This window comes from Rhipicephalus microplus, chromosome X (assembly GCF_043290135.1).
Source record: "Rhipicephalus microplus isolate Deutch F79 chromosome X, USDA_Rmic, whole genome shotgun sequence".
In the NCBI taxonomy this organism is placed as follows: domain Eukaryota; kingdom Metazoa; phylum Arthropoda; class Arachnida; order Ixodida; family Ixodidae; genus Rhipicephalus; species Rhipicephalus microplus.
Window position 1 is genome coordinate 227,183,887 of NC_134710.1, and position 144,179 is coordinate 227,328,065.

Here is a 144,179-nt window from a genome sequence, read left to right on the forward strand (position 1 = left end):
CGCCACCATTAAAACCAGCTGGACTATTACAACCAATTCAAGTGCCCACGGTACCTTTTGCCCAAATTGGAATGGATCTCCTTAGACCATATTCGACTTACCATGCTGGCAACAAGTGGGTAATAGTCGCCACTGATTATCTTACGTGCTATGCGGAAACAAAGGCTTTGTCAAGTGACACCGCCGTTGAAACCGCACGATTCTTCGTAGAAAATATCGTCCTGAGGCACGGTGCTCCAACAATCATAATAACGGATCGAGGTGCCGCTTTCACGGCCGCGCTCTTGAAGACAGTGCTTAAGCTTGGTGGAACAGCCCATCGGAAAACCACTTCCTATCATCCACAAACCAACGGCTTAACAGAACGCCTCAACAAGACTCTTGCCGACATGTTGAGTATTTACGTTGACGTGGATCACAAGAACTGGGACGACATTCTACCGTACATCACGTTCGACTATAATACAGCGCAGCAAGAAACTACACGAAGATCGCCATTCAGTCTCCTTCATGGCCGTGAAGTGATGACGATGCCTGACGCCATGTTACTGCACGACTGCAATGACATCGATTTGGACGCTGCATCTTTTACCCAATGAGCAGAAGAAGCGAGGCAGCTTGCGCGCGTCCGAATCACCCAGCAGCAAAATTATGACGCCCAACGTTATAATCTGCGACACCGACATGTCGTATATCGGGCCGGCGACAAAGTCTGGGTATGGAGTCCTATCCGCCGCCGGGGACTGTCCGAAAAAATTGCTGAAGAAGTATTTTGGCCCCTACACAGTTTTACAACGCCTGAGCGACGTTAATTACGTGGTCGTTCCTGACAGCCCTCGAAAACTCGCCAGCAAAAACCAGAAATCGTGCACGTTGTGCGAATGAAGCCCTACTTTTCGGACTGATTTACACCATACATCTACTCCACCGTCTTTTGTAGAACAGCATCGGGACGCTGCTCTCTGGAGGGGGGCAAATGCCACATTGAATATGCAGCATCAAGAGAACAACGAAGAACACGCGCAGCGAGAGAAGAAGACGAGGTTCTCTTCCGATCAGTTTGCCAGTGTCCTGGTACAATTAAAGTGAGTTTTCTGGATTCGACTGCTGCTGTTTCTGCATTGTGACAATATTCTTTTACAACTTCTAGTGTACTATTACCTATCTCGAAGCGCTGTTCTCTTCCAATGTTTTACCATACTTTTGTTTTCAGCAGATTAATTTTAAGACCTACCTTTCTGCTCTGCTTGCCTTACTCTTTTATCATCAGTTGCGATTCGTCCCCTGAGTTACTCAGCAATGCAATGTCATCGGCGAAGCGGAGGTTACTAAGGTACTCTCCATTAAATCTTAGCCCTAACTGTTGACATTCTAGTCTTCTAAAAACCTCCCGTAAGAACGCGGTAAATACCATTGGGGAGATTGTATCCGCCTGCCGTACAACAATCTTGATCGGTATTCTCTTGCTTTCGTTATGAAGCACTATGGTAGCAGTTGATCCCCTGTAGATTTCTTCCGGGATGTTTATATATGCTTCGTCGACGCCCTGACTCCACAGTGTGTGCGTGACGGCTGATATTTCTACTGAAACAAACGCCTTCTCGTAATCAATCAAGGCTATGTAGAGTGGATGGTTATATTCTGAGTATTTTTCTATTACCTGATTGATAGTATGAATGTGGCCGACTGTTGAGTAGCCTGTTCGAAATCCTGCTTGTTCATTTGGTTGATTGAATTATAATGTTGTCTTGATTCTGTTAGCAATTACCTTTGTAAATAGCTTGTATATGACGGAGAGTAAGCTGATCGGCCTGTAATTCTTCCAGTCTTTGTCATCACCTTTGTTATGTATTAGGATGATGTTCGCATTCTTACAAGATTCCAGTACTCTTCCCATCAGGAGACAACTTGTAAACAGGGTGGCTAGTTTTTCTAACACAATGTGTCCTCCATCTTTCAGCAGATATGATGTTACCTGATCCTCACTGGTAGCTTTGCCTCTTGGCATGCTCTCCAAGGCTTTTCTGTCTTCTTCTATCATTACTGGTGGGGTGTCATCTGGGTTACTGCCAGTTTTTATAATAAGTTCGTGGTTGTCCCGGCTACTATACAGATCTCTTTAAAACTTCTCCGCTATTTTAACTATCCTATGCACATTGGTAGTTATTTTGTCTTCCTTGTCCATTAGTGCATACATCTGATTTTCGCCTCTCTCAAGTTTCCTCTTAACTGCTATGACGCTTCCACCGTTTTTCAGAGCGTGTTCAATTCTCTCCATGTTATACCTTCCTACATCGGATACCTTACGCTTATTATTCAACTTCGATAGCTCTAGCAACTGTTATTTTGTCTGCTGCACTTGACGCTTTCATGCTTTCACACTTCTTAATGAGATTCTTTGTTTCCAGAGACAGCTTGCTAGTGTCTTCTCTAACTTCCGTACCTCCGATTTCCACTGCACACTCCGTAACAATACTGGTCGGGTTATCATTCATTGGGTCAACGCTGAGGCTGGTTTCCTCGATAAGAGCCGAGTACCTGTTCTGAAGTGAGACTCTGAATTCCTGTACTTTCCCTCAAAGTGCTAGCCCATTGATTGGCTTTTTGCGCATCAGTTTCTGTCGTTCCTTCCTCAATTCTAGGCGAATTCAAGACCGTACCATTCTATGGTCACTGCATCGTACCCTCCAACTACTTCCACATCCTGCACGATGCCTGCGTGTTCACTCATTATAAAGTCTATTTCGTTCTTATTCTCGCCATCAGGGCTCCTCCATGTCCACTTGCGGTTTCCTCGTTTTTGGTAGAAGGTATTCAAAATCCGTAAATTATTGCGTTCTGCGAATTCTACTAGTAGCTCTCCTTTGGCGTTTCTAGTACCCATGCCATAGTCTCCTATTGCTTGGTCTCCAGCCTGCTTCTTCCCTACCTTTGCATTAAAGTCGCCCATCACTATAGTATACTGTGTTTTTACCTTACTCATTGCCGATTCCACGTCTTCATAGAAGCTTTCAACTGACGCGTCATCATGACTAGATGTAGGCGCGTAAGTCTGTACCACCTTCATCTTGTACCTGTTATTGAGTTTAATTATAATACCTACCACTCTTTAATTGATGCAATAGTATTCCTCTATGTTACCAGCCTTAAGGAATCCAACTCCCAGTTCTGTTCTGTCAGCCAAGCCCCGATAGCAAAGGACGTGCCCATTCTGTAGCACCGTATATGCCTCATCTGTCCTCCTAACTTCACTGAGGCCTATTATATCCCATTTAACACCCTCTAGTTCCTCGAATAGTACAGCTAGACTTCCCTCACCAGATAAGGTTCTAGCGTTAAGCGTTGCCAAGTTCAGGTTCCAATGGCGGCCTGTCCGGACCCAGAGATTCTTAGCACTCTCTGCTGCGTTGCAGATCTGACCGCCGCCATGGTCAGTTGCTTCGCAGCTGCTGGGGACTGAGTGCCGTGAGTTAATTGACTTATGCATGTGGGAGGTATTGGCCAGATACTACACCACGGTGGCCAATCCTTCTTTGGTGAGGGAGTGCGTCACCGGCGGTGGTCACCGGTGAGGCCGCACCCCAGGCCTCCTAATGCAGTTCCATCACCACGCAGATTTTTGTTAATCCGGTTGGAAACTGCGCGGCACCGGGATTCGAACCACCGACCTCTTGAATCCGAGGCTGATGCTCTAACCACTACGCCATAGTAGTGTTTAACTATTTCGTTACCAGGCGAAAATGCGTATTTTTCATATGCCTCGGAAATAGTCTTTGTCAGTCTAAAACGTATTCCAGGACAAATTGCAGCACACTCAACGTGTTACAATGAAATGCTCTTTCTAATGAATATATGTTGTCGAGTGAGAAAAATATTTCAGAATGAAGAAAAATGTGAAAAGCGTGAATTTTTAGGTTGCAAGCAGCTAAACAGTGCAATAAAAATTTTACATGGAAAAACATTCTAAAAGAAGACAATTCGATCAGAATATGCATTTTAAAGTTAAATGACCCTAAAACACTATATAAAATATTATATTCACCAAAAATGGATTTGTTCACATAGACAAAGTCGGAATCGAGGTGCTGCTGGCTTGCTCGCGCCATGCATTGCAGCATTGCTTGTTTTTTTTTTCTTTTTCGCGTACACAAGTGAACTGATTCACTTGGCTCAGTACATTTTTTTATTGCGATGGCAATTACATGGACACTCTCGGCTGGATTTTGGCGCCGGCGTCGGCGTAATCGGAATCGATCTTGGGTCCTCTAAACCGTGAGTGCGAGGCGTTAACAACTAAGCCATCAAGGAGCACGCTCTTGGTGGCTATTTATATTTACGGCAAGTTATTTATATCTACGACTCACCGCTACTGACGGGCATCTCGGAAAAATTATTGTGTTTTCAGCATTACCAGCAAGATGGCGCAATGAGCGCGCGTGCACATTGCGTGGCTGCGCGCACTTTAATCTCCTACGCGTACTTTGCGCCGCTTTGAGGAGGGGGGCGATGCTCCCTTGCGTGCCCTTATTTCGTGGTGGAGATGAAGGGAGGATCGTATGTCTTGGCTGGCTTCGGGCTTTACCTGTAACGATTCTGTTGTAGTTACCGGGTGCACAAAGGTCACTGATAATATTGCAGTCTCCGTTTGCGAAAAGCACGCATTTTTCAGACACAGTGAAGTAACAATTGAGACGATTATTCGCATGCATCTGTACCTGTGAGCACGTTTCCTACGTTCTTTGTGCGTAAGAAACGTGGAGCAAGTTTCAATCTGCTTTTTTTTTTCTGCGCGTAACCTTCCAATTTTTCGCTATCGCGTTCATTGCTTCGTCTTTGCGGCAAAGCTGTGACTTTTTGTAATAAGAGTCTGCAGTTGTTCTAATTTAGATCGATGCCAGTGATGAGAATAATTTTTCTATAAAGCAGATGTCCAGTGAACTCCACTATTTCGTCTTGCGTCACCGCTTTCCATGAGCCACCTAACTCCACATAGGTCGGCGTTCCAATATATTGTAGCGTAGTGTGTGTTCTTGTTGCTATTTGGTCACCGCCCAAAAAGATATCACGAACACACAGACGATATACAGGTATTATCCTAGTTTTATTTATTTAGCTTAAGTTTCCCTAAGTACACATTTTACACACTTGCACACTAGATAGCTCTGACAAATCTAAGCAGTACTCGCTGCAACCTGCTCTCTAGGTGTCTCCGTGCGACTACGCTTTGGATTCTTTGGTAGGGGCCCGATGCCACACCAGAAACTAAACAGACAGGACCGATTAAAGTTCCCGTTGAACGAACCCAACAGGGCACACAGATTCAAACACAAACACCCAAGCGCAGGTGGTCTTCACCGAGTTCGAACTCGGTGACAGCCATTCGCCAAAATACTAATGATCTGAACTAAAGTAAATAGCAAAAAAAAAATAGCCGCGACCTGTGTTAGCCCTCCACCGTGCCATTTACCCTACATACCCTATGGCGTAGTGGATGCAGAGCCGTCTGTGTCCCCCGAATAGGGAAAAGCATCTCGGCGAAAGACAAACGACACTGCCCCACAACAAAGCCGGCGAAGACCTCAAAGGCACCACCACGAACCCTGCTGTTGGCCAGACTCGTGACAAGGAAGGGGCAAACAGCTAAAAAAAAATAGCTCATCAACATTTATGCTACAATATGCGTCCAAGCATATTTCTTTGCATGCTTGCGCATAGTATTATAAAAGAGAACAATATCGCGTGCAGTTATACAACGTTTCGCGCTGCTTCGTAGTCAGGGCCAAGATGTGCTCAGGTGGTCTTCTTGTGGGGAAGAAAAGCTCTGCAGTCAGCGCTAGAAAACCGCGCCCCAGCGACGTGGGGACCACCCACGTAACCAGAGTAGCCATAACATTGTACACAAAGGTCACCAGCTACGCACTTACGGCGGAGGAGACAACTTGAGACCGTAAACGAAACAAACACATGAACGGCTGCAGATGTCTCAGGCTTACGCAAAACATCATCGCCATAAACCTTGGAGCTCAGGTGCTGTCATCCTGGAACACTAAGCTCATCCTCACACATTTAGGGTGCGGTTTCAAGACGGTTTCGAGTGACACGTGTTTGTTACAGTGCAGATGCACACACATGCGTGCCTGACGACGCCGCCATAGGAGCGACTAGTAACACTAGATGCGACTCTGTGTCTGATATAACGATACAAGCGAAAACAAAGCTGCTGTAAACTGGCTGAGAAGGCTACTTCCACGCTTTTTACATGCGGCGGTCCTTTGTAAATGTTTTTTGTAAAATAAATTTTTCCTCACTCCTAGCAACAACTCTCTATTAAATTGCTGGCATAAATTTCTGGCAATTATTACTGCTCAACACTCTCAGATTGCGAAGCTGACACCTTGATTAGATATTTGACTTGTAAAGACTTTTTTTTTGTTAAAGAACTTTGATGCTACTGTAGCATAACCAGGGGGGCACCAGTTTTGTCAAGTTAACCAGCCAAGTGCATTTTCTCAACAACACATGCACATTGGTTGGCGCGAAGCTCTGTAAAATGTGACTACTTTGCTGAAAAAGGCAAATTCTAATTCATCCTGAAAGTGGAGTGGATGGACTAACTATTAAAAAGTGCAGGATGCATGAGAAACGAATTCAACATGCCAAAATCGACGATCAATACCGTCAATGACCAGTGATCAATTTGAATAGGCGTGTTAACGAAAGAGTTAGAACGTTGGATTACGCAAATTTCTGTGGCAGGGCTACTGGCAACGGACGAAACATGCAATGCTTTGTGTGACTCGCACCTGGTTCCCATTAGCAAACGTGCCATGACGGAGATGCCCTTTACGGGAGTAAAACGTTTCTACTACTGTGCACCCCACCCCCTCTTTTTTTATTTCCGGAAGCACTCGATGTCACAGGTAGGTCTGCTGAATATATCAATTTTGTTCAGCTTACAATGTAATTGTGCTACTACTTCAATTGCCGACCGTATTAAACCACCACGCGTGCTGCTACAGTATCACTAAGAACGCGGGCCAGTTCATCCCCCACACGATCCGTATATAGTATACAGGGTGCGTATCCAGAGAACTGGTCGGACTGCAATGCGCAAGGAAGAATGTGTTATCTAACCTACGCAATCTATATCACAGCAATCTGTTCTACAGAGCGGCAAAGCCGAGCGAAGCATGTGGTACTGTGGTCTTCAGGTTGCGTTGCGGTGCTCTCCGGTCGGCACTGTCACCGTTTGTGGATTCTTAATTTATAACGGTGTTTATGGATTGATTAGTAGGTTGTAACGACCCAAAACCACCATGTGATTATGAGAGACGCCATAGCGAAGAGCTGCAGAAATTTCTACCATATGGAATTTTTAACGTGCACCCGATTTCGAGCACACGCGCCTGCAGCAATTCCGCCTCCATCGAAAATGAAGCCGCCGCAACAGTGATTCGATAGCGCGACCTGCGAGTCAGCAGCCGAGTATACGTTAACCACTAGACCACCGCAGCGGGTCGTTATGACATTTTGCTCACTACCACGGTTTTTCGAGTAGCTTCATTGGTTATCTATTAGAATGCTTATACGGATTAAAAAAAACGCAAACAGAGTTATAAAAAGGTGTATGTTGCATGTCTACGAGCACTGCAATGATGTCGCGAACAATAAACTGCATTGAAAGAGAAGTATGGGTCGGACTCGTTCGAGAACTTTCATTTTAACGAGTTTGCGCAAAAAAAAAAAAAAAGCATGGTGGCATAGAATAGCCACACAAGAGTTGTTAGTGGTGCTCGTGTTTGTGTTGCCTCTTCTTGTCTCCGATTTGTTTTTTTCTATTCTTTGCGCTCAATCATTAGGAAATATACTGGAATACATTTCATTCAAAAAATAGCTTTTTTAGGAGAACACTTTTTACTCGTATTGAAAAGCTCATTACTTGGTGCCATTACTGATGCCATTTACGTGGTAGCGAACATACTCTGATAACGCAATGTTTGACAATTTGTAAGTTTGTTTTTATGAAGACGATGCAACATGCTTTTCCAGAATATTATAATGCGGTCCTCTCAAAACAATTTAAATATTTTGAGCAAAATTGACAGTGGGGTTTTTTGATTATATATTTTCAAATTGACAAACTTTTTCATGTTTCAGATTAGAAAATTTATTACTTCAAAAACAACAAAATCAATGCAATTGCTAGCGATAATTATTCACGTCGAGGAATATATGTGCGGTAAATACGAACAAGCTATGACATGCACATAAGTAGAAATCGTATCCCAAAAATGACCAGGTTTCAGAAGGGCAGCGTTTTTTAAGATTTTTAAAAATACTTGGGTAACCCAGAATTAGATAAGATTGAATTAACTATATTTGCATTAGTTTTATTTGTACTACGCAGAAACATATTTGTGATATATAGCTTGCGGCACTATTAGCATGATCGCGAATTTACGAAAATGCACTTTTCGTAAAATGGCCTCCGTCGCCCAGCGCCCCGCCACGATGGTTTAGTGTCTTATGTACTCGGCTGCTGACCTGCAGGTCGCGGGATCGAAACCCGGCTGCGGCGGCTGCATTTTCGATGGAAGCGAAAATGCTGTAGGCCCGTGGGCTCATATTTGGGTGCACGTTAAAAAAACTCACGTGGTCTAAATTTCCGGAGCCCTCCACTTCGGCGTCTCTCATAATCATATGGTGGTTTTGGGACGTTAAACCCCACATATCAATAAATCAAATCAAACCTCTGTCACCTAGCGACGCTTTTCTATCTTTTCTTGGTGCAAAAACTTGTTTGAAAAATATAATGTAGATTCGCGCTATTCAGTCATATTGGCATAATATACAAAAATACAAGGAAAATCGGAGATGTCAAGCATACCACGTTTTTATATCTTTCGTGGAATCAACCAACAACACCTTCAAAAAAACACACACACACACAAATGAAACTTACAAAGGTCCCCCACGCGTTTGTTGAAGACGACTGAAAAGTGACAGCCGTTTTGTTCATTTTATTCTCAGTCGACGTATTGATCCTTCCCCGCCCTCTCCAAAAACTTTATGCACCTTATTCGGCTTTGGCCCATCTCTGACCAAGCGGTGATGTCACCCGATGACGCCATCACGTGAGGTCACGCCCTCTGACGCCACGATGGCGTCACATAATTTATTTACTACATTTGACAGAGGTGATGAAGTGAGGGTGGGATGACATCGTGCGCAAAAAGGTACAAATGGAGGCATTTGGTAAGTGTGGGGGGGGGGGGGGGCGAGACGACGCCTTTTTAGGGAAATGGAATATAGGTATTGAGAAACCAGCATGCTAGATGGGTTAACGGCTTCCCGGTTTACACTTGTCGCTTTATTCAGTCATGGTATACACTCAAAGGGCAGATTATAATTCTCCTAATATCATCTCTGAGCCAACACTTTGTATTACACCAAACGAGTTTGCATTGTAACGCGTGGAGATGGTCGGAAGAATAGCAAGGCAGCGATGGACGAAAGCTTTTTGGTTATTCAGCCTCTTTTGTGTTTGCGTATGTATCATATTTCTTGCGCTGTTGGCATTTCCAACACCCATACGCCATAGGCAATCACTTCTGTTCAGAACAGTTTCACGGCCGCTGTTTGCCCAAGCTGAGTCAGCGTCTGAGGGCGGGTGGGATGAACGGGAGCGTCAACTTCCGGAGTATGGGCTCGTTTAGCTTATTTGTCGGCGTACTTTGACACGAGCCGGCGATCATTTTCTTCGGCGACTTGTGCGGATAACGGCCTATCTTGAGCAGTGTCGTGCATGTGTCGACACTCGCAGCACGATTCCGGTCTCAGCCGGATGGATTCTTTTCACAAGGACACGCAAGTGCGGCTTCAACCGGATCACTATCAATGCTCAGCTTGATGGCGAACAATTTACAATAAAAACATGAGTACGGACGCTCCTGAGCGATACATGGCTATCGACAAAGATAAGCACGCCTGCGTTGCCCTCTGTTGGCCAACGTTGTTGCTCCATCGGAAATATGGAGGAGTCGCTGACACATGCAAGGGCAAGCGCCTTCTACAACAGCGTAAAATAATGGTTGCTATTTATTGTATACTACAGAGTCAAGCATAAGTACATTCAGTTTTGGAGGCCTGATTAACCTTCCTTAGGCTGATTAACCGTCTCACACCCGTATTGTGGTGTTAGCAAATAAAACTTCAGAATTCGTTCAGCTTGTAGCCCAGTTCAAGCCCCAAACTGCACAGCCCCGCACATTCTCACGACAGGCCCCATACCGCAATCTTTTTCAAGAGGCCACTCAGCTTGAATCTACGTCATCTCACGTGGTTGCCTCGTTAACTTCAGTCTTTTTTTTTTTTTGCATTTCCTTTACGCTGGTACTTCAATTGCCAGAGGGTGCCGTCAAGTGAAGTTTAGCACCCGAAGCTATATACCCAGTTTTCAGCTTTGGACAATATCTGGCATTATAAATTCTACTTCTGGCTTTTCATCTTAGTTAATATATATAATATATACAGGGTGTTTCACGTATTTAGAAGCAAATATTAAAAAAAGAGTGCTCTCCGACTACGTATGGTTTGCCGTCATCTGTTGCTCGCCAGGGTACCTTTTTTATATTGTACTTACTTAAATTAATTACGTAAGAACAGTTGTCCAAAAATTAATATTCGATTAAAACTCAAGTGCCTTTAGTTAAGGTTTAAAAGGGCATATCAAAATGTCCAATTCATTTCTTCGTGGCAATGCACACGCTAGGCGGGAATTTGTTCGGCATTTAAAGAAAGCGCGCGAAATATGAAATAAAGCCACACGCCTGCGCTTATGCGCTGCCGTACTGCAGCGCTCTGCACCGTTCTTCGAATGAAACAACCGGCGCGTGGACTATCACACTATGAACCCGTCGTTTAACATGGACGACAGCGCTTCCTTGCCTCTTGAGGCTGTCAGTAATTGCTGACGTGTGGAGAACCCAATGGAGAAAGCCGCCACCACTCATTTCGCCAGGGCCCGCGCGCAACGCTCGAAGCACGGCTTACATAAGATCCCTGGATGAAACAAGTTTTCATGGTAGTGTCACTCATTGTTCTCGAGCCGTCCTCCTCATTCTCCCGCTTACCCCTTCTTTTCTCTGCCATCCAAGTCTGTAATTGGTCCATTCCTTGCACGCGATCTTGCGAATGGCTGGTGGTGTTGTTTCTCATTATACAAAAGGTTCAAAACGAGTACTCATGCGCATATGGCCCCAGCTGGATTCTGGCCATGAAGAAAGATAAAATCGTAGCCAGGACATAAACTGAAAAGGTGGAGCGTTTCAGTTGGCGCCAAGTCAGCCAAGATTGTTTCGCGGTGCTGGTTCAATGCAATATCCGAGCTTTTCAACAATGCTGGGTTGCGTAAAACAACAGAAAACGGTTTCGCTCTCTTCAACTTACCTTGTGCTATCCGAAACGAAGCACGCGGTGAAGTGTAGCTATGAAACATTTCACGCGAACGCTTTCGTGCAACTCCATCGACGTACGTCGATGAGGATCTGTGAACCGAGTTTATTTGTCGGTTTTATTGAAACGCCAGGAGCGCGTCTAATGTGCGTCTACTGCATGCCAGTTGTTACAAATACTTGTGTGTATTCACGTATACAGAGCAGCTGGAGGTGTAATCAATGCCCTTTCAGGAACATTTCACGCTGGACCAGTTCACCGGAACGTGGCATAAAGAAGCCGAAACGCGCTGCTTCGGGACACCTCACTAGTATAACTCTCACTTTTCAGGAAGTTACCCCACACCGCACCAGAACCACCTGGCATCACGATTGTCAAGATGGGTACATTAAAAAAAAAACGTCATCGCAGTGCAGCTAGTCAAGCGTTCATACCAGTCTGGCCTTGGTTTTTCCTTTCGTGTGCACAAGCTAGTTGTCATCACTCGTTACAGCGTCACGCCCTGTGGTTACTGACAGACTCCAGCAAGAAGCGCGTTGACTGTGTCTCAGCAGGAACAAAACACATTCGGAGAACTGGACTCGTTATAACTGGGTGAACTACGATGTACGACGCGAGACGCCATGGCTGGTAGTGTGGAATATAGAACTGCACAACGACCCCTGTTGAGTAGCGCACATAATGGAGGCTGGCAGAATTTCAGTGCTTGGTGAAGCGTGTGTTAGCAGTCCATTAGGGATGTTCACAAATAAGGAACTTGATTACATTTATTCGCGATAAACGTTTTTTTTTATGGTTACGCACGGGAGATAAAAAAGAAAGAAAAATAAAAAAGTGGTAAAATATAGTGATGTAATGCGCTCATGCATGCGCGTTGGTTATAATGCATGGTTGTCAGAGCTATGCACATGTGACGTATGGCGTGGTGGAGTACATACGCTAGGGGGATCTGCGTGTAATAAACTGTTGTTGCAAGTTAGCGCCATGTTGTCTTGAATGTGCCTTCTCTTGTCCATGTCCTTTGTCTGTGCTACCATATATTATCATGCTACCATACCAACAAGCCGAAATCGCCACCCTCATTCTCTTCAGCAAGCCTGGTTGTGTCATAAATAGGCGCGCACTCGGATGGATCCAGCTTGTACGGAAGTATCGTGTCGATAATGTGCGTCAGGTGCCTCTTATATAATAAGAAGAAATGTGAAAAACTAGTAGTGCTACGAGGGGTGGTATTATAGGAGTAGGTGAGGAACTTTGTGTAATCGTTGTGTAATCGGCAGCGACGTACACGGAGAGCACGTCGCCCAGCGTAAGGTTGAAACGTTCGGTGAGGCCATTCATCTGCGAATGGTAAGCAGCAGTTTTGCGGTGAACAACGTTGCATTCTTTGAGTATGGCTTCGATGAATTTCGACAGTAAGACACGGCCTCGATCACTGAGCAGTTTCTGGGCTGGACAGTGACGCAGCAGGCATGAATCGTCGGAGGAGGAAGGAGGCCACATCGCGTGCTGTATCCGTGGGGAGGGTTGTAGTTTTGGCGTATCGCGTGATGTGTGTCTGTATACAGCGACCATGTAGGAAGGAAAGCTGAGGAGAGGCCCTCGTGATGCGAGATGCAGAGTGAAATGTGTGACGAAAGTCACGTGCTTTTGCAGGGAAGTTGTGCGGAATAGGTGGACAGACCGGCGTCTCGTGTCGTATGCATGCATCACCACTCGTATGACCGCGTGGTCGATAGCCGACTGGAATGTGAATGGATATTTTTATGCAGCTGTTGCACTTCAAAGATGATGCAATGTGTTAGAAGCCTACGATGAGCATTGGTCTTCACGGTTGCGAGTTTAGTTTATATCACTTCTGGTCGAAAGCGGTCGTTCGCAAAGCTCGCGACCACTTCTCCGAAAATGGTTGGCGCCGCAGCTTCGTTGTTTTCCCTCGCAACTGTGCTGCTTCAGCGAAGTCAGCCTAGAATTTCTAGACGAGAACGGCAGTGTATCCTACTCTTAATGCGAGAGGTGGTGGTGAGTCGTTCTCGTGTACGACGTCACAACTGATGGAAGGCAGTACGTGGCCCACTGTTCTCACCGGAGCTTGCCGACTCAAGAATTAGACGTGCCTGACACAGTAAGGTGATTTGTTGTTTAAATTACTGCTTCCTCTTTACGTTTTGCGCGCGGTAACCTCATGTTTGGCCAAGTGTTTTTTTTTTTTTTTTGATATGGTTGCAGTCGGCCTAACCGCGCTGCTGCGAACGTTAATTGTGCGCACGTATCACGACATACATGGCAAAGAATGATTCGGAGGTGCTTCGCCTGGCCAAATAGCAAGACAAATTAAATAACATTTTACTGTTACATTATGTTCCGTACCTCAAACTTACCATATCTGCAGAAAAAAAAAACAGCCTGTCGTGGCGATTATCTCGCCGATTCGCTCCATTGCTCTCTTGCATCATAGCGAATTAAACATGAAGTGCAATGCCGCAAGTCTATTGTAGATTCACAATATGAACCATAATGAGGCTGCGAATGGCACACAGGTGTTATACAAGCGAGTATGACAGCACGTTTGTTCAAAATCAGCTGAAAGTTTCGCTTTTCCAGCTCGTCTCTCAGAAGGTGGTGCCGATGCCACCCGGCTCTCCTCCTTTTCGCTGGCGCCCGTTGCGCATGCGCGAGCCGCCGTAGCGTGCCCAACATTGCGAGGAGGAGTCCTCTACTCTTCTCTACTTCCGGATTCACAAAATGTGACGTAAAGGTCTCTCCTCCATTTATTCCTTCCTCCATGGCAGCGGCGATGGCCCAGTGGTTACCAGCCGAAGCTAGCGGAAGTGGCCCATACAAATTCATCCCAACTGGCCCAAACAGCCGATCAGGGCAACGTAGAGATTGCAGACCTGGCAGCGACAGGTGCGTTGAAGTTTTGGGGCGCTGGCAATCCATGCACGGACGAACGAATTTCGGCACGTAGCGGTACATGCTTCACCAAAAGTATACCGTTGGCGAATGCGGTAGTAATTCTTTGATACCCCTGAGTGCGCACATTGTGGACCACAGTAGAACTACTAGCATGAATGTCAGAGTGCAGACTACAGGGTATCACTATAGTAGTCACTAGTGGCTGTCGCCGTTGTAATTGCGTTGGTGTTGGAGGTCGTCGTGAACAGCGAAATAGGAGGCTTGACGACGCAAGACGCGAGTGAATGGTGTTGCCGATGAATGAGTCAGCAAGTCTATCATTGAGACAATTCATTGGTTCTTGCGCTGTTCGGTAGCACCTCCACCAAATTGTTAGGCACTCAGCGATGAACCACGACACCGACAGTCAAGGCGGGGACCGACTTTCTGCACGAGCTGCTCTTCTTCGAAAAGTACGACCCACGAGAAGGCACAGAATGAATAAATGAATGAACTTAGTGTAAGATTATTCTTCTGGTTTCCTTCGAGCGAGGCGGAGGGATGAGGGGATTAACCCACGTGCCATTGAACCCTCCACTGGTGGTGATCGCGGTGCCTCAAGTAACGGCTTGGAGTCCTTGGACCCTGGCAGCATCTCTGGTCGGCCAGCTCGTGGCTGGTGAGTGCCACCTCCCAAGGGTAGCAACGCCGACGGAGGCGATTTGCAGCAGCGACCGCAGCTGCGGCCAGCGTGCGGGTGGCGGTCATTGAGCTCGGCTGCTCGAAGTTTGTCCAAGACAAACGTGCGTCGCGCAATGAGTGGTAGCAGTGACATTAACTTTCCCGACACATCCCCAAAGCGTATGCTGCAGCATGTCTCTCTCCCCGCACGTTTTAACCACGTTCATCGGGTGTAATGAATAAAAAAGCTAGGACCTGCTCTTGCATATCCATCTTTGAAACTGCACTTGTGCTGCTACAGATGTCTTACAGTGAGACACCCGAAGCTTTTGAGTTCGCTGGTCAGCTACATATCTTCAAAACCAAAAAGAAAAAAAAATATGTTCAAAACCTTCAGTATTCGCAACAGTTTATTGGGTGAACTCATGGTCTTTCTGATGTTTGTGTGGTTTTCAGGAATGCGTAATTTTGTAGAAAACTTTTTAAGGGTCTTTTTCCGAAGCAGTTTCAAGACTTGACTAGACTCCGTTACTTGATTGCCACGCAGAGTGCTTGGGCTCGATTTCTGCTGCGATCCTCTTTTTTATCTTTGAATTTATAGGGTCGATGCTGCTGATATTGGCTTGTCTTAACCCTTCCGCGTTTAAATTGCCAATCTCTGTTCTCACCATTCCTGCACGAATAGATATAAACTGTCCCTCACCTGTGGCACATACCCACATACCACACCCCATGGTATACGATTATGTGCTACACGTGTCTGGAGTAGTTGGTTTGACGAAAATAGATAGATAGATAGATAGATAGATAGATAGATAGATAGATAGATAGATAGATAGATAGATAGATAGATAGATAGATAGATAGATAGATAGATAGATAGATAGATAGATAGATAGATAGATACCCTCAAAGTCGCTGAAGGTCGCTAAGAAATGCTTCGCATTTAAAAATCAGGAGGTAGTCCACTATGTGTAGGAGGATCACCAGGAAGCTGTTTACCGCACGAGAAAGAGGCAGGGATTTTTAACAAAGGCGTGAATCAGTGGCTTACCCAAGGGGTGGTTTCGGGCGCCCCCATTCTTCTGCAACCCCACCATCCTAAAATTTTACATTTACTATATATATATATATATATATATATATATATATATATATATATATATATATATATATATATATATATATATATATATATATATATATATATACGCTCACGAATACAAACACACACAGGAACATGTACAAAGGTGTACCATTATGCTTCGTAGATGACAACCGTGAATGTTTTGTTGTTTCCACATGTATATACTGCTTATTAGGTCTGTGATGTTGCAGATATCTTTCGGTTGGATATTGCGAGCTTTTGCGTAGATAGACACGGGGTACAAATTTTATGATAAAGCGTAATGGTGCGGTAAATGCACACACTAGCACCAAGAGTGTATTCGCGGCACCGACGGTGTTTTGCATGCGGGATAAGGACGTTTCCTGAAGGAAGCATTATCAGAACTTATGCTGAACGATTGATTGTGAGGCACTTGCGCAACGAGCACGATTCTTGGATATGCCGCTTAGATATATGGACGAGTACACTTCCTGGCACGTTCCCGTGCAATTTCAACACAGATTGATTTGCAGTTTGCCCCTTCTAGATTGTCGTCGTCGTAGAAAGTTACTGCCGCGTTTAAGAGGGCGCGGCGCTTTCTTGAAGTTGTATTAGCGCGCCTTTAGCGTATTATGCCGCTTAATGCTTGGCTCGTACAATAACGCGGTTCGATTAGAAATATACACTTCTTGACAGATGCGCGAATAATGAAGCCAACTTCATTGTCTGGAAGAGAGTGACGGAGAGAAAGAAAGAGACCTCTCCACGTATTCGGAGGGTGCGTAGTGTTGTTGACCTTCCAGCGCTTGGTTACTTCGCAGTGAGGCTGGTAATCCCGCATCTATATGCACAAGGAGTCCATCCATAATCACATTCTTTGAAACAACTATAGATACAAGCATTAGTGGTATAATTGCACTCTTGTGTAAAAGGCCTTGCAACACTTTTCCAAGTAATCGTCGAATGGCTTGATTAAAAGAGCTTATAGCCTCACGAATAGACTGTGTGAGTCAAGTACGAGAGGAGTTACAGCGATACGTCGTACGCTTCAAGCACTTTCTCTCTCTCCTTTCGCAGAGCGCGCGCGCTGAAAGATAAGCAGGGAGAGGGAGGCGAACAAGACAAGATGCGTCCGTTCGTCAGCGCGCCTCATCACCATGAGCACTTCCTTTTGTTTTTTCGTCTTCGAACACGTGGCTTACGTTTAGGGCGATCTCCAGCAGGGGCACGTGATGACATCCGCATCGCCGTGGTAACTATGCAGCTCACGATGGTCAAACCAGTGAATGAGTATAGGGCTTGGCTATTTGGGTTTATGACGTGATATGTCGAAAGAAGGGGGAACGATTTCCAACTGACTTTCAGCATTCTTCCTAACTTTCCTGGAGGCTGTATCGGGAACGTGCTATTCCTACAGCAATTTGGCTCGCACATGCGCCGTGTACTGATGCAATGATATAAGTACGACGCGTGCATGAAAACCTCGTTCATTCTTGTTCTGCACCCTAATGTTGCCTCGGCCACTTGTAAGCGTGGTACAGCCGCAAGCTGGTCTATGTCGTTTGGCTTGCGTGTTCTCAGTGGCCTCAAATTTCGGCCGGCAGCGCTTTCTCACCATGCTCAAAAAGTGTAGCGGGGCCCTGTTAGAGTGGAGCGAAGGTAACGCGAAGTATGTCTCAATAAAAAAAGCACGAAAAAACTAACGATGCAAAAGTATTTTTCCACCCTCCAGCAGTCTCCATTTTTTTTTTACTCAATCGTAGTCTTTCTAAAGCAAATGAGGTTCTTTCATCTGCGTCAATGCAATAGGTGTCGAATTCAACTGGGAGCAGGTAATGGTGAACAGGAGGATACATGCCGGCAATGTATGACGGGAAGTGATCATGGAGCCTTTTTATTTTTTTTCCCGTCAGAAGCACTGCACGTAAAGCGCCAAACAAAACAAAGACTGGATTTATAAATACAAAAAAACATGATTCTTATTTGGCATTTGTTTAATGAACACTTTACAACACAGGTCACATCTGAACAGCACCAGAAACACAGTTAAGAGACACTGTATGAAACATGGGGAAACTGCGGTAGCGCAGAAGGCAAGGGTGCATGCCGCACTGACTCTTGGCACATGGCGGTGGCGGGAAGTCTACGTCCAGACTGGCTCGTTCTGCCAGTTGTCAAGGTCGACTCGTGGGATATCCTGGCCGTTGCAGTCGACCTTAGGATTCCTGTGCCACACGGAGAAAACAGTCCAGGGTTCGAGATAGTTAGTGTTCGTTCATAACTGAAGAAAATTTTCAGCGCAAATCGAACGAAGACAAATAACACACCAAAGATGATGCGCATCCTGTTCTATCAGATGTGTTAAGATTTTTCGATGTGTAGAAAAAAGAGCTATATTATTTTTCTTCTGTCAACATCAGGTACATTTTTTGATAAAAGAAAAAAAATTTTCTAGGCTCGGCTACAGCGGGTCATGGGCTATGTAAATTATCAAAACACGTATTTGAAACACTTGGTTTATACTAAAGCAAAGTAGTTATGACGCAGCCCAAGGCAAAGAAATCATGACAGAAAGAAGACTACGGCATTGCGCTCCTACAGTATGAAGGTGCGGGTTCGATTACTGGCTTTGGCGGTCGCAGTCAAAAAAGAGGGGGCAAAATAAACAAAGAAAAAAAGAAAAAGAATAATGGTTGTGTACATAGGTCTAGATGCACGTTAAACAACCACAATAGCTTAATATTATTACCAATTCTGTCCGGACGGCGTGCCTTATCAACATATCTTGAACCCGCCACGGTGGTCCCGTGGTTATGGTAACCGAGTGCTGACCATAAGGCCATGGGATTGAATTTCGGCCACGGCGGCAGCATTTTCGAAGCAGGCGGAAATGCTCGAAGCTCGTGCATTTAGATCATTTCGGTGCATGTTAAGGAATCCCAGGTCATCAAAATTTCTGGAGCCCTCCAATACGGCATCTCTTATAATCATATCATGGTTTTGGAACGCCAAATTTCATCCATTATGACATCGTTACTAAATATGTATTGGTTTTTGTAAACATAGCCTCAAAGTTTAAATAATCTTTCGTAATGTTTCCAGGTACTCACCAGTTTACTTCCCTGATCATGGCTAAGGGTTGTACGTATTGCAGGTTTGTGTTATCACAAATAATGCGGGCCAAGCTTGCTTTGCGGATTTGCTCAACTTGCACTGAAAAAAAATTAAAAAAGGAAGAATTTGTTTTAGAAGGGAATCCTTTGGTGTGGTAAGTAAACAAGGTATGAGAAATATAAAAGGTAATCAAAACACGATGAAATACAATGTAACGCTAATACACTGCTTATTGTGTGTGTGCGTGTGCGTGTGTGTGCGTGTGCGTGTGTGTGTGTGTGTGTGTGTCTGTGCATGTGTGTGTGTGCGCGCGCGCGCACAACGTCATGCAAATAACTAGAACTGAGCTGAAGCTGCAGCTTTTATGCCTGAGGTTTGAAAAAGTATAAACAAGCCAAAGTAACTGCATCATTGCATGCAGCTGCGTAAATTTTAATGCGCGCCAATTTTTTACAATAATTTACTTACAGTCAACTTTATATATACTGGCCCGATCGATTGAAAAGCCTATAACGAGTGACATGAAGCTCTCATTCAGAAACAGCATACGATGGAAGTTGGTCGGTTATCTGTGGATTCTTCTACACCATCCGAACAATAAGGAGAGTTAGAACATGCGACTCTCTGCGAACGTCGCTATCTGTGCTCGAACAGCGATGATAAAAGCGTTTTTTTTTTTCAAAGTAAGCATATCAGAGGACACTCCCCCTCGAGCCGCAATGTGTGACACGCATGACACGCACGATACGCTGCGTCCCCGTCGTGACCCTGAGAGGACGCTGCTCGAGAAGCAACAGTCGTGCGGCAGCTCGTATGATCCTCACGCGACAAGAGGCGTGTTCGTGCACCTGCAATTTAATGTGTGCGTTCGGGAAGGTAACTTCTCGTCAGGCTGGGGGGGGGGGGGGGGGGTAAGAGTTACCTAATGAAATTATTTTTTGCCCTCGACGCCTTTATTACGTAATTTTAGGGTACGAAATCAACTATTTGCCTATTTGTATTCAAGCCTATAAGTTCGAGCCACTCGACGTTTAGCTGCGGGAGGCTACTTCCCAAACTCACTAGGTGTAAATATAGACAATAAGTGTAATGGTTAGGTCACATCAGCAGTTTCAAAAGCGTACAAATTCACTTTTCTCCATCAAAAGACCACCCAAGTTACAAACACAGCGGAGGAAAAACGCATCTAGCCTGGATGCGTTCTTCCTCCACTCGGTTTGTAACCTGACACTGTCAAGAACTACCGGTCGACAGTGTCAAGAACTGGTCATTCTATGACGGGAAAAGAGCTGTAAATCACAGACCATGTCCACCGTGCATTTGCGTGAAGAGACCGAACAGGCAGTCGGGAAGTCCAGCTAACTGATGTTACGAAATGACGCAGCCGAGGTTTTAACGCGAGAGCATTTGAGCTCGTTTTGCGGAAATTCTGGCGTCAGCGTCGGTGTCGTCGTTGTTGGTTGTGAGCGAGGATTCTTCATTTTGAACGTGACCAAAAATTTGACAAAAATTCAAAAAAGAAAAAACTATGGGTCTGAGTAGGGATCAAACACCACACGTTTGCGTGGCTAGGGGGTGTTCTGCTACACAGTCACGCGTCTGTTTCAGTATTCAGTGAAAATAACTTCCTCTGCTTGGAAATACGCTGAAAATAACTCGCACACGCGTCTTATGTACATAATTCATGATAAGACTTGAAGTATTGCATTAATAATGTGCGGTGCAAGCGTACATTGAAATCGGGCGTCAAAACATGTGATTATCATATTGACTTCATGAATTAAAGCCACTCACCCACTACAAAATACACACATGCTACTATGCCCATTTCCTTAATACCACGTAGTTGGTGCATAGCCAGTTCGAAAAGATTTCATGCTTTAAGTAGTAGAAGTACGCGCTGGCGACAGGATATTGCTATCACGTTCAACTCTTAAAGGCGAAGCTTAACGATCCTCCGAATTTTCGCCGGCTGACGTGATGGCGCAATGCTAACAGAAACAAACCTGAATGAGTCATGGTTAGAACGTTTCGCGACAGTGTATACGTGGTATAGTGACGAAGGCGTAACATTTAGAAGTGACTCGAAAAACTTTCATGGGGGCATCTCGTAAGCCAAGTAATGTTTGCTATTTATTGTAAATATTTCTTTACTTTAACGAGCATTTGATGACGTCAAAAACAGTGTGATATTGTTGATGCCTTCTTTCTTTTAAAAAAATGTACCAGTTAGCACAAGACGATTGCGCGTGCTGGCAACCACGTGCTGGGTATGCAGCTGCTTTCAACGCAGCCGTACAATTCCTTAGTGAAGAAAGCAGCAACGAAAGAGGCAGCCACTCAACACAAAAACAAGGGTTGTCGTTCTTCTGTTCTTCTCTTTGCTGTTGATTTTTTTTTACTTGTGAGCCAGGCATTACAGCTAGGCTATGTACAGGCGGTGACCAGATGGGCGTATTAAAGCCGTGCCCACGAATATTTTACTCTTGAAAATATATAATCGCAAGTACCCGACATGGTGAGCCACAACAAAAGTAACAAACGTAACAGAAGTAAAGTTTGTTATTCGGTCTTACCTTCGTTGAAGGAAGATTCCAGGCCTCCGTTCTCGTACCAGAAACGGTCTCCGTTTTTCATTCTTCGGAACTGTTCAGCAACAATACAGGCGAAAGTTGGACCCAGAGTGCCACCAGGCACCGATCGCTCGTTCACACCCGCAGGGAACAGGTCGATGTCATCAGGATATCTGCGGGGCGGTACACAAGGGTTCACTCCTCGAAAGTATACTTGAGAAAGAATAAAAATGGCAGACTGCGAGAGGCATTGTTCGGTAAACCCATTGTCCATAACAACGAAAAATTCAAGAAAGTTCTGCATTGCATCAGTTTATATCGCATAGTAAAACTAATCCGCAAAACAATAAAGGGCTGCGGGGCTGGATTTGGTTGTTTTGAGCGATGCCTTTAGTACTACCCGGAACAAATACATAGCTCTGTTATTGAAGAATAATATTTGGAAGTGCTCCAGCCAAATCAATTCAATGTTTTCCGTGCTGCCGATATGGAAGCTAACTTACTCAATATTTTCTTTTGTCATGAAGAAGTGTTTCAGATTTCGCAGGCGTGGGCTGATTCAAATCTGAATTCTTTCGATGCTTCAGGTAACGAGGTTCAGTTTCAAAGGGTACCTGGTCATTTGGGATAAGTGCCATGGACTCCCCAAATAACATTGCTCGCGCATCACGCCAAGAAGCGCCCAGAATTCCACTTTCACCTCTCTGTGGAAGGCGGAGTGGAACACACCAGGCCTAATGCGTACAAGACTGTATCAGTCGAACCACTCACTGCAACTCCAACCACCGCCTGGACTTCATCGACGCGAAGTTTTGTTAATTGGTCGGCTATGGTTGCGAGTTGCCTTAACAAAGGCATACACAATGTTAATTTGAATGGCCTACAGGGTAATATGCGATGTGCGTGGCACCGAGGTAAACATCGATCCCATGTTATTCCACTTTCCAAGATTTTCCTCGTACAGACCAGTACTTTGTAGCGCCCTGCACGAACTGGAAGATGGGCCTCTTTTCGTGCAGGTGCTGCTATAGAGCACCATCTCTATCACTCGTAGTTCCGAAACAAAGCAGTGTACTTCTACGTAGGAAACAGAGATGCGTTGCCACCTACACGTAGTATGTTAATTAGAGTCTTCACACCTTGTGTGATTCTATATAACGCTTTCGCGATTTATATATATATATATATATATATATATATATATATATATATATATATATATATATATATATATATATATATATATATATATATATATATATATATATATATATATATATATATATATATATATATATATATATATATATATATATATATATATATATATATATATATATATATATATATATTGTGCCCTGAGGAATACTTGAAACACTGCCCCACTCATTTACTGTACTGACTCCTGAATAAAAACTGCAGTATAAAACGTCACAGCTTTGCAAGAATTACTGCTATTGCATATTTAGCTTCGTTTGATCGAGAGCAATGTTTTTGAAACTACGCTAAACCGCATATCTTGGGCAGCGTACTACACTTACTGAAATTTAGGGTCCATAAAATAATCTACAACTTGAATTTGAATAAACCGAACCACACGTCTGTGTACTCTGAAACAGTGCATGTGACGTATATAGCATGTAATTTCGCCAGAACATCTCCTGTGTATCTCTAATGAATAATACGCGTTTCTTTCTGTGGCACTCTTCGTTAAAGGGTACCTGAAACGATGTTTTCACATTCCGTTTTTGAATAGACCACCACTGGAGCAAATCACTGGCACCAGAGTTCAATCGAAACACCCATTACTAACGGAGCTACGAGTACTAAGGAAGTACCCTCCTCCCACACTCCGCCTTTCACGCTCAACTGCCCTCAACTCTTCCTTCGAGCGCTCGGTGCTAAGCTCCGCCTTCACGGCGCCTGCGTCATGATGTGGCGTGAGACTGCATACGTGTAAAACTCGCCGTGGAACCATTACCGGCAGTCTGTGCTGCACGTTCCACAGGCAATCAGACCAGCTGAATACTATTAGGTCAGTGGGGCAGTGCGTGTCACTTGGTGTATGGGCGGTTGAAAACGCGTTTGGCCAAGTCGCAGCGATCTGCAGCGATTCGCAGCTTTAAAGTGTTGTAATAAATTACAAAGTTTACGCAGAGAGCTCAAATTGGTCCCTAAGTTACCCTTTGAACTTGGTCTACCAGTCCAATGTGTTTATCAAAAATCGTCAAAACCGTTTCAGGGTCCCTGTAAAACCTCATTTAAAACTCATGTACGCTCTGATCAAATAACAAAATGTTTGGTAAAACATCATAGGTTTTCGTAATATATTGAAGCATATGCCTACTTGTAGACTCGTCCGAATGCTTGCGCAGATTCGGGTGTCATGATGTCGGCGAGCTGCGAGAAATCAGTGATGCGCGCCATGCCGCAGTACTCTCTCCAGTCGTTGTAGCTGGGTATGCCGTGGTCGCGGCCTCGCTGAATGTTTAGGGCCACCAAGTCCATGCCAAAACCTTGGCCCAAGGGCTCGTACAGGTGGTTTGTCAACTGCACACGCCGCCAGAGCGCCATAAGGTTATCTTCTCTCTTTTCCTTTTCGCCAAGGCGGCGGAATTTACAAGATCTCGTGGTCATTACGGCATATTGCATTTATTTTTATTTTTTATTTATTTTTTATTTACAAATACTGCTGGCCAGAGGCCAAAGCAGGAGGGGCAAGATAATACAGTTGTCATACACATTTCAAAACAACATCAATAATAAAGAGAGTAAAAAGCGGAAAGCGTGACACATTTATACAAAAGCAACAAAAGGGGAGGGAAAAGAGGAAATAGTTGGAATAGTTAGAAAAATAACTTCAAATTTCAGCGTAAATAAGATCGGGAGAGTGTAAACTGCTTGCAGGCCAATCGTTCCACTCTTCAATGGTACGAGCAAAGAAGGAAAATTTGAACAAGTTAGTACGAGCAAAATATGGTGTTAAAGAAAGTGCGTGTGAATGTCGAGTCTGGCGTGTTCTTAGTGGTGTGAGGTAGGGGTCAGGGTTCAGAGCAAATTTGCGGTTAGAAAGTTGGTACAAAAATTTGAGACGTAAGAATCTGCGTCTTGACTGCAAAGATGTGATACCATTTGAAAGCATTACACTAGTTACAGAACTACCAGGCTTGTAAAGAGAATAAATGAAACGAACTGCCCTCCGCTGAATTTTTTCTAATGCATCAATGTTAGTTTTAGTATAAGTTTCCCAGGCAACGCATGCATATTCTAATTTAGGGAGAATCAAGGATTTGTAAGCTAAAAATTTCACTTTCGTAGGAGCATCCTTAAGTTTGTGCCTTAGCATGCATAATTTGCGGAAAGCTGCGGAAGAAACTTGTTTAATGTGGGAATTCCAACTTAAATTATTCGTTAGAGTGACACCAATATACTTGTATTCCTTAACTTCTTTAAGAGGTTTGTTAGAGAGCGTGTAGTCAGTTAGTACTGGCTTTTTATTGTTAGTGACACGGAGCAGAACTGATTTATCCAAGTTTATTTTCATCCCCCATTGATTGCACCATAGACATATATTGTTTAGAGTGGACTGGAGAGCTGCTTGGTCATTAGAACTAGTTATCGAGTTAAACAGAATACAATCATGTGCAAAAAGTCGAACGTTAACAGGTGGGTTTACACAATTTACTACATCATTACAGTATATCAAAAATAGTAGGGGACCGAGTACACTGCCCTGTGGGACACCTGAAGTAACCGGCAGAAGAATTGAGTTCTGATTATTAATCTCTTCATTGTGCCCATTGGTATTTGTTTTAGAGGCAATTGCAAATTGCACATACAGTGGTCTTACTGCCAGATTGCTCATTTTATATTCAACGGCACAAATTTACTCACCGAACTTGACCACTTCTAGACGCGTATGAGCTAGAAATCGAAATGCATAGTTGGAGCAAAATATGATAGATAAATATTTCGAGGGATTATCTCTACAGCGGACACATCTGAATATCTGAAATGAAGCCCGCAATTTCACTAAGCACACCCAGTAATAATATATGTTAAATCTGCAGCACCAATATTGAATTAAGGAGTATAGGGAGTGCACAGTTCTTCACTTTACATTTCTTTAATGAAACAGCAACTTTCTAAAATTGGTTATACTAGGATTCGAGTATTACTGAAATGTCATTAAAAGTATTCGAAATCTTCATGATGTATGGTACTTTTGTAGTCACCGGCTAGAGTTAGAAAATCGCGATAAGTGCCATGAGGTGGTTATAAACTGAAGTAATTTGCTTGCAATCATTGCGGCAGTGATGAATTGATGGAACACGTTTTCTGTCACTGCTCTCGCTACAGCGTACAAGAACAGCCGCTAGCTTCTGCGTTAGCCCGCCTTGACGACAGACCTTTGTCAGGGCAGTCAGTGCTCGAAAACCGACACGATCTGTTTTCGCACAGAAAATCAGTGAAGGCCTTATTGAACTTTTTGCGTGGTAGTAACCTATTTAATAGGCTATAGCACCCCGCTCTCTCTTTTTTCGCACATCTATTTTGCTTTTAGCTTTCTTTCTCATCTTTTTTCCTTTCCACTTCCGTTAGTGCAGGGTAGCAAACCAGATGTCCCAATTTTTGATTAAGCCTCCTGCCTTTCCCTCATTTTATTCTCTCTCTTCTACCGAACCCATGTTAATCACTCCATTCATAATGACTGATCGTGACAGCAACGTGCTCTTCATATCGGTTCAGGAAAGAACAATTACGACAGATGCTACGGATGATTTTGTTTTAAAATTTAGTTAACGGGACTAGAACACCATGTAGCCTAATCATTACGAAACCTGAGACAACTGTGACAGCGTGGCTTCCAGGAATCGCCCTATTTCCAGAGACGGTGGTCGAGGTAGAGGTGAAGAACTAGGGCCGATAAAAAAACAAGACCGGCTACTGATGCAACGCACCACTGCGTTCTCCTCATTGCGTCTGCATTGCATGCGTAAATATTCTTGTTTTACTATCCCTGCCTTCACCGTGTTTTTCATTGATATTAAAAATTGTTCCCAATGTACCTAAACGACGTGAAATGTCTCCCTAATTACACGAAAGTCTCGAAACATACGAAGTCTGTGACTTTCGTCGTTTAAAACTTGACTACGTAAATGTGGAAGTTTCGAGCACAATACGGCAATCATTATCCCTACTTACTTTTCACGTTTTAACAGCCTGATTCCTTCGCACGAGTACATTTTTAATGTTATTGCGTTATGTTATGCGAGAATATTCTGTACTTATCCTGTACCGTTGGATGGCCTTTCTGTTATTTGTTTCTTTTTCATATTTTTGTGTGTTTTTTTCTTCCACTGTCGTGGTTTATTTTGATGTACACAACGTGTAAAGGGATCTGTACGTTGTATGGGCAGCATATTGTCGCGAAGGCAATGTCCCGCCGAACGCTATTTTTTTTCTTTTTGAACTACGGCTGGAGTTCTTTCTTTGTCAGATGTTCTTGTTAGAGGTGCTACTTTACGACTTTTCTCGAAGAAAGAACTTCGAGGAAGAATGAGAGTCGAAGAGAGAAAGCTACATCCGGTAGGTCACTGTGCGCCCCGCTCACCAAACAAGCGAGCTACCAGTTGGACCCTCCAGGGCGACCGGGGACCAAGCTTAGAGCTCTTGTTTGCGCGTCATGGCTGTTTTCGAGAATGTGCTCGTTTCCAGAAACTGCTCCAGTTTTGTTGCGAGGCAGGATTCAGGCGACCATGTTCACTCGTGTTGGGATTGGTTATTCTCGGCTTTACTGATTGGTCCGTATAAACCGTTTTCTAATTGGTGCAAAACAATGGTCTTCCACGTGGTCCACGCACCCATGGATGCTGAAAAACCCCATTTAAGCAGCTACTCGGGCTTTTTTTTTTTTTGGGGTGAGCGGACTCGGGATCAGCAGCACATCTCATCATAGAGACCAGTCATGCAAGCCGAGGGGTATGCCATCATTTTCTATGTTTTGTGTTTGTGAGTCTGCTCACTGTGTAAAGTCAAGTTGTATTAGATAAATAAACCCCCAATGAGTGCTCTCCGAAATCATCGTGTCGACTTGTTATCGCTTGCCTGTGCGGAATCACTTCCACACTACTTCGTCTCGATGGTTTTCGGATGTGTCTAGCTTAGACACCCCGAAACTTCGCAACAATATATTCAAGGGCAAAACAGTAACCGGCACCGTTATAGTGCAGCCCCACGGCGGGGTCTAGTGGCTAAGGTACTCGGCTGCTGACCCTCAGGTCGTGGGATTGAATCCCGGCTGCGGCGACTGCATTTTCGATGGAGGCGGAAATGTGGTAGGCTCATGTGCTCAGATTTGGGTGCACGTTAAAGAACCCCAGGTGGTCGAAATTTCCGAAGCCCTCCACTATAGCGTCTCTCATAATCATATAGTCGTTTTGGGACGTTAAACCCTACATATCAATCAATCAACCATAGTATTGCACCGACATTTTTGTGTCATATAAGTTAAAAGAGCATGCAGGCCATATTGCCTTATCCCTGAGCGAGTTTCGTCAATCTTGGGCACCAGTGCCACTGCTCGCATTGAGCTGTTAGCATTAAACAAGTTTAGTGCTCTGCCTATGAGAAGTCACCGAAGCTAAGGTATACGTAAGATAGTGCAATCGGGAAGAGATACCCAAACGAGACCGGCACCGTATCACAAGTGATGGAGAGAAAACTTTGTCGCACGTGCTTCAGAATGACTGCATGCGTTAACACTGCAAGAGCCATCGCGCCAGATAAAGTAGCTCTTTCTTCCCACAATGATGCCGCCAAGGCATTGTAAAAGAAACCATTGACTGTTATCCGGTCTCTCGTATGTGATATGATGGCTTTTTCGCAACGTATTTCGATGATCGTATGATCGGAAATCGAGTGCGCCGTATAGATTCCCCGAAACGTTTCGCTGACATTTCATGTTTTTTATCTCTTTTTATGATATTTCTCCCGTAACTCTAGGGCCTGACGCCTTGGCAAGAATATTTCGCAGCACTTGGAAAACTTTATACCTGAGGTTTATACCTAGCTGTTGTGGTAAGCTGAAGACTAACTCGACGGTTCACAGCCACAGTTGGTGCGTTTTACGTTTTCCTGGATTTTTTTCCCTCGTTTCTGCCTAAATATGAATAGTCTGCCGCGGTGGTGTAGCGGATACGGTGCTCAGCTTCAGACTTGGAGGCTGTCGGTTCTATCCTGGCCATGGCGGTTGAATTTAGGTGGAGCTGAAATAGTAGGGGCCAGTGCGATGTCAGTGCGCATTCAGAAACCCCAAGGGGGTCTAAATTCCCGCAGCCTTTCACTACGGCATCCCTCATAATCATATTGCAGTTTTGGGAGGTTAAACTTCAGATGTAATGTAAACAAGAAATAAAACGCGATGCTTGTGGATAGATTTATAGGCCGTTCGTAAGCCAGACTCTGTTAAAAAAAATCGGAAGCCCTGCCGAAAAAATGGGGGCAAGCGTAACTTGACGTGCGATTATTAGGGATGTCGTAGTGGAGGGCTGCGGGAATTTAGACCCTCTGGGGTTCTTTAATGCACACTGACATCACGCTGGCCCCTACTATTTTACCTCCACCGAAATGTGACCGCCGCGGCCAGGATGGAACTCACAACCTCCAGGTCCGCACCTGGCCTACATTTTTCCTCTTTATTTATTTTCATTTATTTATTTCAACCTATAGTGTGTGAGAGTGAATTCGAGAGCAAACTTTAAATTCTTGCGAAATATCAAACATCGAGATTACTATAACAGTGAATGCTTCGGAATCATGTAATAAACTCCAACTTGTCCACTTCTGGAATTTGAAAGTGTCAGGGCACTCTGTTTATAGACCAGCGTTAATATACCTGCATGTATATGTATCCTTGCTTAGATCTATGTGCATTACCAGTGATATAAACCCCAATACACGCTACTCAGTCGCATTTTTTTCTCTATCTCGTGAAGAACGCACTGTTCCATACCTGCTCAGTGACAAAGCGATCGTAGGTCTGAGCCGGCTGGCTGATGAGACCACGATAGAATCGATCGAGGTTCCCGGGAGCGTAAATTTCTGCAGGGTTGAAGAACTGCGTCGCCAATGGGATCCGCTTGTGTACGGAGCCATCCTCGTTGATCAGCTCGATGTTGCCCTAGAACAGAGAGTGCGCACTACTATAAAACTGCTTACAAAACACTCACATAATGGTAAATAAGGTTTTGAAGGCAAAACAACTCGAACAGTCTAGCAGCTCAAATTTTGTGCATACTTCCTTAGTAACCTTAGTACGTTCGGGGCTGTGATATACTTCCGCCTTTTGTACATCCCCTTGAATCAAATGTGACACATGGCACACTTGTTATTGAGTGTATAAGTTTGTTTAAGATTGCAAACGATGCAGCTACTTCATGATAACACTTAAATGCCAAGTGGCCTGGTGAAGCCATACTTGTGTTTTATGTGAAGCTTGAAAAACTGATTGCTTTCTCATTATTTATTCCTTTAGAAAATATAAAAATGGGTAGAGAAAATAGAACATCGCCAACATTTATTTCCCAGACAATATCGTGCATGGAAGTAAGGTAAGATGAACTCGTGCAGTTATCACTGAAATGAGCGGTACGATAGTTCGTACAGTACAACCTGTATGCGACTTTTTAGTGGCATGAAGCACTCATTTCTCGCACATGACAATTTGGACGAATAGGAGAACAAAGGAAAGGCAGGGAGGTCAACGGCACGTGCGTCCGTTTTGCTAACCTATACACTAGGGGGCGCGGGAATCGTGCGGCAAAAAGAAGAGTAGATGTATGCCTCATCAGCTCTACTAGAGCGCCTGTCGATTACACGCCTACAAACGATCGTTCAAGTCGCTCGATTTTTTAAACGGTAGCGAATGCCCGAGTCACTTTGCTGACTTGTGACGTGTGGGGCCATGATCTGAGGATCTCGTCTTCTGAAAACTGCAGTTAAGCGCGTTGCGTAGAACGTTGAGTTCACTCACAATATGATCACAGAAGCACAGCAGATGTTACATCGCTTTGCTAAAGTTGTAGGAGTGACATGTGGGGGTGTCTGACATCTGTATGCTAAATGAACGTGATTTTGGCGGAGGCCACTCCTAACCGCAGGCGGTATATTGAAGTTGCATCACGGCAGGAGAGGTGCGATAGAATTCGCAGCTTTCTCGTTGGGTGTAGTTTACGTACGTGACATTTCTACACAATAGGTCGTTCAACCAGGTTTGCAGCATTGCGTCAGCGAGCGGAGACCCCTTGAAACGTCTATTCCCGACAAGGACATCGGCACTGTCACTTTGTCCTCGTGTACGGCCCGGATAGCGTCATCGGTGAGGTCGTTACCGACAATGTCACAATATCACCACCAGCCATTCAAATGCGACGTCATGTCCTTCTGACAAAGCTTGATGAAGGATTTATCTCGTTTTGTTCACTAACTGTTGGAGCACCCTACGGTGCGTATCCCCGTTTTTATTTATTTTTTTCGACTCTAGGGCATCTCTTCAGTCTGCACTCCCACAATATGTCGACGCAAGCGCTGATAAGCTGCGGACCTTTTTAAGTACTCAAGGTCTGTTCTACCGTGCTAGGATGCACAACCTTCACATTTAAAACGTACATGGCACATAAATTGATTTTGACAACCAACTAATTATCTCTAGAATTAACGACTAAAGCCCAGCCCCCAGAGATAAGCCTAATAAGGTATAGAGTGCCCTACGTCAAACAGCCATCTACATTCTTTTTGTCAGCTCTCTGTGCGAAATACAACTGTTTAGAGGTTCAGTTACTGGCGACGTTGAAAATGTGAAAGAGCATGGAAATAATACAACAACATTGCTAAGAGCACGAAGATCATTTACACTATAACATGTGTACTCTACTTAAGTTACTACGATTCCATCACTTATGTGAATTCTATAGTTCGTGATTAGTTTTTTTGTAAGCAAATGCGCCATCGTAATGAGTTGTTGGTAACTAATTGAACATATGACTGGCGAGTTGCTCGTGGAATCATGGAGAATGAGGTGCGGTTGCAGCCTGATCAGCACTGAGGTCACTTAGAGGAAACGCTTATCAAAAAAATAAAGCGTAACATACGTGGAAAGTGCGTTATGCCAGATCTTGACGTTAACGTAAACTTCAACACTACATGTAAAAATTTAATCATCTTAAGAAAGTGTAGGGCATCGTCGTAACCAGGATAACGCTATTAAGTAATAAAAATAAAAGTTTCTAAAACGTATAAAATGCGCGCATTTCATCCGTTCCTATATCATCGTAGCAGCTTTAAGATTAGAAGAAAAAATACAAAAACAACACTTTTTTTTGCTTAAAAACCACCACCGTGACAGACAGTTGTGTATACTTTCCGTTCTCTATATCTGTGGAGTTTGAACTAATGTGTGCTCTATATTATGCCTGTTATTAAATAACATACGAAATGTATTGTCTGTCAGGCATCATTAGTAAAACTGCAGTATCGAACTGTTCTTATTAGAGTTGTAAATTGCGTCGACGTAATTAGAAAATCTGCAGGTGACAACGTCTGATGTAACCAGCAGTATACTGTGCGCTCGACTGCGCTGGTTCGATTCCTGATCATGGCGGTCTCGTGTCTATGCGGGCAAAATGCAAAAAAAAAAAAAACAACGTACTTGATAGATGGATTGATACGTGGGGTTTTACGTCCCAAAACCACCGTATGATTATGAGAGACGCCGTAGTGGAGGGCTCCGGAAATTTTGACCACCTGGTGTTCTTTAATGGGCACCCAAATCTGAGCACACGGGCCTACAACGTTTCCGCCTCCATCGGAAATGCAGCCGTTGCAACCGGGATTTGATTCCGCGACCTGAGGGTCAGCAGCTGAGTACCATAGCCACAAGACCACCGCGGCGGGGCACCGACGTACTTCGATTAGGTGCACATTAATGCATTGTTTCCGGGTGGTCTAAACTATTCTGTACAACGATTAGCGCGCTGAGTTGAGCACTACCATGAGTTAGTTCTGACTCGCCCAATCTTCTACACGACACCGGCTTGCCTCGTGATCGTGTCGTATAATTTCGGCCAGTGAAATCACAGAATGCAACTTATTTCTTTTTTTACGTTCACGCATGAGCGGTTAGGACATTTGTCTTGAGTTTAGAGTCTGTCAAAGTTAGCGGTGTTATGAACCAATATTTGCTGGTGCCTACCATACAATAATAGGCAATATGTATTTTGTTTTTCTAAAGCAAAATTGTCCCTTTTAATGATAACAGACGTGGATGATAGTTCACATAACGTGTACATTAAAGAAAAAGAAGTGACTGACGGATAAAATCAGATGTTAACATTTCTAACGCTGCCGTTCTAGCGCCAGTTATCAAATGAGGTCACATCGACCATGAAACATCCTTGTAAACGTTGCGTACTCACTATTCAACGGTCGATGATTATGGGTATTCAATTCGCCAGTACATTTGGGTGCAAGTAACAAGATGCTCTCGGTGCATACGCATAAGTCAGGCATTGTGATAGCTTATGCACACTGCAAGGTACAAAATCATCATTACGCCGCGATATGGTCTGTTTGCCTGCGTTTGGCGCATGTTGCAACCGCTTTATATGGAGACTTTCTAATCACGCCTCAGTAGTCTCACACCACCTCCCCCCCTCTTTTATTTGACTCTTGCAAGCGGGAAGATAAGCTTTTGTGATCGCTTTAACACAGACACGATTTTTGTACTTCGAACTGTACTGACCCAACTAGACCCTACATCATTTCTAGAGGGGAAAAAAACGTCCTCATTGGCCTCGAGTGTAACGGGCTTTGAAAGTGATGTGGGCATTGCCGTAGCTATCGAGATCGACAGGTCTCAGCGATAAACCAGATAGTCGCACGTCTTTCGCACTCGCAATACCTGCCTCCCTCTGCTTCTGATGCAACAGTAATTATATGGATCTTACAAGCGCATTTATGCCATCGTTGTCTGCGTCACTTTGAGTTTCCGTACAAAATGAAAGAGTAATGGCGCTTCGCGTATCATGTGGTCCTTGCGCGAGTAAAATCATATAAAAGCAGCTGACCACCTCTGATAAAGTGTAGAGGCAATGCTCCCGCTATTTTTCGTCAATTGTATGAGGCCCAAAAGAAAGCCTGGAGGGGTACATGCGTACCTTCCGGAGGAACTGCATACTTTGACCAGCCAGGCGTGGTCACGTGTGCACCATCTTGACAGGGATCGCATGGCTCACACCTCTGTGTAGTACGTGGTGTATGGTTTTGTTTGCGTTGAAGCGATAAGACAGCGGCCAGGTCGTTTCACTCGCTGCAGCGTCTGCATCTCTTTACGCCAGCTTTGTGTCGGGTTAAGCCAGGTCGAATGCTAAAGGAATCGGTGGTAGATAATAATATTTCAATTTATTGTTATCGAATTTCATTGTTTCATCCTTGCGGCAAAGCTATTTCTCGATTGTATTATTATCTCTCTGCATAAGGTATCGAACCAGAGGCGTGTGTGGCACACATCCATGTTTCTCCAAATGATTGTGCTTCCTTGCTTGGGGATCGACGAGCCCCTTTTATACGTGGCCCAGCGAAACGCGTTTTCCTTCACACTTCCGCATTAAATTGCCTTCACATTGCGACGAGATTAAACTAGACCACCTGAAACCCTTAAAAAAATTGCACCTACATCTAAGAACGGAGTCGTCTTCTCATCTACAATCGAAATGTGGTCATCGTGGCCGGGATTTCATAGGCGACCTCGAGTTCACAAGCGCGAAGCACCCGTATTCTTGAATGCCCCTTTACTCAACACTCCAGTATAGACCTTTGCATCGGGCGGGAAGGTCCGGTCTGGCAACCAATGTATTCTTCCTTTCTGGCATGCGGGCGACGGCTTGGAGTGTGTTTGTTGATGCTGGTATGTGTGATGTTCTCGAGTAATTTGCCGTGTATTAAGCCAACGTCCGTATTTTGTTTTTCTTCATTGCTATGGCAGCTAATAAGTGGTAATCAGGAAGACACTGCGCTGTTTTGGGGTGCAGTAACAACTCCAGAAAAAGAGAACTGCTGTCGGAAGAAATATGTCACGTGCATCCCCAGACGCAGTTTTTTGTGGCTATGGACTCTTCAAGTTGCATCGTTTTCCTGTTGATGATTAGCAGCGGCTTCTGTGGCCTGTAAACTTAAACAGGAAAAAAATTTGTACCTTCTGAGGGGGCTCGTGTATCTTCAGAGCACCTCTTCTTAGGCGAACGAACCGCAACAATTTCGACACCAATGTTCAACTTCGGCCATGAACGGAAGGTACGCAGCCTACAGCTGTTCCAACGATGACAATATTTCCCCGATAAACGGCCTTGCGTAACATTTCTCTCTATCGTAGGTCAAAGTACCGAGGCACCAAGAGCCACTCGAATATCGCGATTAATAAAAGAACATACAAAGGGAAAACGCAAGCACATCAGCGTCGTTTGATGTGAGATCTGTATTCAAGGGCACACCAGTAAAAACGAATGAGCGAGTAAGATACGGTCACTACTTCAGAGTTGAGGAAACATTTGGACAACAGTTAGTGCGCAGTTAATAAAAACCGTCAGTGCCAGGAAAAAAGACGAACCACTACACTACAACGCACGGCTTCATGCAAGAGCGGTAGCCGATGCGACGGCATGGCGTAAAGAAATATTGTTGGGAAAGCAGGTGACTACAGCTCAAGAAAGATGTCGACTGTGCTCTGGAAGTGTTGCTCATTCTGGAAATGAAAGACCTGAAAATACTGCGCATTCATCGAGCAGAAAGTCGGTGCTGTGAATATATTGCATCAACAGAGGCCGACTCGTTCGTGGCATTGTATAATAAAACAATTGACCCTCAACAACTTGAAAATTGTCAGAACGCCTCATAAACTCATTTTCTAAAGAATCTGCATCACTTCAGTCGAAATTCGCCGCGTAAGAACTACAGACGAACAATAAAACCGCAGCCGCACGCTTACCTTCTATGCAAACAGCCAGCTTCCCGCATGCCAGATGGGTTGCCAGGCCATAAAAGGGCCGCCGGCTAGCAATAAGGTGACGCCCACGAAAAAAAACGTCTATTGAGTAACTCCACATTAGCATGAGAAAGTCGATTACAGCGCCCGTTTCCAGGCATAACAAGTTACCGCGAATCGGTGATAATTTACAGTAATTCCTGAGAAGCGTGACTTCATTTTTAGTCGAGCAATGGCGTCGTGTTCTACTTTGTCAAGTGAGGAACGACATTCAAGTCGAGGCTTGTTAGAAAATACGGAAGTTAGACTATTTTACGTATGTGTTTTGGTGCCGCCATATTAGGCAGTTAACCTTGCCGTTGTGTATGTTGAACAATAAAACGATCATCACCACTGAAGACGTATTAAAATGGTCATGTTGATGTGCTCGACGTTTCCTGACCTTGTCAAATCGTCACGCTTACCTTTTAGACCATAAATTATTTGATCACATGACTTCGAGCTCTAGCTACGGTTACAATATGAAAATGCGACGTTGAAAACTTTGCAGACATTCTGATGGCTCGGTGTACACAGAAGTTTCTTACAAAACAAATGGGCCGAAAATTTATTGCACATTTTTGGGTCTAACAGGAGAACAAAAATTTGCTAAGTATATAGTTTCGACCGACAAATACCGACAAGCCGGTCAAACCACGCGATGCCTGACACGGGGAGCAATCTATTATTACGCTGTCACAAGCAAAGCGCAACCACTGGCTGCGCACCTGAGCGCTAAATAGATAGGGCAAAAGATAAAGAATAGAGGGACCAGATATATTTCAGAGTCACATTTTTATGGACGAGTTGGCGCTTACATTTCTTAGATATGCTGACATATATGCTTGTGCAAGTATTACTTAGGTATGCACCACAGTACGCCTTACCGCAGCGAACCAGATATTTCCGAAGCGTACGCGTCATCAGCAAGATGGGCAAGAAATACACGAGAAAGCCTTTTGCTGGCTTATTTTCAAGCGAGATGGACTGTCTCGACGATGAGCGGGGTGCACGATTGTGTTATTTGTCTTTTTGGCTGTGTCGCTACCACGTGGTGTTTTTCAAAGCTATATATTTGCGAGAGACGAGAAGCAAAGCTCAGTTGCACGTGCGTCTCTTCCTTGAAGTCCAGCTTTCCTCACTTTGTCACTCAGCGCTACAACCAAACCTACCGGAGATAACCTCACTAAGCTGATACTTTCGAGATGTTCCAAATAAAAGAAAATAAAAGCCTCCAGAAAGAAATACCTCTGCACTGTTTTACATTTAAAATGCTACACCTTTTAGAAGAATAGCAGTGAACGCGATGTCGCCAGTGTTTACTACCCTACATGAACAAAGTATTTCAGTGTGATGTGTGCTAAAATTTGGGCAAATAATGAATATTGTAATCACATTATTCCAAATCAAGCTTTATGACGGCAGGAAGTATACGCGTGCAACCCATGACTATGACTGTGTGAGCGGGCCATTTGCAAATCACGGCATTCCTGGGTGTGTTTTGTCTTCCTTGAAGTCGTAGTTCGAACAAAACAAGTGCACACTTGAGGGCTCGTTTGCTTTGTTAAACACAATAATAATGAGAACTAACAGACAATAATGTCAAGAAAAGTGTAGGGATAGTATCAGCAGTAATTTATGTAAATGTGAAGAAAGAAAAGCGATCGAAAAGATATTGCCGCTGGCAGGGACCAAACTTGCGACCTTTTAATAACGCTTCCGATGTTCTTCCTCAAAGCGTTTAGTACCAATGTGCTCCAAGACGTGTGAAGCAACTAAAAATGAACTTGATTGTCATGACCGCAGGTTGTGCTACTGCATTTATGCCTGCTCTCGTATACACTGTCTCGATCCCATTATGCAACCTCAATGTCACTATACCCCGACCATTTTTGTTGCTATTTCGTTTGCTGGTTAACCTACCTGCGTTTGCGTGTCACATCTCTGTCTTTCTCTATCTTCAAGGGAATATTCTAGATAGTGAACACGTTTGAGGCGCGCTCCTTTCAGCATCCACACACTGCTGGACGCATGCTGGTTCATTAGTCGTAAAAACAGGCCTTGTACGTGCCACGCTCGTCCGAATGTGCGCCTTCATATATAGTTAAAAGCGGTTTCACACAGACCTCCATATGCTTACTAAGGGTGGAAGCACGCAAAATACGAGAAATAACGTGAACACCACCAGTGCTTATCCCACTAACTAGCTATTTCTACTCAACGCCCCGCATCAGCAGCTGGAACCTCATGATGCTTCACGTGATGGCAACGATTTCCTTAGTTTGCAGACAGTGCCCACCTCGGTCGCTTGCCGTGTGGTGCATGCAGGTCGTGCGTAAAGTTTGCTGTCTGTGTTGACTCTTCGATGTTCGGCAACTGATAGATGAGATATGCCTTATCGATCTGTTTGACCACTGACCTGCACGAGTGTGTGTCCGTACCGGTAGGCGGCGGCAGCAAACACGTTGCCGATACCGGCATTCAGTTCTGGGTCGTAGCTGTGGCTGTATCCGTAGGGTGTCAACAACAGGTCAAACTGTTCCATGACGTTACGGCCTGCAAAAGAAACGATTTCAGCGCATGAACACTGTCATCCAGAAAAAAGCTCTACACATGTGTTGTATTGCAAACGCGTCAGCGATCACTTTTTTTGTTCATAAACGAAATGTTTACCATGATGTGAACATTCTTCGGTATCCGCATGAGCGTGGCGTAAATGGCTACGCCGTCACAACTTGAAAGTGGGATAAGCGGTAACGCTTTTATTGCATTCGATTAACCAATACAAGTATCAATGGGATACATGTTGAGATTAATGCGAACACGTAGCAGATCTTTTTGGCCTTTGTACTTGCCGACTGCGTGCATCCTGTATAGAGGGGAGAGTAAAAAGATTTAAGGGAGTTGATGTATCAGAATTGCAAAATAAATACCATCACTTTCTTTTGCTATATATATATATATATATATATATATATATATATATATATATATATATATATATATATATATATATATATATATATATATATATATATATATATATATATATATATATATATACTGTCGAACATATTATACCGCATCTTTGTAACAATTAGCCTGCGTGACGGACACACCGTCATGTATATCCCTGAGAAGATTGTTTCCGCTTACTGTAAAAATTGGTGTTTTAGTGACTTTTCTTTCTGTTTTTGTGGTTTTTACCTTGTACGTACGTATTCTATGTTTAGTGATGAATTCTTGTTAGATTGCTAGTTGCGTTACGAATTTGTAATTCTCATTTATTTGTTAGTTTATTTTATGTTTATTTTTCTTTGACATGCCACTCCTGCTTCGGTCTGTCATGGACTAGAGTTTTGTAAAATAAATAAATAAATAAATAAATAAATAAATAAATAAATAAATAAATAACGTTCTTTTAAATAGACCCCGGTTGTGCTCCAACGTTTCTCATCGATTTTTTTTCCACGCGAATAGACTTTTTAGACCCGGTTTTCTCAGTATACACCTACGACTGACTTCAACACAGTTTAGAGTGTTGCTAAAAAATGCAAGAAGATCACGCTTGGGCGAGACACGCACGACAATCACCGAGTAAAGCTGAAGATGTGGCCTCCTGACTAAAGCTGAGTAAGAACATCAAAGTAGTAAGCGCTTCGTGATGGAATCGGTTTTCGCATGTCCTCTCAGAGTTAACGAGAGGGACTGCCAATTCTTTGCTATTGAGGACCACAGTGGACCTCGGCTGTCAATATTACTTTAGAAAGCGCAAGTTCTGAAATTGAATGTACCCCTCATTCCCATTAACGCCAATCTGTATCAGCTTGTTAAGAGCGTCCCGTGCGTGGATATAATGCTAGATTTTCCTGACATATTTTCTGCACCTTTCTTTGTCATTAGTTTCGGTGCCGCTTTCTAGTTCTGCGGTATGCAACAAAGGGCGCAAACATTTACGTTGTCGCATGGTAATCGACAGACACTGCCTAATATTCTCTACACTTGCATATTAGGCCCGCACCTTATGTTGAGCTTTACAAAAAGAAAGGGACGACGACGAAGTGATTCTCTCACAGAACGCTTGTGCCCGTGTCTCAGTGTTTTCAATTTGTTTTCCTGGAAATCCTGGGAGCTGCCGCTCCCTCCTTTGCGGTGATGCTTCAGGACACACCTGAGAATGTTCCAGGCGTGCAACCGTCGCACCGGACTTCGTCATCCAGGAAGCGTAGCAACGCGTCCAGCGACACCGACAGTGAGGCAACCGATTTGTATTCGGATGGCTTTGAGTCATCGGATGATGACTTCACGGTCGTCATGAATCGATCTACAAAACGAAGACTGCTGCGAACGGCATCGTCGGCAAGTGTTTCCACCGTTAAGACTGCACCACAGCGGTGGCCGCACACCATGCTGTTTATGCCTGAAGACCCTGCATCTAACTTGCGACTCCTCAACAGGCAAGTTCTTTCTGTGCTTCTCGAGGAAACCGCGCCGAATGAGATCAAAGACGTGAGGATCAATGCACGAAAGAATGTCCTTGCTGTAGACGTTATGCACCGTAGCGCACTGCAAAGCCTTCGGCACATAACAGAAATCGGCAACGTGAAAGTTCGGCCAATGGTCGCTACAGGTTGTAATGGCACTGTTGGCGTCATTTATGATGTGGATCTTTCCATCTCAGCTAATGACCTGCCAATACTAATAAAGCCAGCGACTGAAGGCACCCGCATTACGCACATTACCAGACTCGGCAACTCACGCTGCTTGAGGCTTGTGTTCGAGGGAGACAGCCTTCCCTCGTATGTCAAAGTTGGCCATGTTCGCCACTCAGTGCGTCCTTACATACCGAAGCCACTGCAATGCTACAAGTGCTTCAAGATGGGACACGTAAAAGGTGTCTGTGAGAACAAACTTGTGTGTCCGCGGTGCACTGAGTCTCACTCAAAAGACGCCTGCAGTGCCACCATACTACGATGTCCAAACTGCCACGGCGCTCATGAGGCCTCATCCAAAGATTGCCCGCGGGTGCGAAACGAGCACGCGGTACTCAGGCATATGGTGCGTGACAATTCAACACACAAGGAAGCTGCCGCTACACTACGCCGACGACGGCGTCGTGGGCGAAGACCATCACGGAAAAACGCCTCTACCGATAGAGAGTTGTCATCCTCTATCAAAGAGGCTGACTCACGAACACCGAGCTCACTGAAGACGGATACTGCCAAACAGAAGAAAGGGACAGCAGTCGCGCCTTCCGAACAGTGGCCCTCTCTTCCACGACGTCAACCTACTTCGGAGCTGCATCAAATCCCGCCGCCCTCGACGACCCCTCAAACCAGTGATGCGATGAATGAAGATCAAGTGATAAGCTTGCTGCAATCGCTGATGAGTACCATGCGTGTCCTACTGAGTAATATGAAGACTTCTGCTGCGCAGACCGCACTGCATGTGCTGGACACCCTGAGTCCGGTGCTTGCAGCTCTAAGGTAGAACCATGGCCAGCGAGGCACCGTCGTTTCGAGCGGAAGTCAAGAATGCATCTGTCTTTCAGTGGAACGCCAGAGGACTGAAGTCGCGCATGTCTGACTTTAGACAATTTGTATTTGTGAACCGATTCCCCATTATTGTGATTTGTGAACCCAACCTATGTGCTTCAATCAAGCTGTCAGGATATAAGTGCTTTATGTCCTCCACTCACAGAGACTGCAGCAAAGTTATTGTATTCATGCGCCATGACCTCACTTACGTTCACCACAGAGTCTCGCCTGATGAAGGGAATCAGTATGTGTGCCTTACTGTGAAGAAGGATAAGGTTGCTTTCACGATTATCGGAGCTTACTTATCTCCATCAAGCCGCCTTGACTGCGAGCGCTTACGCGGTATTCTGACATCGACTCCAAGGCCATGGGTGATCACTGGCGACTTCAATGCCCACCATTTCCTATGGGGAAGCTCCAGGGACAACTCTAGAGGAAGAAAATTGGTGTCCTTAGCCTCGGAGTACGAACTCTGCGTTTGTAACGATGGAAGCCCTACATATTTACGCGGATCAGCCTATAGCAGCTGCCTGGACCTTACATTGGTTTCTCGCTCACTTATCAGGAAAGTGCACTGGTTTTCGGATCTGGAAACGCGGGGCAGCGACCATATACCAACTTACCTGTGTATAGAAGGTTTCACCAGCTCCAAGTCCTCAAGAGGCCTCAAGTACACCGATTGGCCGAAATTCAAAATGTTAATGGAAGACTGCTGTACCGACGGCTCATCATATAACCTAGAGGACTCGATAAAGGATGTCCTGCAGAATACCACGCATACACATTTGACTAGTCACAAGCGCACCGATTTCGACACCGAGCTTGAGAAACTTCGCGCAATACGCCGTCGTGCAGAACGAAGGTACCGACGGACAAAGTGCATGGATGATTTGAGGCTGGCTAGACGCATTCAAAAGAAAATGCAGCGGCACATGGATAAACTGGCTAGGCGACGTTGGACATCCTTTTGCGAGTCGTTGGATCCACGAAAGCCCCTATCACTGATATGGCGAACTGTCCGGGGTCTTAGCACAACCTTGGGTCAGCGACACCCGTTTACATCTCTGACACTTCACCTTCGATGCAGAGAGATTGACGTCGCAGAATCTTTCTGTAGAAGAATTGCCGGTGATTCCAATTTCACAGTATCAAGAACGGGAACTTTTGACAACCCACCACCCTCACGTGATCCCCGTATGGAATGCCAGTTTTCTATGGATGAGCTAGAGGCGGCACTGGCTCTGTGCAGACGTTCTTCAGCACCCGGTCCTGACGGCATTACCTATCGTGCCCTTTGTAATCTTGGAGACGAAGCTCGGAAGGCACTCTTACGCCTATACAACGACTCCTGGCAGACTGGTACTGTTCCCCAGGCATGGAAGTCAAGTCGCCTCATTCCACTTCTAAAGGCTGGTAAATCTCCTTTGGATATTGCCTCATACCGTCCTATCGCACTTGCCAGTTGTGTGGGAAAAACGATGGAACGAATGATTCTAACACGAATGGAGTGGTATTTAGAGCACTACGAAATCTATCCAGTATCCATGACCGGATTCAGGCGTGGCCATTCGTCAATCGACAACGTTGTTGATCTGGTGACATATGTTCAACACCAGAAAGCCTGTAAGAGACTGTGCGCCGCTCTGTTTCTAGACGTTAAGAGGCTTACGACAATGTCACCCATGAAGCCATCCTTAGTGCTTTGGAAACAGTAGGTCTTGGTGGCAAGATATATATGTGGGTGTACAGCTACTTACAGCTGAGATCATTTTACGTGATGACAGCGAATGGCCCAACACCTGATTATTACAGCAGCCGAGGAGTTCCTCAGGGAGGAGTGCTAAGCCCTACCCTTTTCAACCTAACTCTCACTGGTCTAGTCGAGCAGCTACCTAGCACTGTAGAACTTTCTGTCTATGCTGATGACATCTGCATTTGGACATCAGGTGTGACAAGGCCTCAGCTTCGCGCCCGCCTTCAGAAGGCTGCTACAACGGCGTCATGCTATCTTCGTAAACAAGGCCTCGAGGTGTCCTGCGGAAAGTGTGCAGTGGTAGCGTTCACGCGGAAACCAATGTCTGCTTACAGTATATCGATTAATGAAGAATACATATCGTTCAGCAGAAGCCACAGGTTCTTGGGAGTCATAATAGATAGAAACCTGTCGTGGACTCCACACGTGAACTATGTGAAGAAGCGGCTGATCGCAACATGCCACATGCTCAAATTCCTTGCTGGAAAAAATTGGGGAGTGCCCATATCACCCATGCTACAACTGTACAGGGTGCTGTTTATCGGATTCTTACGGTACAGCTTACCTGCAATGTCTAACACCGGCAAGACCAACCTGCGCGCAATTCAGAGCATTCAAGCCCAAGCACTTAAGATATGCCTTGGAATACCCCGCAGTGCTTCAACGGCTGAAACCATTGCCATCGCTCAAGATCACTCGATAAATACGCATATTATTACCGAGACAATGCGCATGCACCTCAGGCATTATGCCAGGACCCCTTCTCACCACCTGGCGAGTCTAGCTGCTGAAAGGCCCCGCACGACATACGGCACTATTGTCTCCAAGCATCGTTCATCGTTTGCTGAGACATACGCACCTGCATCAAAGCCACTGCTTCCTCCTTGGAGCTTGAGCCGGCCGCGAGTTCACTTAATGATTCCAGGAATGAGGAGAAAATCGGACTTACCGACACATGCCCTGAAACAACTGAGTCTATCCCTACTGGAAGAAAACTACAGTAACCACGTGCACATTTACACGGATGGCTCTACTACGCCGTCTAGTTCAGGTGGAGCAGTGGTTATACCATCACAAGGGATAACTCGGTGTTTTAAGACTTCACATGTGACGAGTTCGACGACGGCAGAACTCGAGGCTCTGCGCAATGCACTGGAACACATCAATTCAGAAGAAAGACCAGGTAAATGGGCTGTGTTTTCTGACTCAAAACCAGCGTTACAGTGCCTGATATCAGTTCTCCGACGCGGATGCCACGACCAGTTGACCTACCAAACCATGAAACTACACCACCTGTTAATACAAAAAGGCCATGACATCGTCTTTCAGTGGTTACCTGGGCATAGTAGTATAGGCGGCAATGATTCTGCAGATCATGCTGCTTGCACGTCACATAAAGAAGGGAACAGTGTTCCGATACCGCTTTCAAGAGCGGATGCGGCGAGGCAGATTCGTCAACTGGCCCGCAGTCTCACACTGACCGAGTGGAACACACCAAGCATACGACGTACACGACTGCACGAGCTCGACCCATCACTACAACTCCGGCCTCCACCCGGCCTACATCGACGTGAAGCTACGCTTCTCTATCGCCTTTGGCTGGGAGTTGCTTTCACGAAAGCTTATACCACGTTAATCAGAATTACTGACAGTGCGGCGTGCGATGTTTGCGGCACCGATGAAAATATCGAACACCTGCTGTGTCATTGTCCTCGATTTGCCTCAGAGAGACAAGTACTTGCCAACGCAATGCGGCGACTGGATGATCGGCCTCTTTCTGTGCAGGTGCTATTACAGCAACGTACACATGCCTCGACAGCCCACAAGGCAGTGAAAGCCCTGCTGCGTTTCCTGAGAAAGACAGGCTTGTGTGAACGCCTCTGACATGCGGTAGATTTCTACACGCTGCAGTGAAATTACTGTCAGTCTCTCCCCCACCCCCTTTTTTCCCTCTCTTCCCTCTTTCTCGTCTTTCTTGTCCCCTTCCTTTATCCCCCAGTGTAGGGTAGCCAACCGGATGTCTTTCTGGTTAACCTCCCTGCCTTCTCCCTTTTTGTTGCTTCCTTCCTTCCTACAAAAAGAAATACTAATTGAAGTAGTTTTGTCAAATTTCATTCCCTTTTCTTTCACCGTGTTAGCCATGTCGCCGGTATAAGCTTGCAGTCACGAGTTCGATCCCTGCAGAGCCGGCCCTATATGTCAAGGGCGGCCAAATGCAAAAAATGCTGCATACTTTGGGTGCACATCAGATGCATGGTCATGACTAATCTCGAGTATACCACTACATGAAGCGTTCCATATTGGTATTATGACAGTTATGGCACGTAACGCCAGATAACTAAACAAAGTTGCCAGCTTTCAGTGATGCCGTGCCGTTATAACAACACGCACGCACGCACATATAAATGCACACGCACATGCATTCATTGATACAGCTGAAAGAGACCCCCGGTGCACTACAGGTTGAGATGTTGCTTGTATATAAGTAGCTATATCACACAAACTACGTACCTAGCAGGATGGGCAGGAACTCATTGAAGGCAATGTGCTGGAACTCGGCGGCCACAATGCGCCGGGCCTCCTGGTAGAGGATCTCGTCCTTCCAGCCCGGGTTCAGCCGGTGTAGCTCAGCAGCCACGCGGTTGTGCTCGCGCATCCAAAGCGTGTGCATCGCCGTCAAGCTCAGCTGCTCGTTCACTCGCTCGTCGCCTGCGGTTTGCAGTGAGCGGTGGCTGTTCATTCCGGGTGACACGCGGCTGAGATCGCATGCTTCGCAATAACTACCTGTCTAGTTCAGCATAAACAATGCGCTTGCTCTCGTTGGGGGGGGGGGGGGGGGGGCTGGTACTGTATACTAGTGCATACATCGCGAGGTCCACTTGTTTGTAAACAAGTAGGTCACTAGAAACAAGATTGTATAGGACGTGAACGCTAAAGAGTTTTAAAACAATTATGTTCGATCACAACGCTATTTGCTTGCAAAGATGGTTTCTATGTTGATTTTTGTTATTTATTTACTAATTTATTCTAAAAAGCTTCAGGTACTTAGTCTGAAATTTGGCAAGTGCGCGATATGCGCAAAGAGGGCACTGACCTGCCCGGAAGCAGATGAAGTCCGTGCCTTGCTCGTTACACTCCTGCGTGCTGTCGGTCTGTCGGGGGAGAAGCTCGTCCCTGCTGAAAAAGGTGGAAGCGAGGCGTCCTGCAAGTGGCCACACGCATTAAGAACCTGCCATTCTGCCCCAGGAAGTCTTCTCCACCCTCATGTGCGACCGAGAATGTTATGTTCACTCACCATCTCTGAAGCTTCGTAGAGACTTGGCTTCTTCTTCGGTGGAGCCGTAAATGTTTGACGCATCCATATAAGCTGTCAGCTGGTTCAGCTGCTCGCGAGGTCCTGTAATGTGAAAGGTGTACAATCAAGCAGTTTTAATGCTAGATACTGTTAGAGGTGAGTATTTAGATATAAAAATAGGAGGCATCGCATTATTTCAATATTATTGTACTTTTTATTTTGAAATGTTTTTTTATTCATTACTTCGTCACATAACAACCATGTTGGCCAGTCGAGCTTGATAATATTGTTACGTCTATGAGGGGTTTATTCGAAGCAGACGTAACGGTCGACTCGACGGTATACCGCAGTGAACGCGCAGCCGCGAGCTCTTGCCACCAACCGAACGTCCTCTTCTTCTCCTACCACCATGTTCCCCGCTACACAGGTGCACATACCTAAACTACACATGTGGTAACATTTCCCTCCGCGCAGACGAAGCCCACTGGGCGAGTCAAACAGTCTCTCGAGGAATAAAGCGCTTCAAACGTGCAACATGGACAAGTTCAGTTTTTGCAGACCGTCGGCCGTTTGAATGGAGACGCGCTATGCGGTAAACTAAATCACTGATACGGTCTACAACAAGATAAGATACATAGTGCGCTAGCAGTTTCTCGCTCAAACCGCGTTTTCTAGTTGGTGTCCACAGCAACACTAGGTCGCCGCGATTGTACGTCACGTGTCGGCGTCGGCGGTCAAAATGTGCCTTCGAACGGTCTTGCGAAGCAAGATTGCGCAAATAAGCAAGGCGTCTAGATTCTTCTGCCCGACAGATGATCTCGAATATGTAGGGATCATGGTGGTCTAAACACGGGAAGATGGTATTCAGGGTATGAGGAGGTGGTCGAGCATATAGAAAAAAGAAAGGACTGTAGCCGGTAGTTTCATGCTGAGCGCTGTTGAATGCAAATGTGATAAAGGGTAGAATACTGTCCCAGTCCTTGTGATCGGATGCAACATACATAGACAGCATGTTCGAGAGAGTTCTGTTCGTTCGTTCAGTTAGACCGTTCGTTTGGGGATGGTATGGTGTAGAGTGCCGAAACCTTGAAGCACAGAAACGAAGCATCTCTGCCATCACGTCTGCTGTGAATTGTCGGCCACGGTCGCTGATTACGATTTGGGGAGGTCCATGTCGAAGAATTACAAAACGTAGCATGAAGGAAGACACATCGGCTGCAGTTGCCGATGGTATGGCAGCTGTCTCGCAGTACCGTGTTAAATGGTCGGTGCAAACGACTATCCAGCGATTTCCATCAGAAGACCAGGGAAAGGGTCCAAGGAGGTCAATCCCGACTTGCTCGAATGGAGTTCTAGGGCGCGGCACCGGATGCAATCTCCCTAAAGGAGCACTTGTTGGGCGCTTATGACGTTGACACTCGTTACAGCTAGACACGTATTGTTCCGTCGTCTGGCGCATTTTGGGCCAGTAAAATCTTTCTTGAAGACGGCAAAGAGTTTTTGCTGTGCCTAGATGACCGGATGTTGGGTCATCATGCATAGCCTGCAACACATAAACGTGAAGACTCTTCGGAACCACCAGAAGATATCGTGAGCCGGTGTTGGTGTAGTTCTTTTTGTAAACTAGCCCGTCTCGGATGCAGAAGCGCGTAGGCGATGATTTTGGTTTTGTAGCAAGAAGCTGTTGTATGGTGCTGTCCCTTTGTTGCTCGTCTTTAAAGGTCTTGTTATCGGGAAATGGTTGGTCGAGTGATGCAATATAGGTATCGAAGGTGTCCGCGTCACATTTCATTGTTGGCAGCGGTAGTCGTGAAATAGAATCTGCGTCAGCGTGACGTCGGCCGCTTTTGTAGGAAACCGTGAAGTCATATTCTTGTAGACGAAGTGCCCAGCGCGCCAGCCGACCAGATGGGTCACGCAGATTGACCAACCAGCAGAGAGAATGATGATCTGTCACGACGGTAAAGGGGCGTATGTACAAGTAGGACCGGAAGCGCTGCACTGCGAAGACTACTACAAGGCATTCTTGCTATGTGACAGTGTAGTTACGCTCGGACTTACTGAGCGAGCGACTTGCATACGCTACGACGTGTTCTTGATTATCCAAGCGTTGAACCAGGACAGCACTTACACCAATACCGCTGGCGTCTGTGAGAATCTCAGTGGGAGCGAGAGGATTGAAGTGTCGAAGAATCGGATGGAACGTCAAAAGAAACTTCAACTCCGAAAAAGCAGACACGCATTCCGGGGTCCAGTCAAACTGCGCACCTTTCTGAAGCAGACACGTGAGCGGGTATGCGATATTGGCAAAGCCAGGAATGAATCGGCGAAAGTATGAACAAAGCCCCAAAAAGCTGCGCAGTTCTTTCACCGAGTTTGGCTGCTTAAATGCCTCCACTGCGGCCGTCTTGGCGGGATCCGGTCGTATGCCTTCTTTGTTTACTAAGTGTCCAAGGACGAGTGTTTGGTGCTCTCCAAAACGACATTTTTTTGAGTTGAGCACCAAACGTGCTTTGCTTAGGCAGGCCAGTACGAGTCCAAGGCGTGTGTTGTGCTCACAAAAGGTCCGCCCAAAAATTACAACGTCGTCCAAGTAACACATACACACTTCCACTTCAATACACGCAGAATGTTGTCCATAAATCGCTCAAAGGTTGCGGGTGCGTTGCAGAGTCCGAAAGGCATCACATTGAATTCAAATAGTCCATCTGTTGTAACAAATGCCGTTTTCTCCTTGTCTTCCTCGTGCATTGGAATCTGCCAGTGGCCTGACCTCAGATCCACAGACGAAAAGTAAGAGGCTGATGATAGACAGTCGATAGCATCATCAATCCGCGGGAGTGGGTATACGTCTTTTTTAGTGATGGCGTTGAGACGGCGGTAGTCAACACAAAATCGCCATGTCCCGTCCTTCTTCTTCACTAGAATTACTGGAGCGGCCCACGGAGTACATGATTCTTGAATTACATTTTGCTTGAGCATCTCGCAAACCTGTTCATTGATCACTGCGCGTTCCGAAGGCGATACACGATATGGTTTCTGTCGGAGAGGTCTGTGAGATGTCGTGTCGATTCGGTGCTTTATACGAGAAGCGGGGAATGACGGTGAATCATGCTGAGCGAAATAAAAAACACCGGCATGTTTGCGCAGAATACTCGCCAGTTCATTACGTTTCTTGGTGCTGAGTGACTTATCAATCATAGCCATAATGGTGGTGTCCCTGGCGTGCAGATTATCGCAACGGGTCTTATCCGGGAAATCATTGCTTTCTACGAGGGTGGCAAGCGAGAATACTTGGTGTTCACGAATCTATGCAAGTTTCAGACCCTTCGGTAGCACTGTAGGTTCATTAGAGCAGTTATTCACCCATAAACTAGTATGCCCTTGCGCAATAGATAGTGTACTGTAGGGTATTAAAACTGTCTTCTTTATGCAACTGAGATGCACGGGCTCCACAGTTGCGTCAAATGTTTTCTCGCTTGCAGGTGAACAGACAACAGGGACACATTTTGCAGACAACGGCGGCACAGTTGTGTCCACAGACACGCAAAGAGCACTTTCTTGAGAGGGCGAGTTTTCCATAAACGAAACTGGGATATCATAATCTACTGTAATTTGTCCTGTGCGGCAATCGACAGTAGCACCACATAGCTTCAAGAAGTCGAGTCCCAGAATGACGTCATGCGTAGTATGAGGGAGAACAGCAAACTCTGCGACAAAGTTCTGGCACGCCAAACTAACAGACACAGTGCAGACACCAACAGATTGTAACACCTCTCCGCTCACTCCACGAAACGTATCAGGACGGCCCCAACGAAACATAACCTTTCGTCCAAGAAGGCGGGTGAAAACTAAACTCATCACTGACACGGTTGCACCTGTGTCCACCAACGCCATCGTTGGTACACCATCGATAAGCACTCGAAGCTTATTTCTAAGCATGGAAGCTAACGGAGGTATATCTGTTGAAATCGAAGACTGTCCGGCGACCTCACCTCCAACGGCCGCGCCGGCTAGTTTTCCGTAGGAGGCGAGGAGTGGCGGCGCCGAGGAGACGGTGATCGGTTGGCGCGAGGGGCAGGTGGTGGTGTCACACTGCGGTCAGAGGCTGGAGATTGGTTTCGTAGCGGTCCTGGGATCTCGTAAAACGTGCTTCCCGGGAATGTCGGTGCTCGGGTAACGCCAGAACGGTTAAATCTCGGTGATCGGTCGTATCTTGGCGGCTGCCGGTAGTTGCAATACCTGGCAATGTGTCCTTCGAAGCCACAGTTGTAGCAGACTGGTAGAGGACGCTCGCCGAACCAATGCTGAGACCGCTCAGCTGTGAAGGCTCGGTGACGAGCTTGCTGAGCGGGAATGCCCACCTCTGTGTGGCGGGGCCGTGCCGAAGGCGTTGGCCATATCGCTGGTCGGCCGCGAATGAGTCACGACGTGGCCGCGGATTTCCAGTTTCGCTGATGTCTGCCACACATACCGATGGTGGCAAAGGAGCTGATGGTGCCGCTGTGTAGTAGGGTGGATTGGTAGGTGGATGAGGAATGGTTTCGTCAACCCTACTACCTTTCGCTGCAGCTCTTCACGCACAATTGCCCGAATAGTAGCGGCAAGGTCGGTGGGCCGGCTCACGTCGACGCTGGCAACCGTTGTCAACTTTGCCAGCCTACCAAATTTCGGGGCGATGCGACGAGTCTTCAATTTTTCAAACGTGCGGCAGTGATGTTGGACGTCGGAGGCAGAGGTGAGGTCACCCTGCCTATCAGAAAATTGTAAACGTCTTCCGCTATGCCTTTCAATAGGTGTCCGACCCTGTCTTCTTCAGACATCTGTGGGTTTATAATCTTGCAAAGCTTAAGAACGTCCTCTATATAAGCAGTGCAGGTTTCTCCAGGAATCTGGGCTCTTCCAGCAAGAGTCCGCTCCGCGCTTTTCTTTTTTTAGTCGGAGTCACCAAAACACTTCTTGAGTTCTTGAGTAAAAAGAGCCCATGTTGTCAAGGACTCTTCGTGGTTTTCATACCACATCAGGGCAGTGTCCGTGAGAAACAGCGCGACGTTTTCCAGCTGATCGATAGAGTTCCAGTGGTTGTACCGGCTCACCCTTTTGTAGTGCGTTAGCCACGCGTCCACATCTTCTCCTGCCATTCCCGCGAACGGGCGGGGTTTCATGTAGTGATGCCTAGGTGTAGCCAGTGTAGATTGGCGCGAAGTGGAGGCGGTTGATTCCTGACCTTCGCTCTGGGCCATGACGACTGTTGTCGGCGGCAGACCGGCAAGACGACGGCTCCGGCGAACTCCGAACAGCTGTGGCTCCGTGGTACGTCGACGTGTCGTACCCAGCACCTCCACCACTCTGTTACGTCTACGAGGGGTTTATTCGAAGCAGACGTAACGGTCGACTCGACGGTATATCGCAGTGAACGCGCAGCCGCGAGCTCTTGCCACCAACCGAACGTCCTCTTCTTCTCCTACCACCATGTTCCCCGCTACACAGGTGCACATACCTAAATTACACATGTGGTAACAATATGCTGGTTACCACCTTTTTTACCGTGGTGAATCAGATTTCCTTAATATAAGGGCTGACGAGTCGAACTATGCGCTCGACCGTCAGCTCCTAATCGGTATAAATTATGACCATCAGGTTTCGAGGAGCTCAAGGTGCCTAGCCTCACAGCTAATCAGCCCAAAGAACCATACCGAGTCCTCTTTCGAGTAACTGAATCAGGGCAACACCTTTAAGGCACCTGGATTATGTGATCGCCTGTAGATATGTACTATTATTCGTGTACACTAATGCTTTTTTCTCTCGCGCTCCCTCTCTGTTTCGCGCCTATTCCTTTCCTCGCGCGTAGAGTAGCTGACATGACATAGCCTAAACAATCTCCCTACATATACACTTCCTCTCTTCTCTGGCGCGTGAAAATTGCGTGGTATATTCTGCACAGATTTTCGCGAGGTGACAGTTCACCATGCAGACATAATCATGTAAATGAGAATATACACGTAACTTGAGAAGGTTGCTGGCTGCCCCTATATCCAGTACAAGTGCCGCTGTAGTGCTGTTTACGTTCAATGAGGACTAAGCTACAACTTCTTAAACTGAAATACCTGTGACATGACACAGTATTTGTCATAAAGAGAATAGGCTCATGAAAAATAAGCAACATCTCGTACAGTATTAGTTCATTGAACACATGCTCATTTCGATGGGACCTTGTCCTTTTATCTTCCTTACTTTTTGTGCCTTCTGTAAGCTGTTCTTGGGTGCCACGCAGCACAACGTCTCATAAGCATTAAGTTCTGTTTTCATGCAGTTATCGGAGAAGCGTCCTGTAAATGCGTTGTCCATTAGTCACTGTTTAGAGCCTTTAGGTTGGCCACCTCTGACACTTAAACTATACACAGTATATGCTTTTGAAGACTGTCTTTTCACCAAGACACGTCCTTAGTAGATAAAAGTAATTTACTGCAGACGCAGGAGTGAAAGAGAACAGTGGGGCAACATGGCTATCACCAACTTAAAATGGCTGGAGTAGGTGCCACCCTGGCGCGAAGACTCCACCCAGAGAAAGGCTTCCCCAGCTCTAGAAAGATGGCAAGCAAGGCAGCCAACACTCGGGGGGTGAGGGCAAGCACGTGGCCAAATGACCATCATGCCACCCGCCGTGGTAGCTTAGCAGTTGAAGTATTTGACCACTAAGCTTGCGGATTTAGGGTGCGATTCCCAGCCAAAGCGGCCACATTTTAGATGAATCTTCAGAATACGACGTGCTTTCTAATCATATTATCACATGAATGACGAGTCGGAAGACTATAGGATGTAGACACTTTATGCGATATATTTACAATAGCGGTTATAGCGCTGACCAGTTCAGCTCAAAACCCGAGCAGAGAGAGGTCTTCCTTCTCTATGTCTAAGAGGATAAAGGTTCAAGGGGCTGGTAATACGGATGCAGCAATAACTTGGGTTTTTTTCCCACATGAAACCCCTCGAAATTACTATTGTTGCTAAACATGCCAGCTTTAAGATAACAAATACGTGGTTTATCAGCATCTGGAAATGGATATCATGCATTTCAAGCGTCTTCATCGAGTGTGGCAGATGCATCATTACTGGCAAGAGAGGCTCCCTGCTTGATCTCGCCTGTTCACAAACGCTATAGTAAACCGATTTACTGCTCAAGACATTCTTTTCGCTTCCACTCGTTTTTGAAGTGGTAATGAGTCGCTCGTGCTGCCGGAAGCGGTGCAGCTGAACACACTGTCTTGCACTCACGCATCGTCACAACGATCCACAGGAAATAAAGAGAGGAAGCGGGAGCTCACCTAATGTGCACTTGGGCCTGGGTGCGGGCACGGAACGCACAAACTCGAGGCATCTCAGCCGAAACTGAGCGTAGAAGTGGTCATCGGCAGGCAGTTCGATCGGCATGCAGGCGTAGTGACGCTTGCTCGGGTTCGCCATCAGCTCCTCGTCGCAGCAGGTGATGGCCGAACCATTGCGGACTGCACAAAAAACATTTATTAGGCATTCTTAGCGTGCATATTTGCTTTATTTGCGAAAGCTTTTAATAACGGTGTACAAAACAAGTGTGAAATCAGGCGCGATCTGAGAAAATCTGCTGAAGTGGCAAGATGGCTTTTATATACTTTCATGATGTGTACATCAAACAGCTGGTCCTTTTATCAAAAGTGCCTTTCTTGAGTAAGTCACTGCATTTACACTGCAAGCACGTCTCACGCATGGGCAACACGTCATGCAATAAGTTATTCCTGACACCTTCGACGTGCTCTTCAGGACGGCGCAGATTTATAATTATTAGTTCACGCAGAAACAGCGATCTTGGTCCATTATTGCTTATTCCTTTATTCTTCTCCAGTGCTTCTTCTTTTTTATTAGTACTGAACACTTTATGGTGCGCTTAAAAGCTTATCTGCTGACGCAGCAGGCGTGATGAGAGCTTGGGATCTGACTGAAGCATTATTTTTTATCCTGGCGTGCTCCACCCGGCTTTGCTGCATGAATTATTGATCTCCTGAGTAAATGTTTTGCCCACGCGGCAAAAGAGTGCCGTTAGTGTACACAACATCCTCTTTAAAGAGTTTCCAATCAATCTTTAGAACGTTTTTTCAAACAGATTTACAGATGTTAGATATTATTCTTGAGTGTAGCTGTTACTTTAAAAAGTATTCAATCAACAGTTTACGGCGTGCGTAAGCAAAGTTAACGACAACTAATGTTTCACGAACAGGAGAAATCTTTCGAAGAATTAGTGGCATTGTTATTTATGTAAGATATACCTTACTATTTTTCAGGGGCCTTATTTATTGTCCTGTATTTATTGACATTCCCTGATTTTGATTGAATATAATTAAGTGAATGGGGGATTGTGCCACAACTTTGAGGATATTTCCACAAAATCACCGTATAGTAGGAAATTGCAGCATTGATTGATGTTTGCATTGTGATGCGCCTGTTTTATTATAAGCATAGCGTTGCAGTTGATTAATGGATAGATGCATGGATGCGAAACCTTATTTAAAGTACTGAGGTGCATAACTTAACGCGCAATATGTCTATTCCAGGCCTCTTGGTATTGTCATCAGATACGCGAGGCGCCAAGCTTGAGGGGAATGGTAACCATCAATTTAAAAAATGACATTGCACCGGAATATAGTTTTGCACTCTTTTAAGGTTCAGCTTGACAATGCAGTTTAAACGGACGTTAACAGGGCTCTCTCAGAACCAAACAGAAATTTTCAGTTTTTAAGTAACCTGGCGTTTGAAGCCAGCTTGGCTCTCTCAGGTCTTCGTGTTGTGAGCGTGTAGACTAGCTGTCCTCAAGTTGCAATCTATTTGTACGCAGTGATATTCTTAGTGGGTTGGAGACCCACCTTGGTCCCTTAATTTCAAAATAACTCCTTTTTTTTTCAATGACGACGTGCTGTGGCTAGTTCCAAAAGGTTTTTGTTCTCGGTGTAATAAAAAATATTGCAGGCAAGAAAATTTCACTGAATGCGGCCGGTATTTCAGAATATCTGAATGCTAATTGTTGTATACGTTTATACTCACATCGCGACACTCCGGTCAAAGTGAGGTCGTGATCGACGAACTGGGCGAACTGCATCAGCATGAGCGTGTTTCTTTGGTTCGGAAAATCAGCGTCGGGATCCGCCGCGACGGAGACAACTCTCGGGTTGGGAAGCGGGCTTCCATCGATGCTGACTCGTGGAAGCGTCAGCCCTGCAACGGTATCACTGGATGACAAGCATGCACTTGCTTCTGGAAAACGCAGTGTTTTGCAGCGCAAACTGAAACAGAAACGACCTAATAAGGCAAATGTTATACTGCGTGCTAACACTGCGAATTTACACAACTTCTGGTGCTTTTTGAAATGAGCGGTAGTTATTTTAAGTAATACAGCTTTTTCGTGCTTTTGATATGGTCATTATTTTTCTGTTTAAAGTTCACTGACCTCTATCCCAGTGAGCCACCTTTAATTGCACCCACCCTGCGGTGACAACTGATCCCATATTGCACCTGTGTATTATTAGTTCATTTGCGTGCAATTTTCATACTTGACTACCTGGATCATTACACACACCGGTACTCAATGTCACTGTTTTATATTAATACTGAAAATATTCATATTAGTAAGATATCAAATGAAATCTTTCTTTAACTACATTTTCTTGCGTTTTCAGGCCCGAGGCCTCTGATTATGTTGATCCTATAAAAGGATTTCTAAGTACTTTGCTGCAGGAAATATGATTCGCGGACTTCTTGCAGATATTACATAATTGAGCAATTAACTTCTATAATGGTGACCAGGCAGTTTCCCTGTCACTGCGAATGATTGAGCATTGTTGTTAAGTTGCACGTCACATTGCAAGCCGATACAAAACTCGGTTGCAGTATCAGAGCTAGAAAGCGTTAGAGTCACCTTGGCAAATAACTACCCACTGCACATTGGAGGAAAATAACTTGCAAGTTAAATCTGGTCACTGCGTGCTTTGTGTTTACTTCGAGATCATAGCAGTCAAAAAACAATCGGGAATGACATCGCGTAAACATTTGGCTTTCTCGCCTCCACAAGTTGACGCTGGCTGCGACGCGGCACCCCTTCTTTACTGCTTGAGTTTTACCTTTTTCATCAATAAAGTTTATTTCATCTTCAAAAAATGGTCTGCCGTCTAATTTGTTTAGAGCGTTGCGTAGTACACTACATTCGCTAAACAACAAACAAAAATAACGATCCCCTAAGGACAGTAAATAAATATTATATCGTTTCGTCACTACAGTGCATGATTCACATGGGATGACATTACTTTGTGCTGTAGGCCCGTGTGCTCATATACGGGCGCATGTTAAAAAGCTCCAGGTTGTCTAAATTTCCGTAGACTAAACTACGGCGTTTTTCATAATCACATGGTGGTTTTGGGAAGTTAAGCCCCACATATCAAATAATAAAAGCCATTACTTTGTGAAAAGTGAGCGCCTTCATGAAGGAAGAAAGGACAAGAACAACAATATAGAAGGCAGGGAGGTTAACCAGGCACATGGCCGATTTGCTACTCTACGCTGGGTGAATGGAAAAGAGGAGTATAAAAATGAGCGAAAGAGGAAAGAGAAGAGAAAGAGACAAAAAAATAAATGTCAGTCAATGGGCTGACACGTATGCAGTGGTGGCACTTCTTAAAAACTGAAGGTGTTCACAGGCCCGTAGTCCTCAAAAAGCGCAAGAGAGCTTTGACTGCCTTTTGAGCCGACGAAGGACGAGCACGGTGCTTCAGCAGAATATGCACAGAGCAGTCTATCCTCCAATGGCTGCAACGAGCCAGAAAGTGTTTCTCTCTCAGTGGCAAATAGAGGACAACGGCATATCTGATGGTCGATGCCTTGTTCGGTGCCGCAGACATCGCTCTCCACACTGCGCCTTCCTGAAAGGTAATCCTTAACACAGGTGCCACAGTAAAGTTGCGTCATGGCGAGAAAGGTGCAACGGAACTTGGAATATCCCCGAAGACGAAATCTTGGCATAGTGGCTCTGCGCTTCGCGGCCAGCAGAGCAATGCGAGCATTACAACTATTTTTAAAATAGACCGCGTTAAGCGACATCTTGTAGGCATTAAATGAATAGCCACACATGTACCCTGAGAGTATGTTCTTCCCTCTTCTTTGATTACTTTTACCCCCCCCCCCCCCCACCCGTCAGTATAGAGTTGCAAACAAGACACGCGTGTAGTGGACCTCTTTCTCTTTCCGTCCTTTTATTTGTCGTTGTCCTCCTCCTCATCTATACCAGATTTCTTGTGTACGTGGCTGCTTCACATCTTCAGAGTTTTGTTTTATTTATTCTTTTGTGCAAGTGTTGTGTCGTGCGAGTGTCCGTTGGCCTCTTGAAGGGACCTTCGTTCTTGTTTATGGGCAGCTGCGATCGGCGAGCCCCACAGTACTGCGGGCGCCGCCGGTTCGGCACAAGCGCGGGCAGCCCTGCTTCATTGCACTTTGCGAGTTCGGATGCAAGGACGGGGGAACACGACACTTTGCGCAATCGTGGCCTGCAGGACATTCGACACTGCTTCCCCGAATGGCGAAGCGAAGGACTTCGCCCTCTGACTTCGTGGAACCATTAGTGCACGTGTGTGTGTTGTGTGTGCGTGTTTGTGTCCGCGTGCGCGTATGTGTGCTCGGATCTGTAGTGTAGAGAGCCGAGCGACGAAAAAGCGCGGGAAGAGCCAGAGACAGAGCGAGAACAGCGAGCGAAGAGCAGTCTGGGAATTGCGAGAGACTTGAGCGGTTGTGCGTTGTGCGATGTGCTGTATTGAGCGATTATGCGAATAATATTGTAACCTAGTTTTCTTAATTAAATACAAGCTTCTTTTTTACATTTCTTTAACAGTGCGTGATTCGTGTGATTCGTCTTCTATTATGTTTTACATTTTCATGGCCATATCTGCGAAACCCTAATATTTAACAAAAGTGGGATAGAGGATGCTAACACTTGTTTGTTGAGGCATGAAAGTAGTCACAGTGCATGCATGCGGGCTTACCGTCCGCATAGTTCGGTGGCATGAACCTCTCAAAAGCTGTCAGCGACTTGCCCCACTCGCGATTACGCAAGTTGTTGCAGAGACCGTCGGCGGAACGATACTTCGTAGACGGGCAGCGGGGAATCTTCGGACAAGCGTCGGCGATCACCGTGTTCTGGATATTGAACCTCTGAAGACCGTCTCGACCCTGTGTAGAGTCCAAGTTGAATCTGCGCGTAGGAAATTTGTTAAAAGTGCGGCGAGCGCGCATAAACTCTAGCAAGGACCATGCCTGTCATATCTGTACTGCCGTAAAGAGTGTCATGAATTTCGCCTATATTTTCCTGATGACGTGCTTAGTAGAGTAAAATTCAAGCGAATTATGTATTTCACATTTTTGTAAATATTTTAACATGATCGCATTAGAGAGTGTGTTAAGCGGAAATTCCAGTGCCGGTGTCAGTATCAGTGTTGCTGGTAGTGAACAAAAAATCAACATTGTACATGGCCGGAAAACTGAAAAAGAGAGAAAGGTACAAATTAATGAATGAATAGTAAAAATGTTCGACCATTGTAATAATCAAACACATGCCCTCTTCGTGGCAAGCAGATGTACTACAGTGCCACGTAATGCTTGAAACTGGTTAAAAAAAACACTGCAGAATGTAGTGTATACAGTGTAGTGGAATGACTGTCTTTAATGCACGCAATACTGCGTGACAGAAGCCTAGAATCGCGCCAGGCGTCAAAACATGTGACGTAAGCAACGAGTGGGTGTTTTAAAGGCTCACGAAGTGCTGCAGACATACTTAATCGCCATCAGAAGGTGAAGTATCAACAAAGTGAGCTGCTCCGTCGGTTTTTTTTTTTTGTTGTTGTTGCCTTACAGATGTGGTGGCCCTTCACTGATTGGCCAAATGCAGAAGTATTGCGTAGTGGACATTGCGCGCTTGTACTTGCAATAGGCATTCTGGGGTAGGTTAAACGGCAAAAGTTACGTGCACAAACGTTCGTTTCCTTATACCTCACGATTGAGGCATGCCCCGAGAACGGAAGCTTGGCTAAGGAGACGATGCGCACGGGGTATATGCTATCGCGTTCTACCCTTGAAGGGGAAGCTCAAGCGTCCTCAAATATACGTGACAATCATTGCAATTATTCGAAGACTTCTCGTTTATCAAATCAAAGCGTCAGAAGCCGCTGCTCCTTGCTCGATCTCTCTCACGCAGGGCGCCGTAAACACGTGGCGTTGGCACCGCAGGCTGCTGCTTGCTGTCTCGGGCGTTCCATTCGACTTCGATTCTTTTGCATTCACAACTATTTAGCAGTGATTAAGCGTCCTCGGGCTTTAAAGAAACGAATGACTGTGCACTTCGAAAAAGAAAACATAATTCAGTTTGACAACTTCAGCAGGCATTTCGAACCTAGAAAGCCATGTTTATATATACTCCACTTTTAGATATCTTATTCCACCTTAACAAGCACGCTGAGAATATTTCAATGATTTAAGGTGAAAGCATGGTTCACAAATAACGTTTTTTGTTGTGGAGCATAAACAACGACATTAACGAATGAACAAAAACGTGCAGCATAGTATGAAAACACACCTTTCCCCATGCGCGTTTCTTTTAAATGAAGACATAAACTATGACATTCACGTCTCATTTTTCCCAATCTGAGAAATTGAAGCTAAAATTTCAGTAGCCTTTTTTTTTTCATTGTTCCATTCGAGACACGATTGGGTTACGACGCTTTTTTCACATCCTTTCCCGGGCAAAGAAGTGTCATAGTGTGCCCCGCCGCGGTGGTCTAGTGGCTAAGGTACTCGGCTGCTGACCCGCAGGGCGCGGGTTCGAATCCCGGCTGCGGCGGCTGCATTTCCGATGGAGGCGGAAATGTTGTAGGCCCGTGTGCTCAGATTTGGGTGCACGTTAAAGAACCCCAGGTGGTCTAAATTTCCGGAGCCCTCCCCTACGGCGTCTCTCATAATCATATAGTGGTTTTGGGACGTTAAACCCCACATATCAATCAATCAGTGTCATAGTGTTGCTGACTGTTTGGCCAGAGTTCTTTCACTGATGAACTACGTCAATGGCAGTCACGTGGGGGAACGTACCTGCGAGCGAGCTCTCGCGTGGCTTCCAGGCCGATGAGACCGTCCCGGCCGAGAGACTGGACGATGGGCTTGGAACCGAAGAAGGCAGCATGCAGAGAGGCAGTCGTATGCCGCTTGGCAAAGATGCCTGAAGTGAGAAAGAGTTCGTGGCTAAAACATATCGGTATTTTTCTCAGCCGCGCCCGAAAATAAGGGGCATTAAAACGGAAGGATATATGCTTGAGCCCCCATTGTTGAATGTATAGCACTACAGCCTTACCAACACGTGATCACGCATGCTATCTACGCGTCTAATGATTGTCTTAAGAAAATAACGTGGTCGACTTGTCACTTTCCCAATTCCGTAACCACTTCAGGCCTGTTGTGACAACGTAAAAATAAACTAGGTTGAGTGCGTTTCCCATCTCCTGCCCCATATCTGACTCATCCTGTCTAGAATTTTCAAGGCACACAAAACGTTCAAGGCTCATATTCACAGCCCGTGCAGTCTTTGGTGGTTCAACACATTTCTATATGATACACGTTTACATGTCAGTATGCGAAACGTATTTCTACTACTAAGCCAAAGGAAACCAGACTTTCCTCCTGTCATGTTTTATCAAAAAAAAAAACGTCTTCAAGCTCACACACCACTTACTGTAGCTGTTACATTTTTTATCCTGCCTGCGTAGCAATTTATGAGTACCCAGAGGCGGAAATGTTGAAGGTCTGTGTGCTCAGATTTGGGTGCACGTTAAAGAACCCCAGGTGGTTGAAGTTTCCGGAGCCCTTCACTACGGTGTCTCTCATAATCATATGGTGGTTTTGAGACTTTAAACACCCCATATCGATAAATCCATCATTTATGAGTACACGAATCAGTTCGACGGAGGGCGTAAAATTTCGCGAAGTTCCGTCATAGGGCACCTGGCACAACTATTAATGTGGCTGCGTGACCTGCTGGCCATCGGACCTGCCGTAGCTTGAGATTTCGCCATTCACGTGTATTTCTTTCCGCTTTCAAAGTCTTTTTTGCTTTCTCAAAAGCACGAAAACTTTAATTGTCGCTTATTTTAACCCATTGTTTATTTTACTCTATCCACACTATATCCGCATAATTATGCATATACACCACACTCAGTTTGAATAATCCATCATTTAAAAAAAAACTAAGTGCGATTCACCAAATGTAAGTATTCACCTAAAAGCCGTTTATATCAAATATATTGAAGACTTGCTTGTACCAGGACAAGCTGTGTGCGCGTATAGTCTTCTGCCGTGACTAAAGAGTACCATATATCTCGGACGATTGATAAACGTTCAATGAGGTTCTAAGCACATGGGCTCTCGTGGCACATTACACAACTTGCCACAACACAGCAGATCATGTCACTATACACTTCTTTGGGAGTCATCCAGGATCCTGAACTTTGAGAGAAAATGTTTGTTTTCTTTTCAAGTCGCACATGCATAAAAAATTATGAAACATCTATCTCCCCGAAAGGAACCCTGATGGGATGCGAAAAAGTAGTGGTGCACACGGAGTTGACCCGGTCGAAACGGGAATCGACGAGGGTGCTGGACAACGGTTTGAAGCGAAACGTGGTGAAGCGTTTACTCGAGTAAACGTTTTTTTCAACACAAGGACATGGGAGGTGGGTGGGGTTTCGTGTAAGTTCCATCACCGATAAGCAAGCCGAACGAGTGTTTCCACTCGACGTGCGGTCGAGCATTCCGGGCAGTGGAGAGAGGGAAGAGAGAGAGAAGTGTGTTGAGAGTGGGCGGAGGGGCCGTCAGCAGCGGGCGCTGCGGTGCTGCGGTTGAAAGAGAGAGTGACTTCAGCACGCGCCTTCGAGGGAAGTGTCTGAGGGGATTGTGACATCAGCATACAGCTGCTGCGTGACCTACTTGGCACCGCTCCAACACCTGCGGTGAGAGGAACGCGTTGCGACGCGTTTGTACGGACGCACGCATATACGAAATTACAAACGTGAGTCAAAGAGCTGCTTCGCAGCTAAATGAGATTTCTGTCTGTGTTTTATTTAATATGCTTATGCTAGAGCCCCTCATTTAGTATACCAAAGTATACTGAGTGAGGTATACAAAAAAGTGCACCAGCTTGTCACAGTAATAATTGCAAATGAATTCAGTTGTTAAGCCTATTTTTAAGATGACGAATAACTACAGCAACTACCGAGCACGGCCTAACTTGGGACAGAGGAGAAAATGATAGTGTTGCTTGATCGCTCTCCAGCTTCTTATGAAGCGTGGGATTTAGTACTTACCGTCATTCAGCAAAGTTCTCTCGACGTCTTCAATTCCACGGACGACGCTCAGACTTGCTCTTCCAGCAATGTCTAGATCGTCCTTGGAGATTTTCGGCACGGCTACTCTTCGTCCAATCACCGTCACGGGTCGACTTACAGGACCTACGTGAAAATCAATGTCCCCTCCTCAGCTCAGAATGTGCAGCTACATAAACAAGGAGAGTGGGAAGGAGGCAAAATACTCCCCCTCCTATTTTTGTTTTTGTTCGTAGGGGAGCTTGGTGTTTATCGAATTTGAAATGTTTATTTCTAAAAGAAAAGTGAGCGTTCGATGAAAAAGTGGTCAAACAGCGGCCAAATCAGTGGACTTCAATAAGCGCTTGCTGTTCGATTATCAAGTGACACATATTCTGCACCCGTGTGTTCAGATTTGGGTGCACGTTAAAGAACCCCAGGTGGTCGAAATTTGCGGAGCCCTCCACTACGGCGTCTCTCATAATCAAATGATGGTTTTGGGACGTTACACACCACATATCAATCAATCACATATTCTGCAGCGCAGAGATATAAAATATAAATGAATCCTATTCTGTAGCACGACTTCCAGTTAGATTGCAACCTCTGAGAAAATTAGAAAAATATCTACTGAAAGTTAACATATGTGACACGAAACATCTGCCAGCAATGCTCTACAGCCGCAGTAAACGAGATTCGAAGGGGAGGGAAGCAAGAAATATTAGTGAGATGTGCAACAATTTCTTTGAAGTTCGTTAACTAAGGAACAACGAGGAAATGAAAAAAAAGATGTTGGAATCATTAAGGCAATTCCTGACATTTTTATTTTTATACTTTTGCTCAAATCAAAAACTTGTTCCCACCGAAATAGCAGTGGATATGGTACTGCGCTGCATTGGTCGATGTAAAATGTTACCGACAATACAAAAATAACCATTCATTTCAATGTGAGCTTCACCAACACTGAAATGAGTGTTGGTAACAAGACTCACAAGCAAGTAAAGTTTGAAAATAATGTTCTGCTAATAAAATTTATGCTCCAGAAGATGCAATGTTCTCGTTTACTATTAATCGAGGTCATATAGGCTGCAGGTTATGCAAATTTGCTTGTAAAGATGTGTTTACCGCACAAGAAGTATATATATATATATATATATATATATATATATATATATATATATATATATATATATATATATATCAAGGAAGTGTATACCTTAGGGCTCGTTTTTCCGGGTTTTGACACGATATTAATGAGATCTAACAGACAATAATGCCAAGGAATGTATGTATAGGGGAAGATATTAGAACTAATTGTAATGTAAATGTGAAGAAAACAAAGTGGGTGAAAAGATAACTTGCCGTGAGCAGGAACCAAACCAGCAACCTTCGAATAACGTGTATATATATATATATATATATATATATATATATATATATATATATATATATATATATGTGTGTGTGTGTGTGTGTGTGTGTGTGTGTGTGTGTGTGTGTGTGTGTGTGTGTGTGTGTTTATTCACCTGCGTGACCAAAATTAGCGCAATAAAATATTCCTTTATTGAGCAAGCCCATGACTAGTACTTCAACTATCTTTTTTCAGTACCTCAGATTACGGGATCAAATCCCGGCTACGGTAGTTGCATTTTCAATGGTGGCGAAAGTGCTGTAGGCCCGTGTACTCAGATTTGGGTGCATGTTAAAGAACTCCAGGTGGTCAAAATTTCCGGAGCCCTCCTCTACGGCGTCTCTCATAACAATATGGTGCTTTTGGGACGTTAAACTGCCCATATCAAATTTTTGTTTAGTACTACACGACATTGGTGTAGTCTTGGAGGCAGGGGAGGAGTAGAACAGGAAGGGCTATAAGATTTGTTTACCTGAATTTTCGCTTAATTTTGCTTACACCGACGAACGTACAACCCAGTTAACTGAACAAACTCCCCTCCCCCTCTTCACCAGCCGCCACCACCAAAAAAACTTCTTGTGCAGGCTCCTATACAACTTATGAACTCTGCAGTCATGCGTAACCGAGAGAAGAAGAGACGAGAAAGAAAAGAAGGCAAAAGAAATTAATGGCCATTTTTCGTCTCATTTATTAGATGGCGCTACTCTGCCACAACTCTCCGATTGAGTGCTGTGCGCGCTTTTCGAACGAGTGCCACTCTCAGCAGTGATGCCAACCTTAGGGATTTATCCATAGATTTAGGAATGGCTGACATCATTCAGGGATCTGGTGTCTTTTTTGTTCAATCTAGGGATTTTTATAAGGCTCTGGAAATGCTCTGGTTGAATGCATTACCATGTGATTACTCTCTTTCAACTAGAAAGGCTGTAAAAATAATAATTTAGGCTATTTCTTGTTTTTTAAATTTAAGATAGTATTGCTTTTCTGATGAAATGCGTGAAGGGGATAGCAGTTTTGTAATGTGAGCTTAATATAGTATGAATACTGGGGAATATTAAACTATGTAGTCGTAAGAGTTATGCACGCCCATATCATGAGCTCCCTGAGTGATTCTTGCACTGTGAAACAAAGATAAATTTTGTCTTGTAGTGCCCATAAACATGTGTCAAAATTACCCTCACGGCGTGCCTTCAGAGAGCAGTGTCTCCGTGTAAAAGACCTAAGAATATTGTAGAAGGATAGAGTGGAATAAGACTGAAAATTTGGCAAGGTGGTACGGGTTCAATTTTGCGCAAACGGTGTGATGAAGAAATCTGTTCGGGTGTTTCAAGGGACACTAAAGTCAAATAACAATTCACGTCAGAGGGGAACCTCAATTGTATGACCACATCTAAAACGACACTATTATCAGCAACAATGCCCTACTTACCGATAAATTAAGGTAACTGCACGAGAACACAAACGCTGCAGTAGGACATTTTCAAAATGATGCCGATGACATCAGATGAACCACCTACAATTAATCACTAGTATTTGATCTAATAGCACTAAATAAAGTGTGTACGACTATGATACAAAAATTTAAAGGCGCGTGATAACTAATTTACGCTCATCAGCTCTATGTAAGTATTGTAGAACTGTGCCAATAATAAATGAAACGCCATTTAAAAATAATAATATATGAATATTGTTTATAAGAAAATACCTTTATCTAGGACTTTTCAATGGGCAAAAACGTGTGGATTAGCCTTTTATGCGATGAATTTTAGTGCTCTAGATGCACCGCCCTCTTCAAATGCTTCACCGTTGCTGAGCGTATGAATACAGAAAGCCATGTGGAAACTGTGAAACTGTGGTGCCATTAAGCCTGTGAAGTTGAAAGCCTGAGTTATTCTTATGGCATTTATGCTGTCGGGTACAAAATGTGGCAACAGCTTCCTTGCTCACTGCAAATTCTAATCACTAGCATCGTAATTATTGATTGATATGTGGGGTTTAACGTCCCAAAACCACCATATGATTATGAGAGACGCCGTAGTGGATGAGTCTGGAAATTTCAACCACCTGGCGTTTTTTAACGTGCGCCCAAATCTGAGCACACGGGCCTACAGCATTTTCGCCTCCATCAAAAATGCAGCCGCCGCTGCCGGAATTGGATCCTGCGCAGCCGAGTACCTTAGCCACCAGACTACTGCGGTGGGGCGCACTAGCATGGTAGTCTACAAACTTCATAGCCTAGAGCATCGAGTACAGGACAGTTTCTGTAGGAGACACAGGCATCTAAGGCAGATATTTAGAAACTCAAGTAGTTTGTGTCCCTCACTCTGTCCCGATGCAGCTGGTGTATCGAGAGGACAGCACACGTGAGGTCCGACGCCACAAGGAGAGCTTGCGATGTCCTCGATCACGTTGAACTGGAACACGCAATGGCTCACGGCTTGACAGATGCCTGGCTGACCGGACGATGTTTGACAGTCCGAGTTTGGGCGTCCGGCCGCGGCTACCTGTCTCTGGCTCTGCTGGCCTTGGCCACGGGACTGACCACGGGATTGGTTGCGGCCTCCACCTTGTCCTGCACGCCATCAACAGAGGCCATCAAGCCCGGTGCGCGAAAGGCTTTTGAGCCTATAGGCACCATGTACAACATGAATAAAAAACTAAGCCATAAGATGCCAGCGTTCTTTTTATAAAGTAGCTGGTAATTAAATCGTGTGTAGCTTTTATTTGAAGAAATTTATGAATATGGCATCAGTTGTATTAGCTGCTATCAGCTTGGAATATTATCAAGGGTTTTCAAAAAACAAACAGTACAGGGAAATCCCTAGCTCGAACTTGGGCGGGGATCGTGTAGATACCAAGCCAGGACGCTGGTCCAGAGTCCTGCCTTGGTCTGTACAACTCGTGACTGTTCTCCACGGCTATCTTTACACTGTGAAAGCGTGGATTTCGACAACTTATCGTCTGCTTTCGCACGTCATGTACATTTGAATAAGAGGTGGATGAACATAAAAAGTCGTTGCTTAAAATGGCTCCATATAATAATAATAATGGCAATAGTGTAGAAAGATCACATACCTCTCCTCCGTTGCGCCCAGCTCGGGTCAGCCAGAACAAGCAGCGCCAGGACAGCGCTCAAGAGAAGGATCTGCATTTCGGTGCCTGCAGAGAGCGGGGAGGCACGTGCGCTCAGAAGCCCCACCGGCACTGCACCCCGATCTTCGGTAGCTAGCAGACCTGGCAAGAGATGCCGTACACTTCCGATGGAAGTCGGCTGAATCCTCCTTTTTGCCCGATAAGCATGCAGCCTGCACGTCTTCCGCACCGCACATCAGGCGCGGCACGCTCCGCCGGCGCTGATACCGACGCGCTCTTCCGCAATGCACCGAAGCTTCAGGGTCAACAGCGTAGCGCCCAAAGGAACACGTGCTTGGCGGCGAGCCGTTAACGCGGATGCCTTTTACAGGAAAGTGACACGGATGCGAGCGAACCGCTCGTGCGGCCGAGCTCCTTCAAGGTCTTATCACACTAACACGCGAAGCCAAAGTTGCTCCGAGACCTTTTCTCCTTGTCTCGCCTTCTCCTAGTTTTTCTTCTATCTCGCTAAACAGCGCTCACTGCTGATACGAAGCAACGATTGGGGAAGACAAAGTTTTCTGTGCTCAAGCGCACAGTTCGTTACTCGTGGAAATGTTTAATGAACAGGGACCGAATAAGTTTCCTTCTCACTTGCTTCTCCACCATTCAAAATATGCCATCGTAACGTTCTTCTGAATTATACTTTCGAGAAAGATAGCCGAAAGGCTACTGCAGTGGTCAGTAAAGGTGGAGCAGGGTGTATCCTACGAAGACACTCTACTGTTTGCAGGCGCATGCTTGGGCGAGTCATTTTTGATTAATTCGAAAGGTTGGTTGAATGATATGTGGGATTTAACGTCCAAAAACCACCATATGGTTATGAGAGACGCCGTAGTGAAGAGCTCCGGAAATTTCGACCACCTGGGGTTATTTAACGTGCACCCAAACCTGAGCACACGGGCCTACAGAGTTTTCGCCTCCACCGAAAATGCAGCCACCGCAGCCGAGATTCGATACCGCGATCTGCGGATCCGCGGCCGAGTACCTTAGCCACTAGACCACCACGACGGGGCTAATTTGAAAGGTAAATTCGCGTGAAAAGCCGTAGAGGGGGGCTGTTGACCAAAAAGATAAAAAACTCTTTCTCGTTGCCGTCGATTGCACGTTCTTTTTTATTATTAAGTTATTAAACCTTTTATGAAGTTTATGGAAATAAAAATGCTAAGGAATAGCCTTATGTATTAGCGTAAAATTCAGAAAAGTTTATTATAGTAATGGGCAATCTCTTATGATGCGTAATCAAAAGCCAACCCCCGATCGGATGACACTATTTTGAGCTTACCCAAGATTACGACGTTTTATAAATTGGTGCGTAACAAAGACCTTTTTTTTTTCAATTCAGCAAATGCTCACATGTCCTCATCTGGAACTGTTTTTATTTTTATACGAATTGAATGAAACAAAAAAATTGTTGTGGTGCAGTGACTTCGCTCTCTTACAAAACTGCATGGAAATTATTGCTTCGGTTCAACAGGAGACTTGCAGAGATACTTGATCTTTGAGAATATTTGTCATAGTGGCGTAACCCAGAAGCTGTATTGTTGCTCCAAAAATATCACTAGCTCGTATACTTGTCCCAATATGTGAGCTATTCAAGCTACAACAACACATCATCTTTTGTTGCGTCCAACTAAAACACCGAGTGTACATTTGAGATCTGATATCATCTTGCCTATGTACAGCGTATGCTGTGACAGTGTATGCTTCGTATGCTGCGAGCTTGTGAGGATGATGGATTTCCGAATGGCAGTAATGTGATACTATCCTTCGTGTTATTTCAACTTACTGCCTCTCCTGCTGTAGCATGAAGGCCATAAAAAACAACTTACTTGCAGGTCACTTCATGAATTTACATATCTAGCAACAATGAAAATGTTTAACCGTGATAAAGATGCTCAAGAAGCACAGCTGAAAACGACCCAAAAATTTGACAGATCCCACGTACGTTGGCAATCAATGTTATGTGAAGCATGGGCATGCAAGGTGACTGCGGTGTAAGTTTTTTATTGAGTGAGAAGTTGCGAATTTGCGCTAAAGATATGTACAAATGCACGCACAGCCATACCTTAAAGAGACGCATATGTTTTATATCACGAGATGTTTACAGTTGTGGTAACTATGCCAACAGAAACATGAATATTAGCAACACCAGAAGCGGTAAGCTAATATAAAACACTGCTGCTAGCGAGAATCGTAGCCTGGGACACTGCTACATAAATGAACGTAAGTGGATGAAACCTGACTACAATTGATGTTAACCCGACGTGACGGATGTATCGTATAGAGTACATATGTAATGTTTCTAAAATTGCAAAGCCAGCACTGAAACCACAATTGGCGTTTCACGAACATTAGGATCTATTCGAAAGGTAGTTCCAAGACCTGGCCTGGCTCTGTGGTAGAATACTTGATTACCACGCAGAATGATAGGGTTTGATTCTTGCTGGGACAATGACATTTACTCTTTGCATTCGTCCGGTCAACGCTGCCGATGTGCGCTTTTTCTTAACGCTCATGCGTTAAAATTACCCGCGTGTTTTCTCACCGTTCCTGGGTAGATATAAACTATCAAACACGTCTGGCACATACCCGCTACCAGTGGCACATACCTGACCCCGGGTATGTGCCACTGTGTTTTGGATTGTGTTTGACGACGTACGCGACGGGATTGTGACATTTTTCATGTCATGACCAGCGAGTCGTATTCGTCCAACCATTTTACTATCCCATACTAAATTTGGTTTACCACAGGTCAAGGAGGTGATCATGAGAGCACCAAGACGTAGGTGGCTCGATAGATAGATAGATAGATAGATAGATAGATAGATAGATAGATAGATAGATAGATAGATAGATAGATAGATAGATAGATAGATAGATAGATAGATAGATAGATAGATAGATAGATAGATAGATAGATAGATAGATAGATAGATAGTTCGCGACCTACAAGTTAAGTGATACACCCCGTGCAGCAGAAAATACCTATTTTTTTTTTATAGGGCCGTTCTCAGGATCTTGCTTACTGTAGGCAGTGGACAGTCAGGGCCAAATACTATATATGAAGGTTCTCTCGGTGCCATCATTTATGTCATGCGGTCGTTCTGCCAGGTAGTGCTAAGAGCACCTTTAAACGGAACAACCCCGACGACACACATTATGCCTATACATTTGTTACTTTCTACCTCGTAGAGAATACGTAATAGAGCCGATCGAGCAAATAGCGTGTTCAGCGTATTGCGTCCTGGAAACTCCCCAGAGAGCCGCGAGATAGTGGTGGCCGCCTATGTCGACATTTCTTTTTTACCACCTTTTGCCCCTCTTCGTTTATACATGTTAACGGGCAGTGGTGAAGACAAGATAGTTTTCCTGCTTCACTTGGCATATGGCATACAGTCTTGCCTTCTACGTACGTCTAGAATTTCATCGACTATGCTATCAACCACGACGTGGCAGGCTGGCCTTATCAGCACATTCTTGACTGAGGTAAATAGTACCAGAATAAAAAAAATAGCGGAGTTCTCAAAATATAGGCATGGTCATGTAGCTGAGAAATAATCTACTCAATTATGTACCGACCAAGTAAAGTGTGACTACCGGCATGCCTATAAGCTTGACCAAATTTTCACTCTTTGTCACGGTAAATAATTCTATTCGGCTTTACGCAGAAGCCGATACATTGACAAAGCATAACAAGGAGGAAAAACCTATTCTGCAAGTCTTGTGGGCCCTTTCAGCATATGGTTTTCTGCAGCTCGTAAGCTTTGGCGATGCTCTTTAACATATGGCACTGTGCCTTAGATTGTGGGGCCAACGCTGGCTTCCGGGACCGTAGCATCGTGGTTCCCCGGCGCCGGCTGTGTCTTGACGTCCGATGGTTATTGTAATGACCTGGTCTGATATCGTCTGTGCTCGTGTAATTACTCGCTCAAGTATTTTTTGTCGAATAATTTTTTTTCAATGGAGCCTGTTTTTTTGTTGTTGTTATTCGAGAGACCCTTACTCAGCTTGTTTAACCGAATGAAGAAAGAAAGTCACCTTTCTTCCCACATTACAAAATAGTTCCACAATGCACCCAGTGACAAAATGCGTCTGCCATTCAGCCATTAACGTCCCTAGTTTCCTCACGCTTATTCACCAAATACTGCGAATGTTGTGAGGGAATGTTATACACCATAAACTTGGTGCTGCTGCAGTAGCTTTACAATAACATTACTAAGCGAGTGTGTATAATGTCTGCTCTCTGTGTTAGCATACGTGCCCTTGAGAAAAAAAAAATCACTGACTTGATACATGTGCTAAGAAGGCCTCGCAGGAAGGAAATGTGTTTCCTGCAAGTCTTTATCGCAATGAATTTTCATGTCTAGAAAAACGGGTAGTTGGTGCACAGGGGGAAGTCTTCTTCACTCAGTAATGCCCCTATCGGGCTCATCTGTTGTCATTTAAACGTTAAATTGACTCAACGCAGTTTATTACGCCACCCAGCACTCTGCCAAAGGGTATATTCTCTTGAAAATTAAAAGAAAAATGTATGCTGCCATTAAGTGCCGGAAAAATAATGTTGTGAGCATGCATAAGAAACAGTATTTTTAAGCATCCATGGACTCTGTACAAAATGACGCCGTTAACTTGGGCTTACATTTATTCTATTGAATATCTCCATCGCTATGCGTAGCGAGCTATTACGTTGCTTGCACCACCAGTCAGAACGGCTAAACTGGCGGAATTCACGACGAAGCGAGACCTGAATCCAGTCCACACAGTATGCGTGCAATGCATGCATGGGAACTAAATTCAGCTCACCTGGTATTCCGGTGCACTGTTGAGAAACCATAGCACTTGTGCGCAGCATACAGTATGTTATTCAGCGTACCACTTGGAAGGTAAATATGTGGGGTGTCATTGCACTCCCCGAATATACTTGGTCTCAAAACATAGCGCCAAATGGCCACGCTGAAAAATTTCAGGCGCTCATACATTAATTGAGTTTCATGGTGTTTGGCGAATTTTTTCAGTTTTCTACCTTCTGTAATTAAATAATATTTCGTGCCGAAAATTTCAAAGACGCTTTTGTATGAAGCAATCCTGTGCGAAAGAAAAGGGGTGCCAAATTATTTCCGAAAATGTGTTTGTATGATGTGATGACTTAATTGCGCTTATCTCGTACAAACTCTTTTCTTCTGCATTATCGTTATTTTTTATTGCAATAGAATGGGAAAATAATACATTCCACCTTGTCATAGTTTGATTACTGGTCTGCTGTTTAAAAGCGATCTTTTTATGTTTTGTTACGCGTTAGTCGCATGTCTTCCGATTCCTTCAGTTGACCCCGCGAAATCTTTGACTGGCATGTACCAGATATAGTCTATCGAGTCAAATACGAAGATTCTTTCCGCAAAGTCTAAATTGCGCAAATAACCCTGGTTTGGATCCGAGAAAACCCGCAGCTATCTGACACCCACACGAGCACAGGAACAACGTTTATGCTTAACAGATGGAATAGTTCGCACTTCGAGTTGGTGCTGTTTGCGGTACAATTACGTTACATAGCTTCCTCGGGGCAATTATTGGGGTGTAGTGAGTGCGGCTCACCTGTGTGTGCGTAGACTAGGAGACAAAGAGAGTTGCAGAGTTGCCGCCGACGGAATGAGGCGGGCCACTAAGTAGGCCACTTAGTGCAACCGGGCGATCGTAGAGGACACCGAAACGAAGGCAAAAAGTGCAACCCCCGACGAGTTTCACTCCCGACAGCGCCCAGCCGACGAGGCACCCGTCGGAGCCAGGCAAAGGCTCCGTCTGTGCGTCGAGTGTTTCTTGATTTCTGCCCGAGGGGGATTCACCGCTCTCGCGTAGAGCTTTTCCCCTCGAGGCGCCGTACCAATGTGGTCGTCTTTCTTTTCGTCTCCGCTTATGTTAATGCAACTAGAGAGAAGAGCAGCATGAGTGGCCGTTCAAGAAAGTGCTTTCTTCCACCTTCACTCCGACACCTCTCGCATGCACCGTACGTCGCTGACGCGTTCGCAAATGATTCTCGGAAAGAAAGCCCACGTTGCGAAACGAACGCAGAGATTGCACTTCGTCGAAGGCAACACAGTCTATCCCGTCGTGGTTTCACCTTGCACGCGTTCTCTGTCGTCTGCCTAACTTTTTTTAATTTATTTCTTTTTTCTTGCGAATCTCCTCATCCTCATTCTCCTTCTCGCGTGCCTCGTGTTTAGCTCTTGCGTGGCGGAAAGAAAACTAAAGGAGCTGTCCGTCGAATGGTCAAGGACTCGTGGCCGGTGCCGCAAGCGCTTCTCTAATGTGGACACAAGCACGTGCGGGCTTATTTGGACGCCCGCTGAGATGCCACAAGCGCCCGCCGGCGGCTCCACGGGGCGAGTTCAGGCCAGCGCGGTGTGCCCCCGGCACGATTAATAACAGCTACGGGTCACTGCAGCCAACACCGGCGCTGCGCATCGGCCTCTTGTGAGCGAGCAGCTCACCTATGGCAGCAGAGACACATCTGGCCTCACGATGACGGTTGTCTGCCAAAGATAAGGTCGGATGCATAAACAGCCACGAAATTTCGAGACGCGATGAAACTCGCCGAGGCAAACCGGGTGCCGACGCATACGGCACAGTCGTCTGGGCGGCAGGTTCATTGGACTGACTGAGGAGCGGGATAGAACGGCAAGCATAGAACGACCTAAAGGAGACCGACCGGACGACCCGTCGGAAGTGCTGTGAACTCCTGGAGAGGCGACACGAGAGGCCCACATACCTGTATTATGACAAGCATGTGGCTTAATGGATCTCTTGAGATGGCTCAGGGGAAATGATGCTCTCTTGCAAGCTTCAGATTTCAGGTTAGATTCCAAGTTGCGGTTGTCACATTAAGGTAAGGGCAGAATAACAAGTGCCTATCCGGAGAATAATAATAATAATAATAATAATAATAATAATAATAATAATAATAATAATAATAATAACCACGATGACATTATGTAGACGCCGTAGAACAGGACCCTTGAAATTTCGACGACCTGGTGTTTTTAACGGGCACCTACATCAGAATCAGAGTACACAGAAGCCTGTAATATATATATATATATATATATATATATATATATATATATATATATATATATATATATATATATATATATATATATATATATATATATATATATATATATATATATATATATATATATATATATATATATTAAATTAGAGCTGTTGTATGTCGAGAAAGCTTCCGACGCAGCTTGGCGAAAGGTGCTTTCTGAGGCAGGTCTGGCTATCAGCGAGCGGCGTGCGCGAGCTACTACTGCAGCCACCGATCATCATCGTCTTCTTCAGTAACAGCCGAGCGTCTGTCATTCAAATTTATTACAATTACTCCCCGCGAAATAAGGAGCCATCCTGGCGACCTATGGACAAGTAAACACGGGAAGGTCGTAGTAGTGCTTAAGTCTCGACACGTGGACAATTTCCTGGCCACGACGACGTTGGTCAGAAGATGGTTCCAGTGGCACAATAAGGTAATTCACCGGTGACGTTTTTTGCAGTATACGATATGGGCCATGATACTTGGGGAACAACTTGGTAGAAAGGCCAGGTGTAGAAAAAGGGACATAGCCTTCGAATAACGCGTTATTCGAAGGTCGCAGGTTTGGGTCGTGCCGACGGCAAGTTTTCTTTTCACCCACTTTTATTTCTTCTTAATTACATTACAATTAGGACTAATAAGTGAGCCCCGCAACTGTCTGCATCTAAGTGCGACACCTCAGCAGTGACTCGCGAGGGAACGGGATAAGGAGGGATTAAAGGGATAGAGTGAGAAGTAGAGATAAGAAAGAGAAAGATGGGGACACGGTCGAAGAAGTCCAAGGACGGGGTACCACTCCGCGAGAGCTTCACGGCGTCAGCAGATGGCGCAGGGCGAACCGGTCGGCCAGAGCTGTGCTGTCGTCGGAGATCTTGGGGGCACAACCGTTCGGCATGGAGTCCCTAATGTGCTGAACGAACTGCTCCTTAATTGTTGGGTGCCCAAGTATCTTTCATTCATGAGCTACAAATGAAAAAGAAAAGCGCGCCCATATTTGTGTTAACAAGTGAATGCCGCTGCTCTCAACAGGCCCGCGGACGCTAGGCTCATCGCATGTTCACTGAATACACGTTGCACACAGCCAATGCAAATAGTGTGCCATCACTAAACTGTTACGTCTGCGGTCACTCGTTTGCATGATGCAAAATGAGTGGGGCGTTCGTTCAGAAAATTAGTGCGAATTCGATTATGCTTGCCTGCTGATTTGCCGCCTCCTGCTTCCTTGAGGGTAGCTTGATAGGCGAGTTTCAGTTACATGATCACTTCCCGCACGTGTTCGTGGGCGTGGTGTACCTGACGCCCACAAACATGAAGTTACTGAAGCGATGTGCATCTCAGTGGCTGAACAGTTGCACCATTAAGGGCGGCCATTGAGTGAGTTCATTCTTCGTGTTGTGCGAAAGAAAGTCTCATTTATTTATGGACTGTCCATGCTACTGTAAACAGCGGGAAACTCTTTTTACAGAAGCTATTCACTTGAACTACGTATACACGTGTCACGATGAATGCAATTGTTTTTCTAGCTTCTAGCGGTCAGGTCGCCAAATTTGATCGTGTAGAAGAGGCTCTTGCATTATTTCTAAAAGCGGAAAGATCGACACTCTCGATTACAGTTTATTATTTTGCTCTAGTATCTATGCTAACGTGCGTACCACATACCGGGTATTTAGTGCTTCTCATTCAATAGATAATTACAAATAACAGACGAGAAAGCCAAGGAAAGTATAAGGTATGTCATTTGTAGTAGTTATGATGTAAATGGCAAGAGAGAAAAGAGGACGAGAAGATACTTGCTGCTGGTACCCTGATGAAAAAATTTTTTACCGCTCGCATCCTGCCAGTGGCAGGTATCTTTAGGTTTTCTTTGCTCTCTTCTCATGTTCATCTTAACTACTACAAATAATGCTCCTTATACTTTTTCTAATTACAACTAACAGGCAAGAAGCCTGTTAGTTCTAATTAATGTTGAGCCTAACAAAGAACGAGCCCTTAAAATTGCTCTTCTTTCATTCGTTGAATGTATGAGATGCATGCATGCATTGTTATATAGTGTTGTTCAACTCTATATCACCACCCTCACCACCTTTCTTTTGTTCTAAACTGATTAGGCTCCTAGGCCCTATTTTTTTAAGTAGGAAAAAGAAGAATAAAAAAGGAAGGCTTTCTTTCTTCTGTAACATTGCAAAATGGTGGCAAGAGCAAAAGGAATCAAGGCCTGACAGAGGCTTCTGCTCCGTTCGCAGATTCGGCTGCAGCGAACAGATTATGCGCACAATAAGTAGAGATGGAATTATCTCATCATAAAAGATAACACAACAAACCAGCAATGCCAACTGACATAAACACAAACACAGAAATGTAACCTAATGTGCGATTCAAGTTGCTATCTTGCATGCTCAGAATTTAGTTGCATTAACTCCTATCGCTCAAGAAAACAGCAGTGCATTAGTCAAAAGTAAATAAAATTTGACAGGAGGAAAATGGAAATCAAAATTTGAGAACATCAGCAGATTTCAGATCATTAACATGTGTAAAAAGTTACACAAAGCAACTTGTAGTAATACCTCACAAACATCAGTAGTACTCCAGTAATTGCACACTATAAGAAGAACAGTTACCTCTATTCAGTTTATTTGTTTTCCCTTTGCTCTCCTCATTACGAAAGACAGTGGGAACACAAAAAATATAGGAAACCGTAAAATAAGTTATAGGCAAAGGTCAAATACAGAGAATTCAACCGGATGAATCATCGGTGCGAGTAGCTAATGAATTTAATTGCTATTTTGCTGACATAGGAAGTAACCTAGCTAATCAGTTTTCATCCTGTAAGCTTAACCCTGCCCTACCTAGGATAGTTAACAATGACTTCTATTTGGAAGAAATAAGCCATGACGAAGTGAAATCAACGATAAATGAAATGCCATTAAGGAAAGCTGCTAGCCACGATGATATACACACTAGAATTTGAAAACACAATACTGACATTCTCTGTAGTCCCATTTGTCAAGTATTTATTCTAGAATTTGCTACTGGTTCGTATTCCGATATACTGAAAACAGTCAAAGTCGTTCCTGTGTACAAATCTCGGGATTCGAATGTTCTGAGTGTAATAACACCGTTTTTGAAAAACTGATTATAAACAGATTGAAAAAAAATTCCTGAACGAGAACAATGTAATTTGTCCTCAGCACCATGGCTTTGTATCAAATAGATCGACATTTACTGCAGTATGAACACTCTCCCAAATAATAATTCAGTGCTTTACGAAAATAATTTAGTTATAGGAACATTTTTAGATATTAAGAAAGAGTTTGATATCATTTCTCCCTCCATATTACTGCAAGAACTAAAAAGGAACGCTATCATTAACAATTCCCTTGAATTATTTCCTAGTTTTTATTCTCAGGGATACAAAGAGTAGTAATGGGAGACAAATATTCAACATGCAGCACAGTCATTAGTGGAGTCCCACGGCGATCAGTGCTGGGATCAGAATTACTTGCAATATACATTAATAACCTCCCTGATGCTCTACAAAACTCTAATGCTCTAATGTACGCGGAGGACACAGCTTTATTATTTACAGGTGACACACTTTCAGCACTGCAAATGGAAGTGATGGATGATTTAGTAAACATTTCCTCGTGGTTTGGTCAAAACAAACTAACTCTAAATAGCAATTAAACTAAATATGTAGTCTTTCGCTGAGGAGAAATAAGTTGACACCAGTCGTATAAGTATTAGCTTAAACAATAGCCCTATACAAGACGTTGACACATTTAAATATCTGGGCGTCATTTTTGACCAACATATACATTGGGAAGTGCATATTCAGAGCGTGTGAATGTTGTCACCTCATTAAAGCAAGGCAATATTTCCTCGTGAAATACTCAAATTTCTATATTATGCCTTTTGCTATAACCATATAAGTTATTGTTTAGAATCATGAGGTGAAACTTACAAAACATACCTACAACCTTTACAAAATTTACAGAATAGGGCACTGAAAATAATTAATCCTAACACTAGCAATGATAGAATTCACGACATTTTCCAGGCACATCAAGTGTTATCGCTTACAGCTGTGTGTAGTCATAAAATTTCAACTTCAAATAATAGGATTATGTGCACTGATTTTCCTATTTCTCGTAACGTGTTTTGTTTCCCGACGCGCAGTACAAGACACGCGCTGAAAGGCAGTCTGAATTTACTGAAAGGTAATAATATATATACGGTGAACGAGTCATTGAATTCAATGGAACTAAAGTCTGGAATATTCTACCTTTGGGGGTTAAAACCGCACGTAACTTTAAGCAGTGTAGTATATTCTTTTTTCTTGCAAATCAGTACCTTTAGCGTATCTGCTATAACTATTCGGGTGCACTTCATAAAAGGCATTGTTAATTTGTCTGTTAAGATATGGAATAGTAATCCTATAAGTCAAAGGCTGCCCTAACCTGTATGTATATTATCAACGCTGTACCGCATACTATACCTCCCCAGGCTATCGGTCCAGATATCAGAATATGAATTATTGTAAGAGGAAATAAAAATAAAGCTCTGGCAAAAAAAACTTTCAGCAGAAAGCTCTTTTTGTCACATTTGTTACTGTTATAGTTCCGCACACTGTCCACTAAGTAACATGGGTGCATGACATATGCGGCACCTGCCCGTTTTCAAGTGTGAGGCAGCCTTATATAATAAACGTGCTCATGAAATCCACGCCGTGGTAGTCTAATGGCTAAGGTACTCGGCTGCTGACACGCAGGTCGCGGGATCGAATCCCGGCTGCAGAGGCTGCGTTTCCAATAGAGGGGGAAATGTTGTAGGCCTGAGTGCTCAGATTTGAGTGCACGTTAAAGAACCCCAGGTGATTGGAATTCCCGGAGCCCTCTACTACGGCGTCTCTCATAATCATATGGTGGTTTTGGGACGTTAAACCCTACATATCTATCAATAACGTGCATGAAGGCGTGCCCTTGCATAACTTTTTTCTGCACCTGTGCGTACGTCTTCATGAATTGTGCAAAATGAGCCTGGATAGATGTATGCAAGCCACAAACCGGTTTGTCTGCCTCCGTGTTTACAACGATACCAATATACCCATGCAGTGAGTCATATTATAACCTTCTCTTGGGGCATGGCGCAAGGCATAGGAGTGAAATGTTCTAAAGGCTTCAGTTTATTATCCTTCTAGCAACGTTGTTTTGGCGTGCTCATCCAACGACGTCAAGGAAATCACAAAGTAATCGTTCGGACACTTTTCAACAACAAAACGTGAATGCGCAATACCTTGTAACAATTGTTTGAGTTTAACGCCCCAAAACCATGATAAAATCATGACGGATGCCGCAGTGGAAGCTCTGGAAATGTCAACTATCTGAGGTTTAACATACGTCCAAATGTAAGTACATAGGCCTAAAGCGTTTTGTCTCCATCTAAATGCACTGGGATTCGATGCCGTGACCTTCGGGTCAGCAGTCGAGCTTCATAACCACTAGACCACCATGGTGGGTGAAATCAGCGCACTTTCCAACTTTTACTCATTTGCTATGATAATTACTAACGCCTGCAGTTTTCCTCGAAATCATGCACTCATATATAAACTAATTTATTTATCAAGCAGCGACATACTGATGCTATCTGAGGCACGAAATGATAGCGTTTCAGAGGCTGAAATTTTGACTGATTTGCCCGATTTCCTCGAGTACCGTATAACGACCAAAAATGGTCGCACAGAGGAACGGAGTTTTTCAATTCAATGTAAAATATACCACGTCCTACTGCGCACGCCACAACAGACATTCAGTCGTTGTGGTTCATTTGTCACGCCAGAATTATTGCGAAATTTCTGGGAAACGAGCACTTTATTTCTATTGCGTTAAAAGACTCAAGAAAAAAAATAATGTGGTTGAGCAATTGAAAAGCAGGCCGGTTGTGCTGCCACATTTACAAAACATGGTTCACAAGCTCGAGAAGGTCGCCGGAAGGTGCAAAGTGCATTTTGTTTTTCTGCAACTAATAAGCTCGCTCGCCTCTGTCCACGTATCTGCTGTGCAAAAGAAAGAAGGAATGGCTCCGGCAAAAAACGCTCCTCAACATTTGTTGATTGTACCGTAGGTGTGATGTACCGCGTACTCCTTACCCGTGGCATGTCATACATTGGATAAACTGGCCGTTGCATTTACGACGGGATACGGGAACATGCCGGGTGATACGCAGCATGAATCGTAATGCCGCTTCTAGCGTCAAGGTACACTGGATTCAAGGCCATACAGCAAGCCCTCACGAAATTGCTGCTGACCAGCACGCACACTACATTCCTAATATAGATTTCTCACCCATCCCTACTCCACCTCAACACCTCAACTTACTACGAGTTTGGAAAAATGTTCTCCGGTAATATAATATACGCCCTTTTATTGCACTGTGTGTCTGTTCCGCCACCTTTCACCTTACTGGGGCTGAGGAAGTTATGCTTAGGATGTTTAGCACAGGGGTGGCCCTTACATCGGCTGTTTTCTCCACGAGAACCTGGTCGCAGTTACCGCTGGGTGTTACTTCTCTAGTTCAGTGTAGGGTAGCATACCGGATACTAGCATCTGGTTAACCTCCCTGCCTTCCTCTTTTCTCGTTTCTCTCTCTCTCAGTGCTTTAAGCAGATGCATATAATCTAATATGGACATGCCGAGGACAATAACAACGGTCTCGTCTCCTGCAAGTGGTTTTTCGCTACTTTGACGCGACCATGCAGTTATGACCACTGAATACATGGTAACGGATTCCACAAGACGCTGCTTAAGTTTATACACGACACCGTCAGAACGGCACACATCTATTACGCGTATACCTACAAATTATTATGTCTTCAAGCAAAGCCTGTGTAGCAATGAAAAACAAGAAACAAGGTGCGGAATCAGCAACACATTGTAATGCCTGCAAGTGTGAAGCACGCTTTATGGTTCTAGAAATTATTGGAAGAAACAAGAACCCTGTTTCCCGAGTAATTTCATAGGCATGCCACAAGAAAAATGCTTTCTACTTCATCAGCGAACCTTCAGTATCTTTGTACACGTCAGAAGATGCCTTGTTCATGCCACATAAAAATGAAAACCACTATCTCTTTCTCTCGTTTTTTTTTTTACGCTTTGGCAGTGGTTCTACCCACGTCGCCCACGCCATGTGGACTAAGGCCAATTACGCAGTCGGTAATCACTCTCGTTTTGCTTTTTGTTGCTTCTAAAATAGCGCCTTTCTTTTCAAGAAGAGTAATCTTTCATACCGATTACAATAATCCGTGGTTTACTACACATCTAAAACTACTAGAAACAAGATGTAAAATTCGTTCCGTTCTGCCAAATACAGAGACACTTAGGCCGGTTCGTAAACAGATATCAAAGTTAAATTTACTTGCAATCTATCGTTCCAGGCACTTATTTTACCCCAATTACTTACCAAAGCGACTGACCAGCAATCCCCGACCAATAACACTTTTTTTACTCTAGGCACACTTATGTTATACTACGTTGATTAACGACTCACACGAATTGGTCAATGATGATAAGTGTGGGGAAATGTTGAAAAATGCCTTTACTTAACTCACTGTGGGCTTACGCTAAACTTGGTTACGTAATAGCGCGTTCACAGAAGTCGCCATCACACCAACAAGATGGCATACTTAACGTCAGCAGCGTCTGAACGTTATCGGTGCTCTTTCGGAAGCTTTTATGACTGACAACCGAGGGTCATCGTGGAACTGCGAGTGTTGAACTTATATATGAAGTATGCTGATTTGATTGATCGATACGTGGTGTTTAACGTCCATAAATCATGGACCATATGACTATGAAAGACGCCGAAGTGGAGGGCTCTGGAAATTTCGACCACCTGGGGTTCTTTAACGTGCACCCAAATCTGAGCACACGGGCCTACAACATTTCCGCCTCCATAAACTCGATAGGATCAAATTTAATTTGGATGCACTTAAAAATGACAATTTAGCACGCACTAAATGCCACGGCAAAGTGAAGGGGAATTCAAAAAGATGGGAATCGGTAACTTCTTATTGTGCGACGACAACTTGAGGCACCTTCATGGTTACCATCAGTAAACATACAAGCATTCACACCAGTGATAACATTTGAAATAAAGCATTGCGTCCGTAAGTCATATCACAAAACTTTCATCATTTGCCTGTATGGGCTCGGTTAATCCAAAACTACGGGAAAAGGTTAAATCAATATGCACTGCAAAATTATTTGTCTTTTTTTTTCCTTCGTGACTCTCCTTGCGAATACAATACCAGATGACTGGCGAGCGGGGAAGATTGTTCCAGTGTATAAATCAGGTAACAAAGACTCATTTTAATTATTAACTAGTGTACCATGGGAAACCACGGAATACGTCACCAACTAGCATGCTATAAGTTTCTTGGTCTCCTGCTATTTCTTCCATCAATCGAAACATGACTTTCGTAAATGTCTCTCGCAAGAGACCCAATAAGCACTCTTCCTTCGCGACTGATTCACTAACCTTGACTGTAACACGCAGATTAATGTCATCTTTCAATACTATGCGATATATCTTGATAACGTTCCTGATCGTCGCCTTTAACTGTGACTTTAGTGCCTGAAGCTATACATCCTAAAATTATTCAATAGATTGAACAGTTTGTCGCCAATCTTCCTCATTCTAGTCGTTCCTTATGGTCCAACACCTTGGAAGTCATATCAGGCGTTCCGCATGTTTTCACTCTTGGTCATCTTTTATTCCTAAGATGTAATGGTTTACCCGAGCATGTTTCCTACAGCATTCGCACATTCGCCGACGACTCTGCCGTTTACAACGTCATCGGTTACTTCCATGATCTGTTTTTTCGCTAGAGAAATCTAAACACCGCGCTTGATTGGCGTAACATCTTGCTAGTGTCCCTCAAGCTTGCTAAATGTGAAATCGTGTCATTCAATCGTTGTCACTCCCTTTTCGTTTCGAACATCCTGTCATTGCCAGCGTAACACCCCATTGAAAAAGTACACATCTGAGACGTCCCCCACTACCGACGGCCAAAGAGAGAGAAGACTCAACCCCTTTTCTATCCGTTTTCCTCTTGGCTATATGTCTCAATCACTTTCCACACACAGGGATTCGTGCTGGGGCCGGGAAGTAAGAGACGGTACGACCTTTTCTTCATTACGGACGCATTTAATTTAATAGCAAGGGAGAATGGCGTACACACATGCTGCCCGCGCACAACAGCTCCGCTGCACAAATTTATAACACACCAGTAAAATACTCGCAACGTGCTACACAGGATACATACGAAAAGTAACTGCGATAATACAATGGTGCGTCAATACAAAGTAAACAATCGAAGACACAAATGATAAAGTTATTAATTAATAACACCATGCAATGTCTCAGTGCGCCGAATCCCTTCCTGCAAAGCTCGTCTAAATAAGGTACATAAAGTTCGTCTCATGAATGGCCCATGTTGTCGGGAGCTTCGGAGCTGGGTGTTCGAGTCGAGGCTCGGAGCTTCTTCTTCGGGTCACTGTCCAATTTGTCAAGGTCTTCTTCGTCTTCGTCGTCCCTCTCAGTGATTTCTCTCTTATTCTTCTTTAATAACGTCCCGTAATCACTCGCTTCCTCGTTTCCCATTTCTATCTTTCATTCCTCGTCATACCATCTCTGCCTCAGTCATCATCTCATCGACTCTGATCACTATCTCTTCACACCGTTATCCTCCTTCTCAATTGCGTCTCTCTACCATCTCGATCTCATCGCATCGTCTTTTTTTGTTGTCGTTTCCTGGTCCCGCGGTCCCTTTTTGTAAGACCCGACTCCGCCCCTCCGTGACACCTGACCAATTGCCACTGTTGATGCGACATATATCCCTGTCAGTCGGTGTGTGTCAGCTTCGGCGACTGCCCCCGCAGCCCACCCCAGTGGAAAACCCTCTCTAAAGCAAAGTAAAGCAAGCGAAATATATAAGCTTCAAGTTTAGAGAGAGAGATGGGCGAGCTGTCTGATGACACGTGAATTACGGGCGACCAGGAGTCCCAGCGTTCCGACAAAGCATGCCGTCTGTAATGGCCGACGCCCGGAGTTCGGAGTGCAGTGCCGAAATGTTTTTGACCGCCCCAATCGCCCCGGTTTCTGGTGCCCGACGAGCCGATGTCCAGATCGAGTTTCGACGCTTCCGTGCGACCTGGTGCCTCCCACACAATTCTCCGCAGCCGCCGCTTCTTCGTTCTTCAATGCCACAGATGGTCATCCGGGCAGAACGCAGTAATGAGCTCCGGAGCCGCGGAGGCTGATGGAGTGTCAGGCCGGGCCCAGCACAGGTGCTACAGCAGAGTCGCACGCACAGAACCAACAAGAAATGCTTTGCTGCCCCCCATGCCATAGATCTCAAGGGCGCGCACGAAGCATCGCCACCGTATACTGTCCGTAGACAACAAGGCGCTACCCGTTCCTGGTGTTTGCGCGGTGGGCCCACGAGAACCGTTGACAGAATCCTTCCAGGAACTCCACTCCGAAATGTGCATTCATTACCCCCCCCCCCCCCAATTTTCTTTTCCTTTTTTTCTTCCAGTGCATGGGTTGAATAAATGAACGTAAACATCTTGAAAGGCCCGGGGTTCGGTCAGCGTTTGGAATTTCCTTGTCTTGGGATTTATCAGGGTAATATTGGTTACATAATTTTACCATCGATCAAAAGACTCCGCTTTGTCAAGCGAAAGCTCAATTTTTTTCTCGCCCCCCCCCCCCCTCCGATGCAAAGTTACTCGCGCATATATGTTTGATTCGATCAAAATTTGAGTATATATTTCCTATATGGAGCCCACATCAAGCTAATTTAATCAATAGATTAGAAGCAATTCAATATCGTGCGGCTAGATTAAGCCAATTTTCCTGCCCGTCCACCAAGATGGATCAGTGATCATGGTGCTCAGCTACAGACCCGAAGGTCGCGGGTTCGATTCCAGCCGCAGCGGTCGCCTTTCGATGGAGGTGAAATTCTGTATGCACATGTACTGTGCGATGTCAGTGCACGTCAAAGAACACCGGATGGTCGAAATTTCCGGAGCCCTCCACTACAGCGTCTCTCATAATCATACGGTGGTTTCGCAACGTTAAACCTCAGATATTATTATCACACTCTTTCTGCTCACATGAATTTAGCAATTCATCCTTGAAAAGTGGAATCCGGACCACCACCTATTTATTTTCGTCGCCACCTTGCAAGCCACACCTTTTCGATGAATTTTGTTATTCTTCACTCAATCGGCCACGAAATATAAGTGTCAAAGCACACATATCTCGATGACCCAATCATCAGCTTCAGGTTGCCGACCCACTATCGCACCCAACTACATTTACTTCGTTCTTTTTTTTCAAGCAGCTATTTACAGACCACAGCGACCTGCTCCGAGTCATCGTCGCCATCGCTTCATCTTCTTGTCAAGACCGTACTGTATGGTGACCACCTTCAACACTAAAATAGGAGTGAGGTGTTTTGGGTAGCAGCCTTGCTTCGAGCATTGCTTTATATTCAGGAAATTGTCTGGCTGGTTGCCTTCGTTTTGATTACGTCGACAAGAACTTTTTTAAATCCAAGTGCAGGCAAGCGAACAAGAAGATGTGCGCAACACGACGCAGCGATTCGCGTGCCGACGGCCCATAAGCCGATCCACTAACACCACCCCACCACCCCACCACCCCACCCCAAAACGTGCCGACATCGCTACTACTCATCACCAACCACATTCGAGGACTGTCACTGATTGATATGTGTAAAAGCGCCATATGATTATGAGAGACGCCGTAGTAGAGGGCTCCGGAAATTTCGGCCACCTGGGGTTCTTTAACATACACTCAAATTTGAGCACACGGGCTTACAACATTTCCGCCTCCATTGGAATCGAGGACTGTCATGTTTAGAAAATTAACCAACGATTATGATATACGGCCTAATGCGAATCCTGGGCGCAGATTTTTAGGGGTTTTTTTGTTTTGCGATAAGGTGAGGCAAGTGCTTCTGCTTGGCGGCGCGCACCTATGAATTATGACATCATTGGCACTGGGGAACGAGCTGCTCGGGCAGCTCGTTTAGCAACAGCGGCAGACGACTCACTGCTGTGCGATAAGCTTCACTCATTGTTGAGAAAAAAACTATCTGGGACTGTTCTTTATATAGGTACATGGTTTACCTACAAATAAGGTAACTAACTACCAATATGCATATGATAGTTGAGGTAGCGGAGGAGGCGTGCAGAGATCTGTGCCATAGCGGAGACAACCACGACTATAAAGTAAAAACCATCAGTACCCCAGATGACATCCCACCAGTAATGACAGAAGAAGTCAGAAAAGCATTGGAGGGAATGTAAAGAGGCAAAGTTGCTAGTGAGGATCGGGTAACATAAGATCGGCTGAAAGGCGGAGGGCAGATCGTGTTAGAAAAACTAGTTACCCTGTTTACGAAGTGTCTCCTGGCGGGGAGGGTACCCGAATCTTGGAAGAATGCTGACATCGTTTTCACCCGTAAGCAAGGATACGACAAGGGCTTGAAGAATTACAGGCCGCTCAGGTTACTCTCCGTCGTACACAAGCTATTTACAACGGTAATGGCTAATAGAATTAAAACAGCAATGGAAATGATTTGACCAAAAGATCAGGCTGGATTTCGTACATGCTACTCAACAATTGACCACAATCATACTATCAATCAAGTGATAAAGAAGTGCTCAGAATACACGCAACCACTATACATAGCCTTCATAGATTACGAGAAGGCATTTGATTAAGTCGAGATATCAGCAGTCATGCAGATATTGTAGAATCACGGCGTCGACGAAACATATGTAGACATCCTGGCAGAAATATACAGAGATTTCACTGCCACCATAGTTCTCCATAAAAAAAGTGACAGAATACCAATCAAGAAGGGTGTAAGGCAAAGGGATAGGATCTCACCAATGCTTATTACAGCGTGCTTACAAGAGGTTTTTAGAGGCCTGGAATGGGAAGAGTTGGGTATACGAGGTAATTGAGAGTACCTTATAAACTTGCACTTGGCGGATCACATTACATTGCTGAGTAACCATGGGAACGAACTGCAATTCATCATTACTGAATTAGACAAGGAGAGCAGAAAGGTAAGTCTTAAAATTAATCTGCAGAAAACTAAAGTTGTGTACAGCAACCTCTAAAAAAAGCAACCCTTCGAGATAGGTAGCAGTGCACTTGAAGTTGTAAAAGAGTACGTCTGCTTACGATAGGTAGTAACCGTGGAGCCGAACCACGCGATTGAAGTAGCTAGAAGAATAAGAATAAAGTGGAGCACATTCGGAAAGCATTCTCAATTCATGACTGGTAGATTACCACTCAAGGTGAAGGTATATAACAGCTGCATATTGCCGGTACTTACCTACGAAGCAGAAACCTGGAGGCTTACAAAGAGGGTTCAGCTTAAGTTGTAGACGACGCAGCGAGCAATGGAAAAGAAAATGATAGGTGTAACCCTATAAGGGATACGAAGAGAGCAGAGTGGGCCAGGAAACAAATGGTTGTTAAGGACATCATTGTCGAAATCAAGAAGAGGAAATCGTTATACGCAGGTACGTAGCGTGAAGGCAAATTAACCACTGGTCATTAAAGATAACTGACTGGATTCCCAGAGACGGCAAGTGGTTGAGGGGGGAGACAGAAAATTGGGTATGCAGATTAGGTTAGAAAGTTCGTGGGTTTAAAGTGGCAGCAGCAACCACAGGACCGAGTTGACAGGCGGAACACAGGAGAGGCCTTTGTCCTGAAGTGTGCGTAGTCAGGCTGATGATGATGATAATGATGATGATAATGACATGGTTTAGGTTTAAAAGAAAGCACCTGCCAGGGTGGTCTAAGGGCTAAGGCACTCGGCTGCTGACCCGCAGGTCACAGGATCGAATAGCGGTCGCAGTGGCCGCTTTTTCGATGGAGGCGAGAATGCTAGAGGCCCATGTACTGTGATTTAGGTGCATGTTAAAGAACCCTTGGTGGTCGAAATTTCCGGAGTCTTCCAGAACGGCGTTTTTATAATCATATGGTGCTCTTGGGGTGTTAAACCACAGCAATTATTATTTCTTAGAAAAGGACGCCGTTAGTAGCGTGACTGGCACATTCAATTTCGTGCAGCCCATTTCACACTGACCATCACAGGCGGAGCTTTGCGCGACTGCTTCGCTAACCGGGTGGCGGTGTGGAAGGTTGCTCCTCGACGGATTTCACAACAGCCGACGCACGACGGCCCGCACTATACCATGGTCCCACGAATGGAAATCGCGGAGCTTCTCATCTTGCTACTGTCCAGGGTGGGCCAGTTTCGAAGATACATGTGGCTTAGATACTCCCTTCAATATTCTTTGGTAATCTTGAATTTTCATCTTCATACGTCTCGGAAAACGAGCCCACCACTGTGGCGTATCTCCTATTCATATAGTGGTTTTAGGACGTTAAACCCCAACAATTATTATGTTTTCTTCATTGTTTTCCTTTTTGGTTGTGTCGAGGCCACGATACCTACCCTTAGTCACTTCGAGCGTCGCGTACCACAATGGGAAGAAAATGACGTTCTTAAATTTTCTTCTTTTTTTGTGGAATCACTTTCTCTCCCCACACGCTCACATTCTGATGCCGCATCCTATGTGGTACTTCGTTACGAAGTCTGAAACACGCGATTTTTTAGTATGTCGTGGCTTTCACATATGAGGGATTTGAAAGAATCTTGTATATGTTAAGGTTGAATTTCATGTAATAGGATTTTAACTACTACACCACTGGTACATATGCTATATGCAATAGAACAAGTGTTTTCGTATCAGACGACATCTTGGCGTACCATATTACTTTTTCTGCCTATTTCTATTGAAATAGCTCTTGAAATTATAATGCGATAGTTAGGCACAAGTGCTGCCTCAATAGTTCTTCTCTTTCATCCCATGCATTAGCTAGGAAGGCTTTGTACTGTTTTTTATTTTCGTCTTTTTTTTCGGTCGGGTGACGGCATTGTGTATTTTCTCAAGTGCATCCAAAATAAGCTATGTGTTTTATACTTCGCTACTGTTTACACACTTATATTCACTTGAGATTACCCTTCTGCTAAGGTGATTTGGGAAACGAATAAGTCAATATGTGGGTGTGCATTGAGTATACAGCGCCAAACATTCTGCTTATTGCTTGATAGAATGGTAAGAGGGAGTGCGTGATACAATAATGGAAATATTGATGAGCCTTCTCGAAGACGAAGGGGATTCGAGAAACCGCTATTGACCGCGTGTGCGAGCATTCGAACGAGATTCATGAACAAGCTATCATCATCATCATCATCATCATCATCATCATCAGCCTGACTACGTCCACTGCAAGACAAAGGCCTTTCCCATGTTCCGCTTGTCAACTCGGTCCTGTCCTTGCTGCTGCAAATTTATACCTGTAAACTTCCTAATCTCATCTGCCCACCTTTCTGTCTCCCCCTAGCCCGCTTAACTTCTCTGGGAATCCAGTCAGTTACCCTTGATGACCAGCGGTTATCCTGCCTACACGCTACATGCCCGGCCCATGTCCATTTACTCTTCTTGATTTCAACTATTATATCCTTAACCCCGGTGTGTTCTCTGATCCACTCTGTTCCCTTCTTGCCTCTTAAGGTTGCACCTGTCATTTTCCTTTCCATCGCTCACTGCGTCGTCCTCAATTTAAGCTGAGCGCTCTTTGTAAGCCTCCAGGTTTCTGCTCCGTAGCTAAGTACTGGCAAGGTACTACTCTTATGTATACCTTCCTCTTGAGGGATATTGGAATTCTGCCAGTCATGCTTTTAGAGTGCTTCCCAAATTTGCTCCAGTCGATTTTTATTCTTCTAGTTACTTCAATCTCGTGGTTCGGCTCCATGGTTATTACCTGTCCAAGTATATGTACTCTTTTAAACTTTAAGTGCACTAATAAACAAGCTGTAGCTTGTTTCAATTATATGAATCTTAATTGTAACAAATGCGGTTGCCACCATTTTCTTATTTTGTCACATAACTTTCAAAATACTATGACGAATGCGCGTGTCTTATTTTGAAAGTTTATCGCAAACATTAGAGCGGCGAGGCATGTGTAAGCCTCCTTTCGATTCCCCTCCTTCTGAAGGAGATTGAATTCATGCCACATCGCATCTGCGCACGTTGAGTCTTCAATGTTCTGTGGTTTTATTTGGATTGTGGTGAAGTATATATACGCTGACTGAAGGAATAAAAACATTTGGTTGTTAGTCAGCGCCCTGGCCCTAATCGTTTCTTATCCCGTCTTTTTAGCGCTGTTTTTTTTTTCACTCGTAATCAAGAAATATGCCTGCTCAAGCACGTACCCTACTGCAGTTATATAATGTCGGTCAGAATGTATTTCATCTACGAAAGCCACAAAATTTTCAAAAGCTTTCCCCTTATAGGCCTCTTGTGATGCTGTTTCAAATCGGACATGCAGCGCCACTGCGGTGGCTGCTGACGAAATGCCCTGTTCTCTCCACACAGCCGCGCCTGGACGCAGCACATCAGCAATGACCCCTAGCAGTGCAAGCGTGTGCGCGGTGACAAAAGTCGACTTGTATCTGCTCTTGGATATTCGCATGTCACTGCCAGAACACGGCCGGGAAACTGGAAGACGTGCAATTTTTATCATCTCCTCTCAGAAATCGTACGAGACTGATTGGTGAGGAACTTGGATCACAGCCGTTCGGAAACAAGGGCAGCCTATGTTCGTATGTTTTTTTTTTTTCACTTTCTTTCCACGTCACTCGCGTAACCAGGGGGTGTCATAACACTCACCCCATTTTTTTTAAATTTTGCTCGCACATACAAACGCATGCACGAACACACACAGAGTGTGGCTGAATCCCACTTAAAAAAAAGCGCCTTCTTCCCGAAGCAACTGATGATGAAGGAGCTTGCTCTGCACTGATCCAGAGAAGCCATGATTTCTCCGTACAAGTCCTTTACCATCATATAAAGATGTTACACATTGTTATAGGGGTGACTGTATATGCACTTATGCATGCGCAAGACTAGTCACTTACATAAAGATGCAAAGCTGTAGGACGCGTTTCTGATTACAAAGCTGTAGGACGCGTTTTCCTTTGAAGATTACAATTTCGTGCTCGGTGAGGTATGTGGTGAGGGGATCTGGAATTATAGGCTGCACTTGAAAGTCGGAGAATGCAATGTCGATACAGGCCCCGAGTCGAGGTTCTCTTGCCACCACTTGCGTGTCACCTGCACTTCGCGGGCTCTCACTTTGGGGTCTGCCTATCGACGAGCCTTCTACGCAGCACACAGTGCGCATAATTCCTTACAGATGTGTACTGAGTGCCTCCCTTATCAGCAGAATGACGAATGGCATAGTGTCATAGCGTGTTCTTCCCTTCTTCATGAAAGTTATTGGGGGAATGTAGTGGGTACATTGCACAGCTGCACCTCAAGCGTTCGCGACAAGAGACATGCCTCGATCATAAAAAGCTTGGCGAGCAAACTCCTAAAAAATTATGAGTTGACATTATACTGCTACCGGTAACAGTAACACAATGTTGGTTTACTTGTTTCTTTTGTTGTTATTAGCCTGAAGGGAGATCGGTGGCAACCAGTGCGACGTTAATTTGTCGCCTGTGCACACCTGTTAAATTGAGGGTCCTCATGATTGCTTTTATGTTCATCGTGGTGAAGCAGGGGTGATAGTGCTCGACTGCTGACCCAAAGGTCACGGGTTCGATTCCAGCCGCGGTGGTCACGTTTCGATGAAGGCGAAGTGGTGGAGGGTCATGCACTTTGCGATGTCAGTCCACGTTACAACACACCTGCTGGTCAAAATTTCCGGAGACGTCCATTACGGAGTCTCTCGTAATCATATCGTGGTTTTGGGACTTACAACTCCAAATATTATCATTACCAGGAACATCTTTATAATGGGATGACCTAAACAAGAAACACAGCTGCACATGTTGAAAAATATTATTTCGGACACTCAGTTAGCTGACAGACACTCAGTTAGCTAATGAACTTTTCGGAGTGAAGCTGTGGTCCATGGCGTCCGCCAAGCACAAAGCAGGTCAGCGCATGCCGCATGTTGGTGGTTGTTGACATAAAAGACCAGCGCTGCGTCGGGCTTGCACCAGCCATGAAATTCAGCCTTGCAGGTGCAATGAGCTCGCACATTTTTTCTTTTTGTGCACTGAAAATAAAATGAAATGTACGCAGTCCGCTTATGTCTGCACGGAAGTAAGTGTTTCGACACAATCCAGAGAACGAAACCAGCTTGCTCAAGTGCACACACCCTGATCTGCCTAGTAGGGGAAGAAACACAATCGGCCACCGCGTACTACGTAATACTTTCATTTGACATACTAACAGCGCTAGAAAACAAAGAGACGGAAACTGCATGTGGTCTCTGTCCTTTTATCGCTGCTTATATGTCATTTCAATTATCCCAGATTTCCGCTGATGCGCACTGGTCATAAAACAAATGACATACAAAGCTGCCGATAAAAAGTTTTTCTAACGTCCGCCAAGAAAGGAGCTTACTGGCCTCCAAACACACGTCGTACTCCACACTGTTCCTTTGAGCGACACATTTTTCGAAGATTTTTGTCGTACCGACGCTACTCTGGCGTTCTCTCACGCAATAAACACGATTAATTACGTACAAGTCACCGCCATGAAGCGAACTATTTCGTCTGAAGTATTCCTGAACTTTTGATATTCATCCGTAGTAGTGAAACGGCAAACGGAGCTCGTTTTGCGTTGTCATTGTGACGCACCGACCTTCACCGTGCCCAGTTTCAAGCTACGCACCTGGATGTGAAAGGGGACGAAACGCGAGTAGTGGCCACATTGGCGCTGCGCACTCGGAGAATGGTGGCGCTATACCAACTAAGCGCGCAAGGTTTGTACTGTGACATTGCTGAGCTATATGTTCCTTTCCACTTTTTTCGCTTAGCATTCCCCGAAATGATGTCATTTTTTGCGCGCTTCCCCCATGATTCTTCGCAAGCGAACGCGAAATGCTTACGTGTTATTTCTTAGAGGTCAGCATGTCTTTCCATCGTTCGTTACACCAGTCACTTATGGTTTACCATGGCTGACCACAACATGACGGTGGTTCCGTAGAAACACCGAAAAGCAGTGAAAAACAGCGGCTTCCATTGATTGATATGTGGAGTTTAACGTGCCAAAACCACCATATGATTATGAGCGACTCCGTAGTGGAGGGCTCCGGAAGTTTCTACCACAAGGGGTTCTTTAGCGTGCAGCCAAATCTGAGCACCCTACGGCATTTTCGCCTCCATCTGAAATGCAGCCGCCGTAGCCGGGATTTGATCCCGTAACTTGCGGGTCAACATCTGAGTAATTTAGCCACTAGACCACAAAGGCGGGGCAAATTTGCCGCTTTCGACAATGAGGCATTCTCTTCCAGCCGTCCTGCCTTGCATTTGCACTGAACCTCGATAGAGTACCCGGGCTTGAGCCAGCAGAAAATTGCAACTGAGTGCCTCAGCATGACAATAAAATTTTTTTTCTTCAAAAACTGCTTGATGACAGCGAAGGCCCATGTGAGACACTATTGGTATGGCACACCTGGAGAGAGAAAGGCAGAAAGCGGGCATGGTAAATAAGAAGAAAATTGCACTTGTCTTTATTGCGCTGTTAGAGCTGAATAACTTATAGCAGTCGAAGTTTACCTCCATCTATATTTGCGTTTCGCCAAGATACTTAAGAACTTCTATGTAATTTTTTAATTTATTTGTTAAGACGACAATTAACATATTCATTCAGCACTGGGCGTGCACACACGGACACAAGAAGAACGTAGGGTCGCCACAAATACCTGACTTCCTTCTTGTGTCGTCCGTGTTTGCATACACTGTCTCTTTTAGAATGAATACGTACCAACTAGCTCAGCCCTCTGTAATTGTAAGATTTAAGATATGCTACGTTAGAAGGGCATAGGGAGAAATTTTGGGAGGGGAAGAGGAGGGGGAAGGTACATCTTTTTAATTTTAAGTTGTGGCCAAGCAATCAGGTATGGTTGAGTGTCATTTTGTGATCGGTATGCCATAGAATAAAAAAGTTCTGAAGGGGGAGGGCGCCACCGATTTGGTGTGCCCCTCCCTCCTGGCTATGACATTGCTGTTACTTCCGTTGCATTGGTTCTTATTTGCAAAGTGCACATGTTCTTACTTCTATTCTTCAAGGGCTGTAGCGTCCTGCGATGGCGTCACAGAATATGACTGAAACGTGCGACAAAGAAAATATTATAATCAACGGACTAAATGATACATTCAAGTTCAAATCTATAAGCTCTTCAGACATGTAAGACCACAGTGTAACTGGGCTTCTCGAGTGCTCGAGCACAATTTAGATGTATACATACAGATACATATATAGAACGTGGCTTTGAAATACGGGCTTCATGAATTTTCCCAAAATAAGTGTGTGTGTTGTACAAAGCCTCAGTGACATTGCTGAAGAACAATGAAAACTTGGAGAAAAACTGAAATGCACTTAAGGAAAGTTCCCTTCTTTCCCCAAAGGCTTTTCTTGCTTTGCAAGTTTTCTCAAAGGAACTCGCTGTGGTGTCTTAGCGCTTCATGTGTTGACCTATTTAATTCGGGGACACAGATCCGACTCGCAACTCCAGCGACTGCAGTGCGATGGGCGCAAGATTTTAAAAAAACATCCACGTGCCATGATCTTCGTGCGCGTTCAAGAAATCTTGGTGGTCTGTGGTCAAAATTCTTCCGGATTACCCTATTACCACGTGCCTTGATCATAATCGTACAGCGTAGTTTTGGCAGGTAAAACGCAAGATAGTTCTAATAGTTCCGCCTAAAATGGTCATTGAGCACGTGCAGGAAAAGATGTTGAATATGAAACCAAGAGTAAAAAATTCACTATATCCCACGCCTAGTGGAAATCGGTTTCGTGCGAAGACGCGAATAATTGTCTATGCTGATCTGTTTGGTCTTAAACTAGGCAGTATGAGGTAGATCGACGTGTTTTTGTGGGTGCAGCAGTCTTGGGAACATCGTGTGCTTACCAGTAACATTGACTACAAAGGCGTGTAAAGGATAACTTAGGGTCAGACGTAACCTCAACTCACGTTACAGGTGGTCAAAATTTCCGGAGCCCTCCACTACGGCATCTCTCATAATAATAAGGTGGTTTTGGGACGTTAAATCCCACATATCAATCAATCAATCAGCGAATGAAATCAAGCACTCCCGTTAGATGAAAGGTGTCAGCGTTATTGAAACGAAGGATGCTTTACGATGGAATGATGCAAATTTCATTCAGAATTTTTGTTGGTGTAAGCCTCCGGTATGAAGCAACGCTTGGATATAGCTCGTTCAATCATAGAAATACAAATACAATGTTTATTGGACTGCTATATGAGCAGAGCCAACACTGGAAACCAAATCGTCGTAAAGTGGACATGACGCCTGTACATAAGTAATATTTATTGCTTATGTATAAAATGAGGCCCCGCCGCGGTGGTCTAGTGGATAAAGTACTCGGCTGCTGAGGTCGCGGGATCGAAACCCGGCTGCGGCGGCTGCATTTCCGATGGAGGCGAAAATGGCGTAGGCCCGTGTGCTCAGATTTGGGTGCGCGTTAAAGAACCCCAGGTGGCCGAAATTTCTGGAGCCCTCCACTACGTCGTCTCTCATATACATATGATTGGTTTTGGCACGTAAACCCTAAAAATCAATCAATAAATCAGGTATAAAATGAGGTAGCCTGAACTGAAACTACAATTAAGGTTGCACCGACATTACACCGGCGTAGGGACTTTTTCCGAAGCAGTTTCAAGACTTGACTAGACTCCATGTATAGGTTACTTGATTGCCACGCAGAGTGCTTGGGCTCGATTTCTGCTGCGATCCTCTTTTTTATCTTTGAATTTATAGGGTCAAGGCTACTGATATTGGCTTGTCTTAACCCTTCCGCGTTTAAATTGCCAATCTCTGTTCTCACCATTCCTGCACGAACGGATATAAACTGTCCATCACCTGTGGCACATACCCACATACCACAGCCCGTGGTATACGGTTATGCCCTACACGTGTCTGGAGTAGTTGGTTTGACGAAAATTAGATAGATAGATAGATAAATAGACAGACAGACAGACAGACAGACAGACAGACAGACAGACAGACAGACAGACAGACAGACAGATAGATAGATAGATAGATAGATAGATAGATAGATAGATAGATAGATAGATAGATAGATAGATAGATAGATAGATAGATAGATAGATAGATAGATAGATAGATAGATAGATAGATAGATAGATAGATAGATAGATAGATAGATAGATAGATAGATAGATAGATAGATAGATAGATAGATAGATAGATAGATAGATAGATAGATAGATAGATAGATAGATAGATAGATAGATAGATAGATAGATAGACTTGACTAAGAAGTCACTGCCTTCTTTCTAGGTTTTCTGTGCGTCGTGTACCCGAATATCGCATCTAGTACAACCATACCTTAATTTGTATGACTGGCGACGCCAGAAGAGTTTCCTGTCTTTCATCATATCAGTCATACGGGGAAATCTGGCGTCGTTTTCAGATGTTGCTCTTCGCAATTAGTAAAACTCGCCATAAAAAATCAACTCAACTCCATGAAGTTAATCATGACGAGTGGACGAAGCACTGGGGGTGGTTTTTACCGTAAATATCCTGCAATTGCCCACTCATGAACGTTTTCACGCATGTGTAAAGAATATTCCATGTGCTTTTCCCGCTGAGCCGCCGCTTCCCACACCCTGAACTCCAGGGTAGCAGCTTGTTGTCAGCGTTGCCGTTTTTCCGCTGCTTCCAGAGCTCTAGACTCTGGGGTAGCTTGCTGTCTGCTAGTCGTTGAGCCGCCGCATGCAGAACTCTCGCCTCGGAAGTTTCAGCCTGTAGTTGGCGTTGCCGCTTTGCCACTGTTTCGGGAGCTCTCGCTTCCATGGCAGCCTGTTTTCTGCGTCGGCGTTGCCTGTTGTGGGCGAGACCACGTTCGCGTTCGTTTTCATCCGTGGTAGAAAGAAAATGTGTGCTCCGGAATGCGTTTATTCTTAATCGTCAACAATGTCCTCGTCACGGCCATGGTGTACAGTGTGTGCATATCATTTTCATCAGCGTCACCATCATCTTGATCACGGACATTGCACATCAATGAACAAGCACATCAGCATCATTGTCATCGCCATAACATATAGTGGCTACCTTGCATCATCATCATCGCCATCGTCATCGTAACCGTGAGTACAGACAATGCCCAATGGACCGGCCTACACACTAAGGTGATAAGCCCCAAATAATAATAACCGCCGGGATTTTACTCGCCAAAACCAAAATTCACCATCTGCCACTCTTTTAAAGCTCTATTGATTCTAAGCACACGGGTGCTCGTTGCATTTTGCCCGCGACAAATTGCGGCTGCCATCTAAGAAATCTAACCCAGACCTTCGAACTTGGCACCATGAAGTCACATTCACAAGATGTAAGCTTTTCAGTTATCTTGGTGTCTAATCACACCAGTGCACATTGGCCCGATCTCTTATATCAAACGGGCACTGTACAAGCATCGTATTTCTCTGAACCCAAAAAAACAGCTATCGTCATCACGACAAATATATGTGTAATGAACCGGCGCGGTAGTTGACGAAATAGGAAAACAGGGACGAGGACAATGTCGGCTGCCGGCGGATAAACAGCAGTGCTATATCTGCGGTGATTGCTCCTCCATGCGCGTAAATTCATGATATCTTGGGGAAGCACAGCGCACGCATACTGCGTGTACAAGGTGGCGCACACAGTGAGGTGGCAGAGTATGAAACCTGCAAACCTGGCAGCCCCCCCCCCCCCCTCCACCTTGTGCCGCACCGGTCCACTGAGACCCCGACACAACGCGAGACACTCGGCCAGTAATCGCTAAAGGCGCGTTCACACTAGAGAGACACGACACCAATTTTGGCCTACCGACTGTCTTTGGGACCGTCTTTTGTCATGTCTTTGACCTTTGTACATTGCAAAGACACAAACAGTCCGCCGATGGTCTCTCGAAGAATGCGCCCGCGCCTTGTTCCGTTCACAGTTTTTCGTTGGCCAATTCTGTAGTCACATCAGAGGCACACGTAGCAACACCGACTAAACTTGCACACCTGCACCTCATTTTCAGCCATGCTGCCCACTCTGCCATTTTCCCTCTCCGGCTATGTGGCACAGCCCCCGCCAAAATCTATGGTGACGAGGGACGAGGATGGTTAGACACGAAAGCGAAGGGAAGAAAACACATCTATGCAGTGCTCAAGATGCCTATTCAGACGCCGCGGAAGCCTCGGAGAGCGCATAGTTGACTCCCCCAATATTGCCCCCTTTGTGGTCGTTTGAAGCAAAGACATGAATCAAAACCGCTATAAGGTTATTTGCAGATGATTGTGTAATTTACCGCGAAATAAACAATGAATATGATAACCAATTTCTACAGTCAGACCTTGACACTGTCTCAACCTGGTGCAATAAATGGCTTATGACTCTCAACTCTAACAAATCTAAATGCATGTCAATAACCCGGCGATCTATTTCTCCCCCCTGTACCTACAGAATTAACGCCGTTCCCCTCCAGCATGTCTCTTCATATAAGTACCTCGGCGTTTACATTACCAACAATCTATCTTGGCACACGCATGTTACCTACATCTGTAATAACGCTAACCGAACGCTAGGATACTTACGCCGCAACTTTTCTCGCGCTCCGCTGTCCCTCAAAATTCTATTATACCGATCACTAATTCGCCCAAAGCTTGAGTACGCGTCCGCTATATGGGATCCCGTGCAGCAAAATTTAATTAACGCGTTAGAATCTGTTCAGAACCGCTCAGTTCGGTTCATTTGTTCTAATTATTCCCGTACTGCTAGCATATCAGAAATGAAATCTAACCTTGACCTACCCAATTTAACTGTCCGGAGGAAACTGGCGCGACTGCATTTTTTTCATAAGATATTTTTTCACAATCCATCAATGAAGCGAGACCTCATTTCACAACCGTCATACCACTCATCGCGCATTGATCATCAGCATAAGGTTGCCATTCCGTTTTGCCGCACCAAATTATTTTCAGCAGCCTTCTTACCGAAAACAGCCGCCGATTGGAACCACCTTCCCTCTTCCGTTGTATCAATAACAGACCCTTTGTTATTCAAGACTGCAATTTCTCAGCAATGCTTGTAACTATACGCAGTTTTCATTATCTATCTTTGTCTTGTATGTGCTTGAATTCTTATACATTTTTAGTTGACTTATGTTGCCTTCCTGATTTGCGCATCTGATACTTGTTTCTTTATTTTGTCTTTTTTTCTTGTGTGTTATATATGTTGTACCCACCCCCTCTGTAATGCCCTACGGGCCCTGAGGGTATTCTAATAAATAAATAAATAAATAAATAAATTTTTGCTATGCCGCAGATCTCCCGAAGACACGCCGAATACAGGTTCGCGTATGCGTTTTGCTGGTGTTTTCGGTCTCTCATCATGTTACACTACGAGGACAAGCTGTCTTTTGAGGCATCGTCGTCGTCGGCGGCCTAGTGTGACCATGGGGTCTGGCGACTTCATCGGCGGGCGACTCGTCGGCCGATGGTATGCGTCTGCCTCATGTTTTTGTCGGGTCATGTCAGTATCATGTCGTTCTAGTGTAAACGCGCCTTAATGATAGCTTCGCACCCCTTTCAAACTTATAGGAGTAGTGTGGACACCTCCTCACTCAATGTCCCTTTGTCCACGCGGAAATACCCTGCGGTTCGTTCTTATCTGCTGAAAGCATGAAACATTTGCGTTCTGCGACACGTTCGGTACACTATAACAAGTCATGTTCAACGTAAAAATGAGTCGCCCAAATCATAAGTTAGGGTTTAACGTCTTAAAATCACGATAGGATTAAGAGGGACGCCGTAGTCAAAAACTCCGGAAATTTCAACCATCTGGGGTTCATTTATGTGCACGGAAGCTCGACTCCCGTGCACTTAAAGTGCTCAATTGCTGACCTTGGAGTCAGTAGTTAAAGCTGATTGTGGCGTTTGCGGCTGATTCCATACTGAGTATCCACGACGGTGTAGGCTTACGTGCTGACTCCTTCACGGCGACATGCGGAAGAAACGTTTCTGGCCTGCTTATCACCTCTATTACACAAGGCTGGCGAGGTGGCTGCTTCGCCGAGGTAGTCTAGTGGCTAAGGCACTCGGCTGCTGACCCGCAGGCCACAGGATCGAATCCCCGCGGCGGCGGCTGCATTTTTGATGGAGGCGAAAATGTTGTGGGCCCGTGTGCTCCGATTTGGGTGCACCTTAAAGAATCTAAGGCGGTCGAAATTTTCGGAGTACTCTACTACGGCAAAACTCATAATCATATGGTGGTTTCGGGACGTCAAACCCACAAATCAATCAATCAGTCATGGTGAGGTGGCTACTGTAAACGAGGTAGGTAACCTTAAATGGAATTGTTTCTCATAATGGTTCGTTTCAGATTTTGAAACGAGTAAACTTTAGGGCAAGCTACAGTAACTCAACAGAAAGTATTCTTCGAATGTTTGCGAAGATTACTAGCATCATTCTGCTAATGTAATTACGCAATTGCTTTTCGAAATATAGCCTAAACATTAAAAAAATGTTTTCATATTAAGCCATGGAGTGATGTGTACATGAGCGCGCATGCAAGACATTGCGCGGTAGGCATGAAATCTTTGCGAGAATTTCTCCATATAAACTCGTGACGCTGCGTTTTCTGGCCACCTCGCGAGGGGAGCGCATATGCATGGGCGCGCATGTGCGCTGCTCTGTCTGCGAAATGTCGGTGTTTCTGAAACAGCAAAATTCACTCCCGAAGGCACTACTTGACACTTTATGAAGCAATTGTCGTGAGTGGCTGGGTCATTCATCTTTGGTGCAAGTTCGCTTCCACAATTGCCCCATGAAACACCTCGCCGCAGATACGCTCCATCTACTTACGCAAAGACGGCTCTCCTATACTGCCACTAATCTGCCGCGACAAAACCAAACGTTGATCCATGTAAATATACATATATTGTTATATATTTCAATGGCTTGTGGCATTCACGAAAAACTCGCTTTGCTGAATATAGCCTCAGTTGAAAGTTTACTTCAGACAGGCAATGCATGCAAATATTACCTATAGGAACTGGAAGAAAGGCTCAGAAAGTCTAACGTTGTGCTTACCTATCCACTTCCCTTTCCAATTAGAAAAGAAAGGCATGTTGACACGACACAGAGGAAAAGGCACAAATGCTCCTGTTGCCCTATTCTTGCGTCCGTGTTGGCACACTTACTTTTTGTTTGAAACAATGAATTCCCATACATCACGAACGTCTGCTTTTCTATTCTCCCTTTCTCTGTTCACGCTTAATTTTGCATTGCCTCAAGTGAAACAAATTTTGGTCATAGAGCAGGAAAATACCAATGTTGTCAGCGGTGCTGTAAATTATCTTCTTGATTTCGTTCTTTCGACATTCTTTCAAAAACATTTTCTATAATTACAATGTCTGTTTTTATTTGTGGAGTTACAGACCAGCCAAAACTTGGCGTGACTTTCATAAATAATATTTACCTATATAAACTTCTCTTAAATCCTTTCACCGCCCAGATGAAATGTCTGCTTCAAGCAACTATTATGATTTGACTTTTTCTGCTGAACGCAACTAACTTCAAACCGCAGAAGTTGTCGCCACATAATGTATACCATTTGAGTTTTTCACGCGTTGGACTGATTCATGAGAGTTTACGTCCCCATGCAACAACCAACGGGCTACAGAAAAGGAAGTCTGTAGGCACTGCGGAATAATTCTGTCCACTAGTGGTTACTTGAGCGCGCCCGTGGAGGGAGTTAAACGGAAGGCTCTGCCCCCGTTAGAGTGTGGCACCCTCGATCTGGAATAGTCAGCAGCACAACGCTAAGGCCTCTGCCCCACTGCAGTCAGTTCACATGTATTTGAGCAGGGAGGGCATACAAACTGTAATTTCTTATCAAGAGATTGCTCGGTAACACAAACTTTGCGAATGGGCAAGCCCTGCATAGCGGCTCGCTGTGTCACCCGGATGGCATACACAGCGCGGAGAAATAATGAGAGGATTCGCGAAGCGACAATTGTGCTTTAAAGATATGTACAAATGTTGTTACAACACCAGGCTCCAACGAAAGTTTTAGGTCGCTAGGCTCGTCTCGCAGAGAGTTGACGCATGTACTCTCTATGCATATATTGTTGAAAGGGTTATATTCAGGGGCTCCTTAATGTTTTTCGACGAGCATAAAGCCTCGGCCAAAAAAATGAAGCTCTCTGGCTTGTTATCACATGAATACAAACTATTTTAAATAGACCATGCAGTGCTATAAGATGAAAGTGATCGCAGAAATTCAGAACATTAGTTCTGAAGGACAATTCAAAACTGATCATGGACATTAGAAACAATTAAGATTAAGATTAAGAGAGGTTAACTCACTAACAGAAAAATAATGAACCATCCAAATTTTCTGCACAAGAGTTGCCTTTCTTCCAATCTTAGTGCGCGTGCGCTTCAAAACAAAGGAAGAGAGAATGCGGCAGCAAATAGATTGGTTTCGTGAAGGTTACGATAGTAATTTTACACTGCCATGAGACAGCTGTCGTTAGTGCTTCTTAGGTCACCTTAGTTGATGTATGACATAAACGTAACTTAAGTATGCCCCGTTAATGGACATGGACATTACCGCAGACCATGCCTGTTAAAGAAAAGGTTTGTCAATAGCAGTGATTGTGTGCGCTTGGTTTCTGTCTCTGTTTACTTTTTTGCTTATCTTTCAAGCCTCTTACCCCAATAGCAATATAAGGTAGTAAACCGAATCTTCGTTCTGACTTCACCTTTCTTTCATTTCTGCTCACCCTTCGATGCGGCAGCATGCGAACATATAGGTAAGGTTGTCAGTAACAGGCATCATCTGGAAACCTATCAGTACATACATGGAATGTGCTGCATGCCTTCCGATTTGTGTAAGATAAAGAAGAATGGAACTGAAGAGGCAATGTCGTTTCTTAGGGAAAATCTAATGCTATGGGTAGACTGAATTGTGCGCACCATCACTAATGCTGAGGTCTTCTTGTTATAGCGACGTTTCAGTAGTGTGCATGTTTGCCCCGCCGCGGTGGTCTAGTGGCTGAGGTACTAGGCAGTGGACCCGCAGATCACGGGCTCGAATCCCGGCTGCAGCGGATGCATTTTCGATAGAGGCGAAAGTATACTGTAGGCCCGTGTGCTCTGATTTGGGTGCACGTTAAGGAACCCCAGGAGATCCAAATTTTCGGAGCCCTCTACTAGGGCGTCTCTCATAACCATACCCTGGTTTTTGGACGATAAAACCCCCACATCAACCATCATATCATATCTATCAGAAGTTCGCATTACTGTGTTGGGCCTTTTCTTTTTGCACATAGTCGATCGACGAAGCCTTTCATAACCTACTGCTTCGATTTTATCCTGCAGCCGCTTGCTACCCATGAAGTCCCCGGTACCTGCTTACACACTCAAATATAGCTTTCAGTATAGATTGAAGAGGAAAGAGTTTTTGTACCCAAGCTCCAACGACGGATATTCATGAATAGGTAGAAATCGCCCGACGTGTGATACCCCAAACAATTCGCTGTTCTGGCAACTCGGTTACACCTGGCGAACGAGGTCACCCGTTTTCCTCCGGAGCTGCAAACACCACACGGCAGGTCAATCAATATGCAAGGGCCTCTGGTGAAAGCCGGGTGCAATGGCGATGTGTCCCTGGTGGAAACGTATCCGAAGCGGCCGGTTTTCCCCGAGTCGACGCCACTCGGTTCCGTGTTGCGGAGGTACACGACAGGACGCAACGAGGTCGACAGGCTCGAGACACGCGTGCTCCTTCGGAAGCCACCCTTGAGTACACCCAGACGTCGGGCGTTCAAAGCGTCGTAAGCAATCGAGCACGTCCTATATTTCACGAGAAGAATAGAGCAGATGTGTGGCGTACTCACAAGTGTAAGCTTGACATGTTTGCGTGTAAAGCGTCATACACTCAGTGGTTTTGACGTCAACATGGGGATGTACACTGGCTCCCCGAAAACTGATCGAAACTCTGGCCACGACATTGCTTTCACTGCGGACTTTACGCTGTGTATTACGAGCATTACTCGTGTTTTTTTACATGTATTTATATATTTAGACCAGCCAATAATCAATGTTAAAGCAAAATGGCATGCCGCTATCCGCTTGGAACTCGTGCTCACAGATTGGGGGCAGATCTCAAGGCTTCATTTTGTTACGGCAAGATTGTCTTTGCTTGCTTTATACTTGACAGCTTTACCCGACTATAGGGGTATTCTGTCGAGCTGAGGAGTGCTGAACAAGCTTTGTGCATAAACAGTGTTGCACTTCTCAGCTTGAGTTCGGAGGTTTAGTCCCGGATGCGAAGGTTTCATTTTGGTGCGGAATAAATTATTCAAGCTCTTCGATACTCAATTCAGGTGCATACTAAAAGAGCTTTATGTGGTTAAAACTAACCAAGAGTCCTCGATTATGGCGCGCTTCGTAATAAGATCATGGTTTTTACGTGTAAGACCTTTTAGTGTGGGGGCCGAACACGCCCTTGCGCACTAACTTCCTGAGGTACCGAAGTAGACTTCTCGAAGAAAAAAATGAGCAGATCCCATGTATAGCAAGAATCGATTATATGTGAAGCAAGAATGAAGAAGGTTGATAAGCCACTTTAAAATCAGCACAACGTTACGAGGTGGACGTACATTATGCTATACATGACTTCCATATCATGATTATCATGTTTGGACGTATCATTTACCTTCAATGTCTATTTCCGTCGCGTGACAGCCAATTTGGTAAATGTGGAGCTAGCGAAACGGCCGTGAGCGCGCTATGAGCGTAGCATGTAGCCTTGTTTTACATGACCCATATGTCATGATTATCATGTTTGCATCAGTCATATACTTTCGTCATTGATTGACGTCTCGTAACACCAAATTCGGTATATGCGAAGCTAGTAAAATGACCGCGAGTGCACTATGAGCATAGCATGTAGTCATGTTTTACATGACACGCATGTCGTGATTATCATGTTTCGACGCATTATTTATCTTCGTCACCCCGTCACGTCCCGTAATATCAAATTTGGTATATGTGAAGCTGACGAAACAATCGTGAGCGCTCCTTGAGCGTGGCTTGTAGTCATGACTTTCATGACACGCATGTCAGGACTTCCACGTTAGAGTCTGTCACTTATGTTCGCCATGCAATCATGTCATACCATGCCAGTTTCACAATATGTCATGTGAACAAAACCACTGCAAGAGCAGCAAGACCATTAAATATAAATCCTGCCATTCATGACATACATATCATGATTTTCATGTTATCACGAGTCACTTTTGCTCCTCATGCCGTCATGTTATACCATACCAATTTTGATATCAAAACCATTTTTGAAATTGCCAGGAGAGCTCAAATTCGTAGGTGGCTAGATAGATAGATAGATAGATAGATAGATAGATAGATAGATAGATAGATAGATAGATAGATAGATAGATAGATAGATAGATAGATAGATAGATAGATAGATAGATAGATAGATAGATAGATAGATAGATAGATAGATAGATAGATAGATAGATAGATAGATAGATAGATAGATAGATAGATAGATACGGTCAAACTCGCCGAAGTTCGCTAAGAAATACTTCGCAATTAAGACGAACGATGCCTTGCACTGGTATACTTATTGTCAAGGTCATTTTCGTGTCCCCTAATTATCCGGTGAATCAGCAGAATCACGTATACCTATAAATGAACGCTGGTTCTTATTTATCAGGCTTTCAGATCACTTTCATCGCAAAAGTGTTAGTTCGTTCGAAGTAACTCTGAAGCAGCATCTCCTCGATCCAGATGCAGAACATTTACGGCTTGGAATACTACGTACACCAGTGAGGCTGAGTGAGTTTACTGTAACCATAGGACCACTGGCGTAGCAGGGGTTTGGGATGAGTAGGTTCAAAGACCCCATCCACGAAATATTTCAATTTTGCACGTCTATATATACAGCCACACACAAACGCATACATACCGTATGAATGACCCCCCCCCCCCCCATACGAAAAAGAAATTCTGGCTACGCTATTGGCTGCATAGAACGACTTACAGTGGACCGAAATATCACGCCAGAGTCGATGTAGTGGAGAGTGCGAGAGATGTGCGCTAGTATTTCGTAAGGGGACAGGTCACCTTTGAGTTGGAGCCAATATATTCTGTTAGAGTGATCAACGGCGCTGCCAGGGGCGACGCAGGTAGCAATACTCCCACGACGTATCGCAACTCGCATCCGTCTCATCCCGTGCGTATGCATGAGATGAGACAGACGGCAAACCGACAACGTTGCGAAAACGCACCAACTGTGTCGGCGCGCTTGCTTTCAAGCGGGACATTTTTGAATGCCAAGCATTCTTTAGCAAACTTCGGCGACTTCGAGCGTATCTATCTATCTATCTATCTATCTATCTATCTATCTATCTATCTATCTATCTATCTATCTATCTATCTATCTATCTATCTATCTATCTATCTATCTATCTATCTATCTATCTATCTATCTATCCATCTATCTATCCATCTATCTTTCTTTCTATCTATCTATCTATCTATCTATCTATCTATCTATCTATCTATCTATCTATCTATCTATCTATCTATCTATCTATCTATCTATCTATCTATCTATCTATCTATCTACGAATTTTAGCTCCCCTGACCGTTTTGATAGTGGTATCGATACCAAATTTGGTATGGCATAACATGGCTGTGTGGTGAGCATAAGTGACTAGTCATAACATGAAAAGCATGACATGTATGCCATAAATGTCATGATATCCATGTCATGGTCTTGCTACTCTTGCGGTGGTTTTGTTCACATGACATATTGCAAAACTGGTATGGTATCACATGATTGCACGGCGAACATAAGTGATAGACTCAAGCGTGAAAATCATGACATGCGTGTTATGTAACTCATGACTACAGGCCACGCTCAAGGAGTGCTCGCGGTTGTTTCGCCGGCTTCACATATAACAAATTTTGTATTATGGGACATGACTGTATGAAGAAGGTAAATGACACGCGCAAACATGATAATTATGATATGCGTGTCATGTAAAACATTAATGCATGGTACGCTCATATTGCACTCATGGTCATTTCTCTAGCTTCGCGTAAACCAAATTTGGTGTTACGACACGTCAATCGATGGCGAAAGTATATGAATTATGCAAACATGATAATCATGACATGTAGATCATGTAAAGCAAGACTACATGCTACGCTCATAGCACGCTCGTGGCCGTTTCGCAAGCTCCACATTTACCAAATTGAGTGTCACGCAACGTGAATAGACAAAGAAGGTAAATGACACCTCCAATAATGTTAATCATGACATGGAAGTCATGTGTGGCATAATTTACGTTCGTCTCGTAACGTTGTGCTGATTTTTAAATGATATATGAGCTTTCCTCAGTCGTGCTTCGCATATCATCGATTCCCGCTCTTCTACCATTTTTTTTTCCTTCTTGACAAGGCATTCGGCAGTGGCACCGTGGTTAGGGCGAAGTGGCGACGAATCACCTTGTGGTGGTCCTTTACACTTTTAAGGGTGGAAAATGGTCCTTTGAAATATTTCTGTGAGCTCTGATTTGCCATGTATATGAAACTCATTACAGTCACACGATAACTCGCTTTGGCGTACCAGACTCTCCTATAAGAGTGCAATGGTCTTCATCGAGAGTTCCTGTCTTTAAGAGAAACAGCTGGCAAGTCATGCATCATTGGGAATACTCGCATAACTTTTTTTTTAGCTTAGAGTGCGCCATAAGTCCAGAAGATATCTTTCTATCACTAAAAATTATTATTCGAAAAATATTCCACAATAAATGTCTGCAAAAAGCGGATAATGACATCAATAAATGCGCTCATCCCTGTTTTATGCAAGTACAGCAGCAAACTTTTGTATTCCGGATGTTTAAATAGTTAAGGCGCACGATTTTTACGTCTTTTTGTTCTCTCCCTTCCCCTCGTCTTTTTGTTCCTGTAGAAGCAGCATAGATTGCGTATACATTTAGTGGAACATCATCTTCAGGAATGACGGGACGCTTCTGCAGGAGGCTTGATCACTGCTGCACATTAAAAATTATGGCCTCCATGTGGCTCGGAGTTGTTCGTCAACCTTTATTCGCACGTTGCATTAGTAATAAAATCCAAAAGAAGCCATGTATGTTCCAGCCCCTAAATTTGCAAAGGAGTGTAGGGCCCGCAATCAGAGTGCCGTGATAACATAACATCAGTGACGTAATGACAAGGAAGCAATACACATGGCGGGGAGAGGGGCGAAAACTGCAATAACACTCTAACCTCAACTCAGTCTCCCTTACTATACAGCTACAAAGCCGATGGTGAGTATGGTACGTACTGGCGGTCTTTTAAGCACGTAACAACGCCAATATTTTATACAAGACTTCAGCAGTTTACCCTGATTAGTACTGAACCGCAATAATGGTTGGTGTTTAACGTCTCAAAATTAAGACATGATTATGAAGGACGCCGTATGTGGAAGGCTTCCGAAATTTCGACGACATCGGGTACTTTATCATGCACTTAATTTTAAGTACACGGACCTCAAGCATTTTCGCCTCCATCAAAAATGTGGTCTCTGCGGCCGGGATTCGATCCCGCGACCTTCGACTCGGTAGTGGAGCACCATAACCACTACATCACCGGCGCGGTGGGTGTAGTTAAGCATACCGGAAAACTGAGCATCTCTCCTCGCCCCAGGTCCGGTACGTTTTCACGCTATACTATCTGTTTTTCAGCACTAAAAATATATACACGTGAAGAAAAAGCTGAACGCTAACTGTGCCACTCTTTTCCCTCATTCTTCTTCTCCTCTGATTATTATTATTATTATTATTATTATTATTATTATTATTATTATTATTATATTATTATTATTATTATTATTATTATTATTATTATTATTATTATTATTATTATTATTATTATTATTATTATTATTATTATTATTATTATTATTATTATTATTATTATTCGATGGAGACCGTGGCAGTAATCTTCATTTTTCTGTGAGGGAGTGTATGAACAATGGCAGAAACAACGGATAGTAACTTTGAGTGCCTCGTCGGATTTCGTGACTGACGGCTGTCTCATCCGCGATGCCCTCTCTTCGACGACCGCTCGCCGATCGAGGCCCCGTTCAAGAACTTCCCTGACCATTTTACAATCTTTTATTTTTGGTCTCCCTCTGTACTTCTCTCTCTATCCCTTTTAATCCCTCCTTATCTCATTCCATTGTGATGTACTGCTGAGGTGTCACCCTTTGATGCAGGCTGTTGCGGGGCTCACTTTTCTTTTCATTTTTCCTATTTAAAAATCACTTCTCCCCTTCCCCTCTTGGTGCGTCTAGCTTAAACTCGGCGCTGATCGATCGACTGCATGGCGTCTCATGCGGCGACGCTTTGTGGTCCCAGCGTTCGTGTATAGAGTGATGCCCCCCCCCCCCCCCATCTCGTGAAACTATCCAAAACTTCCTTGTTCTGCATTCGTTACCGTGTCAACATCGGTGTGGTTGCCAGCTTTCAAATACACATTCCCTTGCAATACATTTACAGCTCGAATCAACTGCTTAGCAAGTCATTGGAAGTTAATAATGAATGGGGGGTGGGTTAACATCCCAAAACCACGATATGTGCCGTAGTAAAGGGTTCCGGAAATTTCGACCATCTGGGGTTCTTTAACGCACAACTAAATCTCAACACACTGGCCTCGCTCATTCTCACCTTCATCGAAAATGCGGCCGCCATGGTTGGTATTTGATCCCGCCACCTGCGGGTCAGCAGCCGAGTACTCTAGCCACTAAACCACAGTGGCGAGTGTCCGCAACACTGATTCGAACTGTAGACTAGCAACCGACAAAAGGAGGGCAGGCGAGAATTCTTGTAGGGGAGGGGGGGGGGGGGGGGCTGGCGAGCTTTGAGTTCGACAACGTGGTTTTAATGCCACTGGGCTACCGCGACGGGTTAGACTATTTACCGTATGAGGCATCTGGGCGCTGCCTATCTTGAGCTGTTAAGCCAATGTTTACTTGTTTTTGTATGATCCCGAAGCAGATTAATAATGCCATGAAACATCGTGCACACCAAGTAAACTGTGTTCATGCGTATGCATCTACCGTAACACTGTTCGTTTAGTTATTAAAGATACAAAGCACGAGAGCCCAATATGGCGACACTCAAACACCTCTGTAGGATAGTTTATACTGCGCGCACATTGAAGAGTGGTGACACATGTTTTTGTCTTGAGCTCACGCAATCAAGGCATGGTTAATTTAGATTATTGAGAAGATCAGACAGCGCAATCACTTTAACGGCAAAATATTTTGCAGGGCAACTAAGACCATCCATTCAGTGCGTTAAAATATGGCCCTGAAAGCACAGGCGAGCGCAGGATTCTCTGTAAAGAGGGGGGAGGGTATAGGATTCACCACAGGGTTCCTCCCCCCTATTGGTCGAGTCCGAGATACAACAAGCTTCGCAATTGGTTAAAATTCGAAAATACGGGGCAGACTTGGCACCTCCACCCTTCAATAATTTGAAGATGGTCACCCCTCTTTCTCTCTCTCTCTCTCGTGCGTTGGCCTATATACGCGATGGTTAGAGATAACCCGAGTCATGCCACGACGTATCTGGTCTCTAAATATAAAGTTGACTCTGGTCTACGGGTTAGTGTCGAAATTACGCCGATATGGGCTGAAGATGGTGCTAACCAAAACATATGTGCGTTGTTTGACCCTAAATTGTTGTTTCACTCCATGAGAACTGCACCTCCTTCTTAGTGGCCAAACATCGTTATCGTCTTCATCTCTTTTCAACCTCTCCTCCCCATAGCCCATCCAGAAAAACAACAACAAAAAGAATGATCTATTGAAATGAGCATTATCTGGGCTTATGAAGATTTCATTCCGCATCAGCCTTGCAAGGCAGCGTACGGCTACTGGAGTTGAGTGAGTGACGCGGATAGTGTGTCGATAAATGCACTAGCTAGCCGTTCTGCGGGGCGACGGGTTATCGGAACTAAGTGTGCAGATAACGAGGCGGACAGACGTATTGTCGAACGATACGCACTCTTGTTACTACGGCGACAGCCGAGTCTAGCGCGATACGAGGACGACCCCCGCTCTCTCGCCGCGGGACGCGCGCGTCTGTCGGCGCATGTTGGGGGATCCACCGCCGTCGCTTGACGCACAACCCTCTCCATCAACAAGGCGCGGCGGTGGGGGAAGGTCGGCGGGCCCACGCGCGCCGCCTGCCTGACGCAAGCTGTGGGCGCCTGTGTACCCCGATAGAGGCCATATTACCATCCGCCTGTTCGGTTCGGTTTTCCTCGAGTGAGGCGTCGCGAAGGCCGCGGAGCTGAAACCGACGTTCAGCGATCACTGCGCTTATCTGAGGCACGCTGCTCGTTTTATCGACAATGTCGTGTGCATGGCTGGCGTGTTTGCTGATTAGTAAGCGGCACTCGTATCGCCTCGGGGTTCCACTCACGAGTCCAGAGGCTACAAAAAAGACATTTTGCCATGTTGTTCTCACGCCCACTGGCCAACTGTATTGGTATTCTTTCTTATAAAGCTGCATAGGTTAGGGAAGATCTCGCAGGCATAATTTCCGACCGCGATATTTCGGAAATAATTCGTAAATGCATCGAATAATACGTGTCAAAACCATGATATGAATATGAGGCGTGTCTTAAGAGGCTGTTGCGTATTAATTTTAACAACTTTGGGATCTATAACATGCACCAGAATATAAAGTAATACGCAGCTGTTTAGCATTTTGCCCACTTCGAAATGCGTACGCTGGGGAAGGAAATCAAGCTAGCGCCTTCGAGCTCAGCGGTGAGGCACCCTGCCGGCTCAGTGACCTGGCGGTTAATATCCAGCAGTATATATTAGTGCTAACAACAACAACAACAACAACAACAATAATAATAATAATAATAATAATAATAATAATAATAATAATAATAATAATAATAATAATAATAATAATAATAATAATAATAGTAATAATAATAATAATTTAAACATGTCATTATAGATAATAATAACTAACAGGGTTTAACATCTCATAATCCCGGCATAATTATGAGAGACACGGCAGTGGAGGGCTCCATAAAGTTCGACCATCTCGGGTTATTTAACGTGTACCTAAATCTATATATTACTGCTAATATGAATTGCCTTTCATGCCCAGAGTTGCGTCAAGTCTGAGAAAGCGTCGTGCGTCGTCTATCAGCCCCACTTCGTTTCACTATGTGACTCGCGGTAAGTGCTTTAAAACTAGCCAATCTTATCTCAGTCTTTCTTTATATATATATATACTCCAAAACAACTTTTCTTGGAGTTGAAGGGAAAGATACGGGGGTGGAGCTCCTGCACATATACCTGAAGTAGTCCGGTAGCCCTACGTAGGACTACCGGACGTAGTCCCTACCTGAAGTAGAAGTAGTCCCTACCTGAAGTAGTCCGGTTTAGCGCCCGTCTCGTAACGCTGTGGAAAGTGACGGGGGCGCGCCATCAGCGTTTCATGTATACATAAAGACGCAGACGCCGCTCAGCGTTTGGGATACACGTAAAAAGGTTACGCATTTTCGGACGCTTTACAGCGTCCGAAAACGCTGTAAAGGTAGTTAAACACAACTGTCTAGCTGGTGTGCGATGCGCGCTGTCCAAAAAGCTCCACGTAGAAAAAAAAAAAAACTCTGGACCATCTCCCCGAAGGGAACCCTGATGGGATGCGAAGCAGCAGTGGTGCGCACAGCATTGAACCGGTTGAAACGGGTGTCGACGCGGGTGCTGTAAGAGCAGTTTGAAGCGAAAGTAGGTGTAGCGTTTACTCGAGTAAACGTTTGTTTGAAACGCAAAGACACTGGAGGCGGGGCGCGTTAAAGACGCTTGTGCTCGGCTTCTTTGGCTCGCGTTTCGTCGGTGTTACCCGTGCGCCGTCTGTATCTTCTAATGCGATCGGTGTTCTTGACTCGCACCTCATCAGTGTCGTTGGTCTTCTACTGTCAACGCTTGCGTTCGGCTTCCCTGGCTCGCGCCTCGTCTGTTTTGACGTCGCTATTCGCAAACGTGATCGGCTTCGCTAAACCTCGCAACGTCGGTGACAGCCGGAAAGGTATGCGCAAACTACCGAGAAGCATCACACTACGGCGTCCCGCCCGTCGGCGCAACCGCACGGCAAGCAGCGGCCCGCTGTCTCCATTGTCGTCGCTGCAAAATTCTCGAAGCGCGCGCAGCGAGTGCACCCACCAGCTCACGGCTTCTTTTCGCCGACAGATGGAGAGATGTGGCGCGGGTGAGATGACCCCATGTACGGAGAGGGTGAAGCGAGATGGCGGGACCTACTTGGCACCAGGCCAACACCTACGGCTAGGGGAGCAGTGTGGGCAGAAGGCCAGCGTTACACAGGTAGTCTGAGAGCTGCTTCGCATCTAAAAGGAAGAACATTTATATTTCGCGTTGAAAATACGGGTGCTATTGTGGAACAAGTCACTGGTTGTAGTATGCACGCAATGGGGCTCTGTAGCCTTCGCTTCAATGCCAAGAGAAAGTTGTCATTGAGTATACTAGAACTTTTAGTTTCAAAGCAGAAAAGGAGCATTGTAATTCTCCATACTAATTGTGGAATTGTTAGGTTTTAATGTCCCCAAACCATGATATGATTATGAGCGACGCCGAGTCGAGGGTTCCGTAAGTTTCAATGACCTGGGGCTATTGGACGTGCACCTAAAGCTGAGTATACTGGCCTCAAGCAATTTCGCCACCAACAAAAATGCGGCTACCGGGGCCGACATTTGATCCCTCGACATTCGGGTAAGCAGTTCATCACCATAACTATCAGACCACCGGGGGAGATGCAATACCCATCTTTAAAATTATACTTTTCGAGTTCTCTTTCGCTCGCTATAGCAACGGCTTCGGTGCGCACATTCGCCGTCACTCGCGTAAAGCAAACGCGTACCTTTCACCTCCGAAAGTGCGTCGAGAGTGCTAAAGAGGCGTTGTTTATTAGCTGGTCGTGCTATAACGCAGGACAGGGGTGTTTACTTAGCGGGAAAGTCACTGAATTCATAGCATCCTTTCAGTCGTGCTAGCGAGAATTCTCTCTTTGAAGTCTTTGCGCCTTTTTTTTGGGGGGGGGGTGGGTGGGGGGGGGGGTGCAATTTTGAAATTTGAGACGCAAAGACACTAAAGTGTTTCTCAAATAGGCAGAAAATTGGGAAACCATGAAAACAGTAAAATACTCAGAATGAGCTTCAATAAATCAGGCTAAAGCATGCAGAATAATGCTGCTTGTGGCGCTGCGATCTTTAGCGCGCAATGTGGCCGTTCCGAGCACTCCTGCTCTACCAGTTAGAGTAAAGATGGGCAAAACGGCGAATGGTTGATGGTTCACCGCAAACAGGTGGACTACAGCTGGTCACCGGTTCACAGGGCCGTAGCAAGGACGTAGCACTGCAGTTCAACCTCATTCGCCCCAACAGAAATTCATTCAAAACGTTCTTTAAATAAAAAATAACGTATTCATTGCTTTATCAAGTAAAAAACAAAACTCAGGAAGTTCTCATCCTGCTGACTGGCAGGTCACGGGATCGAATCCCGGCTGCGGCGGCTGCACATCTGATGGAGGCAGAAATGCTGTAGGCCCATGTGCTCAGATTTGGGTGCACGTTAAAATGGCCCAGGTGGTCGAAATTTCCGGAGCCCTCCACTATGGTGTCTCTCATTACCATATGGTGGTTTTGGGACGTTAAACCCTACATATCAATCAATCAACAAGTTATCATCATCATCATCAGCATCATCATCGTTTTGCGACATTTGGCTAGAATGAACGACCTTTCGGAAGCGTCATGGCGACTTCGCAAACAGAAAGGTTACCACTGACACAGGAGATGCATGTGCAAGAAAGGTTTTCTGGCAGCCTCTGCGGGACGGACCGGGCGTACCGATGCGTCGACAGCGGTCGACCTTGGAAGAACTGACGTCGCGGATGCCGCAGGCCTGGCAGCATCGTCATGAGTGAAGGCCGGATTATAGGCGAATGTTTATTTTGTTTATTGCATTCCTATCGTGCCAGTTTGATATATGAGCATGAATCAGAAGTTAGGAAGAGCTTTTATAGTTTTTTATAGTGCCTATGAATGCCTATCTTTGACGTTTGTGCCTAAATTCCTATAAGTGCCTATAAATGCCTATTTTCAAAACCAGTGCATATATGAACGCCACTTAACCCCAAATTTCACTTCCAAGTAGAGTTGGTGACGACCGGTATTCATGCCACCGGGCAAAACTAAAGCTTTCGGAACGCTATGGTGTGCAACCTATACTCCATCTCGTTAGTTCCTTTGAGCACTGTCACGGCTACAAGGCCTCTTAGCCGGTAGGCAGGCCGATTAGCTTCTACACATGCATTCACCCGCGTCGCGTCGTCTGCCTCAAATCTCCTCGGTTTTCGCTCGCATGATCAGGGAACAAGAGGTGCTTCTGTGCAGCCGCAGGACGATGAATAACGAATGTGAAACCGTGGTGTCTCATCAAGGTAAAGTAATTTGTAGATAGACAAAGATGTCCACGTGGTTTTTCTTTTGCGTGTTATTTACTTCTTAAACGGTGCTTCACTAGGTCACATGAGAAATATTATTTAGACACTGAAACTTTTTGCGTGCCCAATGAATGGCTTTAGCGCCTACCTTTTTTTTTTTAAATTGCTTCATTATGAGTAGCTAAAGCGCGATACGAGGAGATGAGCTTCAAATCATTGCCACTCGCCAGGTGTGGACTTTGCAAGCAAAATTCCTTCAATACCTTCTTAGGTATTAGAGAAACTCGGAGCCGGAAGATCACACGACACAGACACGTCAACATGTCATGCACACGCAAGGTTGCATTGGTTACATTCGCATGACATGCCCATGCCAGGTCATGCACGCAAGCTGTGCTCTGTCGTTTCGACGTTCTCTGTATTGCCCCGCCTGCTTTTGTGGGATGAATTTCTCTGTGGACACGCGTTTGGAAAGGCGGGCATGGATCATGCATCTTATCCTTTCCTCAATACACAGCTTCGCACCGCTGGAACTGCTCTAAGGAACGAGGCACTGAAAAAACGCCAAGCGTGTGGACGCTGGCACCAGCACGATGCGAGAACTGCGAGCAAGCACACCAACGCAAACGAAATGGAGGCAGCATAATCTCGTATCTTGCTCGATACAAAGTTTTAAAAAATCACGCATAGATTCCGCTTATATGCTTTAATATTTATGTCAACCTTCATACTTCTATTCAGGCAACAGATTGCACAAATTACACACGTTGCCTCGAATGATTCTCGCAATGTCACGCCTTACTTCGACGTACGCATGACTATTCCTTGTTGCATGCGTCAGCTCCACCATGTTGGGGTGCTCTCCCGTGAGATGAAGCTCCAGTGGCGTTCAGTCTGACATTTCACCCTTTTCCGAGACGCGTAGCATTGCAAATCTTAGCAGACGAGATGGCGAGAGTCTAATGCATACATTCGCCTTGCCTTTTCAAAATTCTCAAACTTGGTGAAGGGTTCTTTATTTTGCTCACAGACAGAAAAGAAATTTACCTTGTGTAGTTAAGACCAAGGTAATACGAGGCAAAAAGACCCTTCTGGCATATAGATTAGTGCTCTATCACTATGCTCCTGTGTTGCATTTCTCATTCATGCCGTGTTAATTCGACGTTGGCACTTAACTCACCATGCTGAACCAGAAAAGGAGAGACCATATTCTGCTAACCCTGCGAGGGAAAAAATGCATGGCTCTGCTATAACATTCGCACCGTTTTACGATCATAAACTCCAACACATTTCTGTTTGCTTTCCTGTCGTAGGCACAGATCTGACACGTATTTCTTCGAAAACATTAATTTTGTGAGAGTTTATCGTGCCTATATTTAAGATTTTCGGTGCCTAAAACAGTGTTTTGCCCAACTATTTTTGGCGCCTACAACCCGGTTTTTTAATGTCTATAAATCCGGCCTCTTGTACGCGTAGGCGAGGACATGCATGGTGTTGCATGGTCCTGGCGTATGGCAGTCGGACGGTGCAGCCACAAGCGGAGGGAGACGCCGCTGCGGGAAACACTCCGCTTTTTCGCGGTACGTCACTCTGTTCACTGCGCAGTACCGCGTCACTTGCGAGAGAAGATGTTGGGTGTTTCTTATCACGCCGCATCTATGTCGCGCACACATAAAAGGAAACATTTTGGGTGGAACAGTATCAGTTCTAGAGTGCCTCTAAGAAATAACTCGTTATATCTTCTGCTAATTAGGCCTCGTCACTATTCAATATATCATCTGTTAACTAGGCCTTGCTACTTTTTTTCACTCAATTTAGCTGCAATAGTTAACTTGCTTACCACATATGTTGATTTCTTAGATGCTGGTGACACCCGAACTGGCCTGAACGAGTTTATGAATCAATCTTCGTTGTCCACTGCACAGAAAGCTTCAGTTCTACCTATTTGTGAGGATCAAAAAGCTGTGCTAGAGCTCTCGTGAATTGTACTGCACTTGAAAAGCGGGTGTTTAGAAAAATCTAAATCTAAGGAGCGAGGAGGAATTGAAGACAGGACGGGGGAAGTCAAATAGAGGTCGAGATTGCCGTACACTTGTGAACCTCACGTGTTTCACACTAACACGAAAATTTCACCGAGACGCTGACAGCTCCGTCTGGTATTCGTGAAACGTTTTTTTTTTAATGAAAGAAAAACTAGTAGTTTCAGGGTGTCAGAAACGACTACTGGAACAACCCTCAAAGTGCGGGAAAACAAGCGGCGCCGGCCGATCACGCGCCGCGATTCAAGGCGCCAGACGCGGTCGCTTCTCCACAGCGTACCCCACTATAGGCTCCTCCGCAAACGACGCTCGCCGTGAAGGCGTACACCGGGCAGGATCGAGAGAATTAGAGAAGCCAATGCACCTGCCATCGGCGCCCCCTGTCTGCACAGCAGAACATGACAGAAGGATATAGTATACGGTCCCTGGCATTCGCTGTGCCGCGCACACGTGAGCGGTGGGAAAATTCTCAAGCTCGACCGCGGCCTCATTTGAACGGGTGGCGACGGAGAGTCAGGTGGGTCGTGGAAGAGCTGCAAGATCATTCGAGTCATTTAAGGGGCCAGCGACGGAGGGAACAACAACCGACGGGGGAGTCTCCGTGTTTCCACGAAGATAATTGTTCGGGACTACTTCAAGAATTCATGGACTTGCAAGACTGCTGAATATTTCAATCCCTTAAATGTTCTGAAGATTCTGTAATGCATCAGATTGCATTTGTGGCGCGATTTGTTTGATTCTTCCGTTGCCCTAAGTATCGTCGTAGTTATATAGCGAATTGACCAGCCGAATGTGCATATGTTTACATGTCTATTTAATGATTGTACTGCCTTAACTAAGAATATAATTTGTTTTGTTATAAATTCTCGGCTCTGACTCGGTCTTCGGACAACAACCGGCGTTCACTGGCACACTGAAGGGACCTAATCCCGATTGTCCAAACTTTCGTGGTGCGTTTCGGGGAACCGATACGTGAGCCCCTGGAATCTGCCCGACGATTTCCTTCCCAATCACGGGACCAGTGACACATGGCTTCTGTAAATTGCGTGCACGCGTGAGGCTGGATCCAGATCGTTATTGTCAGCCTATGTATGCCCTCTTCGGGATGACTTATGTTAACTCTTAAGTGATCTCTGATTGCACCTGTCTTGCACCAGCTACTTCCCATCTACTACTTGATAATTCACTTGTTACTCCATTCTCGGCACTCTAAAACCTTGCTCCAGAAACCATTTCAAAAGGCCTCATTCTAGACCAATGCCGTTTATCTGTTCTGTGCACTACATGGTGCAATCAGCCCAAATATTTCTCCTTATACCAACCAGAACATTTATTACACCTACGTTTAATCTAATAGTTAGGCCCATTGTCCTCATGTTTTCAAACGTACAACTAACATTTATCATCACATAGCTCGTTCCACGCCAAGAATCACTATTCACTTACCAAAAACATGCACTTTTGTTTGGTTGCCCTGCCGAGAAAAAAAAATAAAGCAACGAGTTGGGGCCTGTGAATACTGTGTGTACTATCGTTTCATCAAAGAACGTTGACTAATGAACGCAGTTGCTGACCCACAGGTCACTGGATTAAATCGTGGCCATGGTGGCCGCATTTTCAATAGAAGCGAAAATTCCTCAGGTCCATGTAGATTTGAGTGCAGGTTAAAAAGCCCCAGGTGGTCGAAATTTCCGGAATTCTCCACAAATTCGTCTCTCATAATCATCTTGTGGTTTTGCCACTTTAAATCTCAACAATTAATAATAATGAACGCCGTTGCTGTGACAACTGCAACTGTGAAACGATACATTCCAGAGTGATCAGTATAAAAAGGTGTTCTGCAATAATCCAGCAGATTTTCTCTGCCATATGCCTTTCCGTCATCTTTAACTCCTCCGATAAGCTGTTTTTATATCGTCTTCTCAACTTTGTTATCAAATTGTTTCTACCAGATGTAATGACTGGCTTGATAATCGCTGCTTTGTTTCTTTCTTTTATTTTTTCGCACTTCAATCTATTTTCCATCTTCTGTAACATTTCCTGTGACCACATTCACTTGTAGTTTAATGGACTAGGTGACAACACAGTACTCTTGTACAAGCTATAGGCGTTGACTGATAGTAGCGTTGCCATAACGTCTTGCCCGGCTACGGATCGTTAACTTTGCTGGCGTGAATTAAATTTCAACCTCATTCCTGCCTAACGGCAAAAACATTGGTGCAGCGTGAGCTGAAGGCGCAATGCTCCGGGGATAGCGGAGCAGATGGGCACCTAAGTATTCCTGGCTGTTGCTGTATTGCTAAGTTCCGCAAATTTTCTATTTTTTTTCCTCTCTGTCTTTCTTAGTGTGTGCGAATGTCTTTCTGTTTCTGTTTTAATATTTCGGATTTCTGCGCGTTTCTCTCTTCCTCTTTACGACTATCTCTTTCTCTCCTGCTTTCTGCGTTTCGTTCTGTCTCTTACTTCCTAGGTGACCCCTTACTCTCACTCCCCTTCTCCTCACCCTCACTCCTTTTCTCACACGTCTATGCAATACATGGTTCCACTGGGCTTGTCTGTAGCGTACCTATATAGCTGAGTGGTGCAGACCATAATTTTTTCTGCAACATCTACTAAAGGGAACTCTGACACTGCCGTTCAGCCACCTTGGGAACGATGGATAATTCATGAATTTGCCTAACCACCCTGCTTGCGCTTTCGAAAACACTTGCAGCTTTGTTTTGTGCGGCGTTTTGGCGTATGTTCTGGATTAAAAGATTGGATTTCTCGTAACTTCGTGAGCGTATTTCAATTGGTCAGCCGGAGGGGTGAAGTGCAACTTTTGAACGTTTGCTGAACTTAGCCTTGCCACACAGCCGCTCCAGGCCACACAGATCAAACGGAGCCAACAGAACGAAGTTCAAACAGATCCATGTAGTACCCATTATTCCTATGCTGGCTGAAACGCCATGCGTTCAAGCTTCCATGGATACTAGCGGCAGAGTTCCCTCTAGTGCAATTACATATAGGAAACTATAGTTCACATATCGGTTCATGAGTGCATGGGTTCGGATCTCGTCTCGCGAAGAAATTTTCCCCATAAAATTCCTGTCTTTATTTCTCCATCTCTTTACAGGTTGTCTCGCGCGTTAAGGTTATTGCGCCCTGCACAGGAGAAATCGGCGCTCGTGTTTCGGAAGCGAAGCAGGAGATAGAGATTACGACAATGAGAAAGACGACGAAGCGAGCGCCTGTCGGTTCACACATGACGCCCGGCTTCTGTGACCCGGCTTAGACAGCTCCGGCGTCCGCCTCGATGCCTCAGTGGACAAGGGTGCTCGGCTTCTGGCCCGAAGGTCGCAGCTTTGATCCCGACCACGGAGGTTGCAATTCGGTGGAGGCGAAACGGTAAGAGGCACGTGCACCGCATGCGATGTCAGTGCACGTTAAAGAACACCAGATGGTGGAAAATATTTGGAGCTCCACTGCGGCGTGCCTCGTAATCATACCAGGGTTTTGGGGCGTAAAACCCCCACATATTATCATTACACAGCTCCAACGAAAAAAAAAATAAATGTGGCCGCCGTTCGAAACGCCGAATAAATGTCTTGTTTTGTTTGTGTACGTGCGCCTGCACTTGGTGAGCGAAATTTGTGGTATGTGCTACATAGCGTCTTCAAAGTTAATTTTTTGTGAATACATACATACATACACATACATACATACACATACATACATACATACATACATACATACATACATACATACATACATACATACATACATACATACATACATACATACATACATACATACATACATACATACATACATACATACATACATACATACATACATACATACATACATACGATAAGTAATCTGAATACACTACATAGCCTATGCACCAAATAACTCTCACCAAGCTTAACTAGTTGAACAGGCGGGTATTAAAGCGGTGCTGTCGCTAGAAATACCTAGTTCAAGCAATAAAAAGATATTACAAGATAACATTTCAACTGATTAGTGCACTCCACGTATTGAAATGTGCGAAATGAAACTAGTGATTTCACAAGGCAAATCTGCTTGGAGCCAATTCGAAAGCTAGTGCCAGTTTTGTAATAAGTGCTGTCCAATTACAAGTAAAACGCAAAGTTGATCCAGTTACTTTGGCGAGAAACGTCTGTTTTGTGAAATAAGAAGTTGGGCGAGTTGGCGTTGGTTCGTAAAGAAATTGCACCATCTCCGGCTAAAGGGATCCATGTGAAGATGCGAAGCAGCGGGCGCTAAGGCTTGCACTGGCGGCGGCGTTAACGCTGGCGCTCATCGCGGCGTCGCGCAGGAGAAAAACCTGGGGAGGCGCAAAGCACGCAGTAATGAACCGGCGTTTCCTACTGGAACATTCCAATCCCTGCTAATGGGAAATTAGAGACAGAAGACTTTGATTGGACAGAAAAAAACCGCAGTCCGCTTTTATTTACCGCGAATGCTGTTTATATTGTTAAAAAAACGCACCGGAGAAATCTCCCCCCCGGCACTACCTTGGAGGTCAAGATCCAGTGCATATATATATATATATATATATATATATATATATATATATAGCAGTGTCGTGTTATGTGGATATCCAACCGGTATCTTTGGTCTCTCTTGGCGCCTTGACAGCTCAGCCACAACAGGCCCAGTCTGTCACATCCTCCTCCTTTGCTCCCGGTATAAATCCTGACCTTTCGGCTTCTCAACGTGAGGCGTTGCTAAATTTGCTAACAAAACACCAGGCCTCCTTTGACGCCAATGCTTCGGCACTAGGACAGACCACAGTTGCGCATCATCGCATCGAAACTGAAGGTCAGACTGTTGTACGCCGTCGTCCCTACCGAGTCTCCTTGGCCGAGCGCAAACTCATCGAGGAGAACGTGAGCGATATGCTAAAAAAGAAACATCATACGACCCTCTACTAGTTCTTGGTCATCACGCGTTGTGTTGGTACAAAACAAGGATGGATCGGTACGATTTGGTGTTGATTACCGCGCGCTCAACAAGATTACCGGAAAGGATGTATATCCGATGCCCCGTATAGATTATGGTTATTGACAGATGAGGAAGATGACTTCCAATGAATTCTTACAATATATATATATATATATATATATATGGGGGGTGGCTGTGGCGGCCAGTGAACGATTGTGCAGCGCAAGCAGTCGGTTATTTAAGTGCGAATCATTTTTTAGCGAACTTCGGCAGCCTTAAGCCTACGCCTATCTATCTATCTATCTATCTATCTATCTATCTATCTATCTATCTATCTATCTATCTATCTATCTATCTATCTATCTATCTATCTATCTATCTATCTATCTATCTATCTATCTATCTATCTATCTATCTAGCTGCCTACGACATTTAGCTTTTCTGGTCCTCTCAATAATGCTATCAATAGTAAAATTGGTATGGTATAACATGACTGTATGACGAGCATAAACTAGTCATAACATGAAAATTTTATAGTCTTGCTGCTCTTGCGGTGGTTTCGTTCACATGACATTTTGCAAAACTGGTATGGTATAACATGACTGCATAGCGAACATTAGTGACAGGTCTGAACGCGGAAATCATGATATCCCTGTCATGTAAGTCATGAGCACATGTCGCGCTCATGATGTGATCGCGGTCGCTTCGCTAGCTTCACATATACCAAATTTGGTATTAGGTCATGAGAATCGATGACGAAGGTACATGACTGGTGCAAACATGATAATCATGAGATGCGTGTCATGGAAGAACATGACTACTTGCCATGCTCATGATACACTCGCGGCCGTTTCGCTAGATTCACATATACAAAAGTTGGAGTTACTTGGCGTTAATAGATGACGAAGGTATATGGCTGGTACAAACATGTTAATCATGGCATGAGTGTCATGTGCGAACATGACGGCATACCACGCTCATGATGCGCTCGCTACCGTTTCGCTAGCTTCACATATACCAAGTTTGGTATTAGGGACATGAATGCAGGACGAAGGTAAATGGCACGCCCAAACATGCCAATCATGACATGCGTGTCATGTAAAACTTGGCTACATGCTGTACTCATGGCGCGCTCGCAGCAGTTTCGCTAGCTCCACATATACCAAATTTGGTATCACGTGACGTGAATAAACGACGAAGGTATATAACATGTCCAAACATGATAATCTTGATATGCGTGTCATTTAAAACATAACAACATGCTACACTCATTGCGTGCTCGCGGCCGTTTCGCTGGCTCCACATATACAAAATTCGGTATTAGGTGACGTCAATGGACGACGAAGGTAAATGACACGTACAAACATAATAATCTTGATATGCGTGTCATGTATGGCATGACTACATGCTATGCTCATAGCGCACTCACGGCCGTTTCGCTAGCTCCACATATTCCAAGTTTGATATGGCATGACGTGAATAGACAACGAAAGTGAATGACACGTCCAAACATGATAATCTGGACATGCGTGTTATGTAAAACATGGCTACATGCTACGCTCATAGCGTGCTCGCGGCCGTTTCGCTAGCTCTACATATCACGTCACCTGATACTAAATTTGATATCACGTGACATGAATAGGCGATGGAGGTAAATGACACATCCAAACATGATAATCACGGCATGGAAGTCACAACACCATAATTTACGTCCGCTTTGTAATGTTGTGCTGATTTAAAAGTTACATATCAACTTTCCTCATTTGAGCGTTGAATATCATCGATTCCCACAGTACGTGGGATCTGTCAATTTTTTCAATCAAGGAACTCACTAGCAGACGTTGTCTGTGTATTGATGCATGTCTGTGAAATCTGTGCAAATGTAAAAAAGTAACAACAAAAAAACCAGTATTTTAAAATTTGATCACACTCATTGAGAAAATACATTTTAATGAATGCTGATGTGCTTGAGAGAATTGGTATAACTGAGTGTGTAAATGAAGAATAAAAGTACAAATTTAAGGGCTCGTTTTTTTGTTAGACATTATTATTGAGAATTAACGGATAATGATGCCGAGGAAAGTGTAGGGGATGTTATTACACGCAATTGTAATGCCAATGTGGAGAAAGAAAAGTGAACGGAAAGATATCTTGCCGCCGACAGGGACCAAACTCGCAACCTTCGAATAATGCGTCCGATGCTCTACCACTGAGCTACGCCGGATCTCATCTCTTCGTGCACCTTTGTAGGGCATACATGTGCAGTAGAAGTTACGGCGAGTGTAAAACGCACGTGTTATTCGAAAGTAACAGGTTCGATCCCTTCAAGCGGCAACTTATCTTTTCGTCCACTTTTCCTTAGTCACATTTACATCACAATTACGTCTAATAACAACTCCTATACTAGCCTCGACATCACTGTCTGTTCTCCTTTGCGTTGTGTCTAACAAAACAAAAGAACGAGTCCTTATACTTACAGCTATTTCCTTCACACATAGCCTGGAGTCTTGTTCTGGCAGACTGGACGCCTTTAGTAAGTGTGCGAAAAAATTTATTGGCTAGCTGCCAGCTCCTAATAAGATCACGTGGTACGAGACGCCGACGGTCAGAAAAAGAGTGTTTCACACTCGCCGTGATGTCTACCAGCGGTGCTGACCGACACTTTATCTTTTAGTTCATTTTTATTTCTTCACATCTACTTTACATTTTCTTGTAATAGCACCGCCTACACTCTCTCCGTATCATTGTTAATTTTCATTGACATTATGTAATAAAGGAAACGATTAATTTTCAGTACAACTTGAAGAATACGGCTCAAATAGAAGACTGCTGTAGAGCTCGTCTTCTCGCCCCTGTTTGTGAATTTCTGGAAGAAAGCAGAACCAGAACAAAGCGTAATGAATTAATGCACCTGCAAGGTTTTCAAGGCTTAGCGCAGCCTTCTGTGATTTCTCTGCCCCCCCCCCCCCCCCCCCAAAAAAAAAAAGAGAAACACTCATTGGCCACTTGCTACGTACAAAATGAATTTGCAAGAACATTAGTACAGCTCACGTAAGGTATCGCCGCAGTATACCAGAGTGAAATAATCATCTAAGGAACGGACCATCACATTATTGTGGTTTACGTACAAAAACAACAATATGATGACGGGGCATGCATGATGAAGAGGTTTTCGAATTAGTTTTGACCACCGGGGTTCCTGCAGACACCAGTACAGGATGGTAAACTCACAATGCATGAGTCTTGCTTGCTTGAAAGAAACGTTGTGATGAATTTTGGCAAAGAACGGGTGCCCTAAACGTAGATTTAAAAAAAACTCACAGTTTCGCCGAAAGGGCGATGATAATAGGGGGAGTTTAACGCCCCTAAACCATCATATGATTATGAGAGACGCCGTAGTGGAGGGCTCCGGAAATTTCGACCGAAAGGGCGAAGCAATGAATGCGTTAGCAGCACACTCGAATGTTTTATGAAGCAAGGCAAGCATTTTTCGCAACAGTATTATTTGTAGTAAATATGCATTTGCTCAGTAACCAAGTTTCCTGCGGCACGGCCACAAAAATGAGCACAAAAAGGCAAGGGGGTAGCTAAGGGGTGGCACACCGGGCACGTGCCCCCCCCCCCCCCCTTCCCCGAAATGTTCGCTCGTCATAGCGTAAAGAGAAAAAAAGGCCATCTTAGAGGGTTGCCCCTCCATAAATCAAGTAGGTGCCCCCCCCCCCCGAAAAACATTTTTGGCTACGCGCCTAAAACAAGGCTCGTGCGTAGTGAAGGCCTTCATGAAAAGCGCCTCCCGGGGGAACCGCATGCTGGTAGCAAAGGCTATACGTCGTGCGTCGCCATTGATGGCAGTTTTTTATGTGTAGAGAGTATCTATATGGGGACGGCCGCTCCAACTACACTTTTGGCACCGTTTTAAATGCGAAGCATTTCTTAGCGACCTTCGGTGACTTTGACTCTATCTATCTATCTATCTATCTATCTATCTATCTATCTATCTATCTATCTATCTATCTATCTATCTATCTATCTATCTATCTATCTATCTATCTATCTATCTATCTATCTATCTATCTAGCCACCTACGACACTTTGCTCTCCCGGCCGTTTCGATAATGACATCTATACCAAAATTATCACGGCATAACATGACTGTGTGACAAGCAAGGGACTAGTCACAATATGAAAATCATGACATTTTTGTCATTAATTTCATACGTCAAGGTCTTGCTGCTCCTGCAGTGGTTTCGGTCACATGATGACACAATGCAAAACTGGTATGGTATGATATCACTGCATGGCGAACAGAAGTGACAGGCCCTAATGGGGAAATAATGACAATCATGTCATGTAAGTCATGACTACACACTATGCTCATAATGCGCTCATAGTCGTTTTGCTAGCTTCACGTATACCACATTTGACCTTACGTGACGTGAATGAATAACGAAGGTATATGACTGACGCATACATGATAATAATGACATGCGTGTCATGTAAGAAGATGACTACATAGCTCGCTCATGGTGTGCTCATGGCCGTTTCGCTATCTTCACATATACCAAATTTCGTATTACGTGACGTGAATGGACGAAGGAAGTAAGTAAGCCCCGCCGTGGTGGTCTAATGGCTAAGGTTCTCGGCTGCTGACCCACAGGTCACTTGATCGAATGCCGGCTGCGGCGGCTACATTTCCGATGGAGGCGGAAATGTTTTAGGCCCGTGTGCTCAGATTTGGGTGCACGTTAAAGAACCCCAGGTGGTCGAAATTTCCGGAACCCTCCAATACGGCGTCTCTCATAATTATATGGTGGTTTTGGGACGTTAAACCCCACATATCTATCTAAGGAGGTAAATAAATGTCCATACGTGATAATCATGATACGCGTGTCCTGTAAAGCATGACTACATGCGGTGGTAATAGCGCGCTCACGGCCGTTTCGTTAGCTTCACTTATACGAAATTTAGTATTACGTGACGTGAATAGACGAAGAAGCTAAGTGACCCTTCCAAACATGATAACCGTGACATGCGTGTCATGTAAAACATGACTACATACAACGCTCATAGCGCGCTCACGGCCGTTTCGCTATAGAGCTTCACATATACTAAATTTGGTATTGCAGGAGGCGAACAGACGATGAAGGTAAATGACACGTCCAAACACGATAATCATGACATACGTGCCATGTAAATCATGACCACGTGCCACGCTCATAGCGCGCTCACGGTCATTTCACTAGCTTCACATATATCAAATTCGGTATCATGGGACGTGAATCGATGATGAACACCATGAACTACTTAAGAGCCTGTTTCGCCAGCCACCGCAGGGTTTCAGTGCTGTCATGAAGACGGGATACTTACAGTCTCTTGCTCTTAATGTCAGCATGCCTTACTGTCCTGTTTCCGTTTATCGATATGACTGGTTTTGCGTAACGGCACCGAAACCCAACCTTTCATGTATTGTGCATGCTTATTTTTAATGCATGTCTGAGACAATTGCAGAGAAATCTCGGACTGTGTTTTCTGTGCTGTGGGGGGCGTTTATTGCTGTCAGGGGATGTCGAGATGAATCCGAGACCGGAACAAAAACAGGAACTTTCTAAAGCATTGCGCTCACTACCAAAAATACATGACGGTCTGAATAAGGTTCTCGAGGCGCTCAAGGACATTAAAGCTAATCAAAATGTTGCTGACAATAAGCATACAGAACTTACGGCTCGACTGGCAGCAATTCAACGTGATGTTGGTTGCCTAAATGAGTTAGCGGCTAACTTCCAACGGCTGACATCTGCGAACTCTGCACTTGCAGCCCAGTTGGACAGAGCTGAAAGGCGCCAAGATGGACTTGAAAACAGGTCGTGCAGAAATAACCTGGTCATTTACGGATTGAAATATGCATCAGGCGAGAGTTTGGAAGACTCTGAATGTCGGGTGCCATCTCTTTGCTCGCATCATCTGGGTGTGCATGTGACGTCATCGGACATTGAACGGGCTCACAGGGTGGGCTGCTTTACTACCTCGAAGAATAGGCCTACTGTAGCACAATTTCGTTCATTCAAAAAAAAAGCAAACCGTACTTACGAAGACACAAAAGCTGAGAGGAACCACTCTGTAAATAAGCGAGGATTACTCAAGCAAAGTTCATTTGGAAACGAGAAAACTCATCGCAGTTGCCAAAGAGCGCAAAAAAACATTCAAGCATCGATTAAATGGGCTGACTATAGGGACTCAAATATCTATCTACAATTATTCCAGTGATGACATAGAACCGTTGCGATAACAATGAAAACCTTTCGTTCGATGCCAAGGGCACGACCAGCTAGAACTGGTTTTTATAGTTGTAAACTCTCGGAGCATAAGAAATAAGAAGGATGCGTTTTTAGAGCTCGAAGCTACTACGAATGTCGATATAATTTTTGGCGCCGAGTCGTGGCTCGACGACAGTATTTACTTCGCAGAAGTGTTTCCTTCACACATGAACGTCTATCGCAAAGAACGCGATGCGCGTGGCGGGGGAGTTGGCATATTGGCTAATAACAGATTAAAAAGCATGTCTACATGTATTGCCAGCCTTCAGCACGAAGCCGCCCCGCCACGGTGGTCTAGCGGCTAAGGTACTCGGCTGCTGACCCGCAGGTCACGGGATCAAATCCCGCCTGTGGCGGCTGCATTTCTGATGGAGGCGGAAATGTTGTAGGCCCGTGTACTCAGATTTGGGTGCACGTTAAAGAACCCCAGGTGGTCAAAATTTCCGGAGCCCTCCACTACGGCGTCTCTCATAATCATATGGTGGTTTTGGGACGTTAAACCCCACAAATCAATCAATCAATCAGTACAAAACCATGTGGTGTAAAGTAGAGCTGTCTCAAGCGCAGAACGTTGCGGTGGGCTGTTTCTATCGGCTCCTTAACTCCAACAGTGCATAACCATTCGAAGCTTTGTTTGAAGCACTAGCTACGTTAGGAACTGAATATATTTTACTAGCAGGCGATTTTAACCTTCCGGATGTATACTGGATAAGTCATGCTGCCATCTTGCGCTTTTGGTCTGGCCCATACTTAGCACTGGAAGAGCTCATTGGGAAACACGCATTGCATCAGTTTGTTGCATCTCCCGCAAGGTGCACTGGGCAATGTGCTAACATACTAGATCTTGTTTTTTGTAATTATCCCGCATTCATAAGGTCAGTCACAACTTTGAATGGGATTAGTGATCATGGGGTAGTAGTTGGAAGCTTGGTTTGGCCAAACCTAAGGTTAAAGAAAATGTCGCCGCAAAGCATTTATTTTTATGAAAACGGTAACTATGAGGTGATATGCTCCAAGCTTACTTCGTTTTTCACTGAGTTCCAAGAGTGTTCTTTGATCATGAATATCACCAGTCTTTCGGAACTTTTTAAAACCGAGCTTGCTAGTTTTATCAGTGATCATGTACCTACCAAAGTTATTTCCGGGGAATGGAGAGCTGACAAACCCTGGATTACGGCAAGCGTAAAGAAGTTAATAATAAAAAAAATTGCACTTTCAAGCGTTTTCGTTCATCAGGAACTGCTGATATTTAAAAAAAAAACTCGCGGAGTCAAGTCAACTTTAAAAAAAAAAAACTTGGCAGATTCCACGTACAGTGGGAATCCATGATAAGCGAAGCACCAATGATAAATGTTTATATGTCTTTTTAAAATCCGCACAACGTTATGATGTACAAGTAAATGATGCCGTACATGACTTCCGTGTCATGATTATTATGTTTGAATGTGTCGTTTACCTTCGTCGTCTGTTCACGTCACGTGATACCAATTTACTATATATGGGGCTATAGCGAAACGGCCGTGAGCACGCCATGAGCGTCGTATGTTGTCATGTTCGCACATGACGCACGTTTCAGGATTATCATGTTTGCAATAGTCATATATTTCGTCATCCATTGACGTCACCTAACATGAAATTTGGTATATGTGGAGCTAGCAAAACGGCCGCGAACGCATCATGAAGGGCCTAATATACTCTAATGTAGCGTTGACGCGCGCGCACGCTGGGCACAGCGACGCTACGTTAGCAAAACGCGAGCACTCTACAGTCTGACGCCAGGCGCGACCAGCATCCGTCAGCGAGGCCCGACGGCAACCGTCACGAAATGCAACTTGCTGCGTTCCGCGCCGATGCGTTACCCAGACAACACCGCGTCTCCCTCTTTTTGTGACGGAGGGACGCCGGACGCGCTGAAACGTGCATGCATCAAAGCAACGCAGCGCGGCATGCACCTGCGAGTATATGGCAGGACCAACGCCTGGCGTAGCAAAGCTGGCGTCACGCGATGACATGAACGCCGGCGGGCACGCGCACCGCGTCACGTCGAAATGTATTGGCGCCTTTACTATGGCATGTAGTCATGTTCTCACCACATGACACGCATCTCATGATGATCATGTTTGCACCAGTCACATACCTCCGTCATCCATTGGCGTCACGTAATATCAAATTTGGCATATTTGAAGCGAGAAAAACGGCCGCGAGCGCATCATCAGTGTGGCATGTAGTCATGTTGTTGCATGACACGCATGTCGTGATTATCATGTTTGGATGTGTCATTTACCTATGTCGTCCAATCACGTCGCGGAATACCGAGTTTGGTACATGTGAAGCTAGCGAAATGGCCGCGAGCGCGTCAAGAGCGTATGTAGTCTAGTTGGTACATGAAACGCATCTCATGTTTATCATATTTGCGCTAGTATCATACCTTCGTCATCTATTCGCGTCCCGTAATACCAAATTTGGTATAAGTGAAGCTAGCGAAACGGCCCCAGGCGCATCATGAGCGTGGCATGTAGTCATGTTGTTACATGACACACATCTCATGATTATCATGTTTGCACCAGTCACATACCTTCGTCATCCATTCACGTATTGTCATACCAAATTTGATATATGTGACACTAGCGAAACGGCCGCGAGCGCATGATGAGCGTGGCATGTAGTCATGTTGTTACATGATACGCATGTCATGTTTTTCATGTTAACGTCTGTCGCTTCTGTTCACCATGCAATCGTGCCATACCATACCAGTTTTGCAAGATGCTATGTGCACGAAACCACCACAAGAGCTGCGGGGCCATAAAATGTAAATCATGACATTGATGACATGCATGTCATGATTTTCATGTTGTGACTAGTCAAATGTGTTCTTTATACAGTCATGTTATGCCATACCAAGTTTAGTATCGATACCACTATCGAAATGGCCTGGAGAGCTAAAAGTCGTAGGAGGCTAGATAGATAGATAGATAGATAGATAGATAGATAGATAGATAGATAGATAGATAGATAGATAGATAGATAGATAGATAGATAGATAGATAGATAGATAGATAGATAGATAGATAGATAGATAGATAGATAGATAGATAGATAGATAGATAGATAGATAGATAGATAGATAGATAGATAGATAGATAGATAGATAGATAGATAGATAGATAGATAGATAGATAGATAGATAGATAGATAGATAGATAGATACGCTCAATGTCACCAAAGTTCGCTAAGAACTACTTCGCATTTAAAACAATCAGGAGAAGTGAAAGAGCTTTTTTCGTCTCCCTGGAGAGAAAGCTAATTACTAATCCCAAGAAAGTATGGAAATATGTGAAATCGAATCAGATAGACTTTGTTGGCGTTCCGGACATAACTGATGGTGAAACAACCTTTTCGGAACATGTAGAGAAGGCAGCTTGCTTAGACCAATATTTTCAATCTGTGTTTTCCGAACCATTTCAAAGTGACATGCCATATGCGACACCCCAGGGATTTTAACCTATGAATAACATTGTTATTTATGCTAGTGGTGTGTGTACTCTGCTTGAACGACTTCAACCAAACTCGGCTCCATGACCGGATATCATTTCTAATCAAGTATTGAAGAGGTGTGAAAGAGCTTTATCACCATTTTTAGCCGTCTTATTTTCGAAATAGCTTGAAGATCAGAAACTTCCATCTGAATGGAAGCTAGCAAATGATGCGCCAATACCAAACATCTGAAAACAAAAATAATGTTGCCAACTACCGGCAAATTTATTTGACCAGCGTATGTAGTAAACTCTTGAGCACGTTACATATAGTGGTATTATAAAACACTTGGAAAGAAATTTTTTCTGTGCATTTCATCATGGTTTTAGGTCTTGTCTATCATGTGTTACAACTGTGCAAATTTCCTCAGATGTTTTAGGTTCACATGGTAAAGGTTATCAAGTCGATTCGGTATTTCTATATTTTCAGAAAGTGTCTGACAGCGTTCTACATGCTCTTTTATTACATAAATTATCTTTTTTATGTCTCCCTGCGTCTGTTCTTGGTTGTTTAAGGGATTATTTAACTTCTAGAAAACAGTCCGTCCGAGTAAATGGTTCGTCTTCTTCATACATCAGCGTAACTTCCGGGGTGCCACAGGGTTTGGTATTGGGTTCTTTACTCTTTCTTGTCTATACTAATGATTTTTTCGGAGACGCTACCATCGAACGTGAGGCTGTACGTGGATGATTGTGTTATTTATAAATCAATACACAGTATGAACAATATTTGTGCTTTAAAACTTGATCTTGACACTGTGGTAACGTGGACTGAGGAATGTAAGATGTGTTTGAATTAAAAAATGTTGCTTCCTTAGTTTTACCAAAAAGCGCAAACCTTTTCACTCATCCTTACAGCTTGTCAGGAGCACAGCGTGACCGTGTTGAACATTTTAAACACCTTGGTGTATACTTGTCTGCCGATTTATTTTGGAATAAGCATTTAGGTTATGTAACTGGCAAGGCTAACGGCATGTTCAGCTTCATTAAACGCAATTTCAAGTCTGCCCCCAAATGTCTGAAAAATGCTTTGTACGTTACAAATATGTGACCTATCCTTGAATATGCCTGTACACTGTGGGATCCTCAATCTATAAACTTGAACGCATACAAAACCGTGCGGCGCGCTTTGTTAGTGACAGTTACAATTTTAACTTCAGTGTTACATTCATTAAAAGTAACTTAGCATGGAAGCCTCTTGAGCAGTGCAGAACATTCTTGCGATTAAAGTTTTTTCATTTCATATTCTGTGATGAAATCCGCATTAACAAGAGTTTATACATGATAAGCCTATACTACGTGTCAGATAGAAATGATCACTCAAAAAAAAAAAAAAAACCGCAAGGTCAGCTGTCGTACTGATGCCTTTGCGTATTCTCGTTTTTCTTTTACCCTTCGCGAATAACATAAGTTGGATGCGTGGGTTGTTGATCTTGCAGCCGAAGCTTTTTGTTCATCACTACAAGATACGTGCTTTTTGTGAATGCGCAGGAGCTGCTGCGCGAATGTATGGCGCAAATGTGCGTCTTGTTCGACTGTAATAATGTTTTCATGACTGCTTTTACTGCTTTGATGTTTGACTGTAATACGTTTTTTATTGAATAAAAATAAATAAATAAGTAGATAAACACAAACTTTATGCGTAAACATGGTACTCATGATATAGAAGCCATATACGGTATATTATACGTCCACCTCTTAACGATGTGCTGATTATAAAGTGACATGTCAACCTCTCTCATTTGTGCTTCGCATATCATTGATTCCTACTGTACGTGGAATCTGCCTTTTTTTTCGTTTTGAGAGCGCAGCCTGTAGATGCTCCCGCCTGCTGTGAAGGCAAATGCCATGCGCTGATCGTTGCCGCAATAGCGCGGCAACCATAGGCGCCCCCACCGCTTTGCCCCTTGTTCGCTTTCGAGATAAGCGCACCCGCAGACAAAACCGGCCAAAAAGGCGATGTTCGCTCGCAGAAAAAGGAGGATGGCGCATTTTTTGCTGTATATATACATATACGTGAAGGACGGTGGTGGCGGCGGCGGTAAAAACCAGCCGAGACTGACCATATAATTGCTATTGCAATAAAAAGTAATACGTCTAGAAACGATGATTTATTTGATATGTGGGGTTTAACGTCCCAAAACCACCATATCATTATGTGAGACGCGTACGTCTAGAAACGAAGTGGGGCGCACTTTTTAGATGCGAAGCAGCTTTTTTATTAGGCTGCGTAACGCTGTCCCTCCATACGCACCGCTCCCCTCGCTGCAGGTGTTGGAGCGTTGCCAAGTTGCTCATGTCCTCCTAGCAGTGCGCGGTGACATCTCACTTTCTCGCCTGCCGCGTGCTGGCCGCCTGCTGGCCGCATGTCAGCTCTCTCTCGCTTCACCCTCTCCACCCTCAAAACACTCTAGCCTACTCCTCACGTGGGCATCATCTCACCCGCACCTCCTCTCTCCATCTGTGGGCGAGAGGAAGCCGCGAGTCGGCGGGTGTGCTTGGACAGCGCGCCACTGCTTGAGGCGCAATCACGCCGACGGGCGGGATGCCTTCGCGGTATGCTTCCCACTTGTGTGCGCGTACTTCGCGGCTGCCGCCGACGTTGTGAGGATTAGCGAAGCCGATCCCATTCGCGAATGGCGATGTCAACACCGACGACGCGCGAGCCAGGGAAGCCAAACACAAGCGTCGGCAGTGGAAGACCAGCGACACCGATGAGGTACGAGTCAAGAACACCGATCACGTTCGAGAATACAGACGGTGCGTAGGTAACACCGACGAGACGCGAGTCCAAAAAGCCGAGCGCAAGCATGTTCAACGCGTCCCGCCTCCCGTGTCTTTGCGTTTCAAACAAACGTTTACTCGAGTAAACGCTACACCAATTTTTGCTTCAAACCGTTCTTCCAGCCCCCGTGTCGACACCCTTTGCAACCGGGTCAACGCTGTGCGCATTGCTGCTGCTTCGCATCCCATCAGGGTTCCCTTCGGAGGGATGGTCCATATTTTTTGAGTGGCGAAGCTCCTCTTAGTCTAACCTTGTCATGCGTCACGCGTAACCTAGAGAAGAGACGAGAAATAAAAGAAGGCAGTATCTCCTGAACAGTGTATTAAACGGCGCTGTCTCGTAAAAGTACATACAAACTGCAGTTGAGTGAGAATATTCTAGGTGGCGCTGTACCACTACTCTCCGATTGGCTGCTGTGCGGGCTGTGTCTGGGTACGCGGAGAACGAGTGCCTCTCTCAGTCTCCTGGATAGTCGCCGTACGTGGCGGATTGTTGGTGGGGCATGGACGAAGCAGAACATCAGGCGCGTTGAAGAAGCTTGCCTTAGGCTTCCTTGGCTCGCGTCTCGTCGATGTTACCCACGCGCCATCTGCATTCTCGAATGCGATCGGACGCAAGGACGCATGCGTGGACGAATGGACACACATACGGATAGATGGTCGGACGCTTCGCCCCACTCATCATCATTCACTCTGTGGATATGCTGTGATGTATTACACTTGTCGAAGTAACGATCAGTAAAGACTCCTAGAGAAAAATCCTAAAGGGGTGATGCTGGAGATTTCTGTGCAAATGTGGTGACGTCGTTGTCCGTGTTGTCATCTGACACCAGCGGATCGAAAACACAATGATTTTCCGTCTCCACTTGCTAGCGTCCAAACGGACGTGCATGGTCGCAAATTCGTGCGACACCGACATCGACTACAAAGCCTGCATGGTTGCCGGCAGACGTAGCTGCGCATTTTGTAGCACTGTTGCCGCAAAGCGATACTCATCTATTTCATGTTTCACGCAATATGAAATGTAGCAGAAAGAGCATCGGGTTGCTGCCGTCACCGCTTTGGGGCTTAAAGTGTTAAATTCATGTAGCCATCACGTGACACAAATTTCGGTCGTCAATCGGTGGTTCCCACCTCTTGGCGGGAATTTCGAAAATGGTGAAATGCTCTGGGCATTTCACGTCATATCCTGGGCTCACGCAAAGCAGCCTCTGTGCGTGCCAAGAAAGCGCTGTTGACTTTTTTTGCGGGCCACAAGCCTGAACAAAACTTTGCAAACAGTGTAGTGTGCGCGCGTGTATGTGCGTGTGTGTGCGTGCGTGCGTCTATGTGTGGGGGGGGTGGGGCGGGGGCGGGGGTATGATGCCTAGTTCACACTGAAACATCCGCTTTCTACAGCGACCGAAATTCCCCTGCCGCCGAAACGCAGCGTCGTTCGCACTGGACGCGCCCCGCGCCGCCGAATGTGCCATCTACTACGGGGCGAACGCGGGATGGATGCGCTGTCACCCGGTTGTTGTCGTGGCTTGAAACGCTACTGCGTTATCCGGTGGTGTATACTTCGACGATTCTCGTACGCAAGAAGCAAGAAAAGACAGCACTGCTTACTTTGCTGGCAAGTGGCTGTCTTGTAATGCACGAAGAGCAGAAAAACCACCGACGCCCGCGGCGTTGGTGGATTTGTTTTGCTCTGCAAGACCGCAACAAGCTTGGTCACGCCAACAGCAAGCTCGGTCACCTCTTTCACGAAATACGGAGGCGAAGTAGGCACAGAGTAGGTTAAACTCCTGTTGGTTTCAACATTCGGTTACGTGCACTGCGGCATAACAAGTGAGTAGGGCTTGGCCGACATTTTTCAAAATTCCTTCACTAGCGCTCCTATTGGTCCGCGGTGACCGATTCGGCGGCAGACGCCGCAAAAATTGGTCCGAGAGCGATCGGCGCGGAGAGCGCCCTTTCGGCGGAACTCGCCGCCGCCGAACCGGATTCGGAGCACTTTCGGCGGCCGGAATGCTCAGTGTGAACGCGGTCTGAGTGTGCATATCATAATCATCGCCCAGCATCTGGAGTAGCATAGGACGTCTCTCTGCCTCTCCCAAGTTAGTGTCGCCGATCTCACATGCTGGCTAGTCATAATCATCAGGATCCCCATAATCGGCCTTCAACGTAAGATAGCACAACTTTCACACAACATGTTTTTGTGCTCACTCCTTATCGTGAATCGCAACAAGTAAATGCGACTGCTTCTACATTTAACGTACACTGGTGCATTCCATTGTAAGAGAGTTAGGGGGAAAGAGGGGTGTGACGGAAATTTGCCCTTCCTCCCCCCTTGTCAAAACTAATGAGATTCTCTGGATTTGGAAGCGGAACTATCAGCGAGTCTGGAATTTGGCGTTCAATGCATAACGCACGTTGTGCCCGAACGCCTCCCGCCGGCAAAACGATGAAGCGTCACTCCGTTGTACAGTTTCAGGAGGGCTGCGATAGATGTCGACTCTCGTCTATTGTATGAAAGCATACGAAACGACAATATATGCTCCTCTCCGCATGCGAAGCCAAACGCCGCGACTGCACTTCCAGTATGCACGTCAGTGAAAGGAGGGTAATTCTTATTTCCGGCTCAGGGACGATTTCGCGGGCCGGGGTCAATGACGACTCGTCGTTTGCTGGTTTACCACTGTGTTGCTTTCGTGGATGGTTCAGGTATCGCATAAAAGTCTTGCGCCGCATTTCACAAGACGTGGGTTTATGTATGCTCCACGCTGGGCCCCTGCCGAATAGGGCTGAACTGCTTGACAAAAATGTCACTAACCCACAATGTTGCTTGTTTTGGGGCAGTTCACACTTTACGTGCACTGCCTTATTTGTATGGGCGATGTGGATCGACAGATTTTGGCCACACGCGAAGTTGGGAGAAGTGGCGCTTGTCATCTCACGAACAGTGTTGCACTGCTTACATTATAACGTTGCCGATTGCAGCTCCAGGGATCTAGAAAACTCTTAGGATAGTGCACGTTTCACCATCATATGTATTTCAGCTCGCCCCGTTGGTATAGAGAGCGCACACGTGACCGTAGTCGGCTTCCGTATATGTTGTGTATTTCGACAGAAAAGAATAAGGGACCACGTGAGTTCTTTCTCGCATATTGCAATTGATAACGTTTTGTTCGGGTGGGCCACATAGACGTGACTGATCTGAAACATTTTTTCGTGAGGCACCGTATCATGTGTTAAAACGAAGCCGAACCACGGAACAAATTGTATATACTACTTCAAAATCAACAACCATATTTCGGTCCTGGTGAAAACTGGAATCGATATATTTCTCAAATACTGACAGGAAATTCTTGGCGTAAACTACTCGTATATTTAATTTCAGGAAGGTCATTTTTTAAATTTTGACATTAGCTGACGTTTGGTTCAAAATGCGGCCCCTCACACCGCTTCAAACACCCTTTGCTGTCCCGGCCCTTGAGTGCCTGCGGCTCTCCAGCTGATGCGTGTTTTGAGACCCCAGCTCTACGAAATAAAGCGTGCATCTCGTTTTCGGTGTTATTGTGACCACGCAGACTGGCACTGACATCAGACTAGAGAGAGCTCCCTGAGACATCATACTGGACACAGCATCTACTCCGCGAGTATGCAAAATGTGAGTAACACGAAATGTATTACGAAAACGTTGGCTACTTTTAGAAAGAAGACCATTCACTGTGAAGCAAACACCTGGTCCGTGGCCGAAAATGGGCTTTCGAAAAAGAGCGCTTGTCGCCTTGAAGAAGCTTCCAGAAGGATGAAACAATTTATGAAAATATTAAGGCACTCTTTATCCTGAAAGAGAAGTGTGTGACCGTGATTAATCTTGTTATGTGTTCTAATTGTGTAATGTTGTGATCGTGTTTTTCACGATAGGGTATAGTTATTTGACTTCCGTGTTTTTCCTGTTTATCTCAAGACCTGCAGAACATCATGTAGAGTTATTTTATTTGCCTGGCCTAGTGCTCGAACATTAGTTACTCAAGTGTTCTTCCATTGTCCTGTATTTCGACATCTTCTGTTCCACTCTATGACATATTTTGCGTCCTTTTCTGGTGATTAATTCATTTGTATATAGTATATTTCCTTTGCAAAGCCAGAACGAATAGCTGGTGCTGCACTAAACACTCCTACACATCATTTAAAAAAAAGGTCATTGGCTGGATGCGTCGGCGTTGCGTGCATGACACAATGACCTTCTCGACACCAGCACTCAAGGGACAACAGCGATCTATAGCGTTCTGCTCCAGAGCACGACGTCCAGAGTTCTATACACCCACGGCAGTCGTATATATATTGGAGGTGTTTTTTTGCAACATTCGTAATATTTCGATGGTTCTTAAACAATCACTTTCGTCGTCAAAATTATTCTACGAATCTCCCCAAAGGCTCATTTGTCGCTGTCTGGGTTTTGATGCTACTGAGCCTCGGCTTACGAAAGTAGAGAACAACACATTACGAGTTTTCGTCTCACAAGCAGCAATCAGAAGGTCAAACAGTAAGTTACGAATCACGGCAAGCTGCTGCGAATATTGTATGGCAGTTACGTCGAGAGTATAGGCGTTGCTGTTCCGCCTTTTATTTTCAGGGAAAAGCCGAAAAAAATCGAACCCCTGCCAGACCATGGCTTTTGCTATTTCAAACGCTCCCGCCACATGGTTTTCGTGAAGACTTCCGCCACGCAGCATCTCTATGAATGAAGGGGCCCCAATATGCAACGATGGGCTTTCCCATGTTTCTATAACGCACATCCGGGTACTCGGTCAATGATTTCTCGCTTCGTAAGCGCACCTGTGGAAGCGAATTATCGTTATTGCAGCGGGAGCTCGCAACACCTTACAAAGCCTTATTTTCCTGTCAGTCGCCTGCATATAAAGCACTCATTGAAACGTTTCGCGGTACCGTATGTGTGTTTGTAATTCGAGTGCATATTGTATGAATCAGTACTTTTCAGCAAAGTATGTGCGTCATTCTTTAAGTCCGTTGGTTGTTGAGGGAATTGAAACCCATTCGTGGTCATTCTTGAAAAAAAAAGGCCAGCTGTCAAGTAGAAGCACTGTTTTCATCAGTCAAATGCTGTCAAGTCTGTCTTTTTTTCTTTTCTTGATCTTATCGCCAGTTACAGAAGGAGCACCCGTTTTCATTGGAGACGAAAATGATTGAGGTGCACGTTAAAGAATCCCAGGTGGCTATAATTTCCGAAGCCTTCCACTGCGGCGTTCCTCATAATCATATTGCGGTTTTGGGACATTAAACACCAACAATTGTTGGGGGCAGAATCATGTCTTCCAACAACGAACGAAAACGCTGGTGCCCAACACGGTGAGTCAAATTGTATGAAGTGGTTGGGTGCGAGAATTTCCGCGAACTCACTCATGAGTCGACTCACTCGGACTAACTCACTCAGACTCAGATCGAGCCATGAGTGTGTCTAAGTGAGTCCGGGTGAGTAATGTTCTGGCGAGTTTGAGTTCGAGTGAGTCCGGTTCAAGATAATCTTCGTTAGTGTGAGTCCGAGTGAGTCCCGTTTAGAAAAATTTTGGCTAGACTGAGTTTGAGTGAGTCCAAAGCGCAAAAAGGTATTTCATGAGTGAGTCTGAGTAAGTTCAACTTTTTTTTGCTGTCCTATGGTCCTATTATTCATCTTCGCCATTACTATCAGCCCTACCTGAGTTCACTTTTATCCTCAGGTCTACTCAGACGTATTCCAAAGCAGTATCACTTGTACACCATTTGAACATTATTGATCAGAGGTGGTAATTACGTAGGGTGGTGCCTTGACCTCTCCGTCACAAACTGTTTGAAATAATTTCTTGATAAATGTATTGTTACATGAATTAGAGTCTGAGTGAGCTTCACATTTTTTGCTGACCTAGGCAGGTAGGTGTTTTTCTTATACAGACGCATATTTATATCATTGGTTTTCGGTCGAAAACTTTCAACTTCTTGGCAAATGTTCAGTACCAGTGCTCGGAAAAACATTATTTTAAGTAGGGAGTATGAACTAACCTTAATGGTTAATATGTGCTTCAGTTACACTTGCGGCGAAAAAGTAACAATGCTTTAAACAGAAACCGCCTAGTACAACTTTCTTGCAACCATGACTGGCTGGGCATGCTGAAGTTCTGGGTGCGGAGCTTGTCGTATCATTAGTTTCACAGCGACTGTAGCTTTCTAAAAAATTATTTTAAAAAGTTCACGCATCTTCATGAAGGGAATATGACAGGTCCTAAGGTTCAACACACCTACGTGGAAGTCGCCGACTAGTATAATAGACGGACGGACAGATGGACGGATGGATGCACAGATGGCGCAGGTGATCATGTATTGAGCTGTCATATCCTCGATTGTTGTACAAATTAAGTCAGTTTTTTACACCTATGTTCTCGTTTTTCATTTTGCTGATGTTCAGTTTTGGTTTTTTGTAGTGACGGACGCTGGACAAGGGTAGGCTCTAAGGAGCTTCGCCCTTAGGGCATAGACGTGACCGTCTGTGCGTCTTGCAGACGGCTCGAGGCGCCCAGCCATTGACGTAGCCAGCGGGGGGGGGGGGGGGGGTTCAATCCTTTTCCCAAATTTGTTCGCCCCCCCGCCACTTACCCAACTTATTTTTTTTCACCACTTCGCGCTAACATGATTTAGGAACTATAGGCGCGGCTACTATCACAATATCATTCCTGGGCGCTTTTACAATGAGGCTGCATGCGGAAAAACGTATCGCGGTGTTCTTCAAGGCCTTGGCATTCCGTAAGATTTCGGGCAGGAATCTCGGCCGCGAGTGTTTTAAGCTGGCCCGGCGACGCGATTAATGCTCAAGCGGTGGTCATACTTGTAGCCGCCGGAGCAGATCTCGCCAGAGTTGATTACTACAATAATTTTCAATGGGCAGAGGTTAGTTTTAATGGAAAAAGCCAGACACAGTTTCAAAGTCTCATAGGCCACGTTCAAGCATATTACAGGGTGACTCTTCGCGCGTGTGCTGAGATATACTCAGGCCAGAGAATATCATTGTTGAACCTTCGCACGTTCTGCTAACATCTAAACACACGCACGCACGCACAAACACAGACGCACGCACACACACAAACACACACACACATGCAAGCGACAAAATATTTGGTTCATACACATACCTTGGCTTCTACACAGTGTACAATATATTTTTACATATCTTTTCTATGCCCTAACGGCTAAATGTACTCCAAAGTGTTCTCTGGTGATGAAGGGCCGGGCAAACGTGCAGGCCAATCATAGCCCTAGAAAGGACTACTAAAATACTCATAATGTAACTTATGCTTATAAATAAAAAGATGGTGATCATCAACCTAAAGCAGTGTAATGAGAAATCCAGTGTGCGCAGCTGTAGTGAGCACAAGCTTCATTGTTGAGCACTGTGGTAAACAGCGCAAGAATAAGAAACATAAATGTGAAAAAATATACGACAAATTATATATATTGATTCGCTTCATCTGTTCGTTTATTTACATTGACAAGACTAAAATGGCACCAAGCAATTTCTGCAACTAGCGATATGACGCACCACAAGAAATGCACATAATGGAGGAACATGCATGGGTGGGCATGTTATCTCCTAAAATTAGGAGCAATATACATAGTAAGCATATTTTTCTACAAGAAATGAATGAAACTCTACAAGCAATGTCTCACACAGAAAACAGACACATTGCATAACGGAATACTGTCGATTATCTTTTTGAATGGACACGAAGATTATCTTGCTCATTACATCTCCTATTACATGCACCGTGTGTTAACCAAAATTTGCGAGAAATGCCACGTGCAAATTTGGGTGGTGGCATTGTGATTTACACCTTCCGTATTCGTGAACCACGCCTGCAAGTGCAAGGTGCCACTGAAAAGCAAGGAGCAGGCAACAGGAGAGAACGGGATCACTCTGCCACGCTGTCAAAGTGATGTTCAGCAATATGTCTCGTACAGTTGAACTTGCTTCCTTACAGCTGGACGAAAACTAGCGCATACTGATTTTACCAAAACCGTCTTTTTTACTACCCGCCAGGGTAGTCCAGTGGTTATCGTGCTTCATTGCTGATCCGCAGGTAGCGGGATCGAATCCTTGTCGTATTTTCGATGTAGGCGAAAATGCTTGAGGCCCGTGCACTTTCATTTGGGCGCATGTTAAAGAACCAAAGT

General features: G+C 44.8%; 1 protein-coding gene and 1 long non-coding RNA gene across 2 annotated transcripts in view; one reads left to right on the forward strand and one right to left on the reverse strand.

Moving 5' to 3' along the window:
* Positions 1-18,117: 18,117 nt before the first annotated feature.
* Positions 18,118-73,319, reverse strand: LOC119187450 (salivary peroxidase/catechol oxidase). Its single transcript, XM_037435563.2, has 17 exons — positions 73,038-73,319; positions 67,386-67,469; positions 66,634-66,882; positions 62,903-63,046; positions 60,639-60,765; positions 58,544-58,752; positions 55,563-55,733; positions 53,816-53,995; positions 46,491-46,592; positions 46,290-46,397; positions 45,707-45,904; positions 38,325-38,461; positions 29,843-30,010; positions 24,176-24,378; positions 21,832-22,001; positions 19,252-19,354; positions 18,118-18,366 (listed from the first exon to the last, which is right to left on the reverse strand). The coding sequence occupies exons 2-17, from the start codon at positions 67,459-67,461 to the stop codon at positions 18,285-18,287; spliced, it is 2,427 nt and encodes an 808-aa protein (XP_037291460.2). The 5' UTR covers positions 67,462-67,469; positions 73,038-73,319; the 3' UTR covers positions 18,118-18,284.
* Positions 73,320-138,391: 65,072 nt separating this feature from the next.
* LOC142776005 (uncharacterized) overlaps positions 138,392-144,179 on the forward strand; it is a 55,267-nt gene continuing 49,479 nt past the window's right edge. The window contains exon 1 of the long non-coding RNA XR_012887225.1: positions 138,392-139,623. This is a non-coding gene — a long non-coding RNA (uncharacterized LOC142776005). The remainder of the gene's footprint in view (positions 139,624-144,179) is intronic.

Bases quoted from the DNA above. Each gene is read 5' to 3' on its own strand.
- LOC119187450 (XM_037435563.2), bottom strand. From the start codon at position 67,461: ATGCAGATCCTTCTCTTGAGCGCTGTCCTGGCGCTGCTTGTTCTGGCT. The intron at 60,766-62,902 runs GTAAGTACTAAA...TTCTCACTTCAG, and splicing joins GAGAACTTTGCTGAATGACG to GCATCTTTGCCAAGCGGCAT. The intron at 46,593-53,815 runs GTGAGCTCCCGC...TTCACATTACAG, and splicing joins CAGGCCCAAGTGCACATTAG to GACCTCGCGAGCAGCTGAAC.